The following is a 144,179-nucleotide window of genomic DNA, read 5'->3' on the forward strand; positions in this document are numbered from 1 at the left end:
ATTCCCTGTGCATGCTATTCTATTCCCAGACTTGTGCGCTCATGTATTTTCTCCATGTCTGGAATGATTCCTTTAAAGCAGAGGTTTTTAACTGAGGGTCTGTGAACTTAAAAAAAATTTTTTTTGATAACTATATTTTAACATAATTGGTTTCCTTTGTAATCTTATATATTTTATTTTATGCATGCTAAAGCTAGTGTTTATGTAACACCTTAAGGTTGACAAAGCACTTTATAGATGATATCACATTTGATTCTCACAACAATCCTGTGAGATAAATATGAGGGAATTAAGAGGACTGGAGCAGCAAGTTGTGGTGGACATTGAGTGAACCACACTGACTCCATCCTGTGACTCAGGTCTGGAGCTAGCTCAGTTACCTTTCTATTCAATTATAAGTCCAGTCCAATCTCTGTCCTGTGAGAAAATCTATTCAATTTTGAGAATTATGAGAGGACTTTGCTGCATTGTTTGAACCTGCCCCTGCAAGTGTTCAATGAGCTGGACATCCTCTACCTGTTGCTTAGAGACCCTTAACTAAGACCCTTACTTAAATTACGTTGACCAGAAACCAGTCAGATTTGAAGACTGATGCAAGGAGTTTTCTTACAATAATACATCTCAGGCAGCCCATATTTGAAATCTGGCCCTGTACTGATCCATCAGTTATTGTTTTCATGTTCCTTTGATTGTATACAGACACCTGGAGGGGAGTGGGATACCTCTTTTTCTGATTTCGGGGAATTGCACTTGTTTGCTTTCCTCCTCCCAACTTGGAAAGTCCCTAATCTTTCCTTCAATTAGAAATCAGATTCTTAATCGTATATCATGATTATTCCCTTTTTAATTAATTGATCTTTTTGAACTATTTTTAATGTATAAAAGTCTGTCTTCTCCTGTATTCAGGGTCCAGTGTCAGAGCTGCAGAAGGCTACTGGTCCTGATTTTTTGGACAATTGGCATGCATGGCTTAATAAATGGATATACTTGGAAGCCTGAACCTTTGTTTCCTCAGTCATTTCATCTTTCACCTGCCATAGGTACAATTATTCCTATTTTAGAGATGAGGGAATGAAGGCACAGACAGATTAAGTGATTTGCCCAGGGTCACATACGAAGTGTCTAAGGTTGAATTTGAATTCAGATCTGACTCCAAATCTAGCACTCTATCCAGGATGCCACTGAGCTGCCTTATTTAAGAACATTATTCTGAGAAGGATCCATCACTTTCACCAGATTGCCAAAAGGGAGTCTATCTCACACACACACACACACACACACACACACACACACACACACACACACACACACATACACACACACACACACACACACACACACAGAATCACCCAGATGCAAGATACTGCTAAAGGCCTTTCCCAGAGAGAGAACTCTTCTCTATTTCTCCCAGTTCTTTAGTTCTAGAAATGACTGCATTACATTGTATTAATCTATGTGTGTGTCTAATCCTTCCAGTAAAATGTAAATTCCTGGGGAAGAAACATCATTCCATTTTGCCTTACTTTCCCCTTTAGCCAACCAGGTGCTTTGCTTTGTAGAAGGTACTAAAATTTTTGGTGAATTGAATTGAATTTGTCCAACTTTTCCAACTATTTCCTCCTTATTGGTCAGAATTAGATCCAGAATTAGATCCAGATCCAGTAGTTCTGCCCATCTCATCCTATCTATTTTAGCAGCTGATATTGCTAGGCTTGGAGTCAGGAAGACCCTTGTTCAAATACCATTCAGACACTTACTAGCTGTGTGACCTTAGCCAAGTCACTTTACCTCAGTTTCCTCAACTGTACAATGGGAATAATAATAGTACTTACCTCTCAAGGTTGTTGTGAGGATCAAATGAGATGAAGAATTCTAAAAATGCTTTGGTTTTAATGATGACCCCAAAAATGTCTGGCTGAAGAGAGACAACGTGGTAGAGAAGAGAGAGTCCTGGATTTGGAGTCAGAGAGTCAGATCTGAATCTCAGCTTTGCCACTTACCACCTAAATTAAACTGGGCAAGTCATTTCATCTTTCTGGGTCTCAGTTTCCTTATGTGTAAAATGAGGTGATTTACCTTGAAAATTTCTGAAGTTTCATCTGGTTGTAGGTCTGTGAAGTCCTCCAGAATACCTACATGTGTTTGGGGATTTCATAATGAGGAAATAAGATTTAAAGTATTTACTTAAATATTTAAAGCAATGATAAATTATGCTTTTAATGTATATATAATATATGTAGCAAAGAACTGGATAATTATTGGAGAATTCTAAGTTCCTTTTGCAAAATGTACTCTTTTATTCAAAGTATAGCACACTGCTATACTACTTTCATTTCATTTCTTGTAAAGAAAATGACCTGTATTTATTGCTTCCTGTGTTAGCCATGGACATATCAGGTCAGCTTCACTATCACGCTAAACTTTTTTCTCTCCCTCATTTCCCCTGTCCTCATAGATTGTAAGATTGTAAATTTAGAGCTTACTGGTAGCTGAAGTCATATTGCCCAATTCTCTTATTTAGAGATGAGGAAACCAAGGCCTAGAGAGAGCAAGCAATTTGCCCAAGGTCACATAGATAGTAATTAAATCTAATTGATTTTGTTTCTACAAAATCTTCCAAATCTATCCCCTACTTGGCAACCACATAATCACAATCCAAGATCAGGTCCTTGGATTATTGTGAGAACTTCCTAATTGGTCTCATGCATCCATCTAGTCCCTCCTCCACATAGCTGCAAAATGAATATTTCCAAAGCATAGGCATGACCAGAATATTTCTTTTTTTAGTTTAGTTTTAAAAGTATTTATTAAGTTCCTACCATTTACCTTTCATTGGACTCAAAAAACTTCCTTGGGTCCCTATTGCCTCTAACATAAAACACAAACTTCTCAACCTGACTGATTTCATATTACTCCCCAGTATACACTTTATGTTCTAGTCAAACTGGTCTTCATTCCATTCCATTTCCAGCCTCCCATGCTTTTTCCCAAGCTGTCCTGCTTGGTTGGCATGGACATCCTGCTTACTTCCTCATCTGAGAATCTTTAACTTTCTTCAGGGCCCAGCTCAGATGCCTTGGTCTAGCTTAGACCTTTCCTGGCTTCCTCCTTCCCCTAACTCCCTACCTCAACTCCCAGTTATCACATTTTTCTCCTTCCTCAAATTACTTTTTATTTACTTATCATGAATACATTGTATCCTCCAGTGGAATATAAGAACTTTGAGGGCAACCATGTTTGTCTTTTGTCTTTATGTCCTGTTACACCTCTCTAGGAAGAGGTACCTGAGCTGAGATCTGATGACAGATGCCAGCAACTGACACATGGATTTATATAAAACAGATGCTTAATGCTGTAAACGTTTGTTGAACTGATGAACTCAGGTTTCTAACATCAGCTGCTGTTTTATGCATAATAGGCCCTTGAAGAATAACTGCTGAATTGAAGTAAATACCAGAGGCTGATTTAATCCCCTCATTTTACAACTGAGGAAACTGAGACCCAGAAAAGTTCAATGACTTGCCTAAAGTCACACAGGTAACAAGCATCAGAGACACAATTAACAACTAGTTCCTCTGATTTCAGAATTAGCACTCTTTCTCTAGTACCACCCTATCTTCAAATTACCATGATATATTTAGATTCTGCAGTTACCCAACTTTTTACTGAATATAATTTATTTTCAGTAATTATTCCTTATATCCTTTATTTGATTGTGTGGAGCAATTCTTGGGGCCCTTTCTTCTAAATGTTCTAAACTAAGCTAGATTTATTACTGTAGTATTTACTGCCTGTAAGAAAGGTCCCTTCTATCCAGGTGTTATTTTCACCCAACGCCCCCAAAACTCTAATCTTCCTGAGTCTGTCTCCTTTGAGAATTAATTGAAGTACGGAATTCCTGCTGACTTCAAAGTGGGTTTCACACTCCTATCAACTCTGTGGGGTATATAGCAAGAGGAGTAGAACCTTCTTTCCCACAAGCTAGTTTCCACATTCATTTGAATGTCTTTCGTTCTCACTTATGCTGATCATCATACTTCAAGTTACTTCTTTCCTTTTTCTTAATGTTTTGAAATGCAGAGAAAGGATTTCTGTCCTTATTGAGGGTCTTCCAATTCTAAAAAAGGTTTGGTATTTTTTTTTTTAGGAAAGTCAATTGCTATTAAATAAAATTCAACTAAGCTGTCATATTACTGAAATACCTACAAAAGCTTGTTAGAGTTTTCACAAAATGTTTCTACATACAATCATGTCTAATTTATGAAGATTTTGGAATTTTGTGCTGTGATCATACCTCACTGGATGAAAAGACCATAATATTCAGCCTTCTAGATTCTCATAGCATTCATTCAATACAATAGTTTTATGAAAGAGAAATTCCTTACACAGTTTTCTTCTACTTATATCTAAGAAAAATAAATGTAAGTTTCTGTCTTTTCTATAATTTTATTTTTTTAGTCATGTGATTTCATTTATACCAGAAGAACCTATGAGGGAACTGACTCTATCTGATGCAGATCATCACTTGCTCTTTAACTTATGGTCTAGACAGTAGCCTGTGGCATTTGGAGGTTCAGTGACCTGCTTAGGGTCATACAGCAAATATGTCAGATGCAGGCTTTGAATTTGGTGCTTCCTGACTCCAAGGATGTCTAGTTATCCACCCTTTTATGCTGTTTCTCATCACTACCACCACCACAACCACCACCACCACCACCACTACCACCACCACTACCACCACCACAACCACCACCACCACCACCACCACCACTACACATTATTTGTTATATAAATGTGAAAAATTAACAAAGTGTTTATGAAAGGCAAAGATAATTGATAGAAAATCTTTGTATTCCATTGGTATCCTCATGATAATAGTATCATCATCTGATCTTTATAACAACTCTGAGAGGAAGTAGATGGTATTACTGTGGTTATTTTACAGTTGAGAAAAAATGAGAAAAATAAAGTTTTAGAAGTATGTTTTGATTTTCAGTAAGACACCATCTTTCTCTGGAGGTGGATGGTATTTTTCATCATAAGTCTTTTGGAATTGTATTGGATCATTATATTTCTTTTTTTTAATTTTTATTTATTTTTAGTTTTCAACACTCACACAAGATTTTGAATTCCAAATTTTCTCCCCCTTTCTTTTCTCCCTCCACCTCAAGACAGTGTGCAATCTGATACAGGCTTTAAATATATATTCATATTAAACATACTTTCACATTAGTCATGATGTAAAGAAAAATTAGAATCAATGGGAGAAAGCATGAGAAAGAAGATAAAAACAAAATAAAAAAAGGAGAGAGAACAAATGATATGCTCTGAGCTCAGACTCCATAGTTCTTATTCTGGATGTGGACAGCATTTTCCATCATGAGTCCCTGCATTGCTGAGAAGAGCTAATTCTATCAAAGTTAGTCATTGCATAATGTTACTGTTACAATGTTCTCCTGGTTCTCACTTCACTCAGTATCAGTTCATATAAGTCTTTTCAGGTTTTTCTAAAGGCTGCCTGCTTATCTTTTCTTATGGAACAATAATATTACATGATATTCATATACCACAACTTGTTCAACCATTTCCCAAATGATGGGCATCCCCTTAATTTCCAATATTTTACCACCACAAAAAGCACTACTATAAATATTTTTGTGTACATGAGTCCTTTTCTTATTTTTATGATCTCTTTGGGATACAGACCTAGAAGTGGTATTGCTGGGTCAAAGGGTATGCACAGTTTTGTAGCCCTTTGGGCATAGTTCCAAAATGCTTTCCAGAATGGTTGGTTCAGTTCACAACTTCACTGACGATGCATTAGTATTCCAATTGTCCCGTATCTTCCCTAACATTTATCATTTTCCTGTCTTGTCATGTTAGCCAATCTGAGAGGTGTGAGGTGGTACCTCAGAGTTGCTTCAATTTGCACTTCTCTAATCAATAGTGATTTAGATCACTTTTAATATGCTAATAGATAGCTTTAACTATCTGAAAGTGCCTGTTCATATCCTTTGACCATTTATTAACTGGAGAATGACTTGTAGTCTTATCAATTTGACTCAGTTCTGTATATATTTTAGATTTAAGGGCATTATCAAAAACACCAGCTATAAAAATTACTTCTCAACTTTCTGCTTTCCTTCTAGTCTTGGTTGGATTGGCTTTATTTGTGCAAAAACTTTTCAGTTTAATGTAATCAAAATCATTTTGCATTTCATAAGGTTCTCTATCTCTTGTTTGATCATAAATTCTTCCATTCTCCATGAATCTAACAGGTAAATTATACCTTGCACTCCCAGTTTGCTTATGAGATCAGCCTTTATATCTAAATTGTGTACTCATTTTGACTTTATCCTGGAATATGGTATAAGATGATGGTCTATGTCTAGTGTCTGCCATACTGTTTTCCAGTTTTTCCATCAGTTTTTGTTAAGTAGTGAATTCTTATTCCAGAAGCTGGGGTCTTTGGGTTTATTAAATAGTAGATTACTATAGACGTTGACTACTGTGTCTTATGAACCTAACCTATTCCACTGATCAACTACTCTATTTCTTAGCCAGTATCAAGTAGTTTTGATGATGGCTAATTTATAATATGATTTAAGGTCTAGTGTGCTTAGATCATCATCCCCTGCATTTCTTTTCATTAATTCCCTTGATATTCTGGACCTTTTGCTTTTCCAAATGAATTTTGTTATTATTTTTTCTAGCTCTATAAAATAATTTTTTGGTAGTTTCATTGATACGGCACTGAATAAGTAAATTAGTTAAGGTAGAATTGATATTTTTATTATATTAGCTTGGCCTACTCATGAGCAACTGCTTTTCCAATTATTTACAATGGATTTTATTTGTATGAAACATGTTTTGTAATTGTGTTCACATAGTTTCTGGGTTTGTCTTGGCAGGTAGACTTCCAAATATTTTATAATGTCTACAGTAAGTTTAAATAGAATTTCTCTATCTCTTACTATTGGGCTTTGTTAGTTATATATAGAAATAACAACGGTTTATGTGGGTTTATTTTATATCCTGCAACTTTGCTAAAGTTGTTTATTATTTCAAGTAGTTTTTTACTTCATTTTCCAGGATTCTCTTAAGTATACAATCATATCATCTGCAAAGAGTGATAGTTTTGTTTCTTCTTTGCCTATTCTTATTCCTTCAATTTCTTTTTCTTCTCTTATTGCTAAAGCTAATATTTCTAGTACAATACTGAGTAACAGTGATGAGAACAAACATCCTTGTTTCACCCCCAGTCTTACTGGAAATGCTTCTATCTCAGCCTCATTACATATGTGCTTGCTGATGACTTTAGATAGATGCTACTTATCATTTTAAGGAAGACTTCATTTATTCCTATGCTTTCTGGTGTTTTTAAAAGTAATGGGTGTTACATTTTGTCAAAAGCTTTTTCTGCGTCTATTGAAACAATCATATGATTTCTGTTACTTTTGTTATTGATGTGGTCAATTATGCTATTTTCCTAATATTGAGCCAGCCTTGCATTGCTGGTATAAATCCTACCTGTTCATAATGTATTATCCTCATGATAAATTGCTGTAGTCTCTTTGCTAATATTTTATTTAAAATTTTTGCATGTATATTCGTTAGGGAAATTGGTCTATAATTTTCTTTCTCTGTTTTGGCTCTTCCTATTTTAGGTACCAGTACCATATTTGTATCATAAAAAGAGTTTGGTAGCATTCTTTCACCCATGTTCCCGGAGAGTTTATAAAGCATTAGAATTAATTGTTCTGTAAATGTTTGACAGAATTCACTTGTAAATCCATCTGGGATCCTTATATTTCTGAGAATAGCTAAGTCCTTCACAGTAGATCACTGTACAATATTTCTGTTACTGTGTACACTGTTCTGGTTCTGCTCACTTCACTTTGTATCAGTTCAGTAAGTTCAGGTTTTTCTGAAAGCATCCTGCTCATCATTTCTTATAGCATAATAGTATTCCATCACAATCATATACCACAACTTGTTCATCAATTCACCAGTTGATAGATATCCCCTCAATTTCCAATTCTTTGCCACCACAAAAAAAGCAGCTATAAATATTCTGTTTCATATCTCTTTGATATATGGACCTAGTGGTAGTATTTCTAGGTCAAAAGGCTTGCACAATTTTATAGTTATTTGGGCACAGTTCTAATTTACTCTCCAGAATGGCTAGATCAGTTTACAACTGCACCAATAGTGCATTAGTGTCCCAATTTCCCCCCATCCCTTCCAACATTTGTTATTTTCCTTTTCTGTGTTATTATTCAATCTGATAGATGTGAGGTGATACCTCAGAATTGTTTAAATTTGCACTTCTCTAATCAAAGGTGATTTAGAGCATTTTTTCATATGACAATAGATAGTTTTGATTTCTTCTCCTGAAAACGGTCTGTTCATGTACTTTGACCATTTGTCAATTGGGGAATTATTTGTATTCTTATAAATTTGACTCCATTCTCTATATATTTTAGAAATGAGGCCTTTATCAGAGAAACTTGCTATAGATTTTTTTTCACATTTATGATTACTGTGCATTTCTCTCCATCATATTTCTCCTTTGTTTAATTCTTCTCTCTCTCCTTTCACCCTATCCCTCCTCAAAACTGTTTTGCTCCTGGCCAACACCTCCCCTAAACCACCATCCCTTCTATCAGTCCTCTCCCCAATCTCTTATCCCTCTCATATACATTCCTTATTCCTCTCTTACTTCCCTGCAGGGTAAGATAGATTTCTATACTCAACTGAGGGTGTATGCTGTCCTCTCTTTGAGTCAATTTCGATGAAAGTAAGGTTCAAGAGTTCTCTGCCAACCCCCCACCCCATCTTCCTCTCCACTATATAAGTTCTTTCATGGCTTTTATGTGGGATAATTTGCCTTGTTCTATCTCTCCTTTCTTCTAATACATCTCTCTTTCTAATCCCTTAATTTTTTTAGATATCATACCATCATAGTCAAGTTACACCTGTGTCCTCAGTATAAATATACTTCTTCTAACTGCCCTAATAATGATAATATTCTTAGGCATCTTCCCATTTAGGAATGTAAACATTTTGAACTTATTGAATCTCTTATGATTTCTCTTTTCTGTTTACCTTTTTTATGCTTCTCTTGAGTGCTGTGTTTGAAAGTCAAATTTTCCATTCAGTTCTAGTCTTTTCATCAGGAATGCTTGAAAGTTGTCTATTTCATTAAATATCCATTTTTCCCACTGAAGGATTATACTCAGTTTTGCTGGGTAAATGATTCTTGTTTGTAATCCTAGCTCTTTGGAATATCATATCCCAAACCCTCCAATCCTTTAACATAAAAGCTGCCAAATCTTGTGTTATCTTGATTCCACAATATTTGAGTTGTTTCTTTCTGGCTATCTACAATATTTTCTCCTTCTCCCAGGAGCTCTAGCATTTGGCTATAATATTAATTTTGGGATCTCTTTTAGGAGGGGATTAGTGGGTTCTTTCAATTTCTATTTTACTCTCTGCTTCTAGGATATCAGAGAAGTTTTCCTTGACAATTTCTTGAAATATGACATCTAGGCTTTTTATTTTTTATCATAGTTTTCAGGTAGTCCAATAATTCTCAAGTTAATTCTCCCTGATCTATTTTTCCAAGTAAAAAGTTTTTCCAGTGAGATATTTTACATTGTCTTCTTTTTTTATTCCTTTCATTTTATGATTTCTTGATGTCTCGTGGACTCATTAGCTTCCACTTGCCTAATTCTAATTTTTAAGAAATGATTTTCTTCAGCAAGTTTTTGTATCTCCCTCTGTATCTCTCTTTTCTTCAGTGGAATTTTGTGCCTCTTTTACCATTTGGCCTATTCTGATTTTCAGGCAATATTTTCTTCATTTTTTTTTTCTGCCTCCTTTACCAAGCTGTTGACTCACTTTTAATCACTGTCATTTCTTTTCACATTTTTCTCTACCTCTTTTATTTGATTTTAACACTCCTTTTTGAGCCCTTCCAGGAATCCTTTTTGGACCCCAGACCAATTCACATTTTTCTTTGAGGCTTTGGAAATAGTATTTTGATTTTGTTGTCTTCCTCTGAGTTTATGGTTTGACCTTCTCTATCACCATAGTAACTTTCCATGGTTAGGTTCTTTTTGTTGCTGTTTGCTAATTTTTCCAGTGTATTTCTTGACTTTTGCGTAGAAAGGGCATGGTCCCAAGCTTCAGGGTTTTTGAGCTGCTATTTTCAGAGCTAATTTTTGAGGGGGTTGGTATCTTTAAGTTTTCAGTTCTTCCAAAGTGGTATGATCAAAGGGGAGGTGTGGTCACTATTCTTCTGGCTTGTGCTCTGATCTGGGAATGAATGCTGCACTCTTTCAGCTCTGTAACTGTGCCTCTCCTGTGGCCACATGTTCTACTATTCTAGTGATCCTCCTCACCCTGAGACTGCGCAATGGAACCACGTATTGGCAATGTAACAGCATCCTGTACCCAGTGACAAGAAAGGGTTTTCTGTAATTGCCTTCTTACCGGTTTTCTGACCCCTCTCTCCTTACCATCTGTGGGCTGATTTAGTCACCCTCAAGGCCTACTGCTGGCTTGCCAGGGCATGATCTGTGCTGGACTGCACTCCATTCTCCCCCTAGTGAGACATAACTTTTCTACCAACTTTCTAAGTTGTCTTGGGCTGGGAAGTTGTTTCACTGTATCTTTGTTAGTTCTGCTGCTCCAGAATTTGTTTTGAGGCATTATTATGAAGTTGTTTGGTGGGGAAATTGGGAGAGATGAGGTGAATTCCTGCCTTTACTTAGTCATGTGTCAAGGTCTTTTGAAACTTGACTTCATTTTCTAGAATCTTCTCTATCCCTTCCAGTACAATATCTTTGCCAAATTTGATTAACAGGTCATCTATACTTTTATCCAAGTCCATGATAAAATGTTAAAATGTTAAATAGTAGAGAACCGAGCAGAGACCTCTGTAGTTACTCCACTGGAGATATTCTGCCATGCCAGCATTGAACTACTAATATATACTGAGTTCAACTATTCAACCAATTCTAAATCTGTCTAATTGTATCTACCCAATGCCTCTTCATCTTCTCTACAATAATAGTAAGTGACACTTTATCAAAAGCTTTGTTAAAATCTGGGTAAATTATATCCATGGCATTCCCTTCATCTACAAATTTATTAAATATGTTGAAAAAGGAAATGAGATGAATTTGCCATGATCTATTCTTGATGAAGTTATGCTGGTTCTTTTTAATGACGGTTTCCCCTTCTAGTGGCTTACCAATCATCTCTTTAATGATATATTTTTGTATTTTCCCACAAAGTAAAGTTTATTTGTCTATAGCTTAAAAACTGTTCTCTCTCCTCCCACTTTTATTTTGAAAATCAGAACCACATTAGCACTTTCCTAATCTTGTAGTATCTCCTTTGTTTTTCATGATTTTTCAAATATCACTGATTAAACAGTCACATCCCTTCCAGTTCTTTCAGTATTTGAGTATATAATCTATCTGCACACCAGGTGAACTGCTTTAATCAAGAACAAACAGATACTCTTTTACCATCATGTTACTTGGGTATCAACTTGTTATTAGTCATATTCTGTCATTCCAGTGAAAAGATCATTTTCCTTAGTAAACAGAAGCAAAATAAGATTTGAGCAGTTTTGTTTTCTTGGTTCTTAGGTATCATAACCTCATGCACTCCAAGCAAAGGTCTTATCTCTTTCAAAGATCTTTTTCTCCCAATATAGCTTTAAATATACTTTTTTGTTATCCTTAGCTTCCCTTATCAGAAATAGCTGATTTTAAGTTTTAGCACTATTTCTACAAGAGGGATCATGTTCTTACATTCAACATGTTGTCAGCCTTAATTCCATGATCTTTTAGCCCACAGGATCCTATTTATCTTTTAAAATATGTTTTTTATTCCTCTCTTAAAGTTAAACACAAAACAAGAAAAAAAAATTCCTTGTATACAGGTAAACATAAGAGAGGATTCAATATAAAAAAAATGTTTATTCATGAAAACCTATGTAATCAATACTATGTATTTTTTCAAAGCTACCCAGCTTTTCTGTGCTTCCTTCTAGGTTTTCTTTTGTTGTCTACAGTGCATTTTCTATCTTATTTTTTCTCCCTTCATAAAAGGCTACAATTAAATATGAATATATATGCATATATATACATATCTATAAACATACACATATATTATACACATATACATATATACATATAAGACCATACTATGCATATTTCTATTTGTCAGTTCTTTGTCTGGAGGTGGATAGTACCTTCCTTCATAGTCCAAGTCTTTCCATGTTTTTCTAAATCAACCAGCTCATCATTTCTTATATCATAGTAATATTCCATCACAATCAAATACCCCATCCTGTTCATCCTTTTCCTAATATGACAGGTATAAGATGATATCTCAAAGTTGTTTTAATTTGCATTTCTCTAAGTAATTAGAGCAATTTTTCATATGATCATATATAGTTTTGATTTCTTCATCGAAAAGCTGCCAGTTCATATCCCTTGATCCTTTAACTGGGGTATGACATATTCTTATAAATTTGACAAAGTTCTTTGTATATTTAAGAAATGAGACCTTTATCTGAGGAATCTACCTATCTTTTCTCTGAATCTTTTGAAGCCTTTATCTCAGTCTACCATGTATGTCAGACTATGCCCAGATTTCCTCATCTGTCAAAAATTCTAGAAAGGAATGGTGTTCAATAAAGAGCTGATTTGATTTGACTATTTCATATTCTCTTCTCTAGAGGTTGAGGTACTCCCTAAATGGAAATGGCAGACTATGGCTGCATAGGCTGTCAGAGAGCCCTGGGGGGCCACCACCTCAAAGCCTCCTTACATTTCCATAGGGCAGATTTTGCAGTCCCACATCATGAATTGGACATTGGGAATAATTTAGGGTAATCAAAATAAATGAAAACAAAAATTCCAGCACAGATCAATAACTAGGATTTTGATAATATACTAGCCAAGGTGGTCAAGGAAGAAGAAAGGAGGAGGAGGTGAAGGAGAAGGAAAAGGAGGAGGAGAAGAAGGAAAAGAAGAAATTACTTTTGAAAGAACATAGGCAGTGTAGTAGTTAGTAAAGGGCAGCGTAGTAGAACAAGTCCTAGCTCTAGTATCAGAAGACCTGGGTTCTAATGTGAGCTCTGCGATTTACTCCCTACTTGAACTTGGACAAGACCCTTCCCCTCCCTGGGCCTCACTCTCCTCCGCTGAAAAGTAAGAGGACAGGATCTGGTGGACTCTGGGGTCCCCTCCATCATAAATCCAACGAACTTACTATGGCTGGCATATTTCACCGGTATAGCGGACAGAGACCCGCACCAAGCTCTCCTAGTATGATTGAGCCCCGCCCCTCCAGGACATCCTAATTTGCTCTTGGAGGTGATTTTGTCCCCGCCTCCTTATTTACATACAAGACCCTCCCGGCTTTTGACCACGCCCCCTTCCTTTTCTCAGTCCCATTTGTCTCCTATGGGGGTGGGGCTGGGAGCTCTCGTCTCCCCCTTTCCTTCCTAGTCCTCCCTCCCCTGAGCGTAGGTTAAATCCCTTTTGGAATGGAGAGGGATAGTCCCTAAACGAGCCCCACCCTGTGGCCACTTAGTGAGTGTGAAAGGGGTGATGACCTGGGGAAGGGGCGGCAAGCCAACGAGGCTGAGGCACGCTGGGTGAGGTAGAAAGATGGGTGAGTACTTTTGCTGGGATTATTTTCCCTACGCGGCAGGTTACTGTATGTTTAGATAAAGCCTGTCCTTCCGCCCTCCCCTCCTCCCCACCTCTAGTGAATCTCCTGTATACGCGGGCGAGAGGAATCAACCGAAACCGCTGCCTTTCTGACCCCTCCCCCCACACCACCTCACGTTCTACGGAGGAGGCGGGACCCATCGGCGAGCGACGTTTCCCGTCCGATTCAGGGAACCCGACGTGCCGCGCACACCCCGACCTCGGCAAGCTCCGATTCGTCGAGGTAGATGTCCATCAGATCGGGTGGGTTAGGAGGGCGTGGCCAAGAGGGAAAAGCGAAGAAGGTGTTAGTCCGCAACTCTCTCTCCCTGGCGCACTTGAGCTCCCTTCCCCCGCTCCCCGCCCCCCCACCCCATCTCCTGGGCGCGCGGAGCGCTCCTCACGGCCGGCGCGTCCTCACGCCCTAACGGGCGGGCGGGGGCGCCAATCAGCGGGCGGCAGGGTGCCAGCCCCGGGGCTATACTGACGAATCGCCGGGACCCGGGGCCCGGGGTAGGAGGCGGGTTTTACCCGCACGGCCGCGGCGGAGGAGCAGGAGCAGCAGCGGCGGCAATAGCAGCAGCTAGGTAGCAAAGGCAGCGAGAGCCGAGCGAGCGAGCAGCCGGGAGCAGGGTTCGCTGCGCGGCAGCGGTAGGTGGCACGGAGGCGGTGGGGGCAGGGAAACCGCGCGGGCCGGTTAGTCTTGTTCGTGTGTGTGTGTGTGTGTGTGTGTGTGTGTGTGTGTGTGTGTGTGTGTTCGCGCGTGAGGTAGGGGAGGAGGGGCGAGCGGTGGGACACGCACGTCCCCACGCCCTCCCCTATTTTCTCCTCCCTCCGGTGTGGGCGGACCGGGCGGCGGCTCCTCTTTCCCTCTTCCCGCGACCCTTTCCCAACCTGCATTCTCCCAGCCCCCCACGCCCCGCTGGTCCGCCTCCTCGCCTCGGGACTCTGCCTCCTCTGGGGGAGGGGCGGAGGGGAGAGTGTTTTCAGTTCCGCCTTAAATCGACCATTTCCACTCCCCCCTCCCCCTCCTTCCCTGCTTCCCCAGACTCCTACATCCCATTCCAAAGGGGAAGGAACAAAAGGTCCGAGACCCCCCCGATCCTGCCCGAGAGGGGCCGCCGCCTCCGTGAGGTAACACCCCCATCCCCCCCACCCCCTCCTACAATTCCGGGAGTCTCCGAGATGTATTTGTGCTCGCCTCCTTCACTGGGGGTGAATGGGTGGGGGGGCGGTCCTGTGTGGAGTGTGATCGGTCCTGGGAAGCGGCCGGGGCTGGCAGAAAGTGGTGATGATGGGAAGGGGCCAGAGGCGTCCTCTGCAGCCGGGGCCCGGAACGTCCATTGTGCCTCCTTGTCGGAACCCGTCCAGACAGTCTTTAAAGCTGGAGAGGGGGTTGGAGGTGGGGCAGTGATCCAGGAGTGGTGGTCGTCGTCGTAGTAGCTGTGGTGGTGGTGGTGGTGGTAGCGGCGGCGGCAAGGACTGCCTTTAGTTTCCTTTATTTATTATTATTTACTGCGGAAATGATTCCTTTGGGGTCTACTTTTTAAAGTTGCTCTACGAAAAGCGTGCCCATGGGGGATGCTTGCAGCATAATTCTATAATTTGCCACTTTCCTGGCGGTGAATACTGTAGTTTATTAAGTCTTGTGTGTACCTTTTAATCTTTGATTTAGGAATTATTCTGTTGATCCCAAACAAAGGGAACCAATTTAACTGGTTTTGTTGCTTCCCCTCTCTTCTCACCTCGTCTCTACCTTCAAAAGATCAGTGTCTGGGTTTTGTGTAGATGAAAATGAACTTGTTTTACAAATCGTGGCACGCTTAGACTTAGGGAAACTGGAAAGGAACATGAGAAGCCCGTCTAGTTCAAGTCCTTCATTTTATAGATGAGGAAACTGAGTCCCCTAAAAGCTAAGTGACTTAGCCAAGGTGGAGTAGGTGGAAGGCACCAGAAATGGGATTTGAGCCCCAAGTCATCTGACTCCAAAAGTCGATTTTCTTTCCTTTCCCTTCACCAAGGTCTGTATCTTGTGTAGATACAAATTTTATATATGTTTGTGTATATACATGCAACATATATATGCATCATATGCCATATATGCCAAAATCTGTGATGTGTACTTTAAAAAGCAAGTCATTTTTCAAATTAGTTGAAAAGATACCAGATTCATCACCCAGATTCATCAGCGAACTTTGACTTTAAAATAAAAGTGCAGTTCAATTTTCTTTTACTTAATTTCAAAAATCCAAATTTAACAACAAACTTGGACTGGAAGTAATTCAGTCTCTTCCCCTCCCTTGGATTGCAGATAGAGAACAAGAGAGGAGTGTTTTAGTTACTTAATCTATTGAGTGGAAATAGTTTAGCCACCAACTGCATTTTTTTGTTCTTTTTCCCCAATCTGTCTTAAAGACAGTAAAGTGTCTTAAAGTGTAAAGGGCAATACTTGAATGGCATCCTAGGTTTAGCTCTGGAAGAGACCGGTGTTAGAAGAGGTAATTGAGTCCAGCCCCTTCCTCTCATAGATGAGGAAACTGAGGCCTGGAAACTGGTGACTTGATTGCATGAGTATTAAGTGGGACAGAGTATTCTAACTCAGGTCTCTTTCCACTGTACCATATAGTCATTCTCTCCTTTGCCCTGGAAGTTTTGTGGAACTTTATGTGGTGGGGTTAGAAAATTTTAAAATCTGAATTTATGAATTTTTCATTATTTTTTCATTAAATAAAGTAATATCTATAAAATGAAAGAGAAGGGAGAGTAAGGAAAATATTCTGAAATGTGAATCATAATTTTTTGTGTATTTTTAAAACTAGAATATTTAAGAAGCCATTTTTAGTTGATGATATTTTAGTATAGATTTCCATTTTTTTCTAAAATGATGTAGGAATCCCCATTTTTTTTTCCTGCCTGCTAGTATTCTGCCAGCTACTCAAACCTAACATTTCCATAATCGAACTTCCCCTCCTTCTTAACTTCTGTATTTCTGTAGATGGCACCAACCATCTTCTTAATAACGTAGGCTTTTAGCTTCAGTCACCGGTTTCTCTCAGTATAAACACATCGAATTGGTCGCTAAGTCTTACTGATTCTACCTTGGCATTGTATCTCTTGCATCTATCCTCTACATGTGTCCTTTTCTCTTCGAGCAACTCCTCTGCTTCCAGGTTCCATTGATCAGACTTCTTACAGTTTCTTCACTGGCCTTCCTGCCTTCAGCCAGTTTGTAATCTATCCTTCCCAGTAATTTTCCCAGTGTTCTACTCTGATTATGGTGCTTTCTGCTTAAAAAACTTCAGTAGATACTCATTGAATAAAGTATAAATGCCTGATCCTGACATTTAAGGCCCTCTTTAAACTGACTACAAACTACTTATCCAATTTTCTCATACAACTTTCTTTCCTGTATTCTTTTGCAGACAAACTGGACTGTTGTACATCCCTCTTATCATTCTACTTCTTCTTCAAGCTCCCCTCCCTCCTTCCTTTAGGGTGTTCACTTGTTCTCTGAGTATATTGCTTTCAATTTGAGTGATTAAAGATTCATAGAATTTAGGACTGGAATCCTTTCATTTTATTAATGAAAAACTGAGACTCAGAGATTTAAACAGCAAAACTAGAATTTGAACCCAGGTCCTTTGACTCCAGAACCCAGCTCTCAAAAAAAAATCATCAACCAGTAAGTGCTTATTAAGCTCCCTCTATGTGCCAGACATGGTGCTAAATGATGGGGAAACAGATAGAAAAAATAAAATTAATTCCATTCTCAAAACGCTTAGGTTCTGTCTGGGATATAACACCCCCCCATAAATAAATACATACATACACATATAGAATAAACAAAATAAAGATATAATATTTAATAGTTGTTAAATGACCTGTTTGACTAACCATGATGACTATCTTGCCAATTATAAATATTACTAATTAGATGAAATTCAAAACCCTTTTTATCTTCAATGTCTGTCATAGTGCCTTGTATATAATAGGTATAGGTTGTTGATTGGATTTAGTAACCTTGTTTTTAATTGTTACCCAAACTAATGCCAGGAATATGGGTGATTTAGACGTATGTACAATCTCTGACTTTCATGAAACAGTTTATTTTTGCTTTTTAGAAAAAAACTACATTGAATATCTTTGTTTTATTAACAGTTTGACAGAATCCCTACATATGCATTAAACTATAAATGGAGCTAATAGTGGCTTCCTGCTTTCCACGCACATTGCAGCACAAATCCTTAACAGGACCAAAAAGTAAAGTGCTATCACTTCAAGATGAGATTTTTTTTTTTTCTTGTTTGTTGTGTAGATGTCTAAGTTCCAAGAATTTTAAATGCTAAAACTGAATATAAGAATCATTTTGTTAAAAGTCCTTCATATTTTCCTTGAGAGGGGGAGAATGGGAGCTGAAAAGGGACACAGTTTAGCTTTGAATAATCTACTGAGCTGTTAGTGCATTTTGAAATTTTACAAATATTTTCAGTTTTGGCATTTATTACCGAAAGGTTTCTTTGTTCTTTTTCAGTGGAGCCAGTTGAATTTTGATTTTTGACATAATAATCTGACAGATAGGACTTGATCCATGTTACTACAGCATTTTGGTTAGAATGTACGGAGACTTCGCTATTCCTCTCAAATTCTTTCAGCTTAGTCTTGATGAGGGGATCCAGACTCAGAGGGTTCTCTCCATATTTTTTTTTTTCGGTGAGGAAAAGGTTTAGACTGAGATGTAATAATTGATTTAAACCCTTGAAAGCTGCCTTAATAAAAATACAGAATTAGACCATTTGTATTTTTACCACAGTGGAATTTGAAAAGTAGAAAAGTAATTCATTATATATTCACTGAAGATTTACATTAAGGGAATTCTGCCAACCTGCAAATGACTTACAAGAATATATACCAAATTCATTGCCCTGGTATTTGCCTGCCAACGCTTGCTTCCCTTATTATTCTTGCCTGTCACTGAGTTCATCACCAAGCTGGAGATGTCTGCATCAGGTGTGCATATTTTCTCACAATATCAGTTGGAATCATGTTTATGTTTTCTGGGGGAATACTTCTCCAGTTGTATAAGGGAAATCACTTGAAAAACAGTATGTGATTTGCTTAAATTTGTTACAGCTAACCTTTCAGGGATCCACTTGTTGAACAGATAATTGTTTTTACATCCAAATTTGATAATTCACTGCCCACAAGTCCCTTCATTGACGGTTGTCTAAGGAGGGGAAAAATAATAAAATTTTAGATAGTTTTTACAAGAGTTCTGGTGAAAGGTTTAGAGGCAAATTAAAAAAAAAAACTTTTTATATATAATTAGATTTTTGTTTCAGAACGAAGGACAACAACCAACCAACCCTTTCAAATCAAATACAATTACACTTCACTTGGTTTCAACACAGCTATTATTACTCTTTCCCCATCTAGAACATCTCTATAAGTAAGCAAAAGGACTTTAAACCAATAACAAGGATGTGACAAAAGTCCATGTGCTTACTTTCATGTACATATAAGGGATAACCCTCAAGCCATGACCTAGAGTTAATTTTCTTTCTTTAAGCACAGTTCTAAAAAGCTTTGTTGCCTAGTTTCCAAGTTAAAAGCAGGCAGATTATGGTGAGAGACAAGAGGGCTAGATTTGGAGACAGAGGACCTGGATTCAGGTCCTGATTGGGGCAACCACTTAATTTTTTTGGGCTTCAGTTTCATTATCTGTAAAACGCAGGATTGAAATAGATTGGTGTTCCTGCTCTCCATATATGAGCCAATGAAACTGAGGTTTGCTAAACATAGGGATTAATAAAAAATGACAGTTGATAGCCTACGTGAGAAGGAGGAGACCAAAAAACTCCAAAGAAAGAACAGAGTGCAAGCTCTCAGTATTATTGTGGTATAGTTTGGTGTAATTGATGTTCATGGTAATGGCAAGGTTATCAAGGAAAGACTAATAAAAGGTAGTTGTCTTTAAAAGAGTTGAAAGTCTGAGAAATATATAATATACTTAAATAAGATTTCCATCTGAAACAGATGATTTAAGCTTTGGTGATTAAACTCCAGCTTTCTGGAAAATGGCTGCTCTCTAGAATAGTTATTCCCAAAGGGTTCTGGACAGCCAAAGTTTTGCTGTATTTGTTATTTGCAATCACTAGTAGGCACTTTTACTCTGTGCAAGACACTTGTGTGTGCCCCTTGATGCTAAAAAGTTTGTTATAGTGTTTGGCAAGTTGCCATTGTACCACACCAAGAATTCAGACTTGTCCCACAGAAAATATGCAGTTGCCCTATGCCACACACAGCCTTTATGAGTTAGAATTCTTTCATAAATTTTTGTAAATTCTTGTATACATATGATAAAATTGGCTCATGCAGTCAGACCCTGGGAGAAATAAAAAGTATATATCTAACGTGTCCAGACCTGAACTTGCATGGACAGGGAATAATTCCTTTCCTTTGAATTCTTCCTACTTCTCTTTATCCATTAGATAATTTTTAAAAATGTTCATTAAGCATTTACTGCGGAGAAGTCACTGCTGATTATACAATAGGAGAATCCTCATGAATAAGATAGTAACTTGTTCTAAAGGAACTTAGATTCTAGTTGTAAAGATTCTAGTTGCAAATTAATACAAATTAGAATAGAGAATCTGCATAGAAGAGGTTCTAAGTGCTTTTAGCTGGAAGGCAGGAAGTGAAAGGTCTAGGTCTAAAAGGATTTCAACAATGAGTGAGAACAATAATCCTGGGGTATCTGGTTAACTTCAACAAAGTCTTACTAGTGGGAGGAAAGGGTTGGATAAATTCTGGAAATGGTGGGTAATCTAGGTTCATTGGAGCCTAGAATTATAGAAGGGGAGAGAGTATTTGATAATGTTGGGAAAATAGATTGAAATTTTGTTGTGGAAGTCTGATGGTTGACAGCTGAGGAGCCATTAAAAATTTTTGGACAAGGGATGGCTTGTATGTAATACGGTGAATGTTATGTTCTGACATTAGTCTTGCCCACATCTCCATCTCATCCTTTCTCTTGTCGCAGTTTCTTCTAAACCAGATGCTCCCAGTATATGGGAACAGTCTTGCAAATGGTCTTTGAATCCATACTGTCTGAAGACTGAATATCTTCCACATGCATATTATTATTTTTCCAGTGTATGTAAATGATATTTTACAGGAATAATAAATTACAGATTCATTTAAAATTTAATGAATTCATTGTTTTCTTGCTGGCATGGTGTTTTTTTTTTTTTATTCAAGGTATCCTAATAAAGTAGCTAATATAATTTAGGGATATGCCAAGTTATTTGATGTTTAAAAAGGGGACCTTGTACTCTTTAAGGATTCCTTTAAATTACTTGTTCACTTGTTTTTCAGCTGTGTCTGACTTGTGGTGACCCCATTTAATGCCTTCTTGGCAGAGATATTGAAGTGGTTTGCCGTTTCTCACATTACAGATGAGAAAACTATACAAAGTTAAGTGACTTGCTCATCACCATGCTGCTAGTTATTGTCTGAGGTCTGGTTATATGTCTTCCTTACTTCCAGGCCCAGCAATGCCACCTAGCTGTCTTTTAAACTACTTACTTGCATGTGAAAGTTCTGTCCTCTGGGGACCTTACCTGGCCTTATTTGGAAGAGAATTTGAAAGGAGCCGGTTGCTGGAGACATTTGGGAAAAGAAATGGCTGAAGGCAGTTTAATAGTTAAAAACAGTAGCATATATGCCATATGGAATATAGATTGCTTCATTAATAACACCACATTTTCTAGTGCTTTATAATTTATAGAGTGCTTTCCTTAGTGTTGAGAGTAGCCATGCAAATAATATTTTGTCCATTGTACAGAAAAGGAAGTGGGACTTACTCATTGTCATAGAACTAGTAAACTTTTGGATCCCTTCCTTGCCTAAAATTCTGTGATTCTAAAGTGTTACAATTTCGATTATGTATACAGATTGGTGCTGGGTTTATATGGACTACTGATAGAATTACTTCCATTATCCTTGTAATGTCTAGACAATAGTAGGTGTTATTAATTCACATTTAATCTTTGCAAAGTACATTCTCCTAACAACCTTGTAAGATTTAGGCTTTGCCAGTATTATTTCGATTTTATAGTTGAGGAAATAGCCTCTGAAATAGCCTCTTTCTATGTTCAAAGGTCATAGAAACAGTAGAGTTCCAGTTTGACTACAGTTTTCCTGCCTTCAAATACTTTCCCATGTGTCCTTTTCTCTCTGAAGCATTTGACAGTACATATAATAGTGTTAGAAAGACTTAACTCTGACCAGGAAAAAAAAATATAGAATCACTGAATGAATCACTTTAAAGTTAGTCTAAAAACAAAATAAAATTCTAAGAAGTCATGACTTTTTTTTTCTGACCAAAACTTTTGTATTTATTTTTGTTTTACTAAAAAAAATTGTATTTCTACCTGAGTCCAATTTGGTTTCCAGTTGATATTCTCCACCTTTCTCCTCCCACCCTTACCTCCCCACGCCTTAGTGAAAAGCCTAGAGTAAGAATTGATAAATCTGCTTATCTAATGCTTTCTGCTGACTTAGAGATTATCAACTACAAATACAGCTAATATTTTTTTGCAACAGCAGGCTAGAAGCTTTGTATTTCCCCCTGAAAATAGCACAGTGTTCTACTCACAGTTGGCTCCTACTAAATGTTTATGAATTTGCTGATTGATTGGAAAGGCCTAGTGGGACCTGGAACAATGCTGAAATAAGTAACAGCCCAGTTCTTTTACCCCTCTACCATATCTATTATTAGTTTTCAGTAGTATTTAACCATTTAATTTTGGGCTGTAAATTTTGAAATGGTCTTCTTAAAACCCTGAGGCTACATCATAGAACTTATTAGAAAGTTTTTATTTCTGTCTGAACTTCTAGGACAGTGTGCTTGAATGTATTTTTAATATGTTTAATATATCCTGAAAATTTGGGTATCATTTTTAAATTTGAGAGTTTTGAGTTAGATATCTTAGAGATCCTCCGGTTCAATCCTTCTAATCCAATAATAGTACTGGCCAACATTTATATAGTGCTTATTATGCACCAGGACTGTACTAATAATTGCTTTTGCAATTAACTCATTTGATCCTCACAACAACCCTGGATGCTGTTAATGGTCCCTATTTTACAGATGAGGAAACTGAGGCAAAACAAGATTAATTTACACTGCCAAGGTAGGTCCTTCCTGCTAGGAAGTGTCTAAGGCTGAATTTGAACTCAGATCTTCCCAGTGCTCTCTCCACTGCAGCTCCTGGCTGCCTCTAAAGCATTTAAGTGCCATTATGCTAGATGCTGAGGCTACAAAGACAAAATGAAAAATATTCCCTCCCTTCCAGGATCTTGCTTTTTATTGAAGCGGGTCTAAATAGATAGTTGTGTACTATCCATAAGAGCTTCCCTTTGAGAGAGAAAATTGAATTGAGTCTTGAAGGAAGTTGGCGATTCTAAGAAGCATAGGTAAGGAAGACAGGTATTTCTGGCCTTGGGATAGCCTGAACAAAAGCACAGAGGTGAGTTCAGGAAATACCAAGTCAACCAGTTTGGCTGGCACAGTCAGCAGGTTAACATAAAGTACATAAAAGAGGATAATTTGAAATAAGCTTGAAAAAAGGTAGGTAGGGATGAAGCAGAATGGAAGAGCAGTTAGTAAGCTCTCACCGTCAGCACTGAGTATACAAACAAAATTAAGCCAGCCTCTGATCTCAAGGAGGCCATGTTCTAATGAGAAAAGACAACACATAAGAGAGTTAATGTTTGTGGCACATGGAAAAGCAAGGTAGTTATGAGAGGAATATTAAGAAGGCAAGTTGGAATGTATGGAGGACCTGGGGTAGTAGTGGCAGGGCAGATGGTCCTCTACCCTGAGTTGAGGTTTAGAATGGCATAGGATTCTGGAATATTTCCAGCATAGATACAGACCTGGGAGTCAGCATCTAGGTGACAGTAAGCATCTTTTGGTGGAACTGGGCATTGAGGCAATGCTTTTCTGTTGCCTGTTGATGGGCTCAGGCAGGGGAAGGACCCTGTACCTGTAGCAGCTAGTTCTAGTGAGGGGCTTTAAATGCCAAGGGTGAAGAGTTTCTATTTTTATCTGTTTTGAACCCTATCAAAGTTCATTTTAAAATTGTGAAGCCTATTTCTAGATACAATACTGTAGTAAATAAAGTCACCTTTAGCAGAAAGAAAAAAAAGTTGTGTTTTCTATATAATCTCTCATAGTATGATATTTATATAATATATTTTTATTTCTTTGCCCTACATATTGAATTGCAAATTTTTGGTGAGCTAGACTAAATATATTTAGTTGGTTACAGCAAACTTTGGAGTATTGTGTACATTTCCTATTTTCCCTCCTCTGACTGAAATAAGTATTCTTAGGCTTATATAGCACTGAATGAATGGGTTTGTTATAATAAAGTTTGGGGCTTTGGAGATGAAAGGGAGGGGTGGTGAAATAGTGGGGGTTGGTGCTGCACTTGTAGACCCATTTACAGTTGTTAGGAGGTAAAGTCCACAGTGAAGGAGTGCTTTGCTTTTCTCTCAGTAACTAAATTCTGAAAGTCATACTCTTTCTGGTTAGGTAATATGATAAGATTATATGTGTAACCTTACTACCTGTCTTGCTACTGTATCTTTCTTTCTTTCTTTTTTTTTTTTTTTGAGACTGGGTCTCCTTATTTCATCTAGGCTGGAACTGTACTGATCACTCACTTTACTGGGCCAGTTTGCCGCCTTTTAGGCAACTTGGTGGCCCTCTACTAACTCAAGTGATCTCAGCCTTAGCCTTCCTTAACAGCAGACCGCTTGGTACCATCACATCTACCTGTATCTTATAGACACTTGTACCTTTTTGTCCTCCCTGAAGCTTCCTGTTAGAATGTGAGCTCCTTGAAAATAGGGACTGTCTGAATTTTCTGTTTGTATCCCTAATGCTTAACACACACTGCTTATTTATTCATTATCCCTGAAGCAGTAGGGAACCAGTGAAGGTTTTGAGTGGAGGTCTGAAATGTTTAGACTTGTGCTTTAGGAAGAATTGTTTGGAAATTTTATGAAAATGAGTTAGAGAAGAGTAATACTAGAAGGAGGCTAATGAAACGGCAATTAAAATTATCCAGGTGGAAGGTATTGAGGGCCTGTAAATGTTACGTAGGGGGAAGAGAAGGGAATGAATGTGGGAGATATTGTAACAGTAGAATTGACAAGACTTAGTAACTGATTGGCTGTGAGATGTAAAGGAGAGGGGAAAAAATTAAGGATGGCACTGAGATTGCCTACCTATGTTAAGGGGGTGGATAGTGGTGCCCTCAATAGAAATAGAAAATTGTAAAGATAAGATGGGTTTGAGGGAAGATAATGGTTTTTGTTGTGGATATGTTGAGTTTGATATGTTTACAGGGATATTCAAGATGCAGTTAGTGATCCAGGTCCGGAGCTCAGAGGAGAGACCAGGGAACTAGTGCAAAGGAGCCATAGTCAAAAAGGAGAAAAACTGGAGAAAGCATTTGCCCTGTAAACCCAAGAGGAAAGAGTATCCATGAGATCAGTGATGTTAAAATCTTCAGAGAGGTAAAGAAAAATGAGAATTGAGAATTGGATTTAGGTGGTTGAAAAATATTTTTGGATTGGTACAACCATTTTGGAAAGCCATTTGGAATTATGTAGTAACTATACCCTTTGATCCAGAGATTTCAGTGATAGGTATAGAGCTAGATTCAGATGAGTGCAGAAAAATGAACATTGCAGAATGCCCATATATATTCAAATTTGCACTGTTCAAAGCTTTATGTTAAATATGGTAATTCTAGCACAATGGAAAAAAGCAATATAAGTTCAACTCTTGACTAGTTGACATGATACATCACAAGTTGTTGACAGAAAGACTCCATATATACTAAAACATTTATAAAAGCATTTTTTCTTGGTAGCTAAGAATGGAGGCGCAGTAGATGCTCATAGATTGGGGAATGGCTAAATAATTTGTTACATGAATGTGATGAAATATTACTATGCCATAAGAAATGGAAAGCTTGATTATAGAGAAGCATGAAAAGACTTACATGAACTGATGCAAAGTGGAAAAAACATTGACTTTTTTCCCCCAAGCCAGTTTCCCTGTGTCGATTTTCTTTGTGCAAAACCTTTATAATTTCATATTCCTGAGATAAATAGGTAATACAATTCTCATTTTTACCAAAAAAAAAGTCGATTTTTATAGGTTAAGTAAATGGCAAGCCATTTAAATATAAAATTTTAAGTATCTGAGGTGGGTTTTGAACCCAACTTTCCTAAGAGGAGTAGGCTTCAGAAATTCACCAAATCAGACTGTATTCTACTTTACTGGGATTTTTTATGCCTTTAGATGATCAGGAGGAGGCAGCTTAGAGCACTGGGCTTGGAGTCAGGAAAACAAGTTCAAATTCAGCTTTGGACACTAGTTGTGTGACCTTGCACAAGTCACTCTGTTTGCCTTAATCCACTGGAGAAGGAAATGAAAAACCACTCCAGTTTCCTTGCCTAGAAAATCCCATGGGCAGTATTGGTGTGATATGGTCCACAGTATCATGAAGAGTCAGACACAACTGTACAACAGCAAAAGATGATCAAAAAGTTGCATTAGAGAGTCAAGGCCAATCAAGCCCCAGGAGAAATTTTGTCTTAGATTTTCCTCAAGTTGACTGGATGGTGGTGGAAAGAAGGTGGGGAAGGAAGTTTCACTGGGACCATTCAGGTCCTGGAGGCAGCAGCAGTCAGAGAAAGCAGTCAGGTCTTATCACCCCTATGTCTGGGTGCTTGATGATTATTGAGGATGAAGGTATTGGTTTGTCTAGGTGGTTCAGTGAAACTAGTGGAATAGGGTGTGTCTCCATACATGCTAACAGATTCTGGACCAAGAATTCCAAAATCCAATAACTGGGCACTTCGTGGTAAGAAGGGCTATAGTTTTGTTAATGGTGGCACAGGGCAGAATAGACAGCAGCTTCTTCATGCTTCTGAAACCATTAGACTTGTAAAATACTTTTCTTAGAGGAGCTGGGTTTAGAACTTTAATCTTCTAAGATTCCATGCTGGAAAAGGGAAGAAAAGGTGCTGGAACAAGAGCTTTTTTTATTTTTTAATTTATTTGTTTTCAGTTTTGTACAGTCACTTCCATAAGTCTTAGATTTTCTTCCCCTCTCTCCTCCATCTGTCCCTCCCCAAGATGGCATACAATCTCATATGGGTTCTACACATACATTCTTATTAAACACATTTTCACATTAGTCCTGTTGCATGGAAGAATTAAAATTAAAATGAATGGGAGAAACTATGAGAAAAACCCAAACAAAACATAACTCAAGAGAAAATATTCTGCTTCATTCTGCTTCCCAGTTCCATAGTTCTTAAACTGGATGTGGGTGGCATTTTGCCTTGAGAATCCTTTGGGAATGTTTTAGGTCCTTGCATTGCTGTGAATGGCTAAATCTACCAGAAAAACTCCTCGCACACTGGGATTGTTACTGTGTACAATGATCTCCTGGTTCTGCTCCTTTCACTCAGCATCAGTTCATATAAGTCCTTCCAGGCCTCCCTGAAGTCTTCCTGTTTATCATTTCTTACAGCACAATAATATTCCATTAATTCATATACTACAACTTGTTCAGCTATTCCCCAGCTGATGGGCATCCCCTTGATTTCTATTTCTTTGCCATCACAAAAAGAACTGTTGTTATAAATATTTTATACATTTTTGTACCCCTTCCCATTTTTATGATATCTTTGGGATACAGTCCTCGAAGTGATATTGCTGGGTCAAAGATATGCACATTTTTGGAGCCCTTTGGGTATAGTTGCAAATTGCTTTCCAGAATGGTTGGATTAGAAGAGTTTTTTTGTTTTGAAAGACCTTTCTTTCCTCTGCCAGAACAGGGACAGCTTCCAAAGTAGGTAGTGTGTTTGGGGTCAGTAGATTGCAGATCAAGGAGTTCTCTAAACTTAGACCTTAAGTGAAGTAAGGATAGGATTCCCATTCTCTTTTTTTGTTGATGGAGAAGCAGCAGTGGGTACTTGGGCAAGGTACCTGCTCAGGCTTTGAATAAGTGTTATTACATTGAAGGCAGAGAGGGTAGGGATATTCCCTAAAGCAGTAAGAACCTGAGGTTCTTTAACATGGTTACATTGAGGGAATTCACTTTCACCAGTGGTTTACAGTGGTGGCATCACCTCCTTCTCTATTGCCTTCTATTACTGTTCTCTTCCCCTTTTCTTCCTGCCTATTTGACCTTCCCCAGTCTCTTTTCTCAGATTATTATCCGTCTTCCATCCCTTAAGCATGGCAGTCCCTCAAGGCTTACTCCCTGGCTATCTTCCCTTACTTTTCTTGATCTTACCATTTTTGGAATCCATTATCATCTGTGGACCATTATCTTCCAAATCTGTATATCCTACTCTCATCATTGCTGCAATTCCAACTTCCTGCTAGATACCTCCTAAATATCCCTTTGACTTCTGGTACTCAACAGTCCAAAATTTAGTTGATAACTTCCCAAACTCTCCCTGTCAAATTTGCCTTTTTCTGTTGAGAGCACTGTCATCCATGTTCATAACATCCATTGCCTCTCCTTTACTCCTCCCTCCATTATGCAAGCCTTGCCTCTTTTACCTCCATCTCTTATATCTATTCTCTTCTCTTCATTCACCCTTCATCTTTATTTATGTATCATCACTTTTTGTCTGAAGTATTGTAACAGTTTTCTGACCAGGCCACTACCCTGTTCAAGCACATTTAATGGCTCTAATTTGCCTTTAGGATAAAATGAAAACTCTTGTGTGGCATTTTAGATCCTACACAATTTGTCTTGAGTCTTATGTTCTTCATGCACTGTGTTTCAAATGAGACTAATAGCTGTTCCTGACCTTTCCATCTCTAGCTGTTGTTCCCTTGTACAACATGCCTTTTTCCATATGTTCTCCCTTTCCCCTCCTCAACTTTTCAGATGCTCATCTTTGTTGAAGCAGGCTCAGATCAGCCACATTCTTTTCTAAAGCTGTTAATACTTCAGATTACCTTGTATTTACTTACTTGTTGACATATCTTATGCTTCCAGTTGAATATAAACTCTTTCCCTTTTTGTCCCTGTATTGAAGAAGCTTAGTACTAGAAAACTATGAGTTCAGTTGAGTTGAAGTGGAATAGTAATCTCAGGACAAAAATATAATAAGACAAAGAATTCCAGGCACAGAGCCGTAGGGGGAACACATGTTTAGAATTGTTTAGAAGGTGGGAGAAAATAGAGATAGAAAAAGTTTGCTCAGAGATATCAGAGAAGTAGGATCATGGATTTGAAGGTAGAAGGGCCATTGAGACCATTTAGTCTACCACCCTCCCTCCAGTCAAATTACTTATTTTGTTCATTCATTTTTACAGATAACAAAGTGAGGTTTAGGGAAGTTAAATGAATTCTCCACAGGTTCAAACTTAGGTATTCAGGGATTGTTTAGTGTGATCATGCTGTATAGAAATCAGAGGATGAGAACCAAAAAGGCCACATGATTTGGAAATTAAGTGGACTTTGGGGAACCTTTTGAGAGTAATGTCAGTGGGGTGGTGGTGGCATGTTTAGACAACTCTTTGAAAAAAGATTTGTGACTTCCAGTGGACTACAAACTCTACATGATACATGAGTCAACAGTGGGATGTTAGTAAAAGTTAATGTGGCCCTGGCTTCCTCAAGAGAGGCATAGCTTCCATGAGTAAGTGCTCTTGAACTCAGCCCTCAGACCATCTTTGGAGTACTATAGTCAGGACATTAAATGAAGAAATGTTCAAAATGGGACAACCAGAATAGTGAAGGACCTTACGAGGATAGATTGAAGGAAATTGAGTGTTTAGCCTGGAAAAGAAATGAGTTGGGGGAACAAGACTGTTGTCTTTTTGTATTTGAAGAACTGTCACGTGGAAGAGATTAAACTTGGTGTGTTTGGCCTTAGAGCATCGAAAAAGGAGTAAAGGGGTGGAAATGCAGACACCAATTTGAGGTTGATGTTAGGAAAAACTTCTCAACATTGAGAGAGATCTCACTTCCTACCTTGGAAGGCAGAGGATTCCACTCCTGTTGGGAGGTCTTCAAACAGAGCTCGTTGAGCATATTGTAGTGGAGATTCTTCTCTGGGTATGGGTTGGATTAGATGACTGTTCCTCTTCTTTCCAACTCTGAAATTCTGAGATTCTGTGAATAGTGGAGGAGGAAGCCAGATTTCAAGGAGTTGAGGAATGAGTGGGTGGTGAGGAAGTAAAGACAGTGAGTGTAGACTGTTCTTTTGAGAAGTCTGGCAGTAGAAACAGTATGGGGGAGAGAGGTGAAGGGAAGGATTGGTGTTTTTTTTTCCTTTTTTTCTTTAGTAGAACGATTAGGCATGTTTATAGGCAGAAGATGGAAATTATTTCAGGGCTCTGATGATGGAGCAGCTTTTGCTGATTTGGAGATTATTATTAATATATTCACAGTAAACTTGTATGTTTATCATTTTCATTTAAGTCCTTCATGAAGGTAAAATTCCATTATATAACTACTCAAAATGTAATACGTATATTGATTTATTGAAGTGAATTTGGGGAGTTCAGTATTTGAGTTTTTGAATCCTGGTTCTTCTTTTTTTAAAAAAAAATTTATTTATTTAACTTTTAACATTCATTTTCACAAAATTTTGGGTTCCAAATTTTCTCCCCATTTGCCCCTCCCCCCACCCCAAACCACCAAGCATTCTAATTGCCCCTATCACCAGTCTGCCATCTCTTCTATCATCCCTCCCTTCCCTTGTCCCCATCTTCTCTTTTGTCCTGTAGGACCAGATAACTTTCTATACCCCATTACCTGTATTTTTTATTTCCTAGTGGCAAGAACAGTACTTGATAGTTGTTCCTAAAACTTTGAGTTCCAACTTCTCTTCATCCCTCCCTCCCCACCCATTCCCTTTGGGAAGGCAAGCAATTCAATATAGGCCATATCTGTGTAGTTTTGCAAATGACTTCCATAATAGTTGTGTTGTGTAAGACTAACTATATTTCCCTTCATCCTATCCTGCCCCCCCATTGCTTCTATTCTCTCTTTTGATCCTGTCCCTCCCCAAGAATGCTGACTTCAGATTGCTCCCTTCTCCCATTGCCCTTGCTGCCATCATCCCCCCACCCTGCTTATCCCCTTCTCCCCCACTTTCCTGTATTGTAAGATAGGTTTCCATACCAAAATGAGTGTGCATTGTATTCCTTCCTTTAGTTGAATGTGATGAGAGTAAACCATGTTTTTCTTTCACCTCCCCTCTTTTTCCCTCCACTAAAAAGCCTTTTGCTTGCCTCTTTTATGAGAGATAATTTGCCCCATTCCATTTCTCCCTTTCTCCTCCCAATATATTTCTCTCTCACCCCTTAATTTCATTTTTTAAGATATGATCCCATCCTGTTCAGTTCAGTCTGTCTGTGTGTGTGTGTGTGTGTGTGTGTGTATGTAATCCCACCAACTACCCAGATACTGAAAAGTTTCGAGAGTTACGAATATCAAATATTGTCTTTCCATGTAGGAATGTAAACAGTTCAACTTTAGTAAGTCCTTTATGACTTCTCTTTGCTGTTTACCTTTTCATGCTTCTCTTGATTCTTGTGTTTGAAAGTCAGATTTTCTTTTCAGCTCTGGTCTTTTCATCAAGAATGCTTGAAAGTCCTCTATTTCATTGAATGACCATTTTTTTGCCCTGAAGTATTATACTCAGTTTTGCTGGGTAGGTGATTCTTGGTTTTAGTCCTAGTGCCTTTGACTTCTGGAATATCCTATTCCACGTCCTTCAATCCCTTAATGTAGAAGCTGTTAGATCTTGTGTTATCCTGATTGTATTTCCACAGTACTTGAATTGTTTCTTTCTAGCTGCTTGCAATATTTTCTTCTTTACCAGGGAACTCTGGAATTTGGCCACAATGTTCCTAAGAGTTTCTCTTTTTGGATCTCTTTCAGGAGGTGATTGGTGGATTCCTAGAATACTTATTTTGCCCTCTGGTTCTAGAATCTCAGGGCAGTTTTCCTTGATCATTTCATGAAAGATGATGTCTAGGCTCTTTTTTTGATCATGGCTTTCAGGTAGTCCCATAATTTTTTAATTGTTTCTCCTGGACCTATTTTCCAAGTCAGTTGTTTTTCCAATGAGATATTTCACATTATCTTCTATTTTTTCATTCTTTTGGTTTTGTTTTGTGATTTCTTGGTTTCTCGTAAAGTCATTAGCCTCCATCTGTTCCATTCTATTTTTGAAAGAACTGTTTTCTTCAGTGAGCTTTTGAACCTCCTTTTCCATTTGGCTAATTCTGCTTTTGAAAGCATTCTTCTCCTCATTGGCTTTTTGAACCTCTTTTGCCAGTTGAGTTAGCCTATTTTTCAAGGTGTTGTTTTCTTCAGCATTTTTTTGGGTCTCCTTTAGCAAGGTGTTGACCTGCTTTTCATGCTTTTCTTGCATGTCTCTCATTTCTTTTCCCAGTTTTTCCTCTACCTCTCTAACTTGATTTTCAAAATCCTTTTTGAGCTCTTCCATGGCCTGAGCCCATTGAATATTTCTTTTGGATGTTTGGGATACAGAAGCCTTGAATTCTATGTCTTTCTCTGATGGTAAGCATTGTTCTTCCTCATTTGAAAAGATGGGAGGAGATATCTGTTCACCAAGAAAGTAACCTTCTATGGTCTTATTTTTTTCTCCCCTTTTCTGGGCATTTTCCCAGCCAGTTACTTGACTTCTGAGTGTCCTTTCCACACCCACCTCGCCTCCAGATCCGCCCAGCCAGCAATTGGGGTCTGAGATTCAAATGCTGCTTCCCAGCCTCAGGGCTTTCAGTGGGGGTGGGGCTGCTATTCAGTGTGAGATTAAGTTCAGGTGGGGGCAGGGCCACCTCACAGGGCTCAGTTCCCTCAGAGGGTTTATGCAGAGACCTTCAACCATGGACACAAGCTCCTGCCTGCTTTGGGAGCCCCTGTCTGCTGCTGCCCTGCTGTTGTCTCCTGAGGGGGCCCGAGCCACGGGGACACCCCACTCCTCTCTCGGCCACCCAAAAAGACTCTCTCACCAACCCTTGTCAGTTGTGGGTGGACGGACGTGGGTGGAGGCACCTGCGTGGCTGCTGAAGATTCTGTCCCTGAAGACTTCTCGATCCGCTCCTCTCGGTGCTGCCTGGCCAAGGCAGGTCTGGGCTCTGCTCTGGCTCCTGGGTGTGAGGGACCTTTGGGGGTTGGTTTTTCAGGTTTCTCTGGAACAGAAATCTCCTCTGCTCCATTGTTCTGTGGCTTCTGCTGCTCCCGAATTTGTTGGGAGTTCTTCTTTACAGGTATTTTATGGGCTGTGGGTTTGGAGCTAGCATATGTGTATCTTTCTACCCTGCCATCTTGGCTCTTCCCCCCCCCCCCCCCCCCCTTTCTTCTTAATCTGCCTTTGACATTGAGCAGGTTAGTTTCATTGTCATGTAAAATGACCTCTAGGGTCCCTTCTAGCTGTACAGCTATGGTCTTTTAATGAGTACATAATTAAAATCCACATTCCTGGTATTCAGGAATTTGGAAATTTGTCACAGTGAAAATAATTCTTATTATGGCAAGAAAGGACTGTCTTGCACATGCCTCAGTTTCATTGTTTCTTTCAAGCTTTTGGATCTTAGTCTAAATATTGCAAGTTTTTTTTTCTTTCAGACAAGGAAAGCTTATAATGTTTTAAGTAAGGAGAGGTTCACAACAATTGTGAATGCATATCAAAACTCCTATCATAGTAACATTTCACTTTTCCATAGTTCAGGTATTTGGTAATATCTCCTATTTAGATACACCCTAATACTAGGAAATAAGCAAAAAAAGGCTCAGAGCCTCTAAAATAGATGAACCCTAAAGCTTTTCATATACTTAATCAAAGGAGATGGCCTGATTCATAGACTATTTTACTCTTCTCTTAGACACATTTCTGACAGACTTTGCAAAAGGCAGGAATATTGATAACGTCTAAAAGTAACAGCAGGGAAGGAGACCAAAACCAAAAAGGCATACAAATTCAAAAAAAAGCATAACAGCATGGTTCCATTTAGTATAAAGGCAAGTACCCTATATACTTTAGTAGTTCATGAGTCTATTACAGCACAATAACTGGTTTTTGTAATCATTGATCATTGAGTTATTAGATTACAAACTCCTTAGGGATGAGGAATGTCCTATTTAATTCCTCAGGATGGGCCAGACATGGTGCTGGGAACATAGTAAGTCCTTAAAATTGGAAGGAACCTTAGAGGTCATTTAATCTGATCCCCTCATTTTATAGATGGGAATGATTTACCCCAACGTCACATGTGGAAGATAAGGAATTTGAGTCCAGAAAGTATTCTTTCCACTTGTATGGTGTGGGCTGTCCTTATCAAACAACAACAAAATATTTATTAAAAATATTTTAGGGAGTTGTCACACTAGTATTACTATTAGTCACTAGATTGTCAATTTAACTGCTATCCCTTTCCTATTGCCACTTTTCTGCCTCATCTGGATTATTACAATGGTTTTCTAACTGGTCCACTTGTTTCCAGGTGCTCTTCCTAGTCACTAGTCTTCTTCCCTAGTCACTTAATATTTTGAAACAGTTCAAAATAGGACTTTCTGTGTAGTAAACACTTCTTTATGAATATAGACATTCTTTAACCCAGATTTCTAAGTCAATCTATTCAAAGATAAAGAAATTCAGGAGGCTTTGTGTCTGGAGCTAAGAATTACAAATCAATAAAATTTAGATTTGGTGAAAGAAAAACCCTTGGGCGAAGGACAGTTTTCTTTTCCTTGTTGGGTTTAGAGGAGGAGTTTATGCCCAAGAAAGATCACAGTGGTCATTCAGGCCTAGGGCCCTTGGCAGAAGCTCATATCTACTTTATGAAATCCTTTCCATCAAAGCTTAAGTGCTATCTGTTCCATAGTGGCCCACCCAGATTTCCCTTGCTAGAAGTGATAATCTTTCTCCTTGAATCAGGTCATCATTTGACATCTCATGTACTTCATCATTTTCTAACTTCATTTAGGTACTATTCTAACAATATAGCTGTGGTTTTGAGCTTCACGTATTAAAAAATAGCATTTTAGTTTCTGTTTACTCCTTGATAACCTAAACTTTCACACTACCACCAAAACAAACTCATTTTTCAGAGTTTTAAGAATTTTCTATAATAGGTCATACGTGGGCATTACATTTCTTTTTGGCTTAATACTTCTGTCTCTAAGCAGAATTAAAAGGGCAGTTGTCTAAGTTGTCTGCTTAGTTATATTCAGAGAATCAGAACAATACAGACTTCATTCTGGTTATTGAGAGCAAGGAGAGGAGAAACTCCCATTGATTGGAGTGGTACTAAATGGTGGGTAGAGACTAATGTCCTGAGTTCTGAATATCTTCCTTTCCTTCATTTGTCACTATGTAGTCAATCATGATGATTGTCAGTTTAACTGCTATACCTTCCGTTCCTACCATCACATTCCTTTTCTCTATTCGTACCTTGCCCACCACTGCCAAATGGCACTTAAAACATTTCCTGTTCCTTCTTTTCCTCCCTTTTTTCCTCTCTTCCTTCCTCTTCCCTTATGGCTTTATGCTTGGAATATACTTCCTAACTCCCACCTCTGACTTTTGAAACCTACACTGTCCATCCTTTAAGATGGATTACTCAGATATTTTAATACCTCAGTCAGGAATTCTTTCCCAGTCTCCATTTGGCATTGATCTTTGCACCATTGTGATGATTTTGTCATACTGTAGTATGCATTGTTTGCTTCATGGTAATGCATACTTGTATATCCTTTCTTTTATTGAGCAGAAACTTCTTGAGGATACTGCATTCCATATTCATGTTCATGAAATCTGAAATTACTTTTTAACTGATCATAATCTGTTGTCATCCCACATTTTGTTCCACCTTTCATCCTTTAGCTCTGTTCTTTGTTCTTACCCTGACCTCCAATCCTTCAGGCCCTTTCTTCTCTTCCTAGGTTATCACCCCTGCACTGGCTACACTATCCACTTCTCATCTTGACACCTTGGTCAGTCATTTCAATTTTACTTCATCCTGTTTGGTCAAGTCATTTGCTACTTTATCTTATCAAAGATCTTGGACCTAACAAGCCTCATTCCTGATTTACCCAGCCTGTTGTCTTTGCTTTTACTCATGTACTGCTGAATGAAGCTGAAGAAAATGATTAACCATTGCCCACTGATTCCACTACAAACTTTTATCATACAGTCTCAACTGGGCCTTCTCTGTAACAAGGCAAATCTTTTACACCTCCTAATTATTAGTTCGCTCTTCTACCCACCAAAATAGATTTTCCAAACCTTATGTCACAACCTCCTTTTGTCTCCACCTTCTCAGTTGGAAATCTTGACTCATTTAAAAAAAAAAATTCTTTGTTTTTTTTGTCTCATTTCATTGGAAAAATTGGGATCATACTTTGAGATCTCCCTCTTATCTTTTCCTTATCTTTTATCCCTCAAATGCCTTCCTCTATTGTTTTTTCATATGAGGAGGGGAGACTTTGCCAAGGCAAATCTTTCCACAGGCACAAGGGATCCCATTCTATCTTGACTTATTAGAATGTCTAACTGTGATCCATACTGTGTCACTTAACTTAAATTTCTCCCTGTCTACTGCCTACAAATACATCCATGTCTTTTCCATACTCAGGTTTCCCCCTCCTCCTACTTCATGCCCTACTAACTATCATCCTTTATCTTTCCTCTCTTTGGTGGTTAAACTTGAAGGCCAGTTACAATCTATGACTCCAATTCAGATTTGTGATCTCATTTCTGACTTCACCATCTAACTGAAACTACTCTCTCCAAAGTTACCAATGATCTTTTTAATTGCCAGATCATAGGCTTTTCTCCATCTTCATCTTTCCTGACCCTTCTGTGGCCATTGTCACTATTAATCACCCTCTTCTTCTTGATGCTCTCTTCTGTAGTTTTTTGTGACACTACTCTCTCTTCTGATTCTCTCACCTATCCAACCACTTTTCCTCAATCTTTTTTGTTGGATATTAATGGTCGTGACCACTAACTGCGGGAGTCACCTGGTGCTCTCTCTGTTTTGGGCCTTCATCTTCCTTTTTAGTGTTTCCCTTGCTCATCTCATCAACTTCTTTGGATTCAGTTATCTCTAGGATAATGAGTCTGCAATCTACTTTTCTAGCCCTAACCTTTCTGCGACCTTCAGTCTCACATTTTTGGTTATTTGTGAACTGGATGTCCAGTAAACATCTTAACTCAACTTGGCTGAAACTGAACTTACTTTTCCTACCCCAAACTCTCCCTCCTGTTGAGGATACCTATCTACTTCCCAATCCCCCAGGCTTGCAACCTAGGTGTCATCCTTGACTATTTACTTTTTTACCTCCCTTGCCTCCATATCCAATATGGTGCCCAAATTCTGTTGATTTTATCTTTGTAACATCTCTCACATATGCCCTTTTCTCTCCTTGGATGCTGACACCACCCTGGTGCTTCAAGCCCTTATCACTTCATGTGCCTTCTGGTTGATTTCCCTGCCACAGCTCTCTACTCCATCCCATCCTCCAGTCAGCTGCTAAATTGATATTCCTAAAACACAGATCTGATCATGTCACTTCCTTTCCCCCCTATTCAATCAATTCTTAATGCCTCCCTGCTGCTTCCACAATTAAATATATAATCCTGCTTAGCATTTAAAACCCTGGTCCCTTCCTACCTTTATACTCTATAGTAACTTAGTCCCTTCTGTGAGTTCTGTGATCAGAGCAACATTGGCCTCTCTTGTTCTTCATTGAATTCAGAGATGCCCCATCTCTGAACTCTGGGCATTTTTGCCCCTCTTCTTCCTCATCTCAGTCTCTTTGCTTCCTTGGCTAATTTCAAGTTCCAGCTAAAATCTCACCTTCTACAAGAAGCCTTCCCTGATCCCTCTTAATTCTAGTGCCTTCCATCTGAGTTTATTCCAATTTATCCTCTGTATTTCTTGTCAGTATGTAGTTGTGTGTTTGCTTATTGTCTCTCCCATTAGACTTTAGGCTCCTGGAAGATAAGGATTGTTTTTTTTCTTTCTTTATATCCCCAGTGCTTAGTCCAGTCAGTACCTTGCATATATGGTAGGAACTTAGAAATTCTTGCTGATTGAATTGACTTCGTTATCTTTCTCATTCCGAAGTCCTCATGTAGTACTTTTGTACGTAAAACAGCACTAAAACAGTTGCTGAATGAATAATTGCATATACTTTGCAAAATTAGTTCTTTGCTTAGGAAAAAAAAAGATTTGTTCATTATCTTAACTGTTCCATCTTAACATTTACTGTTTATGTGATTAAACATAAATTGATGCCTCTTTTGTAATAAATATGTTTAGTACTTTGCTGAAATGTGTCATCTATTCTTTTGATCCATGAATCAGTTAAGCACTAGCATGTTAGACATTGGGGAACAGGTACAAAAATGAGACAGCCTGTACCCTCAAAGAGTTTATATTCAATGCAAGAGAATATAGATAAATAAATACAGGGTGTTCACAAAATAAATATAGAGGGTGAATGGAAAGAGACTAACAACTGGGAGAAACAGGGAAGGGTTCTTAAATTTGATGGCACTTGAGCTGAACCTTAAAGAGATCTAAGGGGGTTCCAAAAGGAACTGAGGAGGGAGTCATTCCAGACATGGGACAGCTTGTACAAAGAGTGGGTGAGGAGACAAGGAATGTTGTGTATAAGGGAAACAACAAATAAAATAGTTTGACTGGAGCATAGAGTGTATGGGGGGTGTGTGTGTTGTGAAATTAGCTTGGCAAGATAGGACTTTGAAAACAAAGCAAAGATGTTTATATTGTATTTTGGTGGTAGTGGGAGCCACTGAAGCTTCTTTAGTAGAAGTGTCATGGTCATTAGTACAATCACTTTGCAGCTATTTGGAGGATATTTGAAGAAGGGAAACATGAGCTGTACTAGATGTGGCTGTTTACCAATTAGAACATTGACTGTAGTCCAGATAAGAGGTGACAAGGACCTTAGTAGAGGAGTTATGGTATGCAAGAGATTTGAAATAGATCTCATTGGATATGGCAGGATCAGGTGAAGACTTTCAGGGGTGACTGAGAGAGCATAGTGGTGCCGTGGTGCCTTCCAGAAATACAGAAGTTAGGAGAAAGAGTGAGTTTGGGGGAAAGATAGCTTGTTCACTTTAGAATGTGTTTTAGTTTTAGATGCCTATGGGACATTCAAGTGGTTCAGTAGACAGTGACTTTTGTCACTTTCTTTCCTAAATTCTACCTTGCTTGATCTTTTTGTACATAATCTGACTAAAATTACTAGTTGATTTTGAAGTTCTTTACTAACTTATTCTTTGGTTTCTTTTGTAGGTTGGATAAAGAAACCCACTTTGTTTCTGTGAATTGCTGCTGTCTGTGGTAAGAACATGTCATCTATCTTACCATTCACTCCACCAGTTGTGAAGAGACTGTTGGGATGGAAGAAATCTGCCAGTGGTTCTGGAGGAGCAGGTGGTGGAGAACAGAATGGACAGGAAGAAAAATGGTGTGAGAAAGCAGTTAAAAGTTTGGTGAAGAAGCTAAAGAAAACTGGAAGATTAGATGAACTTGAGAAAGCTATCACCACTCAAAACTGTAATACAAAATGTGTAACGATACCAAGGTACGTGTTGTGTGGTTGTCAGGTTGATCATCCTAAAGGAATAGCAGACTTGAATTTAATCTCCAGACAAAAGTTAAGGAGATTTCTGTGACAGACTTTCATGTCACTTGCAAACAACATGTTTCAGTGTTACGCTATTAGAGGTGTAATTGTATTTTGCAATTAAGAATTGTTTCATTGTATTTCGTAATGCTGTTTCCTTGAACACTGAGGATATTAGGTTAAGGAGTCAATACTTAGATTGTGCTTAGTGCTACTGCTTGTGGATGTCAGTGCAGTAAGGTAACAATTTCTGTAGTTTGGAGTGTACAGTAAATAAGGATTGCTTAATTATCTTTTTTTTTTTAACGCCCAACCCATTTTTGTTTTCCTTGGTCAACACTTCAGTCATCAATGTATAAAGAACATCTTTACTATTTTGGTAAATTGTATCTACTAAATTGGTGTTTATCTTAAGTTGTAGCACTTTCCCAGAAAAGGAAAAACCTTAAAGAAATTTTTTTTTAGTGCTAATATATAATAGGACTTAACCTAAAACTGAATTTTTAATGAATATTTTTTAGAATTAAGAAAAAAAATCACTTCATTGAAACAGCATATGTACTTAAATAGATTTCATTATGCAGTCTATGAATTAATCATTGATTATGTGTTTTTGTATGTAATGCTACTGGTAACATAGATACACTAATACTAACTATACCATATGCTGAAATAATAGAACTTTGCAAAATAGAAGTTAGCAATACCCTATTCACAGATGATAAAAAGTAATTTGTGAAGCATTCCATTTGGCACATTCTCTTTTGTCTGGCATTTTTCTTTCAGGGCAACCAGCCCCCCTCCCCAGCTTACCCTTACTACTAATGAATCTCAATGGTAGGTTTAGTCATGACTACCAACTGACCTATTGTCTGCTCTTCACCCTATTGAATTGACTCATTTATTCCTTCAGCATCATCATTTCATGTATTCTCTGAATAATTTTTCTCTTTTAAAAGTGTAAAACTATAGTTGAAACTAATTGCATAGATTTAATTTTATATTGTGTGGTACTTAGTAGAAGAGTGGGGAAAATTAGATTTGTTTTATAACATTATAAACATAGTTTTTTCTTCATATAGGGAAAATCATACCCTTTAATACCAGTAATTTTTGTAGTGTCTCTTGTTCAAATAATGTTCAAATCTAGTAATGTTGTTGATTATTATAGGCGACACATTCTTATGTGGTATATATGGGAGGAAGTGTTTAAATTTTTCATGGAATGTTGAAATAAATTTTAAAAAGCTCACAGCCTTTCTTATATTCCTTCCTTCCTCCCTTCATTCTTTCCTTCCCTCCTTGTCTGGTGATTGCCTAATGAGGAAATTGGAATCTTTTTGAAATTTTACCTGGAGTACAATTACCCTGGTTCAAAGCAAGGAAGGAAGTTATATTGATTGGAGTCTGACTAGTAATGCAGAGGAGGACTATTCTAAGTAGGAAGAAAAAACTAGTAGACTTGAGAAAAGTATTAGTAGCCAAACACTTTGAGTGGTTTCATTTTTTGTTATAAATTCAAGTTATGTCATTTTAAGGTTTAGACAGTCTTTGTTTTATGAGCATAAGTAAACTTTGTGGATATCAAATGTTATTTGCCTCAGAACTGCTGAACTGAGTAGCATTCTGCATTGTTAAAAATTGAACTATTGTTCAAGTGTCCCAAGTCAGCACTTTTTTTCTTGGCTTTTACTTTCTCATTATTTTGGAACTTTGGCATAGGGGCTAGGTGAGAAGATGGGAATTTTAAGGGAATCTTGGAAGGAAAGGATGAATCCTTTAAAGCTATAAGTGACTAAAGAATGGATTTGACATACTGCAAGGGAGAAAAAGAACTTCTGTGCTATAAATGTAACTATGTGGTTCTTGCTGTTCCTCTCCTGTCATCTCCCTCTATTCATTTTTCTGTCAAATTTAGGGAAGATATAGCAACTCCTTAAGACTGAGTTACAGAGAAAGTGCTGGCCTACGTTAGTTGAGGTAGCTTTCTCACCTGAGAGTTCCCTTTATCGATGAAGTCCCAGTTCTGTTCTCTAGTCCTTAACTTTCTTAAGGCACTTTAAACTTTACTACAGTTTTGATTTTTGTTGTTCAAATGTAAAATTGCTGAGACCCACCAAGGTTGCAAATTTAAGGAGGCATAGTTTTAAACAGTTATTTTGAGTATAAGTCTACTGTTTTTTTCAGTACACTGTACTGTCTTCGTACATTATTTCAGTACTTCAGGTATTCATTGCTATGTTTGTTCCACACTAAGGAATTTTTTTCCATTAAAAAAATAATTTTAATTGTCCTATTTTTACTTTTGAAATATTTTTGATGTCTGACCCTTTCAGTTTCACAGGTCAATTCTGCATTTCCATATCCTTGCTATTTACTGGATTCATTTAGAATTTTATTGAATTATAGTTGACATTTATATATTACTAGACATATTTAAGGCTGCCATGGGACTCCAGGAGGACTAGACTAGGTAAATATGCTTAGCATACTGCTTGGCATATAGTAGGTGCTTAATAAATGTTTATTGACTGATAATACAAAGTTGAGATAATTTTGTTGGTTTCTTGTTACTAGCAGTTTGCTTGCTGTCTGAATTCATCCCAATACTGCTTATACTTCCATTTCCAGTGATAATGAATCCATTCTCAAGGCAAAACCACTATTCCCCCTCTTCAGTCTACTTCAGTTCTTTCACCCCCATGTATTGAAACTCTTTCTGTGCTATGTCGTACTCCAGCTCTCTGCCCTTTCCACTGCTGCTCCTAGAAACCCTATTATGTCATTAATAAACTTCCTTTTACTTTATACCTCTTTTCCTTTCATGTTCCTTCCATCTTTCACGAAGACCTAGCTCACTGCTGCATCCCCCTGGCCATCCTTTCTGATACTGTTAGAAGAATTTCTTGTACCCCAGACACATTTGTGCTGAAGAGGGAGTTGACATATTCCTTCTTCCTCATTGCCATTTCCATTTCCAAACCCTCCTTCTGCTTCCATCACTAAGCAACCTTGCTTGTTTTGAGGATAACTACCCAAATACATCACCCATTACAGATCCTGATTGTAGTTATACTAGCCACTGCTTGTTCTCCCTCCTTTTTCAAGGAATTTAGTAACTGGCTTACAGTTTATCTGCCTTTTCCAAACTAGACCTGTTCTTAGATTATAGGACATCAACATGTGTCCCCCCCACCCCCTTTAAATGTTAATGGTAATTTTTTTTAACATCGCCTCCATTTCCGAATATATCTCTTCCCTATTCAGAGAGCCATGTCTTAAAACAGAAATTAAATGGAAAAGAGGGAAAAAAATGAAGTGGACTCTTTTGCTAGTTCATTATCCACATGGCACCCTCCAGCTGTGGACATATCCCAAAGTTCTTTCCTGTGTCATCCTCTGTACATTCTTTCTTGTTGGACATCAACTGCCATGGATTTAATTATCATTTGTATTTATTACTTTCAGTTCTACAAATACTGTCACTCTTGTCTGTACTGTAGCCCTGTATCACCAGTTGCTTATGCAACGTTATGAAATGGATGTCCCATAGGCATCTCAAACTGAGATACTAAGACTCATAGGTCAGGTGACTTTCCTGTGGTCACACTGTTAATGTATGTTTTAGGATTAAAACACAAGTCTCTTCTGATTCCAAGTCTGGTACTTTTTGTGCTGCATTAGAGTTTTTACTAATGTGTAAATAGTTACTTACCTAAGCACAGTTATAAACAGTTGAGGTTAATTTTATATTAAAAAATAACAGATTTCATCTGTAAAATGGGAAAAATAATGGCACCTACTTCCCAAGGATGAGCATTAAAATGAAGTAATATTTGTGAATTGCTTTACAAACCTCAAAACTGTTTACATGCTGCTGTTATTACTAGTAATAACAATACATTTTACTTTCTATTGTTGACCTATTGGATTTTCAAAAGTAGCCTGAAGTTTTTTCTTTCATACTAAATGGAATTCTATATGTTCACATGTCATTGAATGAATAAAATGTTCTGAAAACCGAAATGGAAATTTTAAATTACCATTGAATTGTAATGGAGCCATGAAATTTTAAAGGTAGGGCTACTTGAATATAAATGTAAAATTGTTGATAGGACAGGGGAACCTTTGTTATCTGAAATTTTTCTTTTAGAAACATGTCTTTATAGATTATGTATTGTAGATTTCTCTAGTTGGCTCATTCTGTGTAGCAGAGTAGAGTGAGCTCTCAAATACGAGTCAAGAGACCTGTATTTTTGTCCCAGCTCTCTCACTTAACTGAGGATGTTATATTCAGCAAGTTATAAGTCCTTTGAGCTTCTCTTTCCTAATATGAAAAGGTAGGAGAAGGTGATCTGAGATCTTTTTCAGCTTTGTTCTGTGATGTTATGAGTTTTAGTCAAACAAAACATAGTGGAGTAGTGTATTTTCAGCATGATCTGAAATTTTGAATTAGTTGACTCTAGTATGATAATATTAATGGCTCTGTCAATTCTTCAAAGAGTGGCTAATTTAAAAATAGGACTCTGAAATGTGTCCTTATATTTGAAGATGGATGTGATTGACCTAGAAATTTAATTTAAAATAATTCACATTGTGAAGAGTTCCGAAGGAGCTTACTTTTCTTAGAACAGGGAAAATAGTTAAGTGCTTAGGTTATAAAGAGTGTTTTCTTATAAAGCTGTATTTGAGATTAGATGCTAATTATCTAGCTTGAAAGCAAGATTTATTGCAGATCATTTATTAGGAAATAACCTAGTTTAGCATTTCCCAGTTGGTTAGATTTACACTTGTAGGAACTCAGTAAATGTTGAATTGAATTAATATAAATGACTAATGTTCATTGAATTGTGAACGTAAGTCTAAGTACTTGACATTAGTTGTGTAAGTGATCAGAAAAGTAGGAAGACAACCAGAAGATGCAACTATAGAAGTCAGGGGAATTAATAAGTATCATAAGAGTCAACAATGTCATATATATTGCAGAGAGGTCAAAAAGAATGATGGCTGAGAAAAGGTTATTGTGTATGGTGATTAGGAGAATGATGGCCTTTGAGAAAGTGATTCAGTAGAGCAAGGATATAGAGACCAGAAGTATAACTAATCTTTTCCTGAATTGGCTTAAGAGTGGATTCTAAAAATCACCCATGGAAATAACATCAGGGTTAACTTCACACCTGGGTTAGAAGGCAATTTCTGGCCATGTTTTCTTCATCATTTTTTTATATTTTCTTACTCTTTTATTTTTCTTTTCTTTTTTCCTACTTACAACTGGTTTGAACAGTGCTTAAAGTACTAAGATTTGTTTTTAAAGACGTTTACATTCTGAATTAGACTTGAACAAATGTTTGACTAAGAACAGTAAGGCAAAGAACTACTTAGGAATACTATTGCTGTATAACTTAGTGTTTTTTATAGCATTTGTATGATGTACATAATTAGTATGGACTTGAATAAATAATTAGTCTTAATGCACTAGTTTTCATTAGTTTTGCAGGAAGTTAATTTTTTTAAAAAAAAGAATACCACTGTTGTGATTAGATGATAAATGTGAACAGGATAAACCTGTTTATAGTGTATCAACTATATTTTTGAAGGGAGTAGTCTGAACACCAAGTTTTCATTTTATTAGACTTTTTAAAAAGTTGTTTTTGGAACTCGGGAAATATTAGAATACAAGTATCTACTTTTAGATTGTTAACTTGGAGCTGCTGTGTATACTTCAGTGCTGGTGACTGTATTTTGTCCATTTAGGTTGTAAGGAACTATTGGAGATGTTCTTCAAAGATAGAAATACATGACAAGACCTTAAATATAATTTTTCAGTTTGATGATTAAGAGATTTTAAGAGATCACCTAGCCTATCTCTCCACTTCCAGGAAACTGAGCCAAACAAGATGGGTGTCAAGTCTATTCTTAAAACACTCTGGCTAGGGAATTTCCACTACTGCCTTCTGTTCTAATTTGGGATAGCTCTAACATTTCAGCTGTGTTTAAAGGTATGGATACCTTTTTAGGTAATGACAGTTTTTAGGAAGTCCATAGCTTTTGAAGTGGCAAGTGCTCCTAAACATTTTAAATGCTTTTAAATCATTTCAATAGTATGCTAATTTATATGTGATTTTTGACTTTTTGGATTTTATTCTAATTACTTTCTACTCAACTATTTAGGGGTGGTTTTTTGCCAATATGGTCCGTACTAGAAGTTTACATCAATTTTTTATCTTTACTAATTGAAAAGTTTTGATTTTTGAAGACATAATCTTAAAAACTGGGAGAGTATAAGCAGGTGTCTTATCAAAACATTTACTCAGCACTTCTTTTGTATAAAGCACTAAAGGGAATAAAGAGGGTTATAAAACATAGCTCCTACTTTTCAATAATTTACAGCCTTGAAAGGAGAGTTTAGGAAAAATCTTAGTGTTGTAGTTAAACCTTTTACCTATTACAGATAGATAATCCCCTTGTAACATTCCCTGACAGGTGGGCATTCAGCTTCTCCTTGAACACTTCAAGAAGAAATTGATACTTGAACTTGGATAAAGCTCTGATATTAATAATTTGCTTATAATGAACTGAAATCTGTCTCCTCAAAACTGCAGAATGAAAGATTTTTAGGTTTGGAATGGACTTGGGTGACCTCATCTAGACTAACCTATACTCTCAAAAGAATCCCCACAAGTCCTCATCCAGCCTGTGCTTGAAAATCTTTAATAAGAGGCAGCCCATTACCTCCTTAGGCAGCCTATTCCACTTTTGGATAGCTCTCATTGTTAAGACACTTTTCCTGACATCAAGTTTTTCCTAAATAATAACTTCCTTTCATTCAGTTGCTCTTAATTCTTCCTGTTAGACCAAAAAGATTAATGCCTCTTTCACCTGACATTTTTTAAAATTCTTAACGATAGCTATTATATCTTTTTGGTCATTTGCTTTTTTCCTTTCCTTCAACCAGTCTTCATATGTGACATGAATTCAGGGCCCTTCACCTTTCTGTTTGCACTTTGGATGATCTCTAGCTTATCACTGGCCTTAAATTGTGGACTCCAGAACTGAACATAGTACTTTAGATGTGGTATGACCAGGGTGGAGTACAGAGAGACTAATACCTCCCTATTCCTGGAAACTATGCCATTCTTAACGCAGCCCAAGATGTATAAGCATTTTCAGCTGTTCTGTCATACTGCTGACTAATGTGCTCTTGCAGTTCATTAAAAAACCTCAGGTCAAACATTTCTTTCTCATCCTTTATGTGTGAAGTTTTTTTTAACCAAATGAAATACTTTACATTTATGTTTATTGAAATATGTCTTAATAGATTTGACCTAGTGATGGTATGTTTGGATCCTTACTTTATCATCAGTGGGTAGAAACAACTAAAAGGCAAATACAACACTTGTTATCAGGAAAACTCTTTAGCTATTTATCAAGAGCTATCCAAAAGTGAAATAGACTGCATAGTGAGATAATTGGTACCCTCTCATTGATGGTCTTCAGACAGATGCTGGAAGACCTGACTAGTTTGTCAAATAAATTGTAGTGGGGATTCTTTTTTGTGTATGTGTTGGACCAAATGGCCAGTGAAGTCCCTCCTATCTTTATTAGTTATCTCTTCTAGCTTGTTGTTAGCTGTAGATTTGATGAACTTGATCCAAATCATTGATAAAAACTGTTAAACAGCACAGAGCTGCACATGAATCCTAGTAGCAAGACCTCTTGCCAAGTTAACATTGAATCCTGAATGATTCCTGAATGATACCATTCAGCCTGTTCTGAATCCATCTAATTGTATTATCATACTTTACTACATATTTCATATCATGATATGCTCTAACAAATGGTTTACTAAAACCTAGTTTAAATTATAACTCTGGAATTGCCCTGATCTACTACTTTATTAACTTTGTCAAAAAGGAAATAATGTTATTCTGGCATAACCTATTCTTGTGGAAGCCATGCTGGGCTCATAGTAATGATTGCTTTCTTTTCTACTTTTTCACTACCCTGTCACATTAATGATCCATTCTAGAATTTTCTTGGAAATTAAAGTCAAGCCTTTTATCTGCAAGCTCTTTCTCTTCCTTTTTGGGTGAGTTGGGGTGGGGAAGTCAGAACGTTTGCCCTTCTTCTAATTAGTCAGTAGTATTTATTAAGTGCCTGCGATGGGCAACGCCACTATGTTAAATCCTGGAGATACAAAAATCTCAAAAAGTCCATGATCTCTGCCATGGAGGTGCTCACATTCTAATGTGGGGGAAGGATGGGATGCAAATAACTTTATGCAGTTAAGGCATATGCAAGATAAATAGGAAAAAATCACCAGAAGGAGCATGCTAGAATTAAGCAGAATCAGGAAAAGCTTCCTATTAAGGATCAAGGAAAATAGTATAGCCAAGGATCATTAGTAATTAGTAATAATTGAGAATCATTATTAAATGTCAGTAGAGCAGTTTTCATTTGAATGTTGAGATCAGAAGCTAGGCTGTAGAGTTAGGTGAGTGAGAGGAGAGAAAGTGTAGGCACCTACTTGAGGCCACAAAAGGTAGGAGAGATGGGTTGATTAATTGGTGAGAATAGATCAGATGAAAGTTTTTTGAGGATAGAATAGATGTAGGTATGTTTGTAGGCAGTAGGGACACAACCTGTAGATAAGGAGATATTGAAGATAAATGAGAGTGTGGGGATGATGGAGGCTAGAGAAGATAGGATGGCATGGGATCTTCTATGCGTGTAGAGGGTTTAGCCTTGCCAAAGAGAAGGGTCACCTCTTCTTGTTTAACTGATATCTTCAATTTTTTCAGTAAAATATGAGGGAAGGTTCTTAGGAGAGAGTTGGGAGATAAGGGACCATGGAGGTATGAAGAGGTTTGTAAGAGACACTGTAGTGAATGGACTATGGGTTAATCAGGAGGCTATAAGAGGATTGCTTTGCAATAGTGAAAGCCCAGTTGAGATTATATAATATAAATTTAGTGGATCCTCATGGCACAGTTTCATGATTTTTTTCCATCTTTGTTGAGCAGTACATAGATAATAGCCAAGGTAGAGCTCAAGATGGCAATATTAGAGAACAAGGTACTCCCACCTCTTCTTTCCCATGCTCTTTCAAATACTGTTGGCAGTCATATCCACTGGTTCTTTCAATATCTGAGGATGTAATTCTTCTGAGCCAGGTAACATGTCAAGGGTGACCAGGTGTGTGTTTTCTTACTCTTTACTTTGCCAGGGTTTTCTAGTTTTTCTTTCCTGGTTCAACTAGAATTTGGTAATTTAGGAGTATTTGTTAATTCATTTGATTATCCTTAAGTTTTTCCCTCATCATTTATAGTGCAAAGTTCATTCTCCTTGATAGCATAGAGAAAAAAGTTCACTTAAGAACTCAGCAGTTCTACTTTTCTTTGTTGTCATTTATCAACTGTCCACACCAAGCTGTGGTCCTCACCATTCTTTGATTATCCTTTTACCCAACATAGCTAGAAAACTGTTTTTTGTTGTCCTGAGCCTCCCCTCACCAGCCTTGCCTCACAGTAAACTTTCACATTTTCTGGTGTTATTTTTACAGAATCATTCCACATTCTTGTATTCATCCTCTGTACCTTCCCTCTTCTATACAGAGATATTTAACTAACAGATCACCAAAATGCTTATATATAGATTACCTAGATTTTAGCAAAGCATTTGAGACAATATCTCTTATTAGTACAGTTGATTAGTTCTCTGTGCATTACCTGTTGGCTATGGTTCTGCCTTCTGGTGTTCCTTAAGAATAAGTTCAGTAATGGAATACTATTGCACTATAAGAAATGATGAACAAGAAGACTTCAGAGAGGCCTGGAAAGACTTACATGATCTGATGCTGAGTGAAAGGAGCAGAGCCAGGAGAACTTTGTGCACAGCAATGACCACAGTATGTGAGAGTTTTTTCTGGTATACTTGGAACTTCAGTGCGAGGACTTTAAAAAAAAAAAAATTCCCAATGGTCTTCCAAGGCAAAATGCCCTCCACATCTAGAGAAAGAACTATGGAAGTCAGTCGCAGAATGTAGCAGATTTTGTGTGTGTGTATTATGTGTTGGTTTATTATATGATTTTAGTTCTTCTATACAGCATGACTATAGTGAAAATGTATTTAATAGGAATGTATGTGTAGATCCTATATAAAATTGTATGCTGTCTCGGGGAAGGAGGGGGGAGGTGTGGGGTAGGTAGGGGAAAAAATAATCTAAGTTTTATGGTAGTGATTGTAGAACACTAAAAATAAATAAAATTTAAAAAAAAAGAATAAGTTCAGTAGTTATACTCTTTCTTGGCTAGATTAAACCAACACCCTAATTTCTTTTAATTATGCCTAGTAAGACATTTACATATATTTATGTCTAGTTTTTCCACATACCCCTTCACTTATTCCAACTATATTCCCCAATAATTATTGATACTGTAAAGTATGTCATTTTATCAGTGTTCTCATCCCCACCCCCTTTTTTTTTTTTTAAAAAAGAAGAGAGGCCCAAATTTGAAAATCATAACCTTTTGTGGTCAGGCCAGTATAATGTGACTTACCTCTTACATTAATGCTCCTGAAGAGTGCGTTATTTATTTTAGTGGCTGATTTATACTGTTGATTCATTTATCACATACACCTCTGTTCATCTGGGTCTTCTGTATTCTGTATAGTTCGCCTTTTGGCTCTAAATGGAAGCCCAAAAGTTCCACTTTGCATTTATGCTATTTTATCTTGTTTATTTTCATTTACTCTGTCAAGATATTAATTTTGATTCTGTCAGCTACTCCTTCCAGATTTGTCTTTAGAAGATGGTTATGTCTTAAAAGCCATTATCTGTGTCAGGGAGGTCCAACATACGAAGGCTGGAGGAGGCTTTACGGAAGAGGTGGCTTTGAAGAGGAACTTTGAAGGAAGATGGGTTTTTAGGAGGTGGACATGAGGAAAAGGGGATTACATGTTCAAGGAAAGGACTGTCCCCTTCTGAAGACATAGAGGAAGGGAGTTGGTCTAATTTGTCTGGATCGTACAGTGTGTGGAAAGAAATAATATGAAATAAATCTGCAAAGGTAGTTTGGAAACATTGTAGAGAGAGTTTTGAATGTCAGAAGAGTTTGTGTTTTATCTCTTGGGATTAGGTGAAGGAAGCAAGGTTATGTGTTCAGACTTGTTCCTTGGGAAGATTATTTTGGCAGATATGGAAGATGATTTGGGTAGAAGGTGGAATTCTGAAGTAAAATTAGGGGGATAATAATAATAACTGCCATTTACATAGTGCTTTAAGTTTTGTAGATCTTTCTTTTTAACCCATTTGATCCTTTACAATATTCCGTTCAAGAATTTATGGGAACCAGAACTAGGGAGACCAATTAAGACTATAATGCAGTAGTAGTCCATTTGAGAGAGATTAAAGGTCTGAATTAGAGTGGTAACCGTCTGAGTAAAGAGGAGACACACAGATAGGAGAGATGCTTTGAAAGTAAAATAGATAAGATTTGGTAATTGATTAGATATGTGGAGGAGTTTAGAATTACTCTTAGGTTACCAATCTAGGTGACATGATAGGAAGGGTGGGTTATGTACTCAGTAGTTGTAAAGAAATTTAGAAGTGGGGTGAATGTGGGAAGAATGATAATGAGTTACGTTTTGGACTCATTGAGTTGGTAATATAACTAGTGTTAGAACTGGGATTTGAACCCAGGTCTTACTATCTCCAAGTCTTTCAAACTACCTTGCCTCTTAGCATTCTTTAGGCTGCTTCTAAACACTTGATTTGGGTTAGATATGTGAAATCTGCATTGTTTTTGTTTTTGTTTTTTTTTGCTTTGGACTTTTTCTGTATGCATCTGAAAGTTTAATTGACATCTATTTCACATTCATTTGCCAGATACATGTCCCTACCCTTAAACTTCTTGAGCCTTCCCTTTTAACAAAGGAAGATTGCTAAGTAGAACCAATTGAGAAAAATGTCTGTATCTGCCGGTGTATGCAACATTAAGACACATAACTGGTATTCTTAAGTGCACTTGAATCAAAAGAAAGATTCATAGTTAAAAGAGTATACATAACCTTACAATAAACATTTATACAAGAAGTGAACAATCAGTCTGTTACTTTGTCTGATAGATGCCCAGTGATGTCAAAGGTGAGGATTTTTTCTAGCCTATTTCAGGCCTGCACAACCTGCAGCACAACAACAGAGAATTTCCTCTACATACAAAGGATGTTTTTCTCTGCATTTATGGGGCAAGTGGCTTAATGATTGTAAGCAGCCTGCTGGCCACAGGTTGTGCAGGCCTGGCGCGTTGATTTACTATGTGTGCTGTATACTTTCTAACTTATTTGGGACAAAGTCAGAGATATTTCAGAGAGTGAGAGTGTATGATTTCTCAATTTAGTGCAATTTTTTTGTTTGCCAGACTTTTCTATTTTTTCCTTCTTGGTCAAACTGAATTTTGAGAATTTAGGACAGACCAACTATAGAAAAAATTTCTATGACTGAAACAAATCTTCATTCTACAAGTTCTGATCCTGGGAGAGAATGTTGTGTGCTCCTTGCAAAATGTAGGTGTCTTCAGGTTATATAATGTATATTTTCTTCTTTTGCTTCTGGTTTAGACAGTAACATAACTGACTTTGGTAGCACTTTTAGAATTGACTTTAATATTGAGTTACAGATGATCTGTATGTACCCTTTTAAAACATTAACATAATTTATTAAGCATTAATTGGTAATATGGAGTAATAGCAATAAAAATGAAAGAGCTTAGCTGGCTACTTTCTTAGTCTGTCACTTGTATAGAATGAATCAGTTTTAATGAAATATCCTTGGTTAATTGTTCTCCATACAAAGTGAGGAAGGGGACAGTATCAAAGAAATAGTGACAAAACATTTTCTTTTTAGTATTTGCTTCACAGGAATTTCTACCTTTCCTCAAGTTTTATTGCCAGAAGAGGAGCATACGAAAGTTGAGTACAATTTAGACAGTCATTACTCCTTTATTCCCCCAAAGTGAGTTTTTTGGGGAGATGGAGGTATTAGTGGTGGAGGAAGGGAATCTGGGAAAAGAAGAACCTGCAAATATTATTCCTTGACTTTTATTATTTTAAAGATATTATTTAAAATAAAAAATACTACTTTTTTATTTTATTATTCCTTGGTTGACTGTCATAACTCTATATTCTCTACCATTTCCCTAATTTTATGGATAGCAAAAGTGACAGAACATAAGTATAAACCTTATCTAGGATGCCCTCTAGAAGGATAGAGACAGATCTTTACTGTTGATAAGGTATGAAGATAGGGAGTTGTTAGGTTTAAACTGGACTGGTTTTGAAAATTAACTGAGCTTAACATTCTTCTACATATATACTTGGTTCTTTTTTGGTCACCAGGATTAGCGACCCTCTTACTTCTAAGAACTTCTTTCCAGCAGCTTAATATTTTTATCTGTAGTCTTTGATGATATTACGAGAAAATAGTGAAGTAGTTTGGAAATTGTTCAGATTAGCTGTTGTATGTATTTATATATTTTTTAAAAAAATTATTTAGCTTTAGTTTTCAACATTCGCTTTTAAAAGATTTTGAGTTCTAAATTTTCCCCCTCCTTCCCTTCCCCCTTTCCCCAAGACTATACATATTCAGTTATGTTTTAATGAAGTCCCTGTCAAGATACATTTAAACTGTTGATCAGTTCATGTAGTGAACTGTAATATGGAGGAACAACAAACAAATTTTATCTTTGAAAGGAAAATAAGCAACCCTGAGAAGGTCTTCTCTCATTTCTTCAGTCTTTTGCACATTCATGAGCGTCTCAAGCAGGACTCATTGCTTTGGGAAATGAGATGGAGAATAGCATATGGCAATAAAATAATGGAATAGAAAGAACTAATGGAAGGTGTATATAGGCAATATGCTTATCAGAACATTTCATGATGCTTATCTAAGGGATAATCCCCCAAAGGGTTTTTATATTTGAACATCTTGAACTAGAAAATTTTCTGTTGCCTTAGGTTTTTGCTACTTTTGTTTTCCCATTGAATATGATCTTTAATAAATTTTGTTGTCTTCTTGACATCTTTAATTGCTATTAATTTAGTATAGTAGTATTTTTCCGTCCTAAAGAGTTAGTCTTAAATGGTTTCTTTATAGCGTGCATTGTCATAAATTATAGTATGGTTTAAATTGTATCATGATCAAATTAAAGCGTCTGATACTTTTATTTTCTTTGAATAATAATTCTTTATGTTTGAAAACCTTTACAGTTTGGGGCAGCTAGATGGCACAGTGATTAGAGCACCTGACCTGGAAGTCCTGAGTTCAAGTATGACCTCAAGTACTTATTAGCTGTGTGCCTCTGAGAGAGTCACTTAAACCTGTTTACCTCAGTTTCCTTATTTGTAAAATGAGCTAGAGAAGATAATAGCAGATCACTCCAGTATCATTCTAGTATCTTTGCCAAGAAAACCCCAGATGGAGTCGCAAAGAGTCAGACATGACTGAACAATGAAAAAAAAGAGCTAAGGCTCCCCAGTGAGTCTAAACATTTGTATCAGTCTTCAAAAAGGATGTTCTGGGGCAGCTAGGTAGGTGTCGTAGTGCATAGAGCTCTGACCTTGGAGTCAGAATGACCTGAGATAAAATGTAGCCTCAGACATTTGATACTTACTAGCTGTGTGACCCTGTGCAAGTCACTTAACCCCATTGCCTTGCTGCACCCCCCAAAAAACATGTTTTATCTTAATCATGTTCAAGCTTGTTGGTCTTTTTTCTTCCCTAATCAGTCAGCAGATATCTTTTAAGCACCTAATATGTACAAAAAGGAGGAGGGGTAACAATTTTTTCTCTCAAGAATCATATTCTATGTATGGCGAAAATACATGCATTGATAAGCACACATAGAATAAATATGCAAAATAAATACCTGGTTCTGTAAGGGCTGGAAGGCACTAGAAATTGGGGGAATCGAGAAAAACTTCGTATAGAAGGCGGTGTTTGGATTTTTTTTTGAAGATAGTGAGGAATTCTATAAAATGGAGGTGAGAGGGAAGTGCATTCCAGGATGGGGTCAAGGGGTGGAGAAATCAGATAGTGTAAAGACATAAAGATGAAAGATGGGTTGTCATGTTTGAGGAACAAAGAGAAAGCCAATTTGACAGGATCATCAAGTGCAAGAAAAAGAATAATGTATAACAAAGCTAGAAAGATTGATTGGCACGAGGTTTTAAATGGCAGCCAAAATTTGTATTTTATTCAAGAATCAAAAGAGGACATTGGAATTTGAGTAGGTTAGTGACATAGGCATCCTTAACCTTCAGAAACATCATTTAGGTAGCTGTGTAGAGACTGCGTTGGTGTGGGGAGAGACTTGAGTCAGGGAGGTGAATTAGGCTCTTAGGAATAGTTCAAGCAAGAAGTGAAGATGTAAATAAGCTGGCAACTTCATGTGTAGCAAGAAAGGACCTGATGTGAGAGATGCTGTGGAAGTGGAAAAAGTAGCCTGATATGTCAGATGAGGAAGAAAGATGAGTGGAGGATAATGCTGAAGTTACAGATCTGGAGCCTGGAGGAATGGTAATGTCCTTGACAGAAATGGGGAAGTTCAATAAAGGGTGAAATTTTAAAAGAAGATCTTGAATTCTCTTTTGGAAAAGTTGAATTTGAAAGGGCTGTGGGACATTGCAATTTGAAATATGTCCTATATGTAGTTGGGAATGAGAAACCAAAGCTCAGAGACTGGTTGGATAAAGATCTGAATTTTCTGCATTGAGCTGCTAGGTGGCACAGGTGGCCTGGAGTCAGGAAAACTTGACTTCAAATCTGACTTCAGATACTTATCTATCTGTATTACCCATGGCAAGTCACTTAACCCTGTTTGCCTTAGTTTCCTCATCTGTAAAATGAAGCAGAAAAGGAAATTAAAGTTCACTGATAGTTTTGGAAAGGGAAGTTTCAGTTGAATGAATCCAGATTATGAAAGACTGAGAAATGAATGAGGGGAAAAGTGGAGGTTAGTTGGTTGGTTGGTTGTTGTCCTTTGTTCTTAGAGGACCAAAATGACATCTGTTGACGTCACAGTCTGATTGTAGTTAATCAGACTAATAGGAGTTTGGATTGCTTTACCACAGGTTGGGCACAAATAGTCCATGTGAACATTTGGAGTAAGAGATGTCTATAAACTTGCACATCTTATGTTTCTTTTGAGTTACTGCAATTCTGCTTTGTTTAGAGTCACAGCATCTCCTTTGATGCTAGTATACCATGCTTGGTGGTCCTGTTATCAGGCAAGGTCTCCCATGTCTTGCAGTTGATTCCAAAGTTTTTCAGAGAAACCTTTGAGAGTGTCCTTGTATTGTTTTTTCTGTGTGAGTGCTTGCCTCATGTGAGTTCTCTATAAAATAGTCTTATAGGCTAATGTACATAGTATGACTAACCCATCAGAGTTGTACTCTCTGCAGTAGCGTTTTTGAATACTTGGCAATTCTGCTCAACAAAGGACCTTAGTATCTGGTACCTCTTCTTACCAGGTGATTTTCAGAATCTTCCTAAGATGGTTCAAATGGAAGCAATTTAGTTTCCTGGCATGATGCTGGTTAGACTGTCCAGGTTTCACAGGCATGTAACAGGCTCAGCACAACAGCTTTCCATTTGGTAGGCAACCTAATACCTGTTCTCTCCCTCACTATTCCTTGGAGCCTCCCAAATGCTGAGCTAGCTCTGGCAGTGTGTGCATCAACCAAATCATCCATGTATGCATCCCTGGATGATAATATGCCAAGGTAAGTGAACTTATCACAGCATTCAAAATTTCTCCATTTGCCATAATGGTGCTGGCTGTTGGACAACCTGTGTTTTCTTAGTGTTAATCATTAGACCAAAGTTAGCACAAACAGCAAAGAATCTATCCATACTTTGTTGTGTCTCATTGTATTGAGTGCACCATCATCTGTGAACATAAAGTCACCAACTCTCCCTCTGCTTTAGTCTTGGCTTTGTAGCCTTTTCAAGTTAAATAATTTACCATCAGTGCAGGACCTGAACTTGATGCAGTTTTCATCCTTTTTGAAGGCATCTGACAACATTGTTGAAAACATCATACTTAAAAAGCATAGGAGCAAGCACACAGTTCTGCTTTACTTTATTTGTGACTGGGAAAAAGTGAGAGTGTCGTCCATTATCCAGTACTGAAGCAAGCATGCTGTCATGAAAACTGACATAACGGTGACAAACTTCTCCGGGCAACCAAATTTTGCCATGATTTTTCCATAATCCCTCGTGAGTGACAGTATCAGAAGCCTTGGTCAGATTGAGAAATGTTGTATACAGACCTCTGTTCTGCTTCTGGTATTTCTTTGGAGTTGTTGAGCAGCAAACACCATATTGACCATTCCTTTACCCTTTCTGAAGCCACACTGGCTCTTGGGTAGATGACCATCTTCTAGGTGAAACATTAGCCTGTTAAGGAGAACTCTGGCAAGAATCTTGCCAGAGACTTCCCTATGATTGTCACAAGACAATCTATTTCTATTTCCTTTATTGTCACAAGACAATCCGTTTCCATTTTCATGTCCTTTATGGACAAATGGAAGCATCCTTGAACTCCTGAGGGATAACCTCCTTCTGCCATGTAAACCAGAAAATTTAGGTCAGCTTTTGTATGAGCAGTGGACCTCCTGCCTTATAAATCTCAGCTGGAATAGAATCAGCACCAGATACTTTACCTAATGGCTTTCAAAACCTCTTCTTCAGTTGGAAGTTTGGCTGGAGAGGTATTGATTTCAATCTGAGTTATGTGGTCAGTGATATCAGCATTGATTGATGATGATCTGTTGAGAACACTATGGAAATGTTCAGCTCGTCTCTTCAGGATCATGTCCTTATCACTAATCAATGTGGCACTTACCTTTTCATGGAGTTAAACACTGCCTTCTTAGAGACAGACAACTGTCCTGTTGGTAAACCCCTGGAGTTCGTGTTTTTCATTTAGCAGTTCACAAATTTCCCCATCATTTTCATCAAACTAATCTTGATATTTGCCAGTGTTCTAGCCCAGATGAGTAAATGTGATGTTGTGCATCAAATCTATGAAAGCTACCCACTCCTTTTCTGCTCACTGTTGCCAACTGTCTGTTGGCTCAGCTTTCCCTCCAAGTTAGCAATGAACTGTTCAGGCTGGGAGAAGTGCTCTACTCTGTTAACATTAAATCTTCTGATAGTCATATTGCCTTGGAGCTATGGCTTTTGTTGAATTAGAATCTTTAGTTTGGAGATGATAAGTCTGTGGTCAGTGCAATACTCTGTGGCACACATAGCCTTCATCACTCTCACATCCTGTTTGTCTTTTCGCCTTACCAATGACATAGTCTGTTAAATAGCAGTGTTTGCTGTGAGGGTGCATCCATGAAGTTTTATTGCATTTAGGTAAATCGAAGATTGTTGGTGATGAGAATGTCATGAGATGCACAAGTCTTCAGTAGTAAGTGACTATTCCTGTTTCTGACTCCATTCCTTTCAAGGATTTCTTGCCATGTCTGATAGTTTTTGCCTACTCTGGCATTAAAGTCACCCAGAATTATAAGCTTATCCTCTTTTGGCACATTGATGGTGAGGAGTTCCAGTTCTTCATAAAATTTTCTTTGACCTCATCAGGGTTCAACATGATGGGAGCATACGCACTGATGATGGTGGCATGGCACTTTCCTGCAAGTGGCAATTGCATTGTTATGAGCCTGTTGGTCACCCTTTTTGGGAGGCATATAGGCTTGTTGCCTAGATTAGTCTTGATTGCAAAACCTACGCCAGCCTCACGGCATTCCCCATCACTGCAGCCACTCCAGAAAAACTTCCAGCTCCGAATTCAGTAAGCTAGCCTTCATTTGCCAGCCTTGTTTCACTCAGGACTGCTATTTGGACGTGATACCTGCTGCGTTCTCTTAGAACAAGAGCTGTTCGTCTTTCAGGTCTACTGGATTTCATCTTTCAGGTCTACTGGATTTCGTGTTGTCCCTAATGTGTGCACATTCCATGTACCAATGGTGAGTGGAATCATTTTCACAAAAATTTTTTGTACATTTTTTGGTGTTTTGACCACAGGGTGGGATCCCTGCCTGCCACAGTAAGCAGGCCAGGGTTGGGTAAAGCATACAGTTTTTAGGGCACCTTTCTAGCCCTTTCCTCGTGGCAGGAGGTGAGCAGTGCGATCCTTAAAAAAAATTTGCTCAGACACCCAGGGGGCTGCCAAATTCCACTGCTGCTTCAGTTCAGTAAGAAGATAACTCTATGGCCTGGCCCACCCCTATACAGGGTTGTGACTGAAATTCCCAGTGTATCTGCACTTGCTGCTTCTTCACTGTTGCCACAGAACTTTGAGGTAGGTAAAAATGGTGAAATGGTATGGGTGATGTCTTTTGACTCACGCATAAATTGGAGTTGTGATGTGGTTGTGTAAAGTCGTTGGCCTCACTCTCTCTTCCAGAGTTAAATCTAATGAGAAGACAAAAGTCAAGATGACTGGTGATGGCTCAAGATGCAGTTAATGACCTTGACATATTTGATGTCTATCAAAGCTCTAAGTGCCCCATAGTGCCTGCTTCAGTCTCCTTTATGGCCATTGGAACAAATTGTTCTTTCTGTTCTGCTGATTGAAGTCTTCACATGCTTGGGGTAGATAACCCCCTAACCCACTGAGAGGTTTGAGGCCCCTTAGTTACCCTCAACCTAGGTTAGCCTATCTGCCAAAATGGTTTACCAGGGTGTGGCTCCTGTGCATACTACAGCTTCTTGGAGCCACAAGTGAGAGTTGGGTTAATCAGGTGGACACCAAAGATGCAAAGTATCCCAGAAAAAGGACTCAGCAGCCCTCATACCAGAGGTACTGGTCTGCCCTGCATACTCCTACACCAGTGCAATGGGGCAATGAAAGTGAATAGTGTGGTGTTTGACTGAGTAAGAAAGGGATGAGATAGGAAACTAGTTTAAGGGAAATGGTTGGGTCTTTTGTGTTGTTTGATTTGAGAGACTTTGTGTATTCAAAAGCATCAGAGAAGGAACCAGGAAAAGGAATGATTGGAGGAGATGGGGAATGGGATCTTGTATCTAAAACTAGGAAATTATTCAAGATTGTCAATTTTTACCATGACTTTTATTTCCTGAGTCTCATTCTGGTTTCCTTTCATATGATGAAAAGTTTAGAGATGGAAGGGTTCATCTGGTTCAACTCCCTCATTTTAAAGATGAGGAACCGAGTGAGGCCCAGGAAGAGTAAATGACTTATAGGTAGTAAGCAATGCAACTCATGTCCTCTGTCTCCAAATCTTGTGTTTTTTCTGCTTTCCTTTGCTGTCTTATCATATTTTATCTATTGATATAATCTTACTTTGGCACATTTTTCAAACTTTTTTAATCCATTATTATTATTCATTTTGAAAGTTGGAAAATATGATAATTTCTTTATTCCAGGAATAATTTGAGTAGTGTGAACCCCAAGCTACTCTTTGTTATAGGATCATAAAATTAAAATCTCAAAACAACCTTGGAGAGACCATCTAGTCCAGTTACCTATTTTTATAGATTAGGAAACTGAAGTCCAGGGAGGTAGTAAATGGCAGGGCTAGCTTAGGAATACCAGTATCTCTCACATATTCTTACAAAAAACAAAGGCTACCATTTTCAAATGTTTGTTTTTTGAGTTTCAGACTTGATACGTAGTCTTAGAATTCAGTTGTTCAGGTTAGGATTTGAACTACAAAATACAGTGTGTGTAATAGGTGTTTAAAGACTTCAGTGAATGAGTGCATCCGTGATACTTTGATCTTTTTAGAAGGCAGTTTTTAGAATTCTTTTTTAAAATTTAATTAATTTATTTGTTTTCAGTTTTCAACAATCACTTCCAAAAGTCTTAAATTTCCTTTCCACTCCCTCCCCGAGATGGCATGAAGTCTTATGTGGGTTCTACATATACATTCTTATTCAACACATTTTCACATTAGTCATGTTACATAGAAGAATTTAAAGCAAATGAGAGAAACCATGAGAAAAACAAAACAAAAGAAAAGAATGCTTCACTCTGCATTCCAGTTCCATAGAACTCTGGATATGGATGACATTTTGCCTCAAGAGTCCATTGGGGATGTTTTAGGTCATTGCATTGGTGTGAAGGGCTTAGTCTACCTAGAATTCTTTTTTCCTCAGTCTTCTAGCTAGCTGCATTTGTCAGTGAAAAGAAAAAAATCTGTTAGCTGTGATGGGCAGCTACGTGGTGCAGTGGACAGAGAGTGGACCTGGAGTCAGAAGATTCACTTTCCTAAGTTCAAATCTGGCCTCAGACACTTAGTAGCTGTGTGACTCTGGGTAAGTCATTTAACCATGTTTGCCTCAGTTTCCTCATCTGTAAAATGAGCTGAAAAGGAAATGGCAAACCACTCCAGTATCTTTGCCCAAAAAACCCCACATGAAGTCACAAAGAGTTGGACATGACTGAAATGACTGAATAACAACAGCAACTGTGAAATCTCTTTAAGCAGGAACAAAGAGAAACAAAAGATAGAGAAGCAACAAACTGTCAGTGAGTTGCATGGGGTCTAAGATGATTTTTCCTTTGACAGGTTAGTGTTTTTGTATCCCCTAAAGCATGGAGAATTCCTCAGCAACTAGACAAAAGCAACAAAGTATACTTTAGTACCTGTGTAATAATATAGACCTTAGAATTTAAATTTTCTAGTTTTCAACTTAGAAATTTAACTTTTAGGTTACCTGGCTAATAGAATCAGCTATTTATTAAAAATTGATGTGGGAAAATAGAAGCTATTGTGAGAATCAGTGGATAGTGAACTAAATTTGGAGTCACAAAGACCAAGGTTCAAGTCCTACCTTAGACATAAACTGATTCTATGACCCTGGGCAAGTCACTCCACTTCTGAGGGTCCCCAGGCAATTCTTAAGATTCTTAGGTGCAGAACAATTTTCAGTTAGAAGGAGTTTTCTCAGTGGAAGTTACCTACCCCAATGAAATCACAGGTTCACAGTAGTCCATAAAGATATTTCATTTTTTTTTAAATTTATTTATTTATTTTAAGTTTTCAACATTCATTTCCACAAAATTTTGAGTTCCAAATTTTCTCCCCATCTCTCCCCTCCCCCCACCCCAAAACGCCAAGCTTTCTAATTGCCCCTATCACCAGTCTGCCCTCCCTTCTAACATCCCTCCTTCCCTTATCCCCATCTTCTTTTTTGTCCTATAGGGCAAGATAAATTTCTGTACCTCATTACCTGTATTTCTTATTTCCCAGGTGTATGCAAGAACAATACTTAACAGTTGTTCCTAAAACTCTGAGTTCCAACTTCTCTTCCTTCCTCCCTCCCCACCCATCCCCATTGGGAAGGCAAGCAATTCAATATAGGCCATATCTGTGTAGTTTTGCAAATGACTTCAATAATAGTCATGTTGTGTAAGACTAACTATATTTCCCTCCAACCTATCCTGCCCCCCATTGCTTCTATTCTCTCTTTTGATCCTGTCCCTCCCCATGAATGTGACTTCAAATTGTTCCCTCCTCCCATTGCCCTCCCTTCCATCATCCCCCCCACCCTGCTTATCCCCTTCTCCCCCACTTTCCTGTATTGTAAGATAGGTTTTCATACCAAAATGAGTGTGCATGTTATTCCTTCCTCTAGTCGAATGTGGTGAGAGTAAGCTTCATGTTTTTTCTCTCACCTCCCACTTTTTCCCTCCACTAAAAAGTCTTTTGCTTGCCTCTTTTATGAGAGATAATTTGCCCCATTCCATTTCTCCCTTTCTCCTCCCATTATATTTCTCTCTCACCCTTAATTTCATTTTTTTAAGGTATGATCCCATCCTATTCAGTTCACCCTGTGCTCTGTGTGTGTGTGTGTGTGTGTGTGTGTGTGTGTGTGTGTGTAATCCCACCAACTACCCAGATACTGAAAAGTTTCAAGAGTTACAAATATTATCTTTCCAAGTAGGAATATAAACAGTTTAACTTTAGTAAGTCCCTTATGACTTCTCTTTGCTGTTTACCTTTTCATGCTTCTCTTGATTCTTGTGTTTGGAAGTCAGATTTTCTTTTCAGCTCTGGTCTTTTCATCAAGAATGCTTGAAAGTCCTCTATTTCATTGAATGACCATTTTTTCCCCTGAAGTATTATACTCAGTTTTGCTGGGTAGGTGATTCTTGGTTTTAGTCCTAGTTCCTTTGACTTCTGGAATATCATATTCCACACCCTTGGGTCCCTTAATGTAGAAGCTGCTAGATCTTGTGTTATCCTGATTGTTTTTCCACAGTACTTGAATTGCTTCTTTCTAGCTGCTTGCAATATTTTTTCCTTGACCTGGGAACCTTGGAAACCCTGGAATTTGGCCATAATGTTCCTAGGAGTTTCTTTTTTTGGATCTCTTCCAGGAAGTGATTGGTGGATTCCTTGAATATTTATTTTGCCCTCTGGTTCTAGAATCTCAGGGCAGTTTTCCTTGATCATTTCATGAAAGGTGATGTCTAGGCTCTTTTTTGGATCATGGCTTTCAGGTAGTCCCATAATTTTTTATATCCTACCTTATGCAACTCACCCTGTGCTGTGTGTGTGTGTGTGTGTGTGTGTGTGTGTGTGTGTCTGTGTAATCCCACCAACTACCCAAATACTGAAAAAACTTTCAAGAGTTACAAATACTGTCTTTCCATGTAGGAATGTAAACAGTTCAACTTTAGTAAGTCCTTTATGATTTCTCTTTACTGTTAACCTTTTCATGCTTGTCTTGATTCTTGTGTTTGAAAGTCAGATTTTCTTTTCAGCTCTTTTTATCAAGAATGCTTGAAAGTCCTCTCATAAAGATATTTTATTTTACAATTATATATAAATTTTATTTTTAAAGTAAAAATTCACAGTGCAGCTATAAATTGGAAAGTAATTTGAAACTGTGTCCCAAAAGTTAACTGAGACAACCATACCTTTTCACCCATTTGTGCCACCACTAAGCCTGTACCCCAAAGAGATCAAAGAGGAAAAGGATCCATATCTACAAAAATATATAACATCCTTTTATGGCAGCCAAAAACTGTAAAGGAGTGTTCATCTTCTAGGGAATGTCAAACAAATTATGTTATGAGATGTATTGTGCCACAAGTAGTGATAAAATAGACAGTTTAGGAGGAAATTGGAAAGACCTTTCTGAATGATGAAGGATGAAGTGAGCAGAACTAGAAAAATTTATACAGTGACAGTACAGTTAAAGAGAAAAGCAAACTTAAATACTTTAGAACTTTGATCAGTGCAGTGGTAAACCATGAATTCAGAGGACTGAAGATAAACACACTACCCAGCTTCTTCTGGGGATATGATGGACTTCAAAGGCAGAAATGAGACATCTATTCTTGGGCATGGGCCACTGTGGGAATTTATTTTCACTAGACTATGCATACTTATTAGGAGAATTTTTTAAAATTATTCATGGTGGCATGGGGAGCAGTAGGAAGGAGAAATAATAAAATATAAAAATATTTTTAAAAATCAAAGGTATTTGGAGACATTCTATATGTTGGTTGTGATTACTACTCTTATATAGGATTTTATTTGTCTATTTGCTAGTCATCTGGTGTGGTTTGTTATATTTTTTTGTACATTCTGGACTTTCAGGCACCTATTGAGTCTCCATTGGAACCATCATAATCCTACTAGCTTTTTGTTATTTCACATGAGAGTTAAAAGTTAACAGCATTCCTTGGGTTTTTTGGGGACTGTGGTTTGCTGTGACCTGATTTTTGAAGTATTGTTTGGGCTTTTAAGGTTCTACCGAATTCCTGGAGGCCTACATTTACATACTAGCATCAGTCTTACTCAAGGAACTCAGCAAGTTGGTTGTCAGAGAATGTTTACCAAAAAAAAGTCTCCAAATATCCAGTTCTTTTAAGCTTTAAGTTTAACATACAGTTTACAATGATGAATAAGTTCTCCAGAATTTCTTCTGCAGTTCTTAAAATCATTTCCTAATCGTTCTCCTAATGTGATTTAAATAGAATCCATTACACTTTTCCATAAGTCACATCTTATATATACTGAAATTCATGGAAGAATGGGGTTTTGTAATTATCTCTTTTATATCTTCCTTAAGATAAAACTACATTTTAGATAATCTTGAACAGATGAGTCTATCCTACTTTTAAATACTTAGTGTCTGATTTGCATGGATCAGCCAAAGTGGCAGAATGGTAGCAAAGAAGTATAGTTAAGCTTTCTCCTTCAACTTCTGTACAGAAATCTAGAAAATGTGTACCAGCCTGAATTGCTAATCAGTAAATTCCAAGGGGGCGAAAAATCAGTGAGCCATTTTTCTAGCCTAGGTCAACATTGGGAAGCAGAAAGGTTTTGGACATTTGGTCTAGGGTCAAGCCAGGAACAGCTATCTGGAGTTTTCCAGTATGGGGACCAAAAGAGATTGTATGCACCTGTACTATAAGAGGTTCTAGCCCTGCATCAAGGGCCTAATCTTTTTAGAAACAGATGCTAACTGGCAACTCTGTTCCTTACCACTCAGTCCCTTACCATGATGGACCCAGGGTGGACTGGTGAGACCTGTACCTAGAGGAGATGTGGCTCTGAACCCAGGAACAATGTGGTCTCAGTTTTAGATGCTGGCATGCCCTCTCCACCCAAACCTCCGCCCAACGAAAGGGGATCCTGCAATTCAGTCACTGAACTAGAAGACTATTCCAGCTAGTTGATTGTGGCTGAGTCCAGCAGCTGTTTACTGGACAGTTTAGTCATGGACATATAACTATATAGATAAGCTGTTTAGTCATGTATCCAAGTCAGGAACTTTCAGGGATCAGAGCAAGAAGGCAGTGATCAAACTCTGCCCTAGATCAGACCACTTTGGGAGTGCTGAAAGCTTGCAGGTTCCCAGCTTGAACTCTTCCTTGGGATCCTAGAATATACAGTATACCTCAAGAAGGCAACTGTAGGACCTGCCTGGACTTTTCCTCCAGAAATGTGTAGAGCTATTATCCTTAACATAAAGTCTGAAGCCAGGATGTATAAGCAAACAACAAGATATTTGACTATAAAAGAGCTGTTATGGTGGTAGGAATTGAACAAGACAAAAAACCAAAAAAGGTAAAGCTTATACAAGTTTTTCTACAAAATAGCTACAAACAAAGCCTCAGTGAAAAACACAATTTAGGTATAAGTTCAACTAGAATTTCTGAAGGATGTGAAACAAGAGGGTTTTTTTTTTTTTTAAGTTAAAATGATTTAATAAGTGAAATGAGAGCATGAGGGTACAACTTTGGTAAAGAAATGGAAGAAAGAATCAGAACGGTAATTAATAGCTTGGCACAGGAGGTACAAAACATTATCCAGACAACAGATTCACTGAAAATTGGAATGGACAGATAGATACTTCATAAGACAAGACATTAAAAATCCAAAGTTTGAGGTGGGGGGGGTGGGGATGGAGGAAATCTAAGATATCTTATAGCAAGAACAACTTATTTGGAAAATGGATCAAGAGATTATTTAAGAATCGTTAGACTTATTGACTGATATCCGATAACCGATGGACTACCTGAGAAATAATCAAATAAAGAATCTAAACGTATTTCAAGAAATCAGAAAAAAAAGTTGTGCAGATCTATTAGAACCAGAGGACAAAGTGAAAATTAGAATCAGTCACCTTCTTAAAGAAACTGTAAAGTGAAAGTTGTTAGGAACAATATGACCAGAATTTATAAGTAATAATGAAAGTAGCCAGAAAGAGTTCAAGTGCAAAGAGCCACAATCAAAATCGCATATGATGTAGTAGACAAGATTTTTAACGAACAGAGAACTTGGAATAAATACAGTATTCCATAAGGCAAGATAAATAGGCTTACACTGAAGAATAACTTACCTAACAAAATGGAGTATGGTACTATAAGGGGGAAAACAGACCTTTACTGAAATGGTAAAAAAAATTCCTGAAAAGTATGACCTGAAAAGGCCAGAGCTGCATAGAAATTGAAATACAAACACAGGAGTCAGGAAAAACAGAACCAGTTAAATGTTATTGAGCTGTCATAAAACTCAAAGATAAACTGCATTTCTAACGTGGGGAGATGATACATGTTTCACCTTTGACCTGCATCATCTACAGGGACTATAGAAGGAGTCTAAGAAGACAGTTTGGGGATGGTTTTGTTATTTTGATGACGATCTTAACATACGAAAGAGAGGAGAAAAGGAATTTGGGGGAGGGGGAGGAAGAGGGAGAAATTATCTCATATAACCAGGGTACACAAATACAAGATTATATAAACAAGGAAAGGAGTTGGAAGGAACCAAACTTGTCAAGGAGGGAGCAACACATGCAAATAAACAGCATCCCACTCATAAGGAAATAGGAGGTAAAGGGAGGGGGGCAGGCATTAAGAGGGAGGGGCCGATTAAAGGTTGGGATTTGTCCTAAGCAGACTTACAAGGAAAGGATAAGAATCTGTAATTGATCTTTGGGAGAGAGGAAGAGAAGTGGGGCAGGTGAGCAGCAGCAGATTTCACTAACCCTAAAACATTGGTGCAAAACATACCTTTCCTCTCACCATTCTTTTCTTCTTTATAAGAGAGTAAATGAGAAGAAAATGAAAGAGAATAAACAATTAGCTGTCATAATTATGAAAGTGAATAGTTGAACAGGGGAGGTTAATGAATTACAGAAGCACAATGTACCAAAATAAGTTGTTTGCCAGAAATACACTTGAAACATAAAATCTTGTTCAGTTTTTAAAAAAGGGACTGGAACAAAGTTTGTTTTACTTCAGTTGAAGTGAAAAAGATCAGGGTGGCAATGTTGATAACTTTGAGATAAACAGGGAAACCACATGTTAAAAGGTTCATAGACCATGAATTAATATCACTACCAAACATATACATAGCATCTGAATATTGAAAGAAAATGAAAAATGAGTTACAGGGAGAAATAGTAAAACTGTAATAAGGTAATGCGCCTTAGTTTACTCCCTCAGACATTAATGAATCTAGTAAAATTCAAAAAGAAAAAAAAACACAGGAGTTAAGGATTTGACTGGAATTTTTATATGCTAGACCTAGGCAATTATTGAATTATTACACAAAATGTGTAAAAAAAAATTTTTTCCAGGAAGTGTTCATTGCACCTTTACAGAAACTAATCATACTCTTAAAGGTCAGATAATTGCAGAAAAGTAGAAATATTTAACATATCTTTTACAATCCATAATGGGTGGGTAATCTGTAACTTTTTTCATGATAATGGCAACACTGAGACACCATATCAGAATTTTTGGAATATAGCCAAAGCAGTTGTCTTCTCCGTTCTCAACCTTCACTTGTTCTATCCGTTTCTGCCAGGAGACACCCTTTATCTTTTCTCCCTTTTGTGGCTAAATTCCTTGGGAAAGCCATCAACAATAGATGCCTCCACTTCATTTCCTCTTGCTATCTTATACTTGACTTTTCTTCAGTGTGGTTTCTTACTTCATCATTTAACTGAAACTGCTGTCTCTGGAGTTACCAGCAATCTTTTGATTGATTAATTTGATGGCCTTTTCTGCAATCCTTATCCTTGACTTCTCTGCAGCTTTTGATACTATTGATCACCTTCTTTTTGATAATCTTTTATCTCTGGGTTTTGTGACACTACTCTCCCCTGGTTCTCTTTCTACTTATCTTACTGGTCTGCCTGTTTATTTAACTGGATCTTCATCCTGATCATATCCACTAAGTAGGGGTGTTTCACAGATCTCTGTTCCTTTATTCTATTTCATTTGGTGATCTCATCAGTTCCTATGGATTCAATTATCCATCTTTGCTGAAGATTCTCAAATCTATTTATCTAGCCCTACTCTGTGTTGATTTCCATTCTGACATTTAAGACCCTGGTAAAAGCCCTCATCTCCTCCACCTGGAATATTATAATAGCTTCATGTTTAATCTCCCTACCTCAGGTTTCTTCCAATTTCAGACTATGCACTGTTCACCTTTCAAATTGATCATCTTAAAGCATAACTCTGATCATCTCTGTGTCTCTCTCTCTCTCTCTCTCTCTCTCTCCCTCTCTCTCTCTCTCTCTCTCTCTCTCACACACACACACACACACACACACACACTCTCTCTCTCTCTCTCTCTCTCTCTCTCTCTCTCTCTCTCTCTTTCTCTCACTCTCACTTCAATCAATTCCAGTGTCCCTTTGTCTTGCCTTCATTTTCAAATAGAAAAACTCTGTTTGGATTTTAAAGCCCTCCATAACTTGGACCTTTCCTTTCTAGTCTTATGCCTTACTAACACCCTTCCTGCTCACCCCTACTCTGTTAGCTATTCTTGGAATAAAACACTCCATTTGCTAACTCAGGACTTTTTCACCGATTATCCCTCATCCCTGAACCATTTTAATCTACACCTCCTAGATTCCTTCCAAGTCTCATCTCAAATCTCACTTTCTGAGAGAAGCCTTGTCATATCCTCCTAATGTGATTGCCTTCTAAGATTATCTCCAATGCTGTATATATCCTGCTGTTTCATAGCTGCTTATGTGTTCTTCCCATTAATTGTGAGCTCCTAAAGGTCAGGTGCTATTTTTTGTCTTTTTTAATATCAGTAGCACAGAAACTGGCACCATAGTAGGAGTTTGTTTGATCTGACAGCAGTCACCAAGCATGTATTAAGTTCTTATTAGATGCCAGATCTTATGTTAGGTGCTAGCAATTCAAAGAAATTTCATTTTCCTTGTATTGTTTGTGACTAGTGCCTGGCTCCTACTAGGTGCTTAATTAAATGCTTGTTAATTATTTTATTTGACATAAAACAGTCCCTGCCCTTAGGGAACTTATGTGGTATAAGAATAAATGACATGTACATAAACATACACAAAATAAATCAAAGGTAAAGGTACATAAGCATATATAAAATAAATCAAATGAACTTACAGAGTGTAGGAGTAAATAACGTATATAAGCATGAACAAAGTAAATCAAAGGTAAAGACAGGGCAGGCATTAACAGCTGGAGGAATGAGGAAAGTGATTATGTACAGGGGATTATGTGAGCTTTGAAAGAAGCTAGAAATCCAAGAGGCAGAAATAAAGAAGGCATATATTCCACATATGCAGGCCAGCCTATGCAAAGGCATGGATACAAGAGATGGAATTTTATATGTGAGGAATAAGGGAGTACATCCCACATATGGGGGACAGTTTATGCAAAGGCATGAAGACAAGAGATGGAATTTCCTGTGTGTGAGGAATAACATGAAGGTTGGTTTTGTTGAACCTACAGAAGTGGGATGGAGATAGATCATAAGGGCATAAAATACCAAACAGGAGTTTGTGTTTAATTCTATAGGGGAACAAGGAGCCACTAGATTTTTATTAAGCAAGGGAATCATATGGTCAGACCTGTATGTTAGGAATATCACTTTGGAACTTAATATAAGGTATTAATGCTCTTTCAAGTCCATATTTGTAAGAAATCCCATACATTGACAATTTGCTAAAGAAGATAATAATAGGGAATCTTTATATAATGCTTTAAGGTTTACAAAGTGCTTTATTATAATCATATTTGGTCTTCATAATACTCTGAAGCAAGAAACTGCAGGAAGCATCATCTCTATTTTATATATGAGGAAAACTCTTCAGAGAAGTTTTGACTTGACCATGGTTCACACTATTAAATATCAGAGCTGGAATTTGAGGCTGTTTTTGCTGACTTGAGGTGCAGTGCTTGTTCCATTATACCATGCTGTCTCTAAAATGATCTTAGATTCTCTGAAACAACAAATCATCACTTGTGAGTGAGGTCACCATCCCTGGAGAATTTCTTCTTATGGAAGCAGACGAGCTTTCCACTGTTGCAATAGTTGTTGCAAGAGACTGGATAGAGTAAAAGCACATAAGGACCCTTAGAAGGGTATATATATGCCTTAGACATTAGGGAATATCAGTTAGCATCCATCAGAGTGTCATTTGATAAATAGCATTCCTCATAGAATAAGCTGGGTTCTTGATGAGGAAGAATCTTTGGACTTTAAAAAAATGCTGAATAAGAGAGGCTCATTAATTAATTTTGGCACTGTGTCAGAAGCAAGAATTCAAACTATCTTTGAATTCTTTCATGCGTATCAGGAATGTCATGACAGGGTTAAGATACCCTTGTATAGTTCTTTTGCAAATAAAGTGTCAGATAGTAACCAAATTAGTCAAGCCTCCAGGATATCTTAAACTAGGCTCATTTCTCTCACTTCCCTCCTGTTAACATACATTTGGGGTGATAAGATTTTCCTTATTGCTTGATAGGTTTCATTATATCTCTATCTGATTCCACCTATTCCTGCTATTTGAAAATTAGTTTTTATTGTTTTCTGGGTAATAATTTTGGTAGTTTTCTGAGTTTTAATTTTGGTTTGTTATTTCCATCTTGAAATAAGCTTATTCTTGAAACTGGAAAATCTTGATTTAGAAATAGTCTTACTACATTACCTTATGAAAATTATTCTCTGTGATGTGATATCCTTTAGTATATTTATGAAAAAATCTTGAGGTCTTACTGGCATTTGCTAACTGGCATTCAGTTTTTAGGTACAGTGGTGATTAACAAGCTAGGTAATAAAAACAGTTGGTATTAATAGTTTTCATTTAAAATTTTCAAGGTAGACTGTTCTTCATTGGAATGTTTTGAAAAGTTGCTTCCTTTTTGACTCTAATAAATAGAGCATCAGCATACTTGAGAAAAATGAATATCATTGGCCTTAGAGTACGTTGAAATCTTTCACTGCAGAAATCTAAGCTTTCAAGATTTCTCTAATTTAAAAAAAAAATAAGCTGACTTCTGCTGTTCTTAACAATTAAATAGTAAAATGAAGTTCATATATTAGGTTTGTTAACATACCTGTTATTTCAGAGATGGAGCTTTTCCCTTTCTAATGGACATTATGTCATTAACTTTGAGATTAACTTTGGTATTCACATTTTTAAAACATAATCATAATTTACCTTGAGTCACATGTTCCATTTTATTGGCTGCCTTCATGCAGAAAATATACTAAAATATCATTAATATCAGAAAAGACAGTGAAGCACTGTATATTTTCTCTGTGAAGGGAGCATTCTGTACATTTTTTCATGTTTTACATCATGGTATTTTGAATAACCATGCTTCCATGTTCACATCAATTTTTTGTTTTTCAATTTATGCACAGCACTTGCTCTGAAATTTGGGGACTGAGTACACCAAATACGATAGATCAGTGGGATACAACAGGCCTTTACAGCTTCTCTGAACAAACCAGGTGAATATTCTGCCCTCTGTCGAATCATAGAGATCTTGTGGGTGGGGGTGGGTTTGGAGGCTCTATCCACAGTGGGATGCTTTGCATAATTTTACTAGGATGTTTCCTTTTATGTCAATTATATGGCATAGCATTTAAAACAACTGCTTGCCTGTAATTAAAAGTACATTAAATGTTTTCAGCTGATGTTTTGACCAATGAAATTCTAGTTCTGAAATACTCTTTAAAAGGAATGGGAAATTTTATAAATGTACACTTTTTAGTTTGAGGTTAGACTATTACTCTAATATTCTACAATAGGCCTGATCCTTATGAAGCATTTTCAGAAAACTGGTAAATGACCAGTTTGTCTAAATTTAATTTAGCATTATTTCATATTCTAATAGTGGGTAAAGTAATTTATAAAACCCCTTATACTGCAGTTAATTCTAGGGGAACTAATTTTTATTTTTACCTTCTTTTCATCACCTTACCAGCTTTTCCAGCACATCGATGTTTGTCTTTTTTCATCTCATCACTATCATCATCTGCATTATGTGTGAAATTATGCAGTATGTTAATTTTCGAAAGAATCACAACTGTTAATTTCCATTAGGGTAGGCTGCATTCACATTAATGTAGATATTTAACAAACTCACACTACTGTAAAAATGTGCCTTCACAGTTCATTTTTGTGTTGATTCTTGGTTTTGGTTTTTGTTTTTGTTGCGTTTTTTTGTTTGTTTTTGTTTTACCACCTGCAGCACTTGCAGATTGGATTGCTGTCGGTTTGTCGACTAATAGCAGTAATATTTCCTAAATGTCCTTAAACAAAAGCATTCATGATAGCAGCATAATCTTCTGAAGGCAGAACTTGAGGATGAGTGTCAAGTACAGATATGTATAATGTTATTTAATGAAACTTCATGTTTTATCTAAAGAATTCATTAACATCTGTGTCATTTTATAAGACACATCTATTTCTACTAACTTAATTGCTTTTAATTAGTTCATTAAATAGGACACATCTTTCAACTTTATTTGTTCTACACTACTTAGTAGAATTGAACTATTTCTTTTTCATATTATTATACTAATAAAGCCTACATTGAGTGAGCTTTTTTTTTTTTAATTTCTTCCTTTTCTCCCTCCCTTCCATCATTTTCCTTCTCCCCCTCCACAGGTCCCTTGATGGTCGTCTACAGGTATCTCATCGAAAAGGATTGCCACATGTAATTTACTGCCGTTTGTGGCGCTGGCCAGATCTTCACAGTCACCATGAACTTAAAGCAATTGAAAACTGTGAATACGCTTTTAATCTTAAAAAGGATGAAGTGTGTGTAAACCCATACCATTACCAGAGAGTGGAGACTCCAGGTAGGAAGATTACTAGTTGCTTTTTTATTTTTTGTATTAGAATTAAAAACATAAGATCTTAAGTCTAGAAATATTTATCCATTCATTATTTGGAGTAATTTTAATATTAAATGGAGACTGCATAATGAACTAAAATTCTAAGATGAAAATTAATGAAGCTGCCTCATTCTTTATATTCAGTTTTGTTTCATGGTTGCCTGAATATGGTGACTTAAAAAAATTTATAATCTGTAGAAGAAAAATATATAGCTTACACTCTTAAGAAAAATTTTGCAACATGTAAAGGAAAATTCTCTCAGAATAACACTCTGAAAGTACTGATTCAGACCCCATAGATTTGGACTTTGATTTTAGCTGAACTGGTTTACATTTGCCTTAGGGAATTTATATTACCCAAGAACTAGATTGTTTCCAAGCACTGGTAAAGAACTCTTGAAAACAAGTTGATGTCACACTTTGTATAGAAACTAGCTTTGAATTATGAATTACTTTTTCCTAGTATTAAAGTTGTTGGCAGATTTTTTACTCTGCAGTGCTATATTTCTTCATATATTAAATGGCATATTTTACAAGTTTAAACTGGCCTCTTTATTATTGATAAAATGAGTTTTTCTTACTTTATAATTTAACATTCACATGAATTTTTTGAAACTTTTCAGTTTTGCCTCCTGTGCTAGTGCCACGGCATACTGAGATTCTAACCGAACTACCCCCACTGGATGACTATACCCATTCCATTCCAGAAAACACTAATTTCCCAGCAGGCATTGAGCCCCAGAGTAATTACATACCAGGTATTTATTATTTTGTTTTGTTTTTTTATTCCCCTGAATCTCTGTTTAATTCTTAATCATTGAAGTTTTATGTAAGCTATAGTTTGATTTTGTTCATATACACACTTATATTACCTGATTTTAGGTTAACTTGTTCCATAGTAATAGTGATACGGTGTTTGTGATATATAAGCTTGGTATTAAATTTTTTAAAAATATAAAGGAAACTTTTAGCTTTGATTTTTTTTTTCTATGATTAACCACTGCAACTATGACAAAGAAGCAAAAGGAAAACTTCTTAGTCTGTCTTCATTTTCAAGCTCGGAGTGTGCTACTAGTAAAGTGAATAAATGGAATAAGAATAATAGTGATAACTTTTATATGGTAATTTAAGCTTTACATGATACTCTTTTTTTTTTTTTTGTAATAGCTCTGAATTTCATATGTGATCTAGTAGATAGAAGGCAAACTTGAGAATCTGAATGGCCTTGGAGTCAAGTTTTACCTCTGTTAGATACTTGATTGTATGAACCTGGGCAGATCTTTTAACCTCATAGTATCCCCAGACAACTCTCTGAGACTGAGTTACAGACAATTGTACTGGCAGAATATTTCCTTTTCAAAGAGAAAGTATAAGTTCTTATATTAGTGGGGAAGTTCTAACTTGACCATGGTCACACGGATAGTGAAAGGCATAGCTAGACCTTAACACATCCTATACCTCAATCTACCATTTTGGACATTAGTGGGATTGAAATTATAAGAGACTGTGGGCAAGTGTTAAAAATAAAGAATAAAGAGTTACTTAACCCCTCAGATCTCATTTCTATCCCTTGTGAAATGAGGAGATTAAATTAGATGGGCTCCATCCTACTAATAATTTGTATTGAATTATGGAACCTTGGAGTTTTTCTTTACAGGATTTCAGCTGAGACTTTCCTCACTTTAAGTTCCTTATTCTCTTCATCTCCATTTACCCTCAGAAAGCCAAGACAATGACATTAACATTTAAAAGATTAACAAAGTAGAACATTTATTCTCAGTTTTTCTCTTTCTTACCTAGTATTTCTCCATTCTACTTATTTTTTCTCTTTACGGAAGCTGATACCAAGTAAGGACCCTAAGAGTTCCAACTTTAGCTCTCTTCTAAAGTAAAGGATATAGCAAAATGATGTTAGTAAATTATCAGTTTGAAAGGGTTTTCCAGTATCACTTTTTGAGATTTTCCCTTCTTACCAGCCCTATGGATAGATTATGTTAATGCAGTTAAGCTAGGAGAAAGTAAGAAGTGTAGGTCAACTTTAAAAAAAATGTTTTTTTCTTACTAGAAGTAAAAACAATTTTTAATGTTTAAAAAAAAATTTGTGTTCCAAATTCTTTCCTTTCCTCTCTTCCCTATCCCCCCTCATCAAGAAGGAAAGGAATTTTATATAGGCTTCACATGTGCAATCATGCAAAACAAATTTCCACACTGGTCATACTATGAAAGAAAACATAGAACCCCTAACTCTCCCCCCTCAAAAAAAAATAAAATTTAATTTTAAAAGTATGCATCAGTGTGTATACTCAGACACCATCAGTTCTTTCTCTGGAAGTGTTTAGCTCTTTTCATCATGAGTCCTTTGGAATTGTCTTAGCTCATTGTGTTGCTGAAAATAGCTGTGTCATTCACAGTTGATCATTATAAAATATTGTTGTTACTGTAGTACACCATTCTCCTAGTTTTGCTCACTCCACTTTGTATCAGTTGTTGTAAGTCCAGGTTTTTTGAAAGCATCCTGCTTGTCATTTCTTATAATACAGTAGTATTCCATGACATTCCATCACAATTATATTCTGTTACTTGTTCACCCATTCTCAGTCGATGAACATCTCCTCAATTTCTAATTCTTTGCCACCACAGAAAGAGCTGCTTTTAAAAAAAAATTTCTTTGGGGTACAAAAGTAGTAGTAGAATTGCTGGGTCAAAGGATATGCATAGTTTTATAGCCCTTAGGGCGTAGTTCCAAATTGCTCTTCAGATTGGTTGAGTCAGTTCACAACTCCACCAATGGTGCCTTAGTTTCCCAATTTTCCGATATCCTCTATAACATTTAACATTTTCTTTTACTGCCATATTGGCCAATCTGATAGGTGTGAGATGGTACCTCAGAGATGTTTTAATTTGCATTTCTCTAATCAGTAATGATTCAGAGCATTTTTTTCATATGACTATAGATAGCTTTGATTTCTTTGTCAGAAAACTGTTTATTCATGTCCTTTGGCCATTTATCAGTTGGGGAATGCCTTTTGTTTTTATACTTTTGACTCATTTCTCTATATATTTTAGCAATAAGGCCTTTATCAGAGAAACTTGCTGTGAAAGATTTTCACAATTATAATTACTATGTGTTTTCCTCCATCCTATCCCCTCTCATTTATCCTTCTCTTTTCACCCTGGCCCTCCTCAAATGTGTTTTACTTCTGACTACTGCCCTCCCCACATCCACTCTCCCTTCTGTCAATCCTCTCCTTACCCCTGGCTTCTTCTCTTTTCCTCTTTCCCTCTTATTTCCCTCTAGGGTAAGATAGGTTTGTATACTCTGCTGAGGGTGTGTATTATCTTCTCTTGGAGCCAATTCCAGTGAGAGTAAAATTCAAGCAGTAGTCTGCCACTCTCATACTCCATCTTCCCTTCCTCTGTAAAAGTTCTTTCATATCTTTTATGTGAGATAATTCACCCCATTCTACTTCTCCCTTCCCCCTTCTCCCAGAACATCCTTCTTTATCTTTCTTTAATTTTATTGTTTTAGAAAACATCCCATCCATAGTCATTTCACACCTATGCCCTTTATGTATACTCCTCCTAACTGCTCTAATAATGATAAAGTTCTTATGAGTTACAGATATCATGCGTCTTTGTAATAATGTAAACAGTTTAACTTTATAGAATCCCTTATTATTTCTCTCTCCTTTTTATCTTTTTATGCTTCTTTTGAGTGTTCTGTTTGAATGTCAGATTTTCTATTCAGCTCTGGTCTTTTCATCAGAAATGCTTCAGAGTTCTCTATTTCATTAAATATCCAGTCTTTTACCCTGAAGGATTATACTCACTTTTGTTGAGTGAGCTATTCTTCTTTGTTATCTTCTAGCTCCTTTGCCTTCTGGAATATCATCTTCCAAGTCCTCCATTCCTTTAACGTAGAAGCTGCTAAATTTTGTGTTATCCTGACTGTGGCTCCACATTATTGAATTGTTTCTCTCTGGCTGCTTGCAGTATTTTCTCCTTGACCTGGGAGCTCTAGAATTTGGTTATAAGATTCCTGAGAGTTTTCATTTTGGTATCTCCTTTTAGGAGATGATTGGTGGATTCTTTCAATTTCTGTTTTACCCTTTGGTTCTAGGATATGAGGGCAATTATTCTTGAAAATGTCTTGGAATTTGATGTCTAGGCTCTTTTTTAAATTTTTTTTTTAATCATGGCCTTCAGGTATTCCAGTAATTTTTAAATTATCTCTTCTTGATCTGTTCTTCAAGTAAGTTGTTTTCCCAGTGAGTTATTTTACGTTTTCTTTTATTATTTTTTTCTTCTTTTTATTTTATTGTTTCTTGATGTTTCATGGAATCATTAGCTTCTGCTTGCCCAATTTTTTTAAGTCAGGTCTCTTAACTTTTATGACAGTCAGATCTTTGAAGGTGAGGTATGGCTAATCAATCGTTAAACATTTATTAAATGCCTGCTTTATGCCAGGCCCTCTGCTAAATCTGTGGGATACAAAAGAGGCAAAAGATATTCTTGCCTTGAAGGAGTTTACAATCAGTGTAGCCCCTTCTATTTCATTGATCAAGACTTGGCCAACTATGTGGTTAGTATTGTTAGCCTAAGTTCTTTATTGGTGGGAAAGGTTTAGATCTTATGAATTTTCTATAATAATATAGCTGTTACCTGTATACTTAACCTTAAAATTTGCAGAGTATTTTATACACATCTCATTTAAGACTTAACGCAGATCTGATGTGTCCATATAAAATAGCTAGAAAGTGTACATATTAGAATAGTAAACTGTCTACTTCTCTCTGCAAATCTAATGTAATCTATAGCTGCTTTTTCTAACTTGAATTTTCAGGAAATGTGTTTTAGTAATTGGGTGTGGTTGACCTTCCTATGTGTTGAGTATATGTATGTACACAGTGTAAGTCATAACACTTTCATATTAAATATATTATCTATATGTTAAATGTACAAAAAGAATTTGTAACATAAAATAGAAAAGTCATATTTCAGTACTATTGGTCCAATTTATATTGTTTCACTATATTGTGTTAGAAATGTAAGAAAAAATAAAAGGCATTAGAAAGAATACTGGACTTGGAGTCAGCTAGGTGGTATGGTGAATAGAGTGTTTTTAAGCCTGGAGTCAAGAAAACCTGAATTCAGATACTTAAAAGCTGTGTGACCTTGGCCAAATCACTTAAGCTCTGTTTGTCTTGGTTTCCTCATTTATAAAGTGGAGACAATAATAACTCCTACCTCCCAGGATGATTTTGAAGATTAAATGTTATGTTTGTAAAGCACTTATTAGCTAGCTTAGTGCTTCCCACATAGTATGTGCCATATAAATTCTAGTTGCTAAAATTGTTGTTCTTTTATCATTAAAAGAATTCAGTAAGCATCTATAATGTCAGACACTAGAGGTACAAATACAGAAGAAAAAACAAATAATTTCTCTTCTTAAGAATACAAATTCTAATGAGGGAGACAGCAAATAAATGTAAGTACAAACGAAATACAAATAAAGTAGTAAAGAGAGAACAAATTGGTCACATAACCTATGAGATGGAGAATTCTCAATCAGTAAATATTTATTAAATGCATATTTATGTGCCAGTCTTTTGTGTTCTAAGCTCTGGGGTCACAAAAAGTCTGTACCATCATGAAACTTACAATATTTCTCTGATCATCATAACCTCTTAAACATCCAAAATAAGAGTTCTGTGCAAGAGATAAAGCAGTTCAGTTTTCTCCATGATCTAAGACACCAAGAATCCAAAACAAGATAAAAACATAGTGTACTGATGCATTCTTTGAGCTTTATCAGCATTCCTTTCTTTACCACCCTGTAGCAGCAAAGTTGAACAAGCCAACACATAAGCTTGCAATGAAACACAACTCTGTACCCTCACCCCTTTGCCTCAGAGGTCTAAACAGCAGACATAAGCTCACACTCCAACAGCAGGGAGGAGAACTGCAACATTCTCTGCCACTGCCATGCTCTGTGCCAAGATAAGAGTTCAGACAGAGAACTGAGGAACAGTGGGAACTGGGGCAAGCTTGTGTGTGTCTGTGTGTCATTCCACTAAACCTGAGGGAAAGAGCCCAGTGTCCGTTTGGGACTAGTTTTTCTCAGATGTCTCTTGAGGCAGAGACCTGGTCTGGTGACCTATGAATTGTCCAGTGTATGGGAGGAGGCTGAGACAATTTTGAGCTTGAGCCTCCAGGGAACCTTCCATCAAAGGGGAGGGAGACAGAAAGTGAGCAACAGGGAAAAATAAGGGCAAAGACTCAGATTATCAGAGATCTCCGGGAAGAAAACTCAAAAGATTTTGATAAAGCGGATAAATAATAAGGAAGCTATTAATGACAAAAGGGAATATGGCCTTCAGATGAGATTAAAAAGACTTCAGGCAGCTATAAGTAGATGTTACATGGCAAAGAACAATAAATAAACGCCTGAGGGAAGCAGAACAAGGTGTTCATCATTTGTTTAAAAGAGAAATGAGAACTGGCAAAACAGATGTTAAGGTCTACACAGAAGAAATAATTGGCAGAATAGAAAAATTTAAATGTACAGTGGCAAGTTTTATTAAAGAAATAAAATAGAGAATAACTGGAAATTCAAATACACAAAAATGAAGGACAATCTGAAAGAAGCGAAGCAACAAACAATAACATTTAAATCAATCTTTATTCAAGCAACACAAAAAGAACTGCATTGTAGTATATATTTGATGTATATAGGACCTTTTCCTTTTTTCTTTTTTTAGTTACAGGCCTAGAAGTGATACACAGTAGCTGGGTTAAAGTTTTTGTGTATACTCCTAAATCACTTAGGAAGATTGTTATACTCATTTACAGTGCATCATGGCATCATTGTACCCATTTTCCCATAAACCCTCTAATACTTAAAATTTTCTTTTTTGTCAGTTTTTTCTGCTTTGAAATATACGAAGTAGGATTCAAGAATTGCTTTAATTTGCCTTTTATTATTAGTGATCTGAAAATTTTTCATATGACTAGATAACTTATTTTTCTTCCCTTGAGAATTGCCCATTCATACCCTTAAGATCATTTGTCAATTGAGGAATGATTCTTACTCTTAATTTTGAATAAGTTGCTGCTTTGTCTTGGAAACAAGACTTTTATCAGAGAAAATTGCTTTAAAGATTTTTAATTTGTTTCAACCTTAATTTTATATAATCAAAATTATTTTCTGTAAGTATCTCATTTGCTCATGAACTTTTTTCCTATCCATAGTTCTAATAGGTAATTTTGCCCTCTGATTTGTTGATGTGAGCTTTATATCTAGGTTATCTCTCCACTTGGAGCTTGTCTTGACATAAAATGCAAGGTGTTGGTCTAAATCTAATTTTTTTCCATACTACTGTACAGTTGTCCCAGTAGTTTTTGTCCATATCCCATTAACTGTGATCTTTGTATTTACTAAATACTTGAGTACTAGATAGTGTATAAAAATGAAATGGAAATAGTACTTTCACTCGAGGAGCTTATATTACAAAATGATACATAATGTATGCACAGGTAAATAAGTCAATATATAGCATTTTCAAGAGAGAACACTGACAACCCAGGAAAAGAAGGGGCAGTCAGGAAAAGTGCCACTTTAACTATTCCCTGAGCTCTAAAGAGGCAGCGGTGAAGTAGAATTTTAGAGGTATGGAGATAGGGGAGACATCACTTCCAGTTTGGAGAAGAGTAGACTAGTTTGATCAGAAAATAGAGTGCAGTATGAAATAATTTTGCCAAAATATGTAGGAACAAGATTATTGACAACTTAAAAACTCAGGTTATTTTGAGTACATTTTATTCCAGAGACACTAATGAATCACTGATTTTTGTTGAGGGAACTGATGTGGCCAGATGAAAGTCTTGGAAATATTGATTTGGCACCTTGGAGGCAAGGGGAAAGGGCAAGTTAAGAATGAGTCCCAAGCTTATGAATCTGCATGACCAGAAGGATAATGACCTCAGCATGAGTTTGGTGGGAGAGATTGTTTAAGAGAAGCTTAGATCTGTTCTGGACAAGTCAAATTTAAACTTATGACAGGATATCCCACTTGTGGAGATAGCCAGCCAGCAGTTGGCCCTGTAGAACTAGATCAGGAGAGAGATAAGGTTTATTATGTACATTTGAGGAATCTACCTAAAAATAATTTGAATAAATGAGAGCTGGTGAGAACACTAAGAGAATGTAGAAAGAAAAAAGGCTCAAGACAGAACCTTAAAAGATACTCACGCTAAGTGGGTGGGACACGAATGATGATCTAGAGTAGTCACATAGGGAAGAGAAGCAAAGAAAACTGTCTCAGAAACAGGGAGTTAATGTTAAAGATACAGACAGGTTAGGTAGAATGAGGACTGAAAAGGACATTAAATGTAGCAGGTAAGAGATTGCTAGTAACTTTGGGTGATAGTTCCAGTAGAGTGGTGAAGCCAGAAACCAGGTTGCAGAGGATCGAGAAATGAATGGAAGGGGAGGAAATAAAAGAGCACAGACGACCAGGAAATTACCTGTGAAAGGAAGGGATAGGGACAGTGGTTTGAGGGGATGACTGGGTCAAGTGAAGACTTTTGGAAGATAGGGGAGACCTGAGAATGCTTACAGATGACAGGGAAGTATCTGGTGGATAAGGAAAAAGATTGTGAGGAGATAAATGGAGCAGACTCCCAGATGAGACAGAAGGGAATAAAAGAACACAAGTGGAGGTATTAGCTTTGTCCAGGAGAAAGATCACCATAGTTTTTCAGATATGGACTCTTCCTCAAGAAAAGTAAGAAGGGGTTATGTAAAAGGCTTGAGGAGGAAAAGAAGATTTGGATTAATTACTGTAGACAGTGTGGTAGTGTCAAGAGAAAGGATTGCTTACACAGCAAGCTGTAAAAAGTCCAAGTGAGATTAGATAAATTTGTAGTAGACTCATGTAGCATGCGTAGTTGACTGACTTCAAGAAGAAGCATTCATAAATAGCATATGAGTAGGGTTAGTGATAGTAGATGGGGGGGATAACCAGGAAAGAGAGGTCATTGATTTAGAACTGGGAAAGACCTTGGAGATCATCTAGTCATAGTCACACAGTTGTTAGTGTAAGTAGCAGGATTTGTACTACAGGTCTTCTGTTTCCAAACCAGTGCTTTTCCATTGTACCATACTGGATTTAAGTATAGAGAAGAGTGTATAGTTGAACTGGTGAACCATGGGGTCAGAATGTGAAGTGGGAATGAGGTGAGAGCAGAAATGATAAGGTGGGAGAGAACAGGGAAGGGTGGAGGGAGGTTTCAGTGAGGATGAAGAATAGCTTAAATTAAGAAGGAATGGTGAAAGTAGAAAAGCTTACAGTAGTCAATGATTTGATTTTATAATGAAAACTTTTTTTGGATTATTTAAATGAACTTTTTGACATAAGTATTTCACACATTATCTCCAGTTTATCTCTGTTTTTAGAATTTCCAACGTTAATGAATATGTTTCACCTTTTTTTAGAGTATCAAAACATTTGGGTCTCATCTTAAGATAAAATTTTATTTAGATACTGACATCACAATTTTATTAAGAGGTTTAAATCTATTACCAAAGAGAAGTACAAGGTTTAAGGACTAGAGAATTCAAAGCAAAATTTTTGGTTGGTCATAATTTTTCCTTTGCTATTTGGTGTTTAGGTTTCTTTAGGAAATTGCTGTTTTCATGTTTGTGCTTTTTCTTGAGTTGCAGCCCTTTAAAAACTTGACTTTACCTGTTCTTATTACATAAAATTGAAATTGCTTTTGCTGTATTGGCTGGGTTTTTTTCATGGATAATATTTTGGCCCCTGGTCACAAAGAAAATGACATTAATGTTCACCAAATCCTTCATTTAGCCTCTGTCTTATGTATTCTATGTGTATTTAATTCTGTTCTAGATATTCAGAAGTCATTAAAAATTCACAGAATCTTAGTGGTCATTTAGTTTAACCAAATATCTGAAAGGGAATTACCTCTACAGTCATTGCAAGGCAATAAAGATTCAGGCAAAAATGAATGTGTCTGCTGTCAGGGAAGACACCTTGCACATCAATAAATGTTTACAAATCTATACAAAATTAAGTACAATCTAATTTTGGGAGGGAAAGCACTAGGAACTGGGGGAATCATAAGAGACTTAATGTAGAAAGTGGTGCTTAAGCTAAGTATTGACAGAAATAAAGAACTGTAAAAGGTAGAAGTGAGGGTACAAGAACATGAAGGTGGAAGCGGGAATGTACTGTGTGTTAGGAACAGTAAGTGGGCCAGTTTGGTCCCTGGAATAGTAGTGTTCCAGCCACTGTTTGAAGACCTGGTCAGAGGGAATAAACACAGCTAGCCCATTTGCTTCTTGGATAATTTGACTTATTAGGAAGTGTTTCTTTATGTGAATCCTAAATCTGCTTTTCTCCATTATCCATTAGTTTGAAAGAGCACCAGAGAGATGCCTTTTCAGACTGAAGTGAGAGCATACCACTTTACCAATACCTAAATTCATTTGTGAAAAAATTCAGCCTAGCATATAAAGGATTAATTACCTTTTTAATAAAGCAGATATTTTAAAAATAAATCCTGTATCTGGATTCCTTATATTTTTCTTTTAATTTCCTTGTAAGAAAATAAGTTAGCTTTCAGTTTTCCATTAGTAAGAAAAGCATTGGTAGGGGTTGATGTCTCTGAAATACAGAGTCAATTTTAGGACTTCTTTGAAGTTATCTTTTGACTGTTGACCCAGAAAATATGCCTGTAGTAATTATCCAGATATATAAAATCATAGCTAAATGAATATAGCAGTGAATTTGATCTTTTTGTACAGGAAGCTATTGTTGTCCTATTAAATCCTGTTATATACATGGTATCTCAGTTACTGTTTGAAGGGGTTAGTTATCTAATAGGGAAAAATGGGTTCAGTACATTTCAAATGATATATCTGATTTGTTTGAATTCTTTTTAGAAACACCACCCCCTGGATATATCAGTGAAGATGGAGAAACAAGTGACCAACAGTTAAACCAAAGTATGGACACAGGTATTTAAAAATAACTTTTCTTTCAAACCTTCCAAAATTGGCATTGATAATAGTATGGAGGAACTAATAATATTGGCTGGCAACTTTTTAAAAATAGATTTTAAATATTACCTGGAATTTCAGGTTTTTATGATGGTATAGCTTGTGTGTATGTATACATGCACACATACTTATATCAATCTTTTCTATATATCCTAACAGTCTGAAACTGGTAGCTCTTGCAGGGTATGGTAGTGCAAACCCTGCTGCTGGAGAAGGCAAGAGGTTTGCAGATCTCTTGAGCTCAGGAATTCTGATCTACACTAGGCTAAGCCGATTGGGTGTTCGCACCAAGGTTGGCATTAATATGGAATATGGCAAGCTCTCAAGATCAGGAGGCTATCATATTGCTTAAATAGGGATGAACCAGTACAAGTCTGTAACAGCAGGCTAAAATTCTTGTGCCAGTCAAATTAGGACCATGACTGTGAGTAGCCCTTGTACTACCAGCTTGAGCAAGACAGGAACACCTAGTCTTAAAGAGGAATAAAGCTGGCTTTTTATAAAGTTTTTGAATGTGTGTGCATGTGTGCTATACAAGAAAGAAATTAGCGTGCCTTTTAGTGGAATTGAAGACTTGATTCCTGTATTGCTATGATTACTGATTGATAAAGCCCTTATTTATTCCTGAAGAATAAAGATACTTTTCTTATTGTCAGTTTATATTTCAGTAACCTAAATGAATGATAGTTAAAACTATTGCCAAACTTTGTTGGAAAATTGAAAGTTAAAGTAACCCATGATAAACTGCATGTTCTAAGTTCAATCATGTAGATTGTAACCTCTTAAAGCTTTCTAATCCCTTTTGATTGTTGGTTTTGTCATCGATCCCTGATAGTCCCTCATGTAACACTCAAGGCTTTTTAATGTTTTGGAGATACCTTTGGAGCTCTTGTCCTGTTTATCAATTGTTTACACAATTGACTTATCTAACTTTCTTTGAAAGTGTTGTATTCTACCTCTCACAAGTCATAGTTGATAACATGATGCAGCATATTTATATACACTGCATAGTATTCCACTACTTTTTGAGTTACTCTTTCTTTTGAGAGGTTGGCATTCCATAATTTGTAGCCATATTGCGAACTGAGAGAATTCTTTGTTGGCTGTGATATCATTGATATGTTCCAATGAAGATGATAACCACTTTACCTATTACCTGAATTTACCTATTTACCAATTTATCCTATGCAGGTTTTGTCCATGTCTTTCCAGAAGTACTTTTTTTCTTTTTAAATTTATTTATTTAAGTTTTCAATGTTCATTTCCACAAAATTTTGGGTTCCAAATTTTCTCCCCATTTCTCCCCTCCCCCCATAAAACGCCAAGCATTCTAATTACCCCTATCACCAGTCTACCCTCCCTTCTAACATTCCTCCCTTCCAACATCCCTCTCTTCCCTTATCCCCATCTTCTCTTTTGTCCTGTAGGGCAAGATAACTTTCTATACCCCATTACCTGTATTTCTTATTTCCTAGTCTTATGCAAGAGCAGTACTCAACAGTTGTTCCTAAAACTTTGAGTTCCAGCTTCTGTTCATCCCTCCCTCCCCACCCACCCTCATTGGGAAAGCAAGCAATTCAGTATAGGCCATATCTGTGAAGTTTTGCAAATGACTTCCATAATAGTCGTGTTGTATAAGACTAATTATATTTCCCTCCATCCTGTCCTGCCCCCATTTCTTCTATTCTCTCTTTTGATCCTGTCCCTCCCCAGGAATGCTGACTTCAAATTGCTCCCTCCTCCCATTGCCCTCCCTTCCATCATCCCCCCCACCCTTCTTATCCCCTTCTCCCCCACTTTCCTGTATTGTAAGATAGGTTTTCATACCAAAATGAGTGTGCATTTTATTCCTTCCTTTAGTCGAATGTGATGAGAGTAAACTTCATGTTTTTTCTCTCACCTCCCCACTTTGTCCCTCCACTGAAAAATCATTTACTTGCCTCTTTTATGAGAGATAATTTGCCCCATTCCATTTCTCCCTTTCTCCTCCCAATATATTTCTCTCACCCCTTAATTTCATTTTTGTAAGATATGATCCCATCCTGTTCTATTCACCCTGTACGCTCGCCCTCTCTCTCTCTCTCTCTCTCTCTCTCTCTCTCTCTCTCTCTCTCTCTCTCTCTCTCTCCCCCTCTCTCCCCCCTCTCCCCCTCCCTCTCTCTCTCTCTCTCCCTCCCTCTCCCCCTCCACGTAGGAATGTAAACAGTTCAACTTTAGTAAGTCCCTTATGACTGCTCTTTGCTGTTTACCTTTTCATGCTTCTCTTCATTCTTGTGTTTGAAAGTCAAATTTTCCTTTCAGCTCTGATCTTATCATCAAGAATGCTTGCAAGTCCTCTATTTCATTGAAAGACCATTTTTTCCCCTGAAGTATTACACTCAGTTTTGCTGGGTAGGTGATTCTTGGTTTTAGTCCTAGTTCCTTTGACTTCTGGAATATCATATTCCACGCCCTTCGATCTCTTAATGTAGAAGCTGCTAGATCTTGTGTTATCCTGATTGTATTTCCACAATACTTGAATTGTTTCTTTCTAGCTGCTTGCAATATTTTCTCCTTGACCTGGGAACTCTGAAATTTGGCCACAGTGTTCCTAGGAGTTTCTCTTTTTGAATCTCTTTCAGGAGGTGATTGGTGGATTCTTTCAATATTTGTTTTGCCCCCTGGTTCTAGAATATCAGGGCAGTTTTCCTTGATAATTTCATGAAAGATGATGTCTAGGCTCTTTTTTTTGATCATGGCTTTCAGGTAGTCCCATAATTTTTAAATTATCTCTCCTGGATCTATTTTCCAGGTCAGTTGTTTTTCCAATGAGATATTTCACATTCTCTTCCATTTTTTCATTCTTTTGGTTTTGTTTTGTGATTTCTTGGTTTCTCATAAAGTCATTGGCCTCCGTCTGTTCCATTCTTATTTTGAAAGAACTATTTTCTTCAGTGATCTTTTGAACCTCCTTTTCCATTTGGCTAATTGCTTTTGAAAGCATTCTTCTCCTCATTGGCTTTTTGAACCTCTTTTGCCAATTGAGTTAGCCTATTTTTCAAGGTGTTATTTTCTTCAGCATTTTTTGGGGTCTCCTTTAGTAAGATGTTGACCCTCTTTTCATGCTTTTCTTGCATCTCTCTCATTTCTCTTCCCAGTTTTTCCTCCACCTCTCTAACTTGTTTTTCAAAATCCTTTTTGAGCTCTTCCATGGCCTGAGCCTATTGAATATTTCTTTTGGATGTTTGGGATATAGAAGCCTTGACTTTTATGTCTTTCTCTGATGGTAAGCATTGCTCTTCCTCATTTGAAAGGATGGGAGAAGATATCTGTTCACCAAGAAAGTAACGTTCTCTTACTTTTTTTCCCCTTTTTTGGGCATTTTCCCAACCAGTTACTTGACTTTTGGGTCCTTTGTGAAGAGTAGGGTATACTCTGGGAATCTGTAAGATCTCAGTTCCTCCAAGGTGGCACAGTCAAGCGTGTACACTGATCTGGAAGCAGGGAGAGATTTTTGTGTCCAGAATCATATCAGTTTCCTCTCCACAGCCACCTGGCCTCCAGTTCCACCAAGTCAGTGCTGGGGGCTGATTTTCACATAAGCTAGATGGGCGGGGCAGCCATTCATTGTGAGACAAAGACCAGTTCCCTCAGGTTCTCTACACAGGGCTGAGGTAATATTCAGCTCCTCAGTGCCCCCAGGGGTTTTTACCATCCAGCAATGGATGCGGGCTGCTGTAGGGGCTGTCCTGACAGCTGCTTTGGCCTCTGCGGGCTGCTGCCTGAGGCCGAAGCTATGGGAAGGCCCTTCTCCCTTCCTGGCCAGTTGAAAAAACTCCACTGACCTTTGGCGCCTATTGGTTGAGGGATCTGTGGACCTGCTGCTGCTGCTGCAACTGGAGATTCTGCCCGTGAGGTGTCCTCCTCCCAGAGTTGCACCCAGGCTCCAAGCTCTGCTCCAAGTCTGGTGCAACCTATGTTTCCCATGGGCCTTTCAGGTCACCCTGGGCTGGAAATCTCCTCCACTCTGTTGTTCTCCACTTCTGCTGCTCCAAAATTTGTTGAGAGTCCCTTTCTACAGGTATTTTATGGGCTGTGTGGGGAACCCCTGCGTATGTGTGTCTTTCTACTGTGCCATCTTCCCGAAGTATTTCTTAAAACCCAGTAGAGCTTTTCAGATGATACAGATGCAGTACTGAGGCTGACCACCTTGATTCCCTACCCTCATTCCATATATGACTGACTCATCTCCTTTTCTAATTATATGTCTCTCTGATGATATCTTTTATAACATTTCTTGTTTGCAGCTCATCTCTGGTAACATATTGCAGCTTCATCCATTATGCATCTTTCTATTGCCTTTTCTTTTTCTTCTTGGGGGGGGGGTGGGCAAGTTTTTTGTTTTTTTTTTTTTTTGAGATTCTGTCTTTTCATGATTTTGCACTCATTTACAGCATTTTTTGAAGAATAAGGCGAGGGATAAAAATTAAACCTGTGAATCATTGTGGGTAATTCCTAAGTAAGAAAACACCCTCTACCAATGTAGATTGGTACCTTCTTTGGTGCTTACAATTTTAGAAAGTTGTCTAGAATAAATGGTTAACTTATTTGCTTGTAATCATACAAGTAGTAAGTGTCATTGGTAAGAGTTGAATCTACGTCTTCCTAGCCTTGAGGAGCATAGGCTTAATCAAACTTCTACCGCTGGAAGAAAATTAATGTAAAAAGATGAGTTTTTGTATCCAAGCACTAATCACCTTGAACATCATTGAAAGCACATTATTATTTCCTCAATGAGATCCATTCGCTATTCCTGTTCATTTCTGTGTGTAATGCCTGTTTAAGACACATACATTAAGAGATGTGTTCAGTGAACTGCCCGTCAAATCATATATCATAATGTGGGCTAAAGTATATTTCAATCATTTTTCCACCTCCTTATTGATGAGCTAGTCTTTTTTGAGTGACCATAAATCTCACTGAGTGAGAGAGGCCCTGTAGCATTCAAAGGCTCGGTGAATATTCAACACTATGTCATCCACACTGGAGTACCTCACAATGTATAGCAAGTCACTTTTTCGTGCACTTAGAGATGCCACTATGGCCTTTAGAGCTGCCACTGTGACATTTAGACATTTTGGGGGGAGCACACAGGTCTCCTTGATGTCACACTTGATATCACTGCTCAGAATTATTCAGGAAAGTTATCACTGTTTGTGTCTATCACAATATTCAATAATTTTCTGTATTCATGGGGGATAGCTTCTTAGAGGAGAAGCTTGAAATGTTCATTTTGCTATACTAGAAGAATTCTCATGTTTTGTTTTGCTTTTTTTAAAGGTGGGCTTTTCTTACAGCAAAGTTTGAGATTACGAGAAGCGCCAGGTAGCTTCTGCAGTGGAATCTAGCTTAATTTCTTTTAACTCAGTCATGGATCTAAATCATTACTCATCTGCAGAACCATTCTAAGAAAATAAGAGGGTTCAGCTAAGATAACCTCTGAGGTTCCTTTCACATCTTAGATTTCTGATATACATGAATGAACATAACAGTTTGCATATTGTACTCTGAACAGTTTTCATCCTTTTTGTTTGCTTAATATATACATTTAGGCCAATTTCTTATATATATTTATATAGTGAATAGCAGTGTTCTCTACCAACCCAAATAACCATCAGTTGACTTACTTTAAGCCAGACCACAAGTTTTCCTTAATAATCTCCTAAAGGAGAAGCAACATGGTATAAAGAGCATTGCAGTTAACTGGCTCAACTATTTGTAGCCACTTTGGGTAAGACTAAGGGAATATAAAGCACTCATCACCCACTGAACTCAGAATTATCATTGGAAACTGGTTCACTCCTGCACTGAAATAAGATTAAAAATTTGTTTTGTCTTTTTTTAGAGATAGAGTAAATAAAAATAAAATTTTTAATACATTGTAATAGATCTCTGATCTCATGACTGGACTCTTTGTACAACATATCACCTCTTTATGTCACTATGCTATTTTCTTCGGTATATAGATACTATTTACTGAGATAATGGGTGAGTGGAAAAATAATATGAAGTTGTTGTACTCATTGCGAGCAAAATGGGGCTTTAAAGACAGATTTCAAAAATCCTTATGCTATTCTGTCATAAATCTGTGAAATCCATCTGTACTCACAGGTTTAGAAAAAACAGTGAAGTTGTTAGCAAGGAGTAAACTTGCATAGACCAAAAATTGCCTAATATGAACAAACTTCTGATAGAATGTTGTAGTAATAGGTGTGTAACCTGAGAGAGGAAGGAGTAGTCTATTAAATAATATTTTATTTCCATGTTGATAAAACTGAAATTATCTTTTCAAAATTGTTAAAACAAAGTGCGATTTAGATTTATAAATAAATAATTAAATATCCATGTGTTTTGAAGATGATACCTGGTCTTTTTTTTCCTCATTAAAATAATTTGTGTTAGTTCAGATATGTGTTGTTAATATATTGAATCAGAAGTAGCTTACCTCTTAGGCTCTTATGTACTTCAATTTTGGCAAATAACCAAGATATTTACTTTTCTAAAGCATGATATTGGGTGAAATAAATGAAAATAATTTATTGCTTTAAAATGTGCAAATTTGTCTTATATTAAAAAATTTGAATTGTTTTTCCAATGAGTGAATGAAAGAAACTAATTTCTAATTAGAGTAGATTTTAAGATCATAGATTTGTGTCTCAAAGGGAAGGGATGTTTTACCTAGAAATTATCTGAGATCATTAGAAGACAAGAAGTACTCCTCTCCTCCTCCCTCTCCAGGGGATTTCCCTTTCTCCATGGTATTTCCCTGTCAGCATCTTTTTCAAAACTGTTTCAGGTAGCTTGAGTGCCTAAATGATGTAGAAGTCACTAAGTCAGTTCCTTGCAGCAAAATAGCAAACCACCAGGTCTTATTTGCCTTGCTGTTGCCACCTACACTCCTGCAGGCTTTACCATCTGCCTTGTCTCATAATCTAAGAACCCTTGGGCTTTTCCAGCCCTTCCTACAGCTAAACTTATATCTATTGTGTCCCCTGATTAGAAGGTGAGTTCTTTGAGAACTCACCTTTTCTTTATATTCTCAGCGCAGTGCTTGGCATATAATAAATGCTTCCATTCATCTAGTCAGCTTCAGAAAAGAAAATTGAAACTCAAGAAGGGCCATTTTATCAAGGTTACAGAGGTAGTAAGTGGCAGAACTGGAACTTATTCCAAATCCATTATTAATTCTCCTGTATAATAGACTTAGTTTAATATCTCAATTGTCACAAAGTATATTAAGAGTTAAAACTTTTACTCTAATGGTTATTAACACTATCAACACTGTTACTAAATCAGATCTATATTGTAGCTTACTATGTCTAAATTTTGTAGCTTAGTTACTATGTCTAAATTAAATAAGTGAATTCTCTTAATTCGATAAATTATATTACCTGAAAGGCATTCTGTCTTCATCTCTTTCTTAGAATCCCTACTCTACCTTCAGGTTCTGCCTCCTTTGTAAAGACTGCTAATTTCCCCTAGTTAGCTGTTACTATTTCCCTCCCTCCTGTAAGTTTACTTAACCGTACATGTTCTATTCCCCTAATAGAATGTAAGCCTCATTGAGGGGAGAAAAACTTTTTTTTTCCCTTTTGAGGCTTTGTGCCCTGTACCTCTCACTTTTGTTACTAGTTAGGGACTGTGATTTAATTGGTATAGGAAATCATCAGGATGAGCATCTCTTCTGCTGCTTACAATTTTAGTGAATTGCCTGGGGCACATTGAACACTTAAGTGACTTAGCCAGGATGTTTGTCATACATCCAGTATAATGTGATCTCCTGTATCTTGAAAGCTTTTAATGTGGAGTTATGGCCATTTTTTAGGGTTTTAGAAGATTTCTTGACTGTTTCACTCTCCTCATATTGCAAGACTATAAAATTTTTACATAGTTGTTTTCTGGATAGTAGAATATACAGTAAATACTGAAGTATTTTAGGAAGAGTTTTTATATCTAATTTTTATACTCCCAAGGAAGCAAACAGTTTCAACATATAGAGTGTGTTGTATTCCCACAGTCCTTGAAAATCGGACACAGCAGGAATTTCCATGTGGGCTGACTCTTTAGGGGAAGAATAAATTTAACTTAATTGTCAAATTCTTGAATTTGCTTAAAGTGCTTATATTTGACCGTTTTTAAAAAAATTATATGTTACGAAAGCTAATTCCTGCTTTCATAACCTGATAGTTTAATGATTTAATTCCAAATTATTTTGCTAGAAAAGTAATTTTAATGATGTATTGTAATTTTTATGTAATTTGTGAGTAAGTATGGGCACCTTCATCCTCACAGTCAGAGCTGTATCTTGTCTATTTTATATCTAAGGATGGAAATTACAACCCATTCTTGTCCTCCCTAGGCAACTTTTATCCATATCCTAAAAAATATTGCCACAGATTGTACATTCAATATAATAAGGTCTTTTTTTTGTTTCTCCTGACATCACAAGAATATACCAGTGTAGGCCATATTTTTCATTTGCACATTTCCCTAATGGCATCCTTTACTCTTATTGTTGTTGAGTATTTTTAGTTGTGTCTGACTCTGTCTTGGCATCTGTGTCTTTTCTTGGCAAAGATAATAGAGTGGTTTGCCATTTCCTTTCCATTGTGTTTCTGTTTTACAGATAAGGAACTGAGGCCCATAGAAGCTAAGTGACTTGTGCAAGGTCACACAGCTAGCAAGTATCTGAAGCTAGATTTGAAGTCAGATCTCCCTGACCCAGTGTACCACCTAGCCACCTCATCTTTTATGCTATTTACCCTTTAGAATTACTTATTTATTATATACTTCAATCTTTTCATACCCACTGTGCCCTTTTCCATTGCCCTCTTATATTTATTTCTAATTCTTCAAAAAATATGGTTTCCTGTGACATAGCTATGCAGTAACCAGTAGAATATTGATATTCAAAAGATAGGTCTTTGTTTCTAGTAGAATTTGTTGTTATTAAAGAAATTTTAATATTTCCTGAAGGCAGTTCACCCTGTTCTTCTTTAGTTTAATTCTGGGTCCATCTCATCTACATATACTCTGTGTGTGTGTGTGTGTGTGTGTGTGTGTGTGTGTGTGTGTGTGTGTGTGTACATGATAATAGAAAAATGCTGTAGATTGTTCATCTAACTGGATGTCATAATGTGATCCATAAGTGAAATATTTTCGTTTACTTGGTCTTTCCTATGTAGGTGTTTAGGCCAAACTCTTTGGAGTATCCCATCCCTCCCCAAAACACAGAAATCCTTCATGAATTCTAATGGTAATAGCTTCAATTTATATAGTACCTTTAAGATATACAAAGTACTTTCCTTAAAACAACATGGTGAGATAGGTAGTATGAATATGATCCTCACTATTTTACATATGAGAAAATTAAGACTCAGAGAGGTTGAATGAATTACTGGGTTCTTTCCCACATTTGTTAAAGGAAGTTAGTTGCAGTGTAGTTCAAGGGGTTTAGGATTTGGAGTCAGAAGGGCCTAGGTTCAAATCCCTACTATGCCACTTACTGCCTTTTTGGTTTTGTACAAGATTCTTTTAGCTCCCTGGGCTTCTATTTCCTTCTCTGTAAAGTAAGGGGGCTAGACTACATCTCTGAGGTACAGGTTTTAGTTTTAAATCTATGAGTTTGTGATTTCTGTGAGGTGCTTTTTAGTTGTAAATACTGCAGTTTATTTGTACATCTTGAAACATTAGTCTCTAGAGAATCAAAGTTAAAGGGGACCCAAAAATCAGTGGGGATTTACATTGTGAATGGTAGTCCTTTCAGTCTGCTTTGGTTAATGCTAGCAAACTTCCTTGGACAACTGATCTCTTCAGACCTCTCACCCTACCCTCCAGTATAGAGGCCAGTTTCCTCTCCTTCTTCCCCCCTCCTTTGCATCTCAGTCCCTTGATATCTCTCCTCCCTTGCCCTTCTCTCTTCTTTTTTAAACTCCTGACCCATCTCACACGAGAGCTATACCCTGTAACAGCCTTCCTTGTTACTCATCCCTGCTGTTACTGATCTTCAGTCTCTTATCTCCTGACTTCTTTGTTGCCTGTAGTCATGCTCTGGTCTTCCTCTCTTCTTTTTGTTAATTTTATGACCCTTTCATCCTGTCAGTCTCTCACTCTGTATCTATCTGTCTGTTTCTGTCTCTCTTCTCTTTCTCCTTTCACAGCCTAAAATTTACTTCCTCTCTTCTGACTTATTAAGTATTTGAAGTTTGACTGTGGTCTTAATCATTTAATTAAATTTGCTTTCTCCAAAGTTACCAATGTTCTCTTAAATGCCAAATCAAATGGCCCTTCTCTGTTAACTTTTTTAAAACCTTTCTAAAGTGTTTAACACTTGACCAACTCTCTCCTAGATAGTTTCTATTTTCTGAGTTTTCATAAGAAGTGACAGAAGAGAAATCAAAAAAATATGTTGGTTATGTACTAGGACTTGAGTAACAGATGTATAGTCTGAGTGTCACTGGTATACATAAATAGGAAAAGACCTTGAAGACCTCCCAGCATTTAGGGTAGGTCTTTTGTGGGGACTATGTGGTAGAACGTGGACAAAATTCACTGGATGAGATGACCTGCATGGATTTCAATTTAGATTGATAGAATAGCCACATTGATTAGGACAGGCATGTTTTGAAATAATGAAGGAAAGTAAATTATATATTAACCTGGTGTACAGTAGTTTTCTCTAAAATTTTGTACATTTTGTTTATACAAAATCATTCTTAGGCCATTGTCATATAATATAAGCCTCCAATAATAGGCCCAGTAGGTGACTTGTTTATAAATTTTCTCTACCTGAAATACACAATTACCTATATCATCAGTTAGCCATTATGTTGGATCAGTCCACATTTTCCTTTTTTGAATTTTCTTAGAAATAGCACTTACTTTATATAAAACTGGATGTGTTTCAACCTTGTTGCCTCATTTTTTTGGTAGGATGTACATACTAACTTGTCTTTTTAATCTTTTCACTAGTCTTGTATGTTAAAACTTTGAGATTGTTGATATTCCTTTAAAGAAAATGTGTGACATAAATATACAAGAAGTGATAGACAATAAATATTAACTCCAAAGCTAGTTGCATTATTTAAAATGTGACATTTAAATGCCCATGGAAAGTTTTGTGTGGAGTTTTCCAAATTGTCAATAGTAATTATAACTCAGTTAATCATCTTCTTGGTATTAGAGTGGCAGTTCTAGGAGAAAAATCTAGAATATCTAATGTTCTCTTATTGTTCTAGGATCTCCAGCAGAACTCTCTCCTAGCACTCTTTCCCCAGTTAATCATAGCTTGGGTAAGCCGTTAATCTTTATCAGTTTTTTTTTTAAGGCTTCTAGTTCTCATATATTTGTGTAACCCTAAGTTTCTCTCTCTTTCAAGGTGTGATTATTTCATATGTGTGGTAGTGCTCAAGTTGATTTGGGGAAAATGCTCATTATTTTTGAGATACAGACATCTGAAGTATTACTACAATTCTAAATTCTTATTGGATGGAAGGAAAAATGAAAATATTTTCTTACTCATGGAAAATTTAAAGGCCAGGTACAGCTAGGTTGTTTTAAAATAGTCCATGAACTTAAAATTTGCTTTATCAAAAATTAGTTTTTATCTAAGTGTTTTAAATATAGATAAAAGACTTTTTAGGGAAAATTTTATTGAAGAAAAATACTACTCTAACAATAGGTTCCATATGAGACAGCATGGTACAATGGAAAGAACATTATACTAAGCACTTTACAAATATGACCGTATTTGATTTTGTAAGGTTGCTGCTATGATCCCTATTTTACAGAGGAGGAAATAGAGGTAAACAGGTAAAGTGACTTGTCCAGGTTCACCTTGCTGGGATATCTGAGGCTAAATTTGAACTCAGGTCTCTCTGACTCCAGAACCAATGTTTTACAGCCTAGCTGCCTCACCAAGTCACTTAACCTTGATGACCTCTGTGGTCCCTTCCAATTCTAAATCTGATCTTGTGATTCGTTTTGCTCTTCTTCACATAATAGCTGTTTCTTGTCAACATCTTCCTCCTGGGAGTGTGATTTCTAACAGTTATGTGCCTTGCAAGTAAATTCTACCATAATGAAAATTTATAACATGGAGTTTATAATATGAAATTGAACCTGCACATAGCCAGTAATTATTCTTGTGATCCTAGATACCCCTTGAAGCACAGAGAAAATTTTGATTTCAGATTCTGTTTAAACTGGCAAATTTAAAATACTTTGAGGTGCTAAATTACATATTACATTGCTAAAGGGAATTTCCTCTTCTAGGACTTATATGTTGGTATAGTCACAAATTCAATCCCTAGCTTTGTCCCTGACTTTTTGTGTACTTTTTTTACTGTTTTGATTAACTAAGTGACTCACTAAGTAAATGTTAAATTAGGAAAGTGTCTGAGAGCTAAGAGGTTTTTTTCCCTTTTTAACTATCACTGATAATAAATTTTTATTCTAGTGGTTTTGAGCTGATTTTCTAAATAGATTTTCTACTCTTTGCCTTCTCTAACCCTTTGCACCCAAAATTGCCTCTGTTAATTTTACTTTTGTTGCCTATAAGAGGCACAAATACTTAGTGAAAATTCAGAAATACAAAATTCAGGTACATGTCCAAGTAATTAAGTCATTTGATGACCAGTTACAGAAATCACAGAATCTCTTACATATGAAGACAAAAGCACGGTGAACTTGCCCAAAGTTGTATAGCTAGTTAGTGGCAAGTTGTAAACTGAATCTTATCACAAAACCAGCACTTTTTTCTATTGTAGTTAGTGGCAAGTTGTAAACTGAATCTTATCACAAAACCAGCACTTTTTTCTATTGTAGCTTCCCTTGTTTTTTGGTACTTGCTAGTGAGCTTTCATTCCCAGCTAGCAATATAAAAAATTTGAGCAATTGTAAAAGTGAGAATTTTTAATCAGTATTTGACTAAGACTATCAATAGAAAATGATCCAAAATGAAGAAATGGAATTTTAAGATTGGATGACTGAGTAAAATGAGACAGGTCTAAAAAGGAAATTCCAGTGTGATTTATGGGAAGTAGAGCCATATTCTGAATAGATGTTCATCACATAGTACTAGTACTGGTATGTTTGCATTGGTAAAGATAATTATGCTTGCTCTCTATTGTTTTACATTGTTATCTTAGGAATTAATTAGTTTTATCTCTCCCTTTCTCCTTTTTTTGGCAGATTTGCAGCCAGTTACTTACTCAGAGCCTGCATTTTGGTGTTCAATAGCATATTATGAGCTAAATCAGAGGGTTGGAGAAACCTTCCATGCATCACAGCCTTCACTGACTGTAGATGGATTTACAGACCCATCAAATTCAGAGAGATTTTGCTTAGGTTTACTCTCCAATGTTAACCGAAATGCTACAGTGGAAATGACAAGACGGCATATAGGTATTTATTCTTTTCTTTTTTTCTTTAGAAAGTAATCTTGACTTAACTGGGTATTTGTGATTGGGGTCAGTCACCATGTTGTTACTGATTGTAACCTGTGCTACTCTGGACTACAGCAGCAGAGAACTCCGTGGCACTTTTTAAAATTAGTCCTGTACATTGGTAATGGAACTATTCTAGAGTGTGCCACTACAAATAGAGTATATGCAAACAGCCAATTAATTTTCTTGTTTCTGTGTATATCAGGCATAACTCAACCCCCTAGGTACATACCTACTCATTTATTTGTCACCATTTCCATTTCCAGCCAACTTTTGTCTCTCCTTTGTGGAGGAGTTGGGTTAAGCCTTAGAAAAGTACCTCAAAGATTTTTTTATAATCCCTTGTTGACACCTGTTCTTTACAAGGATTTCAACTCAATTATATAAACATATATTATGGTTCTACTTTCTGCCAGGTAGCTTCAAAGACAAAAATGTAACAGTTCCTGACCTCAAGGAGCTTACTGAGATGAAACTACACATACATAGATAAATATAAAATCTATGCAAATGAAAAGAAATTATGGGGAAGTGGGCAGGTCAGAAAAAGCCTCTCATAAGAAGTGTCACTTGAGCTGAGCTAAGCATTCCAGCCAGAGGAGGCAAGAAGGAAAAGCATTCCAGACATCAAGGAGAGCCCGTCAGCCTCTGCAAAGGCATGGATAGGGGAACTGGGATGGCAAAAGTGGAAAGTAGTTAGTCTGGAATGTAGAGTACATATGAAAGATTGATGTGGAATTGGTCTAGAGAGACAGGTTGTATCCTAACCCTAATTAAAGCCCAGAGAGGTTTTAATTGACAAACAGAGGAGTTTGTTCCAGGAAGCCACTGAAACTTCTTGGTATATGAGAGTGATATAAACAGATAGTTGAATGGATTGAAGAAGTGGGGGAGGGAATGGTGGTGCCTGGATTGAGGAAATTCAATCATGAAGTTACTCTCTAAGCCTTGGTGGGAGAGAGAATTTGAAACTCAAAAATTTTTAAATGAACATTAAAAATAAATAATAAAGCTTATTTATTTTCTAGAAGGGGGTATCATAAAAATTCAGAGGAGAGAAAATATTCAGGAGAGAGGTCAGTCAACATTGTTAAGTACTACAGACATGTCAAGAAGGATGAGGCTTGAGAAAAAGCCATCATATTTAGAAAGAGGAGGGAGGAGAGCCATTATTAAGTCATGAACTTTAAAAATACTATCTCATTTTGTACTCACAACAAGTCTGTGGGGTAGATGCTATTATTAGTCCCCATTTTAGAGTTGAGGAACAACTGAGACAGAGGTTAAGCAACTTACCTAGGGTTATACAGCTAGTAGCTAATCACTTAAGAAACCATTGGTAGAGAGAACTTTTTCAGTTCAGCGATGAGGTCAGAAGCCAGATTGCAGAGAATTGAGAAGAGAGCTGGAGGTAGTAGAGAAAAAGTTCAGACAGCTTTTTCTAGCAGCTTGTCTTAGAATGGGAGGAGAAAGGTATAGGAAGAAAGATTGCTTGAAGTAGGACGACAAGCATTTATTAACTACTTATTATGTTGCAGAAACTGTACTAAGCACTGTGGATATAAATAAAAACAAAAAGAAAGACATTCTGTGTCCATAAGGAGCTTACTTTCTAATAGAAGAAGACAATACACAAAAAGAAGCTAAAAAGGTGGGGGGGGTGGGGTGGGAATTACCTGTGGGGGAACTATGGTATCAAATTCTCAAGAAGCAGAACCCAGAAGGTAATGAAAAATGGCCGTGTAGACCCCTCCCCCAAAAGATAGGTGAAACTCACCAGTGAGAGAAGAAAGCCATAGAGGTGGAAGAATGTTCCAAGGTGAGGACTTTCTGGGAAGCTAATGAAAGATATAGATGAGAGGGAATAGAGTTGAGATATAGTATTTGAGTCCTAAAAGTTGTAGGCACAGAGCTCAGAGGGGATGAGGGGCGGGGGAAGAGGGGATGGCCAAGATAGGTCTTCTTTTACACGGTGAGATTTGAGCTGAATCTTTGAAGGAATCCTAGGAGGCAGAGGTAAGAAGGAGAAATTCTAGGAATGCAGAGACACCCAGTGAGAGAGAGCATAAGAGATGAAGTGTCATGGATTGCTGGATCATAGATCACATACATAGGTGTGCAAGGAAATGAAGTGGAAGGAGATTCGAAAGGTTGGAAGGGACCAGGTTGTAAAGGTTTTAAATGCTAAGCAAAAGGTATGATATTTGATCCATGGTAATAGGGAATCACCCCTTGGAGTCTATTGAGTAGGGATATCATATGGTCACATCAGCATTGAGTGGAGCATATATTGGGGTAGGGAGAGACAATAGTTCTGACATAGGAGGGACTAAACTTCATGAAAAAAGGAGGATGACCTGGTGATAACAGCTACTAGGAACTGGATTCAGTGATAAATTTGAATAGCGTAAACCTAGACGTTTCTGAGTGATGTAGAGGAACAATCTGGAAGTGGTAATGGGGAGCAAGCAGCATTGTGATCTCTGGCCAGGGATGCCATGTCTTGTGGTGTAGAGGGGAAGTTTCTATGAATATCCCATGATGGAGTGAAGATGAAATAAAGAGATCCAAAATGAAGAAAATGTTGTTAATTATGGAACAGGAATTTCAGAGAACACAGTTGATGGGGAGCCTAGTGGGAAGTTGGAGGGATAGAGTTGAAGTAGATGGGTAATGGTTATGGGACTGGACAGTAGTGGTTAGAAGATGGGATGGTTTATTCTTAGGCATGTTGGGATTGTCAGTATCAGGAGAATGTGGGAAAATTTCCTAATCATAAAAATAAATGCAATGACTAAGTCAAGTGAGCAGAATGTTCTTAGACTTGGTGCAATCCTGCTATCTCAGTATCACCTTCATGGTCACCTCCATCATGACCATAAGAGCATGAGCTTGATGACCTCTTTCTCTGGATTGTGCTGTGGGGCACCATGGATAGAAGCTGCATAGAAGTAAATTTAGTCTTGATATGATTCATAAAGCAATTTTTTAAGCCAGACACTGTGTTAAGCACTGTGGACACAAATGCAAAAACTGTCTCTGCCCTCAAAGAAGCTGCACCCTGTTTGAGGTAAGATAGCATGTAAGAGTTATCCGATAGTAGAAAACACTGACTTAGGAAGAAATAGGTTCTTCCCTTGGAAGTGTTGTTTTTTTTCTTTTTTTAAATTTATTTAACTTTTCAACATTCATTTCCACAAAATTTTGGGTTCCAAATTTTCTCCCCATTTCTCCCCTCCCCCCACCCCAAAACACCAAGCATTCTAATTGACCCTATCACCAATCTGCCCTCTCTTCTAACATCCCTCCCTCCCTTATCCTCATCTTCTCTTTTGTCCTGTAGGGCAAGATAACTTTCTATACCCCATTATCTGTATTTCTATTTCCTAGTTGCAAGAGCAACACTCAACAGTTGTTCCTAAAACCTTGAGTTCCAACTTCTCCCCATCCCTCCCTCCCCACCCATTCCCTTTGAGAAGGCAAGCAATTCAATACAGGCCGTATCTGTGTAGTTTTGCAAATGACTTCCATAATAGTTGAGTTGTGTAAGACTAACTATATTTCCCTTCATCCTGTCCTGCCCCCCATTGCTTCTATTCTCTCTTTTGATCCTGTCCCTCCCCAAGAATGCTGACTTCAGATTGCTCCCTTCTCCCATTGCCCTCCCTGCCATCATCCCCCCACCCTGCTTATCCCCTTCTCCCCCACTTTCCTGTATTGTAAGATAGGTTTTCATACCAAAATGAGTGTACATTGTATTCCTTCCTTTAGTGGAATGTGATGAGAGTAAACTTCATGTTTTTTCTCTCACCTCCCACTTTTTCCCTCCGCTAATAAGTCTTCTGCTTGCCTCTTTTATGAGAGATAACCTGCCCCATTCCATTTCTCCCTTTCTCCTCCCAATATATTTCTCTCTCACTGCTTAATTTCATTTTTTTAAGATATGATCCCATCCTCTTCAATTCACTCTGTGCTCTCTGTCTCTATGTGTGTGCGCGTGCGTGTGAATGTGAATGTAAACAGTTCAACTTTAGTAAGTCCTTTATGACTTCTCTTTGCTGTTCACCTTTTCATGCTTCTCTTCATTCTTGTGTTTGAAAGTCAGATTTTCTTTTCAGCTCTAGTCTTTTCATCAAGAATGCTTGAAAGTCCTCTATTTCATTAAAAGACCAATTTTTCCCCTGAAGTATTACACTCAGTTTTGCTGGGTAGGTGATTCTTGGTTTTAGTCCTAGTTTCTTTGACTTCTGGAATATCCTATTCCATGCCCTTCAATCCCTTAATGTAGAGGGTGCTAGATCTTGTGTTATCCTGATTGTATTTCCACCATACTTGAATTGTTTCTTTCTAGCTGCTTGCAATATTTTCTCCTTTACCAGGGAACTCTGGAATTTGGCCACAATGTTCCTAGGAGTTTCTCTTTTTGGATCTCTTTCAGGCGGTGATCTGTGGATTCCTTGAATACTTATTTTGCCCTCTGGTTCTAGAATCTCAGGGCAGTTTTCCTTGATAATTTCATGAAAGATGATGTCTAGGCTCTTCTTTTGATCATGGCTTTCAGGTAGTCCCATAATTTTTAAATTATCTCTCCTGGATCTGTTTTCCAGGTCAGTTGTTTTTCCAATGAGATAGTTCACATTATCTTCCATTTTTTCCTTCTTTTGGTTTTGTTTTATGATTTCTTGGTTTCTCATAAAGTCATTAGCCTCCATCTGTTCCATTCTAATTTTGAAAGAACTATTTTCTTCAGTGAGCTTTTGAACCTCCTTTTCCATTTGGCTAATTCTGCTTTTGAAAGCATTCTTCTCCTCATTGGCTTTTTGAACTCTTTTGTCAGTTGAGTTAGCCTATTTTTCAAGGTGTTGTTTTCTTCAGCATTTTTTTTGGGTCTCCTTTAGCAAGGTGTTGACCCACTTTTCATGCTTTTCTTGCATCTCTCTCATTTCTCAGTTTTTCCTCCACCTCTCTAACTTGATTTTCAAAATCCTTTTTGAGCTCTTCCGTGGCCTGAGCCCATTGAATATTTATTTTGGATGTTTGGGATACAGAAGCCTTGACTTTTATGTCTTTCCCTGATGGTAAGCATTGTTCTTCCTCATCAGAAAGGATGGGAAGAGATATCTGTTAACCAAGAAAGTAATCTTCTGTGGTCTTATTTTTTTTCTCTTTTTTGAGCATTTTCCTAACCAGTTACTTGGGACCTGTAAGATATCAGTTTCTCCAAGGTGGCACAATCAAGTGTGTACTGGTTTGGGCGCAGGGAAGGATTTTTGTGCCCAGAATCTTAGCAGAGTTTCCTCTCCACAGGCACCTGACCTCCAGTTCCGTCAAGCTAGCACTGGGGGGGGTGGGATTCAGTCAAGCTGTGAGGGCAGGGCCACCATTCAGTTCAAGACAAAGACCAACTCCCTCAGTGCCCCCAGGGGTTTTTATGATCCAGCAATGGTGTCGGACTGCTGTAGGGGCTGCTGTGAGAACTCCTGCTGCCTGCCCGATGTGGCCTCTGTGGGCCGCTGCCTGAGGCCGAAGCTATGGGAAGGCCCTTCTCCCTTCCTGGCCAGCTGAAAAAAACCCCCGTCACTGACCTTTGGCGCCTGTGGGTTGAGGGATCTGAGGACCTGCTGCTGTGACTGGAGATTCCACCCCTGAGGTGTCCTCCTCCCAGAGTCTCCTTGCGCAGGCATGGCCAAGGCTGGGCTGGGCTCTGTGCTCAGCTCTGCGTCCAGTGCAACCAACGTTTCCAGTGGGCCTTTCAGGTCATCCTGTGCTGGAAATCTCCTCCAGTCTGTTGTTCTCCACTTCTGCTGCTCCAAAATATGTTGAGAGTCCCTCTCTACAGGTATTTTATGGGCTGTGTGGGGAGACCCTGCGTATGTGTGTCTTTCTAATCCGCCATCTTGGCTCCACCTCTCCCTTAGAAGTCTTAAAAACAAAAATGAAATGATTATTTGTCAGGTATGTTGTAGAGAGGATTCTTACCCATTCAGAGTGGTACCTCATGATCTTGTAGGTCCCATCCAACTCTGAGATTCTATGGTGGTGTTGCTTCTCTTATCAGTAGTCTTCTGTGTCCCCCTCTTCTAGGATAAAACATAAATTCCCCATCTGGTCATTTAAGGGCCTCCACCATCTGGTTGTCATATACCTTTCTAGCCTTAATTTACATTATTGCTGCTTTACCTAGTCCATATTCCAACGACATTTGTGTACTATTTCGAACTTGTCATTCCATGTCCTACCTTTTTGTATTTCTATAAGCTGTGCGCCCTGAATGGGTGGATGAATTAAAAGGCATTAAATGCTTACTGTGTGACAAACGCATGGACTGCAAATAGAAAGCAAGACATTTCCTACTCAAGGAGTCTCCATTTGAGGAAGACAGTGTAGCTACTAGATGGATGGGAAGGCCTCAAGGTCCTAAGGACAGGGCTGATGGCTGTGGTCTTGAGAGTGTAAGATATCCAGGTCTGGATACCTCAGGTCTGTGGATCGTCAAGATGCTGCAATAGAGCAGATGGTAGTATCTGCAGTGGAGGTTTGGAGAGCACAAGGTTGGGGCAGATAATAAGTCCCAGTAGATTTCTGTCTTATTGGAATAATTACAGTTGATAGCTTTCTCTTTATCATAGAGGTCTGAAAGCTAGGGAGCTAGAGCTGGTTTTTAACTCTGCTTTTCTGAATCATTATTGTCCTTTAAGATACAGCTCAGATCTTAACCTGCTCCCAGCAGCCTTTATGGTCATGCCTGTCTCCATCTTCAAATTTTCTTTACTTAGTTTTATATCTTTTCGAGCTTTCCCTAGTAGAATGTAAGCTCCTTGGGGGTAAGATGTTTTTATTTTTGTATATGGCAATGTGTTGAATATTTGAGGAAGGGAGGGATCTATACCTGTTACTTCATTGGTATAGGAAACCCTTTTGATCAATGCAAATTGGTGCTTATTCTGAACCTTAAGAGTATTTAAAAGTTACCTGAGTCATTGAGGGATCAAGTGACTTGATCAGGATCTTAGAACTGGTATGTCTCAGAAATAGACCTTGAACCCAAGTCTTACTGGCTCTCTCTACCATCCCATTCCGTTTCTCATTAATTAGCTTGTTGCATATGATAGATCCTTAATAAATACTGTTTAAGTTGTACTTTTAAAGCATTATGGAAATGTGAGTTCGAGTCAGGAAATTTTCACACACTACCCCTCATACCAGTTCCTCAAATTATGTACCTTACTTCCCTTTTTTTAGTGTTAGCAGATAAAATGGATGATTAACTACCTTTCTGTAACTAAATGAAACGATAAACTGTAGTATATCCCTCCCACTGGCAGAAATAGCATGAAAATACCTTCATACAATAAACTTTACCAAGTTCACAATAGAATATGAAAAAGTACAACTAATCTTAAATTTTGTTTTAGGAAGAGGAGTACGCTTGTATTATATTGGTGGAGAAGTTTTTGCTGAATGCCTAAGTGATAGTGCAATCTTTGTTCAGAGTCCGAATTGTAATCAGAGATATGGCTGGCATCCTGCAACAGTGTGTAAAATTCCACCAGGTAAGATTATATACCCTCCAATACTATATAAAGCATGTTAATCTCTTTGTTTTTGCTTCCTAGCAACTATAAAATTAGATGCTTTTTACACCATGATTATTTTGAAATCTTTGGATATGTTTGAATTCTTAGAAATATTGACTGTAAATAATTGGCTATCTTTTTACAGAATCTATTTTAATTTTTTTTTTTTTGATAGGCTGTAATCTAAAGATCTTCAATAATCAGGAATTTGCTGCTCTTTTGGCTCAATCTGTGAATCAAGGTTTTGAAGCCGTGTACCAGCTAACTAGAATGTGTACCATAAGAATGAGTTTTGTGAAAGGTTGGGGAGCAGAATACAGGTATGAAATAGTTGTTTTCTTTGTTAGTCTCTGTATTAATGATTTCTTCTTCTACTTTCTCCTTTATGTTTAGGTTTCTTTTGTATTTGTTTAACCTGCAAAGGCTGTTCTGTCAGCATTTCTTAGAACTGTTACATTACAAGAATGAAATGTTAGGTCAGATGCCATTTCATCGAGGCAGGTGACACTGTGGGTCAAGCACTGGACCTAGAGTCAGGAGAGCTTAAGTTCAAATTCAGCCTCAGACACTCACTTTGTGACCCTGGGCAAATCACTTAATCTCTGTTTGCCTCTGATGATCAAATGAGATAATATTTGTTAAAAATTTTTAGCACAGTTCCCACTACATAGCAGGAACTATATTCAAATGTGTATTCCCATTCCTTTCCCTTCCCTCCTTCTTCATTGAAGGGCTTAAAATTCCTGGCTTACAACAGAGTTCTGAAAAAATTGATTCAGTAGATTTCTAGTACAAGAAAATAATTGGAACTGTCCTTTTTTCCTACTCTTAATAAGCTTTACTAATTGTGGTGGTGTGGAGTTTTTTGCACATTGTTATTATTTATTTTAGTTTGGTACTTTCAAATTAAGTCTCTTTGGCTTTTATTCTAGGAATTGTATTCTAGCATTCTAGGAATGTGAAAATTGTTGAGTCCTTTTAATTGGATTTCAATTTTGTATATTCTCTGTTGAAACCTCCACCAGAGTACTGCCTGATGTCTTATCATGGCATAGAGATTAAGTTGGGGTTTGTTGTCCAAGGCTGTGCAAGGGGAACACAAGTTCAGGCATGTTGTACAAAACTGGAGAGTCTTCAAGCACAGACTCAGCAGTGGGACTGTGTATGTATCTTTCAGCCAAGGACAGCCTCAGTTAGGAGAGGCTCATAGGGCATCAGTTGTGTAGCTCCTAACTGTCTACCGAGCAGAAGGGTTGGGGTCTGTTCTGAAAGGAGTACCAACACTGACAAAGATCATGGCTCCTTGGATTAACAAAGTAAGTGTGCTGGTAAAATCTACTTTATGATCCAGTTTTATTTCCTTGTGAAATTTGTAGCTGTGAACATACTTAATTAACATTTCTTATTTTACAGTTGAATTGAGCTGTACAAACCTTAAAATGAAATTAAAACAATGATATCTATAATTTTTCTCCCCAAAGTCAGGCCTTTTCTTTTTTAGCATTGCATTAAGAAGTGGGAAGATATAAATGTGGTGGATGAAGTAGTTTAGTACTCGTGATGGGAAAAAGCTATATAGTGCAGCATCTCCTTAAGTTTGTATATGTAGTAAAAATTGCTAGGTATTCCTTGTAAGGAAGGAAAAAAATATGACTTATCTTCCTACTGTATAATATTCAGTTATTTGGTTTTAAAAGTAAATTCAAGTGTATAGTTAATTATAAGTCAGCAGTGATAAAAATGGTATATACTATGACTACTTACAGTATTTGATATATTGGAAGAGATGATAATTAAATCCATGGGAACTGAGTGACATAGTACAGAAAGAGGAGAGATGAGGGCTCAGGACAGAACCTTTTAGTTGACATGACTTGGCTGAAGATCCACCAAAGTTCATGGAGAAGAAGTGGTCAAATAGATAGTAAAAGTAGTGTCATAAAACCCTAGAGAAAAGAGAGTATCAAGGAAAAGATGACAGTGTCAAAAGCTTGACAAGGTTAAGAAGGATGAGGGTTGAGAAAAGGCCATTTGATTTGTGATTTGTCAATTAAGAGATTATTAGTAACTTTGAGCTTAATAGTTTCTGTAGAATGATGAAGCCATAGACCAGGTTATAGAGAATTAAGAGGAGAGTGAAAGGAAAGGAGGCACCTATTACAGAAGGCTTTCTAGAGAGGTTTAGGCCTTAACAGAGAGGAGAGATACTGGACCACTAGCTTGCAGAGAGAAATGGATCAATAGAGAATTTTTCTGAGGATAGGAATATATGAATGTGTTTGTAGGCAGTAAGAAATTAGCCAGAAGATAAGTGTTGTTTTATAATATGTTTTGTTACATAAAGTAAAAATAAATTTAAAAAAATTTTTTATACCTACATCATGTAACCCTCAATATTACAAAAATTTACATCAAGCTAACTAAAATGTCAATCTTAATTTTATCTATAGTAGCAGAACCAACTAGTAATAAAGTCTATCATTAAAAAAAAGGAAAGTAGCCAGAAGATAAGTGAGAAAATGGGGATGACAAAGGGTTTCAGTCTGTTGGAGGAAGTGACATGGAATGGGATCAAGGATTGCATGTTAGGAGGGTCTAGCCTTGGCAAAGAGAAGGGCCACATCATCATGTGAGATGAAGTGAAGGCAGAGAGAGGGGCAGAAAGCATCTGGGTGACTTGATGTAATGCGGAAGGAAGAAAAGAAAACTTGGCAAATGTGGAATACCTGAAATTGAGTAGACCTAGGACTTTTGAAGGGAGCAGAAAAGATGGGATGGGCTGGTTCCATAGTCACGGTTCTTTAAAACAAGAATTTTTCTATCACTTTCGAAAAAGTATAAATGTATCCTATCTCACTCCTTTTACCTCCTTCTGAAACTGAATTTATTAAGAATCATGAAAGTTCTTTGTGGACATTTTAAAAATCACTTATTAGTTATAGGGTAGGGAAGTTCTGATTCGATAGTAGTTCCCCAAAAGCTCGATATGAGGGGAGGATCACAGGCTTCATAGTATGGTAGAAAGAGTACCTTATTTGTAAAAGGAAGGAATTTGATTAAATCATCTAAGGTCCTTTCTAACTTTTTTGTCTTATTAATACTTTCGTATACCCAAGTATTTCAGATTTTTGCTTCAGACAATGATACAGATTAAGTATCCTCTCTACAATTTAACCAGTAGTTTTTGTCATTTCCTCTCCTTCCCCCAAATCAGATTATCCTCTGCTGCTTACCTGGTACTGAATTTATTCAAACTTAATTAGCTGATTCACAAATGAACTGTATTGAGTTTATGTTTGAAGCTTTTCTAAGTTTGGGATGACATGCTAGACTTGGTGCTATGTTAGTATAACTTTTGTCTTTGCTTGTTTAAAGAAAAAAGCTAATGTAATAATAAATTTTAAGAAGCAGAGTTTTGTTCAGTGGAAACAATCTTCCTTTTGAACTTATCTGACTACATCTGGAAGATTTTGTTTAGTTCTTAGTACCACTTTTTTTTAAAATTTATTTTTAAAAAGTTTTATTGATGTATTTTGTTTTTATATTACATTTATAGATTATCTTGATTCCATGAGAAGTCTCTTGTAACAAAGTAAACCAATTAATCAAAACAATATGGTGATCTCATCCGAAATAGTCAACATTCCAGATCTATAGTACTCCTGCCATCTCTTACATTTTTAAAATTGCAGAATCTATTCTTTCTCTTTAGTACCTACCACATTTTAAGAAGAATACTGACAAATGAGAGTGTTAAGGGAGGAGGAATGTGACCAGGATTTTGAGGAGTCTCAATATCATATCATGAGAAGCAGTTAATGGAACTTGGAAGAAGTGGTGCCCCTGGGGGATGATTTCTGTCCTCAAATAATTACAAGGCCACCTCTAGAGGGCAGGACTAGGATAAGTAGGTAGAAGTCACAGAAAAATAGATTTCTTTTTTATTCAATATGAAGAATTTTTTAAGTTAAAGCAATCATGCTTTATGAACGGAGTTATTTGAGCTCTTATTACTGGACATGTTCCAGCAGAAGTTGAATGGTTGTCAGTAATGTGGTAGAGGTGATTCTTTCTTTCCCTGGGTTGGAGGTGATGACCTCAGAGATTTTTGTTGTTCAGTCATTCAATTGTGTCCAACTCTTTATGACTCTATAGACAATAACATGCCAATACCATCTACAGGATTTTCTTGGCACCGATGAGTGGAATGGTTTGCCATTTCCATCTTCAGTGAATTAAGGCAAACAGAGGTTAAGTGATTCGTCCAGTCACACGGCTTGTGAGAGTATGAGGCCAGATTTGAACTCAGATCTTCATGACTCCAGGCTTTATCTACAGAATCAAGCTGCCTCTGTGACCTCAGAGGTCACATGAACATAGCTTTTAGGGGAGCAATGTTTTCTATGTGATACAGTTAGAATTGGAACATCTACTTACTATTTGAGATACTAATTTTGAAGCATTTTATTAATTTTATTTGAGGAAACATGAAGATTTGTGTGTAATCTCAGGTTTTGATTTGACTTTTTGTTGGTCATTGCTATCAATTCCTTCCTAATAGGCTCCCTTCTTTACTACCATTTTTTTAGTAGGAACTAGTGAGGGAACTAATTTGGTTAGTAATACTGTATCAAACTGGTTTTAATAATATTAGATGGCTCCATATAAATGATAGGAGAATTTGAGGGTTTGTTGTTGTTGTTAAGAATAGAAGACTTAACAGCATAAATTCTGATCTTAGATAAAATGAAGCAGTGGAGTGGAAAGAGTGCTCAAACTGGCTCTGTTACTTAACTCTGTGTGTGAACTTCTGTTTTCCGTATGTAAAATGAAGCTGAAGTTCCTTCAGCTCTAAATCTATTATCCTGTACATTTTATTTTTAGACCTTGAAATCCCATTGTGTTTAAAGGCATGTCAGCCTTAATGGAACTTAGTTGGCAAATGTGTTGGTCTTCTTGTTATTTGAGTTTTTCATGTTTTTTGTAACCTCTCTTCCCTCCTCCCCCCACTTTTTTCAACAGAAGGCAGACAGTAACAAGCACCCCTTGCTGGATTGAACTTCATCTGAATGGACCCCTACAATGGTTGGACAAAGTATTAACTCAGATGGGATCCCCTTCAGTGCGTTGCTCAAGCATGTCATAAGACCTTCTCATCCTAGTTCCTGTGGACTAAATATTTAGTCCTTTCAACAGACTTAAATAACGGCTCATCTGTCGTAGTATTTCTGTGTGGTCTCCATGAACTGTTTACTATCCAAAAATTCAAGAGAGAAAAAAACAGCACTTGAGGTCTCATCATTTAAAGCACCTTGTGGATTCTGTTTCCTATTACCCTATTAGATGGAAAAATTAGTGTATAGAAATACCTTCTTCTGAAAGGAGGAAGGGGAGGTTTTAAAGACTTAATGGTGTCTTATTGGGCATAAAACTGAGTGTCCCAAAGGTTTAATAATTACATAAGTAGTTGTGTACAGGTAATGTATCATGATCTCCAATATCACAGTATTGTGCTATTCTTACATTTTGAGTTTCCATAAATAGGTGTGTGTGCACTGCTTCTTGGTTTAGGCAAACCTTCCATAAAATTGCAAGTACTTAAGCTGTTATCCCCACTTTTCCATTATTTTTGTGTTTTTTTAAATATATGCACACATATATATGTACTTATATAATCAGATCTTCATTTTGTTATAAAGTAGCAGATTTTCCTTGTCAAAAACTGATTTTTCTGACTTTTACCAAAAATAAACTGGTGGGGGAACAAAAGTGGGGTTAACCTTTTGAAATCTTAGACCTTTGGTGTGTTCAGTGGGGCTTAAATATTCATTTTGGTTGATTTACTGTTAATCCCATTGTGTTAGAAATCATCAATGTGTTGTTTTTTTTAAATCTCCTTCTTACCTTCCCTCCTTTCTCCCACTATCATTCTCATACCAAAACAGCGTAACATGACATCTGTTGCCAGTAATGGTTGCACTGATACTGCTGGCACAAGTTAATTCTGGGGTGTAATTAAAATTCGTATTTAGTGAATCCCCTTGTCCTACAAATTTTGACAAATAGTAATTGACTTGTGCAAACTTAGCAGTTTATGGATTTATCCTTTGCACCTCATATGTACAGGTGGCAGTATAATTTTTTTCAGGGATAAGCTAGATTTATTTCAGTATATTTATCTTTTTTTAAAAAGTCAATGTGTAAGTTTAAATACACTGATTTTTTTAAGTATTTCAAAATATTTCAGTAACAAACCATATTCTCTGATTTGAGTGGTTTCATATTGATTAATTACCAGATTGTATTATGTACATTATGAAATAAGGACCTTGTATAAATGTAATCACTTCAGAAAATGTCTAGAAGAGGGGGGCTGAGAAGCACTCAGCAAAGGATTGTTTTTATGATTTGCTGTACTCAAAGATTTACAATTTCCATTGCATTCTAAAACTACACAACTGCAGAATTAAAGAGTTGGAAAGGGCCTCACATTTTCTTGTTTACATATGGCCTGTAGTCAGGACTGAACTGAACCCTGAGTTTTAGGTAGTTGTCCTAATCTTATTTAAAAGTCTCAAGGGAAGAAGATTCCAGAAGCTCCTTTGGTACTCCTTTATATCAGCAAATAATTCTTTTTTAACCTAACTTTAATTTCTCTTACTATAGTTTAAGCATTTCTTTCCATTCCAGCCTTGATGGAAATGGAAAGGCTTTCTTCCTCATTTCCCAAGAGATTTCATCTTCTCACTCAGCTTTCATCCCTTTTGGTTGTTCTTGCTCCCCTGGTTTCCATATACCTTTTTGTTCATCACTGCAGATTTGGCATGGTACTTATTAAGTACCTCATTCAATTGAGATTCAGATTTTTGTTTTAAATAAAGATTTGCTCTACAAAGATATAGATTGAAGAATCTGAGAGAATGAGTCCCTGATTCATTTTGCTTTATAAGTGTCCTCAGTCTGTAAAAAGCACTGTTTCAGCTATCATGCTGTTCAGTTTTTTCTCTACTTGAAGTCCTTGCTGCTCAAGTCTGCTACAATAGCTTCCAAAGCTGTCACCACCACTGTTTTCAAGCTGCCGTCACTGCAGTAATGATGCTACAGTGGCCACTGCCTCTGCCAGACCTCCTGCCAATAGTGGCGCTCCAGCTTTGAACTACTCAGCCTATTTTAGCAATTGCTACCTTTGAAACTGGTACCAACTTCTAAAGCGATCAGTGCCAGAGCTGTTGTGCTGCAATCAGGAACTGTGATTAATGCCAGTGGAACTCAAGCGCTTCTAAAAGTGTTCCTTCACCTGATTGACAGCTTTCTTTGGAGTAGTGGGTACTGGTAGTTAAGGCAGGAGCATTAGCAAACATTGTCATTGATAACCAGGTGAGACAGTAATATCTGGCATTGTCAACATATTAGGAAAGCATATTTCTACAGAGTGATGGAAAGTAATGGGAGTGAATTATTTTCCTGTATAAAATTAAGCTTTACACAGAACTTTCTATAAACATCACTTTCTATAAACAGATCTGTTGCACGAAGCAACCATACCTGTATATTGGAATTACTTCATGGTGGTGGTTAGTTACAATATATCCCAGTGTCATATTAACTTTTTAATGAAAATACATTGCTGTCTCATTTTCTTTGTTTCTGCTATGTCTCATTTTTTTGCTATACTTGAGCCTAGTCAGTGATTAGTAACTCTTGTAGTAGTGGCCTTTTTATTTATCTTTTTAAGTGTACTATTTGTACTTGGAATAGATACCCTTCTCTACTGAATTATATCTTTTTATGTCAAGATTGTTTAGAATTTTATTCTCCAAGGTGCTAGCATTTTCTCCCCAACTTATTAGCGATCAGTGAATAAACTGGGTGATCAAGTTCCCTATTTCATCATATCAGCCATTAGTTAAAAATTTGAATTCTTACCAGACCTAAGTCAGCCATTTGGAACACTGTTACTTTTTGTCCTTGCCTTTCTTGCCCATGATAACTAACCTTCAGTGGTTAGCTTTGATTACTTCCAAGTATGACATTCCAGCTGGTTGTATACTTACTGTCAGTTGGTCAGATTTTTATATCATGTAGGAAAAGAAAAGCCCTTAAAATACAAGCATATTATACCTTCTGTTTCTTCTATTTTGGAGACCTCCTGTTATTCAATAGAGAAGAATATGACAGTTTTCCTCACATGGATCTGTGTTATAAGTATGCCTATATTTGCCCCTGTTTGTGTTTTTGAAAAATTATTTACTATTTTCTCTTCCTCTCAGAACAATATACAGTTCTTTACTAATCCAAGTTTCCGTAAAAGTCCTCTTATTTCTTTGAATATGTTGCTTTTTTCTTACGATTCTGAATTATACCATTTATTGATCACATTCACTACGGTGAAAAGTAGTTAATGTTTCCATTAAGATAAAATAAACCATTATGCTTAACCTAATAGATTTCTCTTCCTCTGCCAAAAAGTTACCCTGACATAGGAACTTGGGAGAATTTTTTTAAAAAATCTGTAAATTGATTGAATGCCTGCTTATTTCTAAGCTACTATATAGTAGGCCATGGCAGGGAGGGGTAGGAGCCTTGAATAGTAACACTTAATCAGTACAGCTCCTGTCTTTTCAGAGCTTACAGTCCAGTCAACTTATTTGTACAATCTTTGTTTCTGTTGTTAAACATTTTAATCTTTCAGGCTATTCCTAGCCTTTCCTGCCCAATTATATCTCATATTGCCAATTAAACCATCTGTATTTTTAGGGGGGAAAGTGTTTGATTTATTCCCAGTTGGCATTTTTATATGTCAGATATTTTTTTTACAGTTTTGCCTTGATTTCCTTAATCTTTCATATAGCTCACTGAACGTAATGTCATACTTTTTACTAGACTAACTGATTTTCTGTTTATAATATTCTTCTCTAAAATTAATATATTCTAATGTAAGTATTCTTGATGAAGTCCCTTCATCCATTCATGAGTTTTATGTGAGAGTACCTTCTCTTTTCCTTATTAATACCTGAGAATTGGAATTAATCTCTGACCGTATGGATAAGCAGCATAGAGTGGCATTGATTATTGTCTGCTAAGTTGAAAAGAGAGCACCAGTCCTAGTACTACATTTTAGTCAACACATTAATAACTATATTCTTACCAAGGAGTGAGACATGCTTTCTGGGAGTTGTAGCCATTGAGTTACCATTACTTTTGGTCCTTTTAGGTTTCTTGTACTTAATATAGATGGAGAATGAGATGAAAATATCAGTTTTCACAGGAAATTTTGCATTTCTGTTCAAAAAGCCAGCTAGACAACTCCAGCAGTATCCTTGTTCCATATGCAGTCAGCTGCATATATTTTCATTTCATTTCAAGAGCAGAAGCTGGGTCATTGTTGAAAGTCAAAGTAACTCCTTAGGTAATAGAATTTATTTATACTGGGAATAATTTGTAGTCATCCAAACATTGAGACATTATTTAGATCTTAGCAGAAAACAAAGTACCCTGTTCCACCTTTTATTCTTATTAAAAGCCTTTATTCCTTTACGCTTTGCTTTTTTATGTCAGACCTGTAGTCAGTTTTAGGATCATATCCTGGAGTTAAAAGATCTTAGAGGCCACCTTATCTACCCCCCTCATTCTACAGATAAAGAAATTGAGGCTATAAGGATTTAAATGTAGATTGTTAGTGGTAGAGTTGAGATTCAAACCCAGGTTCTGCACTGAGCTTTTTTAAAGCTCAGTGCATTGACTTCAGAAATCCTGTGACTTAATGAGTATTGCCTTCCTTCCCCCATGTGTTTAGATCAACTTACAAGTGCCAGGACTAAACCCAACTTATCTTGAATGCTTGGGATGGGCCAGGTAATTAGTTTATCTCCAGTCTTGTCTGTACATCCCAGAGTGGATTCACTAGTGTTCTTCAAAGTTCCTAACTAAATAAAAAACTCAAAGGAAATGACTAGATTTATATTAACTGTATAAATGCAAGTCCTATGGCTGTTCAGTTAGCCACAGTGGGCTTACATGACAGTCACTGGTAGAAATTTGAGAACTCTGGCAGGGCCTAGGGGTGGAGAAGTTGGGACTGTTTCCTTCTCCCTCCATTTCTCCGAGTTCCCTTTTCCCTACCCCCTTCACTAAATAGGGTGGGATAGGCGAGCAAGAGAACCGTTTCTAAAAGAAATCTTCCCTTTTTAAAAATCTTCTAAATATTTTATATATGTGTGTGTGTGATTTTTTTTTTTTAACCTTAAGCAGGTAAAATTCTGCCCAATTTGCTCTGGCTGTTTGGTTGCTTTTACTGAAGGGTGAAAAAAAACCCTCCCTGAGGAGAGAACAAACCCTATTTTAGCACGTATAATATTCTTGGCCTTGATAATGCAATAGTGATTTGTGTAAGTTGCAGCTCATACCTTATCATAGATATATACTACATTCATGAATCTTGTTTATTAGTCTGGTAGTAAAACACAAAGTACTTTATCTTTACCATACACGTACTTCATTTTTTACCACAACTTTTATTGCATAAATATCCATAATGTAATTAGTGATGAACAAGTTATACTACTATCATTTTTTTATTTTAAAAAGTTAACATTTTTAACATTTAATTGTGCTTGCAATATTAGGCTATAACAAGCAGTTCTGCATATGTCTAGCTAGGTTACAGAATTTAAGACAAAATAAACATGTTCTAATGAAAGAATATTCCTTTTGCAATTCTATTCCCTAGGTTTGATTTATTTGTACACTAAGTTTAGAGCATACCTAATTAATTCTGGGCCTAGGGAGTCAGTCTTTGAGGGGAATCTTTCCTCCTTGTCATGTTCTCTTTCCAGCTATTTGAAGGTAAGATTGTAGGAAGTAGTTGGCATAGGGTATTTTCATTTTTCAAAAAGGAAAACAACTGGATTATATATTTTCGCTCAGATAATCTCAAAATTGTATACTAAAATACTATAACTGGATGAAACTAATAGTACCTCTTGAAACATTTTCAGACCAGTTCAATTGCACTTTAGGGGATTTGACTGAAATATAGGTTTTACGTACTTCAATCTGTTTTGAACTCTCAATACACTGCTCACTTAGGCTTTCCTCTTAAGCTATAATTTACCTAAGTACTCCTGTCTACATGTAATATAGGCACCTTTGACTGTAGTATTTCTGAAGTCCCCAGCCTTTTATGCAAGACTCATATGGAGAAACTAGCCATTGGTAAATATCCTGAAAATATATTTGGGCTGATAGCCTTAAAGGCAGCCTTATACTGCTTAAAATGTTTGAAAAACAAATCCTAACATTCTGCAGCAATTCTGGGAGAAATTGAGTAAAGGTGAGTAGAAAATGTTTCCCTTTTTCCTGTTTTTCCATCATTCCATGCCTACTTGAGTCTTTTCCTTTCTTATCAGAGGATATACTAGTAATATCCCTGTTGCTTTAACATTGGGTATCTGCAAATTATTTGGCTTTTGAAAGAGCATCATGTATGGTTGGTGTGTGCAAAGTTATGGGAAATGATGACTAAAGACACCAGAATGGAATAAATTGACTTATAATGAAACTTGATAATACAGAAAGGGGAGTTTGATGGAACCAAGGAAGTGGCAACAAATTTGCTGTATTCTCCGGAAACTGTATGTATGTATATGTTTGTATAAATCGTGTTCTTATCGGGGTAAATTAAACCTAGGGTTTGAATTGATCATAGTAAAAGAAACTAAGGGATGATTTATGAGTCTCTTCTCTACTGAAGAGCATTTCAGCATTAGTGTTGTCTCTCACTGTATTTCCTAAAATGCCTTGTCCCAAGTGTATGCAGCCCGAATGTGATGTTGTATTCAATTTCAATGAATGTTATATTGGCATGGTTGGCAATGCACCAGCTAGTCAGGAGAAGGAATTGGGTGTTCAGAAGAATATTTTATAGCTACTCTATCTTTATGGCCTCACATACCTAAGGTGCTTACCAGCTAGAACTCTGACCATGCGGGATGAAGTTTTCTGGAGTGGCATCAATTTTGTAATGCAGTATGAAGGATGCAGAGTCAGCCATAATTTTCCTCCGTGGTTTTAAGTGAGTGCATCCTCTGTGCACTGTGATAGATGTGTTCTTTGTAAGCTTTAATGTTATGGTAGTCAAAAGTCCATTGTGATTTTTTTTTTTTTATGAAGTTGAGGTTTTATTGCAAGCTGGTTTTCAAGTTAAAATATTGTGAAATACTGATTTCCTTTACTCCACCCACACCAAATATTTTAGTCTATTTAAAGTACAAAAACAGTTCTGCTTAAGAAAATATTGCTTAAATGTACTGTAATTCCTGGTCACTTTATATATACATATATATGTGCTTTAACTTTTTACTTTGTTTGCTCTTTACCTATGTTAACAGTACTTTCACAACTAAAAGGTGAACTTTTCCTCCTAGCATTAAAAAGAGCCATTTGAGATGTTTACCATGTTACTATGGAAGCTGTTTGTTTTATTTTTTAAAATTAAGAAATTTAATTTTTTTTCTTTGCCAATGGAAGACATAACGTGTTTCAGAGTGTTCATAAGTATTTTTTCTTAGGTTATACTGAAATGAAAAATGTGCTTCACATGGATGAGTACTTCACTCTAAGGTATTACAGTGACTTCAGAGGAATAAATTATTTATCTTCAGTATTGGATATAGTTGACCCATACACTTTACTAGTAACAGGGAATAACTGTCCTTTGTAATTGCTGGTAATTTGGTTTTGTCTTAGTTCTTAACCTGCATATCCTGGATTGATGATTGAATTCATAAGAAGTGTGTTAGAAACAAGCCCATTCTAAAAAGATTATTTATATATTTGTAATGGACTCTTTGAGAATGCATTTTAAGAACTATACTGTAATGGGAATATGTGCTTTTCAGAAAGAAAGGAAACTTCTAAAAAGCTTACTTCAATACAGGTTAGATAGAACATCACATTATCATTAGGTGACTAAAAATTTGAAGAGCTCTACTTAGGTCTGAGCTTTGCAGCTACATATACAGTTAAACATTTTTCCTATGTTGGAAGCTATGTTTTATTTAAGTCATTTTTATACAGACTAAAGGATGCTGAATACATAGAAACTGAAAACATTTAGAGCTCTCTGGGAAACTTTAATTCAGATATCCACTATTGTCAGCAGAAGTTCTTGAAATAATCATCCAGAAGCTTCTGTGTTTCTCTGACTTAAAGCTGTCTTCCATTTCCTTTTCCTACTTCCTATTACATAGGCATGAAGGATTTTGATTACAGTCTGCTTTTCAGAGGCAGCTGTCCCGAGCTGATGATGAATCTGAAGATTACAAATATGGACTAGTGTACATTTCGGGACCCTGCACACAACAAATTATATTTTTATCAGTGCAGGAATGAAGTGATTCAATTGTCAGACCTAGGCAGTAAATCAAGGTCAACATGCCCTTGAAAAGAGGGTAATGAAGAAAGTATAGCAGCAGACTAGCCTAAAATACTAGATACTGGTAGTTTAACGTAACCATATGACTACAAAATACACACCAGGTACAGATACTGCATTTTTTTTTTTAATATGTTGGCCACTCACAAGTAACTGGACTTCCTCTACTCAAATCAAGTCATAAAAAACAATAAACCTGCTAACTAGGTGCCAAAAGAGGATCCTTGAGTCTAAAGTCTAGTTGTACGTGTTTCATAAGTAAAAGACAAAAGTATTAAAAGTTGGAGATTAATATAATTACAAAGTGTTGAAAAATTTCTGGATGATTTGCATAGGAAATAATTGATCTATTTTGGAGTCAGGGGAAGTCACTTCGGACTGTCAGATGACTTTATGGAGGCTGTGGGATTTAAGCTGGATTTTGATAGCTTTTCCTTCAGGTTATGAAACAGCATGAACAGAAGGTCTTGGAATGCAGCTGCTCTATTTTATAACAAGGTGTGCGAAGGAAAAGTGGAAGTTAACAGATACCTGCTCTCATAAGCAGATATGAGACAACCAATGAGACAACCACAAACAGGGTAGACATTTTAGAACATCCTGAAGCATGTATCTAGCAACCTGGAGCAGAAAGAAACTTATTTGTCTGGGAGTCCAAAGCAGTTGGATCCAGTGATGAACTGGGAAATGGTGATGAGTTGGAGGTATGAGAAAATGTCCTGGGGTAAAATTGTACAGCTGAGAAAGACTTCATTCTAGAGGATAATTTTTATGTATGTGCAGTATTGAAAAGTGAGTCTTTATGTCTATACTCAATAATGGCACTAGTCAAATACAAAATACTCCAAAAAGTCTTAGTATAGTTTTAAATAGTTAAAGCAAGTTGTAAAGTTATTGCTAGATTAATAAAGCTAAAAACTGCAGTAAGAATTTTGGGACACCCTGTTAAAATGGTATCACTTCAGTTGGATTATTAAAGCATTGTATGGAAAGTGCTCCCTGCTCACTGATCTTTACAGAGCAGTTTGACGGGAAAAAAACTAGATTTCTCAGCTTAATTTATTTCACTTTAATGATCTCTGCCTAATTACATGTTTTAATAGTTATACAGTTACTAGTGAATGGCAATAACTAGTTACAATTTTGAACTAGCTCCATATTACATAAAAATAAACGAATAAGCGTCAGAAAGGATTACCCACTTAATGAAGCTTGGGAGTACTTTTGCAGTAAAATGACTACCTCACATAGTTTTAACATTTGGAATAAAAGTGTCTTTTAGGAATGTCTACCACTTTTACACAGAAAAATCAGTTTAGTAACCTCATTTTACCCAAGAACCACAGGCTACTTCTTTCCAGCTTATAAAACCAAGATATTGAATAATAACATGTGGTTATCACCACATTTTTAATCTACTTACACACAAAAATAACTTTTCTTTCTGAGGAATTTTTTGGAGATAATTTAATGCTTTCATCTGTAACAGAAGTAGTAGCTTGCAAACCACTGTGGTTTCTTGCTATACTGTGAAGGTCGTCAAAGAGTATGTTTTCTGTTACATGCTAGATAAAGGAAGTATGAGATAAAAGAAAGAATTTATAATTTTTACCCTAAAATGAAGGCCATTGAGAAAGTGTACTGAAATAGATTAGTTTTCAGCTAAAGCATCAATCTTTTTGTATCTTCTTTCATGGTTTCTGTGTGCCCATCTAACATCATTGTAAAGTCAAACTTTGATTCATTAGGTTAGAAAGTAAGCTCTGCTAATAAAAGTTTTGTGAAATGAAATCTCTAAAAGTGAATGTATAGTGTATATTTTCTCACTTGATATAATTGTTTCATTTACCAACACACTACCCTTTATCATTCCTACCATAAACATAGAAAAAATTTTAAAGCCCTTAATAATTTGTAGCATGTCCAGGTTATTTAACAGACAGCTGATATCTGCTGAAATTGGAGAAGTAATCTAAGGCTATGGCTTGTTCACTTTCTGACATTTAATGTTCAGCATTTACCCAAAAATCATGATGTTAATGTTTTTCATATATTCATGGTTAATTACTTTGAGCCTGATAAGATTTAGAGTCAATGATGTGTAATAATTGGATAAAAGGTATATTGAAAGCACAACCATTTTCAAAACTGGCAACTGTTAAGAAATCCAGCTACTGTAATGACCAGATTGGGACAGCCATTGAACAAGTAACATCCCAAAATGGGAAGAAAATTCAGTCATTTCTCTTCTAGAATTATTTGGGTATTTGGCAGCTAGAATAGGAATACCCTTAACCTTTAAAATCTGCCTTAATCAGAGTTTGTGTGGGGAAATTTATCTCATTAACCCTTATTTTTGCTATTATGAATGTTTCTTCCAAAGATAGAGATTATAACCTTTTTAGACTTTGAGATCTCCTAGGAGAGTCTGGCTGAAAAAGTAACACCACCCCCACCCCCACCCTACAACTATAAGCTTCTCCAAATTTAGGTAGATTTGGACCTTGACCCCTTCTACAGAATGTACCAACTGGTATAGTCTTCAAGGACTCATAGGGTCATCAACACTGCATGAGACCGTGAAAGTGGGATTTCAGTGAAAAATGGCAAAAAGCAAAAATCTTCATTTATAGAGGCAAAGTACCTTAATTCCTTTTGGATGAAGGAACAAAAAACAGTTTAGCCATCAGTTTGCCAAATCTTCATTTTTTCCAAGAAAGTTACCATAGCTCAAAGCCCCCCTGCCTCCCTTTAGCCCTTGCTTCAGTAGTTTCTTTTCGCCCCACTGTTTACATGAACTCAGAAACCAGAAGTGGAAGTTTGGAAGCCTTAGACTCCTCTCTATCTCCATGGAGGAGCTCCCTTTTGAAGAAAAGGAGGAAGTTGAAGACAGAAGCTGTGCTGCTTGCCTGGATGCTATTTGAAAGATTGTGAATTCGTGAGGAAAGTCACAAACATGTTCAAATGTACTTACTAAGGTGTAATTCAGATCTAAAACTACTTAATATCTACTGCTTTGGATTCTCTGTTACTTCTCTTCATTTGAACAGGGGGTCATCTTCAGTTCTTATGATCTATCTTTCCATTGGACCAAGATGGCACAGGAGGACAAAGTGAGGCCAGTCATTTTGCACAGCCCTCTCTCAAGTTCAATTCACTTGCATGTCATGGCATCACCTTCCTGATGTCATGATCCTCTGAGAACAAACAGTAACAACCACGACCACCACAGCTAAAAATTTATTAGAAGGCTTAATCTGATTTACCGTCTAGGATACTACTTTCATGGTCACAAATAAAGCACCTATCATCTGAAAGGGGTGACTTCTGCATAATATCATCCATCTTAATGTTGGGTTGTCAGCCATTTTTGTCCATTCTAAAAATAAAAAGTGCAAGATGGTACCTGTCGTATTTTGTACTGAACACTTAGATTCAGAAAGAACTTTTTAGAAAAGGTTTAACAGTAAATATTGGTAAAATCTAGATCTGATACTAAAATGCACAACTGAGAATGAACTATAGTTTTGCTTTTAACACTCTAAGTCCCTGAACAATTTGTTTTATCTTTTCCAGGTTAATACTGCTTCAGTTGACTATTTCCACCCCTAGTCATGTAAATAGTTTTTATTGTAATGTCTTTGTAAAATAAGAAATATGTTTATCTGTTTGTTTACTAGGTTCTTGACATTTTTTTTATTTAAATTTTTTGTTACATTTTTTTCTCACACTACCTCTACCTTTGAAAAAATGTAACAGAAAGAAATTCATATAGCAAATATTCATGGTCAAGCAAAATGATTTCACACATTGGCCATGTTCAAAAAATGTCATTCTGCACTGAGTCCATCAGGAGATGTCAGATGGGTAGCATGCTTCATCACTGGTCCTCTGGGATCATGGCTTATCATTACATTGGATTATGGGGATTTGTTTCAGCTTCAATGATCCTAAACATGCAGTTGGAGGAAGTTATTGTGATTGATAGGTTTTCCAAAAACAGTTCAGTAATCTCTCTGAAACACATGAAAAAGTAATGAAACTATCTTCACCCTTTCTCACATGGAGGTCACCTTACTCCTTACCATAGTCCAACCCCACCTGCAGAAGGAATCCCAGCACAGCCCATCTCCATTAGCTTGCCCTTTCTGTCATCCCTGTTCTATAGGTTTAATCTCCTTGTCTACTGATTTCTTTCCTACACTATAAATGTCTACATCTCCATCCTGAAAAAAAGAAACCCAACTCATTTGATCCTTCTATCCCTACTGTTGTCCTATGTCTTTTCTACCTTGTGGCTAAACTTGAAAAGGCCATGCATAATAGGTACCTCTTAAAATCCATCTTCTGACTTCATTATTTCACAAAACTGCTCTCCAAAGTTACCAATATCTTTCTGACCAAATCCAATGGCCTTTTCTCAGTCTTCATTCTTGACTCCTCTTCTTGATATTTTCTTCCCCTTAGGTTTTCAGCATCTCAGTCTCTCCTGGTTGTCCTGCTATCTGCTCCTCAATCTCATTTGTTACATACTCATTCCTAATCAAGGCCTCTAACCATAGATATCCCACAGGACTCTGTCCCCTGGGCCTTGATCTCTTCTCCCGATTCTCCCACTTCACTTGGTGATCTCATTAGGTCCCATGGATAATTACTATCACTATGTGGATGACTCAGATCTACCCTATCCCTAACCTCCAATCCCACATCTCCCATTGCCTTTCAGACATTTCAAACTGGGTGCCTAGTGGACATTAAACTCATCATATCCAAAACTGAACTTATCTTTCCCCCCAAACCCTTCTCCCAGCCCAGTTTTTGTATTACTGTTGACCACAACTCACCATCCTTCCAATCCCTCAGGCCTGCAGCTTAGATATCATTCATGACTCCTCAGTATTTCTCAATACTGTCCATGCTGTTTCCAAGGCCCCTTGATTTTACCTTTGCAACGTCTCTCAAATATTCTCTCCTTCTTTATCCCATACTTTGACTATTGCAATAGTCTGCTGTTAGTTCTGCTTGTCTCAAGTCTTCCCCCCACCCCATTTAGCTGCCAAAGTGAATTTGCCAAATTCTCAGGTTGGACTGTGTCACCACCATGACCCCACCTCCCCCACTCTTAAACACCAGTGGCTTCCTATTATCTCCAGGATCAAATACCAAATCCTCTGATCTTCAAGGACCTTTATAACCTAGCTCCCCCACCCCCAGTTTTGCATTTTTTTTTTACAACTTACTCCTTGCCAGGTACTCTTTGAACCAATGATATGGACCTCCTTGCTGTCTCAAGAAAAAAGACACTTCTAGTTACCCTGCATTCCTAGAATGCTTTCCCTCATCTCTGCCTTCTGGCTTCTCTGACTTCCTTCAAGTTCCAACTAAAATCCTATCATCTATAGAAAATCTTTCTCAACTCTTTTTCATTCCAGTGCCCTCCTGGATACTTTTTTTGTATGTATGTAGCTTATTTGTACTTACTTGCTTGCTTGTTCTCTCCTCCTTTAGATGATGAGCTCCTTGAAGGCAAAGACTGTCTTGCCACTTTTTGTTTCCCCAGTACTTCATACAGTGCCTGGCACATAATAGGTACTTAGAAACATTTATTGATTGGCTGAAATAAGTTTCTTGGCTTTTGATATTACATTACTCTCATTTTTCTCATGTTAACTTGGTATTTAGGATGAAGAGAGCAATATTTGCATTTATATTTTGCTTCAAAAAGATTGGAGTAGAATTGTTCTTGTTATATAGCCACAGTCCATCTTTGGCACTGTTTTCCCACTATTTTAGGACTATGGTAGGTCAGTAGATTAAGGACTTGAAGTTAATTGACATGTTCAATTAAAATTAACATTCTAAAAGTACACAAAATGTTAATATTGTAGCATAACCCACTGATAATACTGTTAATAAACATGATTTGTGATGTCATTGTAAAATTATTTTTACATATTCCAAAGTAAGCTGCTAGGTATTAATTACTGACTCATACTTTCGGTTATTGCATCAGAATCTGTTAATTTTCCTTTAATTGTTGTAGAATTAATACCATTTTCCTTTACCTCTCATCTCAAGGCACTGAAAATGCACATGTAAGGTATGTCAGTATTACTTTGGAAAGAAACAATTTTTACTTATTCAACAAATATTTAAAATCTCCTCCTGTATAGCAAGGCTCCTGCTAGAGGTGAAGGTAAATACAATGGTAAAATACTTCCCATCCTCAAGGATTTTACACCCTCTTAACTTAGAAGTGATTACTAAAGACTACCTATTTGTTAATGGCAGTCTTCCATTATTTGCTTTAATGGGTTCCATTAATAAGACCTAAATCTATATATCCAGCCCTAATGTCTCCTCCGAATTCCAGTTACACATGATAAACTCTATATCTCTACCTGGATATTTTCCCATAGGCATCTCAGTATATCCAAAAGTAAATTGGCTAATAACATCTCACCCCCTTGATCCCAATTGCTCCTCACTCCAAAATCTCATAATTCTCTTAAGGTCACTAATTTTCCCAGTCACCTACATTCATTTCTCAAATCATCTGTGTGTGTGTGTGTGTGTGTGTGTGTATGTGTACAATAAGTATTGCCTAACTGTGTGTCTGTCCAGGGGTTATTTTATAGAAAAAAAAATTGAAGCTGTGAACTCTTTCTCCTCACTTTCTCATCTATCACTCGGATGTCTTATACCACAATCTTTACCCACTTCATGTGATGAGTTGGCCTTACTCCTTGGCAAAGCTAATCCTTCTACCTGTTCAAGAGATCCCATCCCATCCCATCTCCTCCAACAATTTGCTGCATCTGTCATCCCCACTCCTTAACTTATTTCTAATATCTCCCTGTCTACTGGTTTATTCCCCACTTCTATAAACATGACCATTTCTCCACTATTCTGGAAAAAAAAAACAAAATACAAACTCTTATTTGATCCATCCCTCCCAAATATTGTCCTTTATCTTTTCTGCCTTTTGTAGCTAAACTGAAAAAAAGCCAATTACAATAGGTGTCTTCAACTTTCCCACTCTTCCACCCTTTTTTGTTCCACTGAAACTGCTCTCTCCAAAGTTACCAAAGCTCTCTTAGTTCTTTGACCTCCCTGCAGCCTTTGCCACTGATGATCACCCTGTCCTCCACACTCTCATCTCTAGGTTTTCTGGACATCACTATTTTGGTTCTTCTGCTATCTGACTGCTCCTTCTCAATCTCCTTTTCTGGATTGTCATCCAGATCACACCTTCTAACCTTAGGTGTTCCTCTGTTCTCTCCTGGACCTTCTTTTCTTCTTCCTCTACGCTGTTAATTTGGTTATCTCATCAGCTTTCATGGATTTAATACCATGTCTATGTTTATGATTCTCAAATATACCTATAGTGCCCCAACCTCACTACTGACCTCCAATCTTGTATTTCTAATTGCCTTTCAAATATCTAGAACTGAATTGTTCAGTAGACATCTTAAATTCACTATGTCCAAAATAGAACAAATTTTCTTTTTCCCTAAACCTTCCCCTTTTCTTACCTTCCTCATTACTGTAAAAGACATCCTCCCATTCCTTCAGACTCACTACCTAGGTGTCATCCTCACTATCACCCTTCCCCATATTCAAACTGGTGCCAAGGCCTCTCAATTTTATCCTCTGTAACATTTCTCCTGTACACCTCCTTTCCTTTGACATTGCCACAACCCTCATCACTGCATGCCTGGACTCATAGTATCTTGCTGATGGATTAGACTGCCTCATATCTCTCCCTCTCTAATTCAAATTGATTTTTCCTAAACCACAGGTCCAACCATGTCACACCCCTACTCAATAAACTCCAGTAGCTCCCTATCCCTTCCAGGATAAACTACAAAATTCTCTCTTTGTCATTTAAAACCCTTCATAACTTAACCCTTATCCCAATCTTCTAATCATCTTATACCTTATTCCCCTCTTCGATCCAGTAATACTGACCATAAGCCACTCCATCTCTTGACCTGGCTTCCTTTAAGTCCCAACTAAAATCCCATCTTTTACAGGGAGACTCCCTTAACACCTCTTAATTCTAGTGCTTTTCCTCTGTTATTTCCTATTTATCCTGTATATAGGTTGTCTGTGTATATTTGTTTGCATGTTCTGTCTCATTAGATTGTGAGCCCCATGTGGGCAGGAACTCTCTTTTGTCCCCCTTTATATCCTCAGCACAGTGCCTGGCACATAGTAGGCCCTTAGTAAATGCTTACTGATTGATTGGATTGGTTGTGTGTGTATGTGATGTTACCTTTGAGAGTCTAATAAAGCCTTTGAACCCCTCCTCACAATAATTTTTAATGCATAAAATAAATGCATAGAATTACAAAGGAAACCAATTATATTGAAATAGTTATCTAAGATCACCCACCCCAGGGTAACAACCCCTGCTCTATAGAGGCAGAATACACCTGCATTTTCAGTAGAATAGAAGGAGCTCCTTGGTGGCTGCTACTATTCATGTACACACTATATGTGCTTCATAAATGTAATGAATCTGCATTGACCTCCATCCAGATTTAGTTAGCCCAGAGGCTAGGAGGCCAGACTGGAAGTCAGGAAGAAACGGGTTCAAGCACTTCTCCTACACACTAATTGGATGACCCTGGGCAAATAATTTAACTTCTCAGGGATCCCAGCAACTCTCTATGGCTATCTATATTGGAACAAGTACTATTAGGTTTTGGAAGAAGGTATTTCTTCAGTCCCAATACCAACCCCCACTAAGAAAAAAAAAAGCAAGGCCCCGGTGTTGGGGAAACACAGGTAGAAACTAGTTTTTCTCAAAGAACTCATATTCTTGGGGTGGGAGAGCTATGTGTTGTAAAAATAAGAATATAATATTTATTAAATTATGAGCAGGAAAGCATAACTTGGGAGATCAGGAAACATATAGGTAGCACCTGAGCTAAGTTTGGAAGGAAGAAAAAGATTCTCAGAGGCTGAAATAGACATGTGCCAAAGTCATGTTCAGGGAACAGCTAGTAGTCTTGGTCTGTAATTAAATGTAATGTTTGGGAAAAGGAATAGTATGAAATAAGTTTGGAAGGTAGTTAAGAGTTAGCTGTTTAAAAAAAAAAAAGCCTTCAATTACAGACTGAGAGGTAATCCTAGAAGTCAAATCTGTGCTTTAGGAAGATTTTTTTCTTTTTCTTTTTTTTTTCGAGGATGGATTGCAGTGTAGAGTCTGAAAAGAGAAGTACCAACTAAGAGGTACAATACTTAAGACCTATTATCTTTGTAAATGCAACATGTCTATCTCTAAAGATCTGGTCATTTCATGAGAGGGGAAAAAATTCAGCACCTGGGAGAGCATCAGTTAATATCCTAAATCTGTAAAAGCCACCATGAGAGGTATGAAACATGAATGCTCTGGGAGTTCAGAATGGAAACCAGATATAGGGTATATATAAATTAAATAAAAAGATTCCATTATACAGTAAGACATCCCTTGTGCTCTGAGAATAATGTGTGGGAAATGGGACTCATCTTGGAGTAAGAATAGCATTTGAATCCAGGATCTACCAGTTACAAAGCTACCTGAGGACAAGTCATGATATCTTTCCACATTTCCATTTCCTTCTCTGCCATTTGCCTTAGGGGCACTGTGAGGTAAAATAATGTGTTAAACTATAAGTTTAAGAGATGGGAGGAACCTTAGAGATGGTTTAATCTAGCCCCTTCATTTTATAGCTGAGAAACCTTCATCCCAAAGACAGGAAATAATTTTCTTTTGCACAAGAAGGAAATGAGTCTTTGAATGTAGTTCCTCGGACTCTAAATCTTTCCATTATACTAACTTTGAGTAAACCATTTTACTCATTCACTACTTGACACTGCAAGGAGCAAAGACTTTTAAAGCTAAATTATTAGCTCTTCCACTCATCCATAGAAATGGTATTGACAAGGGACAAATGATTCAATTTATAAGAATTTTTCAAAAAGTTATTTGGTAAAGCAAGTTGAGCATCTTTAGTCAATTCAATCCAACATTTATTAAGCACCTATGTGTAAGTAAGAATCATTAAGTGCTCACCTGTGTATGAAGCACTGCTAGATGCTAGAGAAACAAGGGCAAAAATTAGCAATCTCTGTAGTTCAAGGAATTTATATTTGGAGATCAGAGTAGAGATACAACATGCACATATTAAGGATAGAAAATTTCTTGGAGCCCCCTCTATGAATTTGTTTTGCTTGACTACTTATTTATTTTCTTTCTTTTTCTTAGTTACTCCAAGAGTACCTTCCTTTATAGAGGATAGAAACTGGTTCTTTAGGCTCACTCAACATTTTTTTCTGAATGCACATAAGAAAACAGAAGTTCAGAAAGTACAAAAAGGACAGTTTTGAAATTTATTATGTACTTTTAAAAGAATTTAGTGGTATGAAATAAAGATTCATGATTTCATAGAAAATCCTCTTTTTGTATTCTGGCTTGTGTATGGAAATTCTCTCTTCTGCCATATGTCACCTGGCTCTTGCCCTCAGTTTGATCCCATAGTGTATCCCCAAAGAGCACATAGCCATTCTCCCAGACTGAGTCTGGCAACATTTACCCTCACCTACCAGTCCTCCAACTGTTTGGGAGGTTTATGTATACTGCCAGGTGACCTAGGTGACCAGTGCTCTTGGCCCTGGAACTAGGAGTTAACAGCATAACTGAGGCCTTGGAAATAGTAATAGCTGTTTTTTGTTGTTGTTGTTGTTCATTTTCAATTTATTTATTTAACTTTCAACATTCATTTTCACAACATTTTGGGTTCCAAATTTTGTCCCCATTTCTCCCCTTCCCCCACCCCAGAACACCAAGCATTCTAATTGCCCCTATTACCAATCTGCCCTCTCTTCTATCATCCCTCCCTTCTCTTGTCCCCATCTTCTCTTTTGTCCTGTAGGGCCAGATAACTTTCTATGCCCCATTACCTGTATTTCTTATTGCCTAGTAGCAAGAACAGTACTTGATAGTTGTTCCTAAAACTTTGAGTTCTAACTTCTCTTCATCCCTCCCTCCCCACCCATTCCCTTTGGGAAGGCAAGCAATTCAATATACGCCATATCTGTGTAGTTTTGCAAATGACTTCCATAATAGTTGTGTTGTGTAAGACTAACTATATTTCCCTTCATCCTATCCTGCCCCCCATTGCTTCTATTCTCTCTTTTGATCCTGTCCCTCCCCAAGAATGCTGACTTCAGATTGCTCCCTTCTCCCATTGCCCTCCCTGCCATCATCCCCCCACCCTGCTTATCCCCTTCTCCCCCACTTTCCTGTATTGTAAGATAGGTTTCCATACCAAAATGAGTGTGCATTGTATTCCTTCCTTTGGTTGAATGTGATGAGAGAAAACTTCATGTTTTTCTCTCACCTCCCCTCTTTTTCCCTCCACTAAAAAGTCTTTTGCTTGCCTCTTTTATGTGAGATAATTTGCCCCATTCCATTTCTCTCTTTCTCCTCCCAATATATTTCTCTCTCACCGCTTAATTTCATTTTTTTAAGATATGGTCCCATCCTATTCAATTCACTCTGCGCTTTCTCTCTCTCTCTCTCTCTCTCTCTCTCTCTCTCTCTCTCTCTCTCTCTCTCTCTCTCTGTGTGTGTGTGTGTGTGTGTGTGTGTGTGTGTGTGTGTGTGTGTGTGTGTGTAATCCCACCCACTACCCAGATACTGAAAAGTTTCAAGAGTTACAAATATTGTCTTTCCATGTCGGAATGTAAACAGTTCAACTTTAGTAAGTCCCTTATGACTTCTCTTTGCTGTTTACCTTTTCATGCTCCTCTTCATTCTTGTGTTTGAAAGTCAAATATTCTTTTCAGCTCTGGTCTTTTCATCAAGAATGCTTGCAAGTCCTCTATTTCATTGAAAGACCATTTTTTGCCCTGAAGTATTATACTCAGTTTTGCTGGGTAGGTGATTCTTGGTTTTAGTCCTAGTTCCTTTGACTTCTGGAATATCATATTCCACACCCTTGGATCCCTTAATGTGGAAGCTGCTAGATCTTGTGTTATCCTGATTGTATTTGCACAGTACTTGAATTGTTTCTTTCTAGCTGCTTGAAATATTTTCTCCTTGACCTGGGAACCCTGGAATTTGGCCACAATGTTCCTAGGAGTTTCTCTTTTTAGATCTCTTTCAGGAGGTGATTGGTGGATTCCTTGAATATTTATTTCGCCCTCTGGTTCTAGAATATCAGGGCAATTTTCCTTGATAATTTTATGAAAGATGATGTCTAGGCTCTTTTTTTGATCATGGCTTTCAGGTAGTCCCATAATTTTTAAATTATCTCTCCTGGATCTGTTTTCCAGGTCAGTTGTTTTTCCAATGAGATAGTTCACATTCTCTTCCATTTTTTCCTTCTTTTGGTTTTGTTTTGTGATTTCTTGGTTTCTCATAAAGTCATTAGCCTCCATCTGTTCCATTCTAATTTTGAAAGAACTATTTTCTTCAGTGAGCTTTTGAACCTCCTTTTCCATTTGGCTAATTCTGCTTTTGAAAGCATTCTTCTCCTCATTGGCTTTTTGAACCTCTTTTGTCAGTTGAGTTAGCCTATTTTCAAGGTGTTGTTTTCTTCAGCATTTTTTGGGGTCTCCTTTAGCAAGGTGTTGACCCTCTTTTCATGCTTTTCTTGCATCTCTCTCATTTCTCTTCCCAGATTTTCCTCCACCTCTCTAACTTGATTTTCAAAATCCTTTTGAGCTCTTCCATGGCCTGAGCCCATTGAATATTTATTTTGGATATTTGGGATACAGAAGCCTTGACTTCTGTGTCTTTCCCTGATGGTAAGCATTGTTCTTCCTCATTTGAAAAGATGGGAGGAGATATCTGTTCACCAAGAAAGTAGCCTTCTATGGTCTTATTTTTTTTCCTTTTTATGGGCATTTTCCCAGCCAGTTACTTGACTTCTGAGTGTCCTCTCCACACCCACCATGCCTTCAGATCCGCCCAGCTAGTGCTTGGGGTCTGAGATTAAAATGCTGCTTCCCAGCCTCAGGGCTTTTGGCAGGGGCAGGGCTGTTATTCAGTGTGAGATTAACTTCAGGTGCTCAGGTAGGGGCAGGGCCACCACTGGGGGCTCAGTTCCCTCAAGGGGTTTATGTGGAGACCTTCAACAATGGAGCCAAGCTCCTGCCTGCTTTGGGAGCCCTTGTCTGCTGCTGCCTCCCGACCTGGGGACCTGAGTTATGGAGACACCCCGCTCCCCTCTTGGTGAGCCGAAAAGACCCTCTCCCAGACCTTTGGTGTCTGTGGGTGGAGGGATCTGTGCAGCAGCTGGAGATTCTGTCTCTGAAGCCTGCTCGGATCTGCTCCTCTCTGTGGTGCGTGGCTGAGGCAGGGCTGGGCTTTGTTCTGGGTCCAGGGCATGATGGACCTTTCAGGGTCAGTTTTTCAGGTCTCTCTGGAACAGAAATTTCCACTCCACTGTTCTGTGGCTTCTGCTGCTGCAGAATTTGTTGGGAGTTCTTCTTTACAGGTATTTTATGGCCTTTGGGTTTGGAGCTAGCATATGTGTGTCTTTCTACTCTGCCATCTTTGTAATAGCTGTTTTTAAAGAAAAGCACACTAAAACATATCCCTAGTTCAGTTTCCAGGGAGAAAAAAATCTTCCAGGTTACCTTAAACTTTGCCCTAAGTCACTTCAAAATCTACTCAAAAGAAGTCTGGAAGAACCTTTGCCAGGACATTTTCCTGAGATCCATAACTCTGGTGGAGTTGTTTCTTCCATTTCTTTCTTGTTGCAGTGAAAATAAAGCAAGAATTGGAGGGGAGGGGCAGGAATGAGTGAGAGATGTATAAGGATTTTGTCTTCTACACATCACATTAGTATGGAAGCGACTGTATAAAGTGAAGTGCTCTAGATTTGTCATCACAAGGGCCAGAGTTCACATCACACTCTCTGTATGACTACTTGTGCAAATTAATTTCCTAAGCCTCAGTTTCTTCATATGTGACAATGTAGAGATAGCAATAGCTGCACATATTGTTGTGAAGACTAAAGAGTGGATAAGAAGGACTTCTGGCCTTGATCTATGATTTCATTGATGTAGGAAGCTCCCTCTGTTAATGCAGATCTACAACTCACCTGCAACTTATTCCTATGGAATTGCCTGGGATAGGCACTGGGTAGTTAAGTGACTTGTCCAGGGTCACACAGTAAATTTGCTCTAGAGACAGGACTTGAATACAGGATTCTGAGGCTGGCTCTCTAACAAATTCATTAAATCATAAGATGGATTCAGACTTTGATGAATTGATACAGAGGGAAGTGAACAGAACCAGGAGAACTATTTATACAAGGATGACAATATTGTAGGGATATAAGCTATGAAAAATTTCAAAACTCTAAATGCAATAACCAGTCAGGACCCCAGAAGACCAATAAAGAATCATGTTTCCCACCTTTTGGTAGAAAGTCTATATATTAGGAATAGAGTAGTAGACAAGGCTACTTGTAGATCTTTTTTGCATGATTATATTTATTTGTAGCAAGGGAGAACTTTTTTGGGGGGTGGAAGAGTAATGTTAGAGGGAGTTGTAGTAATGCAAAAATAAATAAAAAAGAACATCAATGGAACATTTTAAAATACACATGTAAAAGGAGTCACCAATTAGTATAATTAATGAGATGTTCTGTACCCTGATGTCTTCTACCTTTACCAAATGAACACACTTCTTTGAATATAGACTCAATCAATTTGAATACAGGATCAATCAACCAAAAGCAGATTAGGTATGAACAATTCCTAGACACCCCTATTAAATTAACAATCCAATTAACAATCCAGTCCAATATGAATTAAATGAAAGTAAATGACCCCACATAGGAAATATGATTGATCAAAGAGAATGAATTGATTTGTGATGCCATTTCTAATTGATCAGAAATGATAAATGCTGGAGGGAATGAGGAAAATAGGTACATTAATGAATTGTTGTAGTGAAATGTCCCAACCATTTTGGTGAACAATTTGGAACTAGAACCAAAGGGTTATTAAATTATGCGTACCCTTTGGCCTCAGCAATTACGCTATTAGTTCTGTACCCCAAAGAGATCAAAGGAAAAGGAAAAGGACCTATATAAGCATAAATATTTTATAGCAGCTCTTTTTGTGCTGGCAATGTGCTAGAAATCAAGTGGATGCTCATCAACTGGGGAATGACTGAACAAATTGTGGCATATATTATTGTGATGGCATACTATTGTGCTGTGGGAAGTGATGAGGGGGGTGTTTCAGGGGAAAAAATAAAACATGGCATATGAAGGGATGAACAAATACAAAGTGAAGTGAGAAGAACCAGGATATCATTGTGCACAGTAACAGCAGTGTTGTAATGATGATCAACTGTGGAAGACGTGGCTACTCTGATTAATACAGTGATCCAAGACAATTCCAAAGCACTCATGATTAAAAAAATGCTATCCTCCTCCAGAGAGAGAACTGATTAACTCTGAATGCATATTGACACATAATTTTCTCTATTTTTTTGCAATATGGTCAATATGGAAATATATTTTGCTTGATTTCACATATATAATTGGTATCATTTTACTTGCCTCCTCAGTGAGTGGTGGAGGAGTGAGAGGGAGGGAGAAAATTTGGAACTCAAAATTTAAAAAGAAAAGAATGCTAAAATAAATAAGAAATGAATTTTAGAATGGATTAAAAAAAAGAATTGATTGAGCCCTTGTAGGGCTGGTACAAAACATTCAGCTAATTTAGAACTTGGCATTGAGATAACTGACCAGTCTAGTGGTTGAACAGACCTAAGAACCTAAGAGAATTGCATGGGGGAGGGAGTGAGGACAAAGTTAATATCTTTTCCTCTGCCCCCACCTTTTTCGTCAGAGGATGAATTTGTGAATTTTTAAAGGCCTGAAAATTAGAACTTTCCCTCAACATATCAGTTACAGTGTCCCTGGAAGAGCAGTAGCTGATCAAAGTGTCTGCATCAGGAGCCAAGGATGAAGACTCTTCAAGGGACCCATGGACACCAGCAGAAAGCCATATACACCAAAAAAAAACTTCTTGAAGACTCTATAAAGGGAGAAAAGGACTTCTAATAGTTAAGAGTTCTGAAATACTTTGCTGCATGTACCTTCTAAGTTTGAGACCAATTTCCATTGGACTTTGTGTCTTACTTGTGGGAGGGTGCATCTCAGGTTTCTGGAGCATTAGTTTTGTAACAACTGTTCTTATTATACTTCCTTAGTAAATACTCCTAACTAAAAGCTAATTAATTCTTGCTAGCTAATTAATAATCATCTTGGGGAATGGAGATCATTCCATTAGGGACTTGTGAGAAATAGTATTAGAAATACCAGCCTTTCAAGCTTGAATTCTGAGAGCTGGAACAGTCAACAGCTCTCTAGGGACCCAACCTGCCCAAAAAAGTGGAGTTTGGGAAATGTAGCCCTAAATGGAGTAATGGCAGAAGTTTAGAAGGCGACACAAACAGGCAGAGCAATTTTGGTCGCACTACATTAAATTATACATACTTATACACATATGCATTTGTATACACATAATAGAAAGAAGTTAACATTTGTACAGTACTTACTTTTATATTCCAGGCACTGTGCTAAATGCTTTGTAATTATTATCTCTTTTGATCCTCACAATCCTGGGAGGTAGATGCTGTTACTCATCCCACTATACAGATAAGGAAACTGAGGCAAACCGGGTCTTAGTGACTTGCCCATGGACACCTAATAAGCGTCTGAAATCTGAATTCAGGTCTTCCTGATTCCAGGCCTATCCCTCTATCCACTGTGCTACCTAGTTGTTCTATAAACAAATAGTATACATAATAAAGATTTACAATTTTTTTCAATTTGTCTTTGTATATGCAACTATATTTCTTGATTTTTGCAATGTTCATAACAAAAGAATAACCTATATACTAAGTCATAGAAAGGTTGGGGTCTGCACAGTTTGAGGGAATACCCGCAGTGATGTAAGCTAATTCTTGAAGTATTGAAGTATAAAAGTAGTCTTTATTATAAAAACCTCACTATTAAGTATTCAGTCTCTGATTTTAATATTGAAGAAATCAGAATGACACAATTTTGATTGACAGAATCTTGTCCTGAAACCTAACCTGTTATATGTGCAAGGACTATCTGGATAGACATTCAGTTTTAATTCCGCATATATTTAATATTGAGGAGCTATTAACTAATATTTGAATTGTTCAATTGTTAAATGCTGTTAAATGTTTAAACATTTAACATTTATTATTGTTAGGTTATTGTTAATTAAACATTAATTAAATTGATTAAAATTTTAATTTATTTATGAATTTGATTGTTTAATTAATTATTGTTAAATGTTAAAACATTAAAAATGTTAAATATTGCTAAATAATATTGGAAAACACACTAGTGGAGGCTCATGCATGATAGTATTAGAAGCCTCTGTCCCTCATTTTTACCCTTAGAACCTTGAGAGAATCAGCTGCCCCCTGAGACTGAGTTGGTAGAGTGAATTCAGAGTAGGTTAAGAAATGATAAAATAAAGAGGAATGTTGACAGTATTGCAGGGTCTCTGAGTGAAAATAATGCAAGATTAAAAAGGTAGATTGAAATCACATTGTGCTAAGCTGACCCTAACTTAAGACTTTTGAGCAAGAGAATGAAATGCTTGGAACTGTGCATTTGGAAAAATTACACTGACAATTCCGTGGAGGACAGACTTAGAATTTGTTATAGATGGTTTTAGTATTTTGGGTCACTGTCTGTGGTGCTGCATTTGGAGTCCAGGGTATCTTTGTAACTATTAAGATCACCTGTTAGTGTATCTAATAAATTTTATTTTAAAGTTTTTATTTTAACTTAAAAAATGAACTTTTTCCCTCCCTTCTACCTCCCTTCTCCCTACACTGAAGAAAGAAAAAACAAAGAAACAGAAAATTCTTGTAACAAATCAAATAGGAATAGTCAAGTAAAACAAATTCCTTTATTGGCCATGTATTTTAAATGTGTGTCTCATTTTATTTATTTAGTCTATTTTAAAAAATTAGAAATCAAAAAAGAAACATTTTCTTCCTTTCTTTGTAAGTGAATTCTAGGTAAGTCTTGGGATCCCCCATACTACATACATATTCAAATGAGTTTGTCTTAAATTGATTTGAGGGTCCACTTCATAGTAGTTGCCCTGGGAATGTTTTGTGGAGCTTGTCCTAGGCACCAGAACTGCTCATTAGGACTTGGAAAGTCATATAGGTAGTAAATAGCTGAGCTAGGATCTGAAAGTCAATCTTCTGATCCCAAGTCCAATGCCATTTCAACTACACCTCATTATCTTAGAAAAGTCACTTCCCTCAGTCATGTTCATAAAGTAAGACAGTCAGACTAGGTCTTCCCAAGGCCCCCTTCAGCTCTAATGTTCTGTATTTCTGTGATTAGCTATTAATCCACAGTCATTCAATCAACTATTTTTTACCGAACTTCTACCAAGTGTAACACACTCTCCAAGATGCTTTGGAGATATACAAAAAGACTATCTTGGCCCTAGAAAAGCTCTTTGACAATGAACTTGTCTAGTTGGAGAGATAGAAGATGGAACAATGAACAAATGAATTCAACATAGAGACAAATTGTTGTCTTCATTCTGATAAAACAATGAAAGGGCTTGACTTTATGATTTGGTGCTCAGAGCACTCAGAGATGGGAGAAGTTAGTGTGGACTTTAATGTTTGAGATGGGGCTTGAGCACAAATTAGAAAATGTCATTGAGCAGTTTGCTAGGAGAGCTACAGACCAATGCTGGGGTCCCTTGTGGTCTTGCACAGATTTATATGAAATCAAACACTTCTTTATAACTCTCTATGTTCTCCTAACTTCTTTCTCCACCATGATAGCATAGTCTTCCCACCATGGAAGATCATCCCATCTATGTGGCCCCTCCTCTGATTGGTTGGCTCATCTCAGAATTTCCATTTTGTGGAAATATCCCTAGACTAGCCATATTCATACCTTAATTCCTCTTCCTTGGTTCTCTCCTAATTCTTGATAATCGGACTAAGCACATGGTAAGTGCTGAATAAATGCTTGTTGACTTGAATCAAACACACAAGAGATATGGGTTATATATATTGGAAATATGGGTTTCCAGTATACTTAACATTTTGGTTCCCCTCCTGCAAGTTTGAAGTGAGGCTAGGGAATAACTAACATAATGGCGCTGTTTTTTAAAACCCTTGTTATGATAGTACCTAACTGGGAAGTTGGACAGAAAGGTTAAAATTGTATTACAGTCTGAATAGTCTACATTGGGAGTAAAATAGAAAAGAATTTACCTCTAAAAAAGTGTCATTTTGAGAGAGATATGATGTGACTTTTTTTTTAGATATGATTGGGAATGCATGCTGGCTGAGTTCCCTTTCAATTCCCCAGTTCTCTGATTCTGTGAGATTCCTGGAAAGGTACAATAATTTGTTCAATCCTCTTCAAAATCCAGCTTTCTAATTTAAAAGCTAGGATCTCAGCAGAACATTGTATAAGATAATCAACTGCTCAAAAAAATTAAATAACTGGTGTATGCAAAAGGCACTGAACTAGACACTGGACCAATGGGAACTTCAGACAAGATATGGTCCCTTTCCTCAAGGATCTTTGACTGGTAGAAGGGTGAGGTGGCATCCCAGGGAACACTAGCACAAAGTTATACATGTGTATAGGAGAGAGTTCTGAAGCAAAGCACTATGGAAGTTAGGTGGGGAGGGGAAAAGTTAGCAAATAGAGGAATCAGGAAAGGCTTCATTGAGGAGGTGATTTCAAATATAGATAGAAATTCAACAGGCAAAGGGTGGAGAAAAAGGACAAGCAAGGCAAAACAACAGAACAGAGACACTTGTGGGTTGGATGAAATAGGATGGACTTATCCTGAAAACTGGAAATTCTTTCTTGACTAGTATTTGAAAGAAGAGAGATTCTCACCTAGAGAAAACTCCTAAAGAGGCAAGTAAAATGTTACAAGCAGCAGCTAAATAGAAAGCATGCCTTTTCTCTCCCCTCCTCTCTATGTCTTTGTTGTTCAGTCATTTCAGTCATGTCCAACTCTTTGTGACCTCATCTGGGGTTTTCTTGGCAAAGATACTGGAGTAGTTTGCCATTATTATCTTCTCCAGTTCATTTTACAGATGAAGAAACTGAGGCAAACAGAGTTAAATGACTTGCTAGTGTCTGAGGCCAGATCTGAACTCAAGAAGATGAGTCTTCTTGACTCCAGACCTAGCACTCTATCTACTGTGCCACCTACTTGCCAACCTCTCTATACTTGCCTTTTAGTTTCATTTAGATATAAAAGCAGAGGATGACAAAATGAGAGGACAGTATGGCTTAGTATAGGTGGCCTTACAGATATACAATCCCCTTTTATGGTATGATTTTGAAGGTCCCTTTTCATTCCCTTCCCAATCTCTCACCATTTGTCAGTGTCTAAAGTACCAAACAAAACAGATTCATTCCTATGGATCTCCCCTCCCTCCTTCTACTAATATTATCTATTTGATATGTATTTTATTTTGACACACTAATAATAGTAGCTACCGTTTATGTAGCACCTTAAAGTTTGCAAAGTACTTTACTAATATAAGCTCATTTGATCCTCATAAACACTGTGAGGTAGGTGCTCATATCATCTCCCAAAGTTTGAAAAGCTTTGGTCTTCTGGAGCCATGTCTGAAGCCATAGATATTCCTTTGGGGAAGGAGGACATGTGAGAGGGAGGAGCACTTTAAGCAGTTAATAGGAATGAATTTCCTATTAGTGGGGCAGGTAGAAGACTCATCTTCCTGAGTTTCAATCTGGCCTCAGACACTTACAAGCTATGTGACCTCAGTTCCTCATCTGTAAAATAAGCTGGAGAAGGAAATGGCAAACTACTCCAGTCTCTTTGCCAAGAAAACCATGAAGGGGTCACAAAGAATTGGAAACAACAATAACAAAAATCTCCCTATTCCCAATAGATAGGTAATCCTTTAGTTTCCACTTTTTTGCTACTACCAAAAGAGCCGCTATAAATATTTTTATGCAAATGAATCCATTTTCTTTGATTGCTTCAAAGGTCAAGTCTAGTAGTAGCATTGCTGAATCAATTAGAACAATTCTAAATTGTTTTTCAGACTTTCGTCTTTTTTCCTGCTATACTCATTTTTTTAATATATCCATCTCTCCCACAACCCACTGAATCATCCCTTGTAACAAAGATTAATAAAGAGAAAGGCAGAAAAAAAGCAGCTCACAAAGCCAAATGACACCTCAACTATGTCTGACTGTACATAACTTCATTTATATTCCCCCATCTCTTCAACAGAGAGAGGAAAGTGAGTTTTCTGAGTTTTTCTCTGGGAACAAAGCTTAGTCATTATACTTTTGCAGTATCCATAGTTTTTTTTTATGTACTTTGTTGTAATCATTGTAGACCTTATTCCCTGTTCTGCTAAATTAATTCGCTTTGCATCAGTTCATATAAATTTCCAGTTTCTCTGAGTTTATCATATTTGTTGTTTCTTATAGTGTATTTCTTATAGTGTTGTTTCTTATAGTGTATTTCATTACAGTAACATCCTATAACGTGTTTAGCTATCTCCCAGTTAAAAGGGATCAACTGTGTATCCAATTATTTATTAAAACATTTCTTTAGAAAGAATGAAGTGAATATTTTAGTGTATATGGGACCTTTCTGTCTTTGACTGCCTTCGGATATGTTATTAGCAGTGGGATCTCTGTGTTAAAGCATATAAGCATTTACATTACTTTTTGTAAGGAAAATTCCAAATTGATTTACAAAATAGATGGACAAATTCACATCACCATCAGTTTATTAGTGTACTTGGCAAAGATAAGTCTTGATGGCAAGAGGGTAGAGGGAAGAGAATATTGGTTGGAGATATGGTAACATGGACATAGGAGGTGAAGTGGTACCAAAGACAAACCTTTCTCCATCAATGTTTTTGAGGGCCAGCTTTGATTGTATCCTAGATATTTTTCCCCACACCCTAAAACACCCTAAAAGCATGATAAAATATCTGTCTGGACTAAGCACTTTCCTACAAATAAGTTTCTATAAAAACTTTGAAACCCCAGCAGATTAAGCAGATTTTTAGATCTTAAGCATACAAAATATTTTATAGTAAGAACAAGCTGATTATTGCTGTCTATAGTAAGTCACATAGAGGGACTATGTTTGCAGAACTAATAAGGAGTTTGACCCCCGGTCTTTTTGTCTTCAACTCTCGCATTCTATTTACCACTCTGCTGCCTCTGCTCAAGTCAGAGCAGTCAGTTTGTCAGTCACTCAGTCACCCAATATTTACTAAGCAATTAATGTTTTTCAGGCATTATGCTAAGTGCAAGGGATACAAAAAAAGGCAAAAAACAGGCCCTTCTTCTCAAGGAGCTCATACTCTAATGGAGGAGACATGTACAGTTCTAGGAATAATACAAGATATATAGATATATGTGCACACACATATTGTGCAAGATAGATACATATGTCTTGTACATATATACATGCACACACTAATACACACACACACACACACACACACACACAAGTGGGGGAATGGGGGTGGAGGAAGGCATTAATACCTGAGCAGACCCAAAGAAAGTAGGATTTGAACTGAAATTTTTTTTATCAATATATTTATTTTTAGTTTTCAACATTCACTTCCATAAGTGTTAAATTTTCTGCCTTTCCTTCTCCTTCCCTCTCCCCAAGATGGCGTGCAGTCTGATATAGGCTCTACATATACATTCCTATAAAATATATTTTCACATTAGTCATATTGTATAGAAGAATTACAACAAATGGGAAGAACCATGAGAAAGAAAAAAACAGAACAAGAAAAGAAAATAGTATGCTTCACTCTGCATTCAAACTCCATAGTTCTTTCTCTGGATGTGGATGGCATTTTCCACCATGAGTCTTTTGGAGTTGTTTTAGGTCCTTGATTGCTGAGAAGAGCTGTCTATCAAAAACAGTCCTTGCACACTGTGGCTGCTACTGTGTATAATATTCTCATGGTTCTGCTCACCTCACTCAGCATCAGTTCATATAAGTCTTCCAAGGTTTTTCTGAAGTCTGCCTGGTGAACTGAGCTTTTTGAAGGAAACCAGGGGAAGTAACGGGTCAAGATGAGGGGACAGAACTTTTCAGGAGTGGAGGACAATCAGAGCAAAGGCCAGGAGACAAGATGGTAATCACTGTGCTAGTAATAACAGATAGGCCGGTGAGGCTGAACTACAGAGGGATGTGAGATGAGCAGGAAGAATCAAGATATGGTTCACAGGGAATGATTTTTTTTTCCAGCAAAATATGAAGAAAGTTTCTTAGTTGAGAGGCTGGAGATTAGGGGAGCCAAGGCAAGTCTGAGGAAAAATGAAAATGTTTGGAAAAGTGGTTGTACTCAAAGGTAAGTGCATTGCCTTGCTACAGGGAGGAAGGGCACAGTTGGGATTACATAACATATATATAGTGGACAGTGGTTTTGTGATTGTTCTCAAGAGTCCACAGCATGCAAATATTAGCAAAGGCTTGGGAGGGACAAGATCTCAAAAAGATTAAGCAGCAAGGGACTGAGAGAAGAGGACACTGTAGAGATGAATTGGCTCACCAAGAAATCAAAACAGGGAAGGAAGGAGAGTGCAAATAGCACAAAGAAGATAGCTGGAGAAAGAACTGAGAAGTTGTAGATTGTGTGAGTTCAAAGAACAGGATTTGGGGTTCCAAGGCAGAGCGGGTGGTGGAATGACAACAAACTGTGGTCAAATAAAGGAATCTCAGTTTCAATGCTACTTCTAAATAGAGTTCTCCCTGCTCTCCCACCCCCACCCCTAATTTGTTGGTGCTATTTACTTCCCACTCAAATTACTTCGCATTTACTCTGTTGAATATAGTCAGATTCTAATCTAAACCAACAGTTGTCTGTGTGTGTGGTCTCAGGGCTCCCGGGGTGGGGGTGGGGGGGCAAGGGGGGTTCCGAAGACCCTGTCAGAAGATCAATGAAGTCAAAATTCTTTTCATAACAATACTAACACATTATTTGCCTATTAAAATTCTCCTCCTCCTTCCAACTACATATATGTGTGAGGCTGGATTTTCTTCATATATTTCAACCAAAATAACATCACATCAGATTGAATCAGAAGCAAATATGAGACACTAGATACTTTCTATTAAGCCAGATATTAAAGAGATTTGCAAAAATACATGCCACTCTTTTCATTAAATTTTTTTGTTTTGGAAAATAGAATTTTTCTCATAAACATGTTATTGATGTAAACATATAGTGGGTTTGTTATTGTTTTTAAGTTGATAAATAAGTGATTTTAAAATGATCAGTTTTTAAATTTACTAGAGTAACTATTGATGGATATAACCCAAATAAACAAAAGCTCTTTGGGGTCCTCAATAGTTTTAAGAATGTAAGGAGGAAGCCAAAAAGTTTGAGAATTGCTATCCTAAGATATGCCAGCTCGGGCATATTCGTTTAACAGGAATTTTATTTAATATCCCTGCTTTGGCTAAGGATATGGTTTTTTTTATTTCATTTATAAGTGTAGAGGATGTGTGCTGCTCATGTAGCTTATGTGTGTCCACATGAGTTTGTCTAAATGTGGCTCAAAGGGAGGTATGAATAGAAATCTCTGGAATTTTGACTACTTCTCTACAAGGAAGAATTTGATACCTGTCTGAAGAATAATAGGCCTCTGGGAGAGTATCCCAAACTATATCCCAAGGCTTAGCTCTATTATCACTAAATGCTACTTAGACAAAGACCATCATAGACATTGACCAATAAATAAACCCCTTTATCCAAGCTGATAGCAAGCAGAAATCAGAGAAATTAATACAGATTAGAATATGCCAAACATTACGCAGCATGAATGACCTCTCATTCTGGGAGCAATATATCTCAGATCAGCAGAGAAGGAGTCTTCAATCTCAGCCCAGGGGAAATTCCCTAAGGTCTCTAGTGTGGCAAGTAGGGAATCAGGAACACCAGATTCTCTTTACTTTCTCTCCCACTGGGGGACTTTCTCTAAAGAGAGTCTGGAACAGAATATGTCCTCTCTTACAGCCAGAAACCAGAAGAAATTCTCTCCTAAACTCTCAACAGCCCTGCCTCTCATGCAAGCAGAGAACTGTGGAGTAAACATTTTCTCCACCAACAAAGAGTCTTTCTTAAACAAGAGCCCAGAGTCAACCTCGAATTACACAATTAGCATTTTATGTATCTTCTGAGCAATTGAGAATCCCAAAGGAGAGCTAATGTAGTACTATCTTCATACTTATATAGTTGACATGGTTTGTGTTAAATTCTCCTCCCAAAGAGTATTCAGGATTTGCTAGGTGTGTGTGTGTGTATGTGTGTGTGTGTGTTTAGGTA

General features: G+C 37.2%; 1 protein-coding gene across 10 annotated transcripts; it reads left to right on the forward strand.

Moving 5' to 3' along the window:
- Nucleotides 1-13,563: 13,563 nt before the first annotated feature.
- Nucleotides 13,564-117,791, forward strand: SMAD2 (SMAD family member 2). Of its 10 annotated transcripts, none has more exons than XM_072605176.1 (12): nucleotides 13,564-13,983; nucleotides 39,160-39,451; nucleotides 58,454-58,528; nucleotides 71,705-71,794; nucleotides 72,957-73,150; nucleotides 73,810-73,944; nucleotides 84,153-84,227; nucleotides 95,546-95,599; nucleotides 97,500-97,712; nucleotides 105,169-105,306; nucleotides 105,506-105,650; nucleotides 110,353-117,791. In XM_072605176.1, exons 2-12 carry the CDS (start codon nucleotides 39,216-39,218, stop codon nucleotides 110,474-110,476), a joined length of 1,479 nt encoding a protein of 492 aa, XP_072461277.1. In that variant the 5' UTR covers nucleotides 13,564-13,983; nucleotides 39,160-39,215; the 3' UTR covers nucleotides 110,477-117,791. The 10 variants fall into 10 exon arrangements, with proteins under 10 accessions (XP_072461277.1, XP_072461279.1, XP_072461278.1 ...); XM_072605174.1 differs by lacking the exon at nucleotides 13,564-13,983 and adding an exon at nucleotides 14,067-14,390; XM_072605183.1 differs by lacking the exon at nucleotides 13,564-13,983 and adding an exon at nucleotides 14,079-14,390 and having other exon boundaries at nucleotides 58,143-58,528.
- The last annotated feature ends 26,388 nt before the right edge of the window (nucleotides 117,792-144,179 follow it).

Source organism: Notamacropus eugenii, chromosome 4, assembly GCF_028372415.1.
Source record: "Notamacropus eugenii isolate mMacEug1 chromosome 4, mMacEug1.pri_v2, whole genome shotgun sequence".
NCBI classification, from domain to species: Eukaryota; Metazoa; Chordata; class Mammalia; order Diprotodontia; family Macropodidae; genus Notamacropus; species Notamacropus eugenii.

Bases quoted from the DNA above. Each gene is read 5' to 3' on its own strand.
- SMAD2 (XM_072605176.1), top strand. From the start codon at position 39,216: ATGTCATCTATCTTACCATTCACTCCACCAGTTGTGAAGAGACTGTTG. The intron at 71,795-72,956 runs GTGAATATTCTG...CCCCCTCCACAG, and splicing joins AGCTTCTCTGAACAAACCAG to GTCCCTTGATGGTCGTCTAC. The intron at 73,151-73,809 runs GTAGGAAGATTA...GAAACTTTTCAG, and splicing joins CCAGAGAGTGGAGACTCCAG to TTTTGCCTCCTGTGCTAGTG.